This window comes from Plectropomus leopardus, chromosome 4 (genome assembly GCF_026936395.1).
Source record: "Plectropomus leopardus strain MGB_pleo_1.0 chromosome 4, ASM2693639v1, whole genome shotgun sequence".
NCBI lineage: Eukaryota > Metazoa > Chordata > Actinopteri > Perciformes > Serranidae > Plectropomus > Plectropomus leopardus.
In genome coordinates, this window is record NC_142179.1 from 21,624,987 (window position 1) to 21,736,922 (window position 111,936).

At 40.4% G+C, this 111,936-nt stretch overlaps 5 protein-coding genes across 9 annotated transcripts; 3 read left to right on the forward strand and 2 right to left on the reverse strand.

The window, feature by feature from the left end:
- Window positions 1-23,892: 23,892 nt before the first annotated feature.
- On the forward strand, window positions 23,893-35,444 carry rgmb (repulsive guidance molecule BMP co-receptor b). Its single transcript, XM_042488956.2, has 3 exons — window positions 23,893-24,414; window positions 29,827-30,404; window positions 32,253-35,444. The coding sequence occupies exons 1-3, from the start codon at window positions 24,297-24,299 to the stop codon at window positions 33,009-33,011; spliced, it is 1,455 nt and encodes a 484-aa protein (XP_042344890.2). The 5' UTR covers window positions 23,893-24,296; the 3' UTR covers window positions 33,012-35,444.
- Window positions 35,253-37,314, reverse strand: LOC148189772 (uncharacterized). Of its 4 annotated transcripts, XM_088076836.1 has the most exons (5): window positions 37,203-37,314; window positions 36,398-36,709; window positions 36,283-36,321; window positions 36,105-36,210; window positions 35,253-36,001 (listed from the first exon to the last, which is right to left on the reverse strand). In XM_088076836.1, coding segments are annotated over exons 1-5 (513 nt in total). In that variant the 5' UTR covers window positions 37,258-37,314; the 3' UTR covers window positions 35,253-36,000. The 4 variants fall into 4 exon arrangements, with proteins under 4 accessions (XP_087932962.1, XP_087932961.1, XP_087932960.1 ...); XM_088076835.1 differs by having other exon boundaries at window positions 35,253-36,210; XM_088076834.1 differs by having other exon boundaries at window positions 36,105-36,321.
- A 186-nt stretch (window positions 37,315-37,500) lies between these two features.
- Window positions 37,501-47,571, forward strand: erap2 (endoplasmic reticulum aminopeptidase 2). The gene is given in 23 exon segments (XM_042488909.2): window positions 37,501-37,662; window positions 37,993-38,076; window positions 39,638-40,017; window positions 40,106-40,292; window positions 40,386-40,555; window positions 40,674-40,812; window positions 40,896-41,030; window positions 41,128-41,248; window positions 41,359-41,513; window positions 42,627-42,740; window positions 42,847-42,978; window positions 43,181-43,312; window positions 43,849-43,917; window positions 44,045-44,220; window positions 44,909-44,988; window positions 45,086-45,269; window positions 45,403-45,559; window positions 45,652-45,836; window positions 45,998-46,159; window positions 46,358-46,498; window positions 46,860-46,941; window positions 47,296-47,436; window positions 47,439-47,571. Coding segments are annotated over 21 exon segments (2,865 nt in total). The 5' UTR covers window positions 37,501-37,662; window positions 37,993-38,076; window positions 39,638-39,847; the 3' UTR covers window positions 47,472-47,571.
- Window positions 47,572-48,850: 1,279 nt separating this feature from the next.
- lnpep (leucyl/cystinyl aminopeptidase) lies at window positions 48,851-67,753 on the forward strand. 2 transcript variants are annotated; one of them, XM_042487871.2, is made up of 22 exons: window positions 48,852-49,291; window positions 51,698-51,792; window positions 52,597-52,799; window positions 54,000-54,111; window positions 54,244-54,501; window positions 54,721-54,911; window positions 55,623-55,761; window positions 57,133-57,267; window positions 57,349-57,469; window positions 57,569-57,720; window positions 57,808-57,921; window positions 58,005-58,136; window positions 58,884-59,018; window positions 60,641-60,801; window positions 60,967-61,055; window positions 61,147-61,330; window positions 61,477-61,633; window positions 62,736-62,920; window positions 63,152-63,313; window positions 63,989-64,129; window positions 64,247-64,328; window positions 64,984-67,753. In XM_042487871.2, the coding sequence occupies exons 1-22, from the start codon at window positions 49,264-49,266 to the stop codon at window positions 65,113-65,115; spliced, it is 3,108 nt and encodes a 1,035-aa protein (XP_042343805.2). In that variant the 5' UTR covers window positions 48,852-49,263; the 3' UTR covers window positions 65,116-67,753. The 2 variants fall into 2 exon arrangements, with proteins under 2 accessions (XP_042343804.2, XP_042343805.2); XM_042487870.2 differs by having other exon boundaries at window positions 48,851-49,291; window positions 57,349-57,720.
- Window positions 67,754-79,835: 12,082 nt separating this feature from the next.
- slc14a2 (solute carrier family 14 member 2) lies at window positions 79,836-85,146 on the reverse strand. The gene is made up of 10 exons (XM_042488644.2): window positions 85,046-85,146; window positions 84,639-84,704; window positions 84,355-84,538; window positions 83,542-83,731; window positions 83,076-83,204; window positions 81,992-82,184; window positions 81,423-81,570; window positions 80,823-80,957; window positions 80,596-80,645; window positions 79,836-80,502 (listed from the first exon to the last, which is right to left on the reverse strand). The coding sequence occupies exons 1-10, from the start codon at window positions 85,067-85,069 to the stop codon at window positions 80,086-80,088; spliced, it is 1,536 nt and encodes a 511-aa protein (XP_042344578.1). The 5' UTR covers window positions 85,070-85,146; the 3' UTR covers window positions 79,836-80,085.
- Window positions 85,147-111,936: the final 26,790 nt, after the last annotated feature.

The following is a 111,936-nucleotide window of genomic DNA, read 5'->3' on the forward strand; positions in this document are numbered from 1 at the left end:
CACAGCAAAAATCATATTCATGTCACAGACAGGCCATTTTTTACAGCAGACAGACAGCCAGGTCCAGTGTGGAGTTTTTATTATTCACTAGCTTATGAACTCTGTGGGACCCTTCACTTTTTGACTGTCTGCACATGTGTACAAGTGTTTGTGTGTGTGTGTGTGTGTGTGTGTGTGTGTGCGCAGATTGTGTGTATTTGCGGCATGAAGCGGTTTCATTTTTCTGCATCTGTGAGGGTGGAAAAGAGAAGAGAGGCACGCAACATTCCCCTATCTGAAACCCTGAGTCATTTACACATATTCTGGTACTTCTATCTTTGTGAGGACCCTCGTTTGACAAAAACTAACTGCCTAACCCCAACCTTTAACCTTACCTAAACCTTATTATAACTTGAACCCTGAAACCTAGTCTCAACCAAACCACAACCTAGGATAAAAAATGAAGCCACTGCAGGCGTACCAAAAACTGCAGCTTCTTTAAAGGCCATGACAAACCAAGCTGACTTCTGAGAATCAGCAGGGACAACGTTGTGTCTCGGCCAGAAAGTTGCACAGGAACACACCAAACTGACAGCCATCAAGCACATTCTGCACCCGCCTGAGAGGAGATACTCCTCTGTACCAGCAGACAGCAGTCGTCTGTAATCGTCATTCAAAATGGGAAACCAGAAGATCGCAGTGATGCTTATTAGCCACTTAGCACATTCACACCACAATGTTGAAAAAACAAAGCATGTTTACACTGCACCAGTGAACAACAACAGCACAATCAATCAGGAAACGTTCCTGTTAAGAGCCCAGTGGTTAAAGAAAAACAATCAAGTTTGTTTGATCTCACTCCCTCTTAACTTTAGCTGTTAGTTTACTTCCTCCTTTCTGTTGCTCCTCCCGTGCGCTGAGCTGAACGCCCAACCAGAGGGATTTCATGCACCGATGGGCTCCACAGCCATAGCTGCTGATTCAACATGCTGAATCGGCAGGAGAAAAAGCCAAAAAGGGTCGACGGAGGCCAGTGATGCGGGACACACCACGGCAATGAGGGCCGTAGGTGCTTGCTGTCAGCCCAAGGGGGGCAGAACAGCTGATTTTTGGCTTGGTGTGTTGCGGCCTTAAACCACTTGAGGCAGAGTCAGTCCTCATAGACCCCAATTTTAAAATGCACAACTTTACAGTAGAAATAAACATGTTTACCGCTTAGTACAAAAAACGTTTTTGATCTTCATGGCTAATCTCAATAATCAACTGCATGCAGGGTGAATTGTTTTATAACCCACCCATTTATATTTTATGAAGACCCAAAGTTATGCATATTTGAGGGCTTGGTTGCTTGAGTGACAGGCTATCTGCAAGGCAAGGCTTTAGTCTATGAGTCAGATCCATCCCTCGCTCCTCCACAGCTCCAGCCTTTCATCCAAATATGTTCACTTCTGGCTCCAAAAATCCAAGACAGCTATGGACGAAAGGCCGAACTCGAGGCTTCAAAATGGCAGTCCAAAAACCAGCGGGAGACGTCACAGTGGCCACATCCATTACTTTTATGCAGTCTATGGTCTTAACCCTCAAACTTTCAGAATCGGCCAAAATGTCCTTAATTTTTAATTCAGTCCTCACTATGTAGCAAATATAAGTACACACAGGCACACGCGTGTATTGTACATGTGCACGCACACACACACATGGAAATGGCTTGAACAGATGACAGAGAGTCGACTGCTCTAGTTTTATCCCAGAAACAAATATACAGTTACCCGTTTCTCAGGACCTCCTGTGTACATTGCAAGCACACATTTCTCATGCGATTCATATACATACACAAACACACACCTCTTGCATACACACACACACACACACACACACACACACACACACTGTAATTCACACAAAAACAGCAGGGAGGTGCGATCCCTTCCTCATAAACCTTCATTCCAGTGTCTTTAATTCATATTTGTCATGTATAATAACTGGATGTCTTGGCGGAATACTGCTGCGCACTGCAGAATAAAAGAACAATATTTTATTCCATTTCCATAACTCCAGCCTGTGAATTATTATTATGCTAATGTTGTCGGGAGCCACTGCTACTGTGTGCGCTAAGGTGCCAGCCCTTGCTTTTTTATAAACTGAAAGGGGAACACAATGAAACACAATAAGTGGTGGAATAATCAATGGTAAACTGTTTACAGAAGCGGCTCGCGTTGCCATTCCTTCTCATAGTTTGATCAAAGCACTATTTCACATTTAAAACGAAACCAAATATGAAGCGTAGGGCTGTGACATAGTGATGAGGTACAAGAGGAGGAAATGGGGTTTGTCTCTGGGTAATTTCAGCCCTGCCTGTGTCTGTGTGTGTGTTGTTTGAGATGACGGATGCCTCTGACCATAACCTCTGCCCCAGAATGCTACGGACACCTGTCTTCCCACGCAGGATCCTCCAGGACCCTCCCGTTCAATGCGGGCCTGATTTATTAGACCCCGAGGACTGCCTCTCTCCTGCTCTCTAGGTCTGTCTCATACTCTCCCTCTTTCTCTCCCTCTCTGTGACACTCATTCTCACACACACACACACACACACACACACTCTTCTACACAGACAACACTCATCCTGAAGGGCCATAGAGAGAAAAAGAGAGAAATGGCTCCTGTCATTTTTCCTCTTTTAACTGGGGCTCTGCAGCGGTTTCTGTCACAAAGCCCCCGAGGGGAGGACATCAAACAAAGGAAAAACCTTTCACACTTTATTGTCTTTTACCACAGAGAGCTCATATCTCTTTTCTCACTCCCTCACTCTGTCTCCTCTTTTTTTTTATACATCTCTCATATTTCCCCTATTCATCTTCTTTCCCCTTTTCTGCGGCCTCTGTACATCTCTTTCTATATCTATATTTTATAAAGTTTTGACGTTTTGACAGTGCCCTTTGAGTGTGCCAGCTTGTCAAAACTACAAGAGAGGGCATAGAGGGAAAAGAGGGGGAGAAAGAGAGAGACTGTGGAGTGGGAGAGAGACGTTTGGAATTGGAGAGGAGAGAGATGGACGGCTATCTCGAATCTCAACAAAAGTGTGTCACATCAGGTGGATGTTTGAATAGCTGATGTGGCAGGCAGGAAGCCACACCGGCACATAAAAAACACCTCACTTTCATGATAAAAATTGTGCGAATAGTACTTCAAGCATCGCACAACAATAAAACGTCAGACAACTCAAATACACTTGAAAAATCATGTTGATTTTGCTCGTTTTAGTTTGTCATTTCTATTTATTTCCAAAGTTTTCTCACACTCACGTGCTTAGATTTCTGGATTGTAATTTATCATCACCTATAGTACGCACAACGCCACAGGTAACTATGTGACTTACAGTACATGCTCCCATCTGAAATGTATGTGTTTATATGCAGTTTCACCGTAAACTGAAGCTGGTTCACAGGAGCCAGCGCTTCAGAAAAGTTCTCACTGTCCTGCAGAATATTTACCAGACATATCCTGGGCTCTGGCTTTAACTGTGTGCTGTTTTTTAGCTTCCACACATGGGGTTATTTAAAGTATTTCAGCAAAATGAATATTTTATAGGCAGGGATACAGTGGAAAGCAAATTGTGCTGCTAGAATTTTAAGGAAACATTTCTTTTTTTCAAGTCAAGAAAACTTATCCTGCTTTAAAATAGAAGAGATTGCATTACTTTGCTAAGTACTCAACAGCAAAAGTAATAAGCTACATTACACATTTCCCAACTTGTATCTCCTAACTCAGCTCCATCAAAGGAACCTTTCCAAATCCTCCACACCCACAGGCCGCATCCTCTGTATTTAACACCTGGTGAAATAGAAAAAAGACACTATGGTTTAAGAAGCATGGATGTGCAGACGGCCACACCGCCTCTCCTATGGGAGCTAGACATGCAGACTTTATGTTGGTTTTGCATCTTTTTGTTGTTGTTTTTTTGTGTCTCTTGGATGTTATTTTGTGTTGTTTTGTGTTTCTTTTTGCGGTTGTTCTGCCCCATCCTGTATGCATTTACGGTCCTATTGTAGTTGCTTTGCATTTCTTTGTGGCCTTTTTGAGTTTCTTTCTGGCTGGTGCGTGTTGATTTTCGTGGCATTTTGGGCCCCTGAGCCTGTGCTGGGAAGGCCTGTTCAGTTTTCCATCCATGGCATGAGTGCCTGCTGCAGAAGAACAGAAGCTGCGTCCTCACAGTGAAACACAGAGGTTTACACGCCCTTCAACTCAAAAGAATCCAACTGAAAGTAGACTTACATTTTTCTCATGTCATCAAACCAGCTAAAAACAAACAACATGCTGTAATAATATAACTAAGTTGCTGGGAATTGCATTTCTCCTCTTCTGGTAAAGGCTGAGCACTTCCCTACCCTGTGCCAACCTAACCCATATACCTCGCCCCAGTTTGGGCTTCTCACATACATTCAGATCACAGAGGTTTTCTCTAAAAGATAATTAACTTAACTGGCAGAGTTTGGAAACCCAGAAGGTCGTTTAGCGCTTACCGCTGATAATCCTCAAAGACTTCTCTAACCATCTGAATGACAAAATATTCTGTCTGCTGCTTGATAAAAAAAGAAAAGATTTTTAACTTTTATCCCAAGCTGCTTTTCATCCAGGTAGCTGGCGGGTTGCCATCGTTGTCTTGAGGCGCAGCTTAGGAAATAGGTTGAAAATCTTTTCTATCATTCAGCAGATGGTTAGAAGAGTCTTATGGGATTGTGGAAGTACCTTCAGAACAATCGTAAGTGTTTTAAAACGACCTTCTGGGTTTTCAGACATTAACAGTTAATAATCTGTTAGAGAAACTGACGGTTATCTGTAAGACTTGAATGTATACTAATATGTGGGACTGGAGCGACCATGTACTGGTCCATTTTCTCTACTGAAAGCAGAGCAAACAAACTGGCATCAACCCTCCATCAAACTCTTAACCTTGGACAAGCCAACACCCAAAATACTGAAGTAATGGAGCCTTACTAGAATTTGTAGTTGTAATGTAATTTCTACATTGTAAAGAGTAATCCCTTTCTCTACTTGACACCTTATTATGTATTACCCTGGCCTGAGGGACCTCAATGTATCGACCAGAAAGAGACTCAAAACTAACACACAGAGACTCAAAATGACAAAAAGGAGACGTAAAGAGACTACAAAGAGATGCAAAAACCCCCCACAAAATTACTCCAAAGAAATGAAAAATAGCCGCAAAGAGACACAGGGGAGTTACAACAACAATCACAGTGACACAAAATGACCATAAAGAGAGATAAAATGACTACAGAAAGATTTTAAAATTACTACAAAGACACACAAAGCAGCTACAATTAGATGCAAAACAACTACAATAGATGCAAAGCAATTAAAAAGAGACTTAAAATGATGGAACGCAACTACAAAATCACAACAAAAAGCAGCAAACAGACACAACATTACAATTCATTACAAAGAGACACAAAACAACAGATATGTTTAACAACTATGAATAGATGCAAAACAAAAGCAAGATGCTAAACAACTGTAAAGTCTGTGCGTATTAGTGTCTATTTTGCATGACTGTGGCCCATTGCCTCATAATCCGCCCATGCAGAGAGGAAGGGGGTTTATTCTGGATGCAAAACCCTCGAAACTGCAACATCAGATATAATTCACAATTTTGACAGTGACACAATGCTGTTTTTCACGAGGAAGTCATAAGGATAGTATGCGTGGTGCTGAACTGAAATTTGAAACACGGGATTTGGTCAGGATTCCCTGATAGGACTCTTTAGTCTTTCCATTTTATCCTGATTTGAGCTGCAGTGTCATAAACATTTAGACTGAAACAGATTTTAAAGAGAACAAAAGGTTTCGGATGGATAGCTTCTGATTTTTGTTTCAAAGCACAGACAGAATAGTGATAAAAGCATGGACTATCTGGGAGCAACAACTGAAATAGAGCAGCAGCTTATTAAACTTTGCCAAGCTTAGTAAATCTTACATCATGATATTATCATACTGAGACTTTGGCTTCTGGCTTTGGAAAAGAAACTTATTCATGCTTTTATCAATAATGTAGAATAACTGTCCTGTCCTGGGAGGATAAAATACTGTGAAATTATAATTTGAATAGAATCCCCTTGATGTTTCTCCCAGCTATGCATTTGAGTGAGTGTGTGACTGTGTGTCTTTGTGTTTAAGTGTGTAAAAATACCACATGCAAAGTTACAGAAAGACTAACACAGGAGATGTGCAGTTGGATTTGTTCTCACTGTCACTGACAGTCTAGCTGAGCACATAACATATATACACTAACAGATGAAACATAAACTCAAATTACACAGAATATAGCACGCACACACACACACACACACACACACACACACACACACACACACACACACACACAGATTCAGTAGGACCAGGGCAAGGGTTAAAAAAAATGGCTTGGAGCGACCTTCATCTGCAGTAACTGTTTCCCTGTGGACTTCCTGCCCTTTTGCAGCTGGTAGAATTTCTCTGAGAGAAGACGCTCACAGCGTCATTATTTTCATCTTCCATGCAGGAGATGAAGCGCTCCAGGAAGCAAATGGCTTGACACAGCTGGTATCTTCTGGTCTGAGTTGGGGGTAGGCTAATCAATACCACTGAGGGAGATCAATCCTGCTGTGTTTTTTCACACTGTGTGTATGTATGTGTGTGTCATTTCCCAGGTGGTCAAACTGTTGTAGCTGTTATAGAGCTAATGGGAGACCTTCTGATGACGGCTGTTAGGAGCTAAATTCTGCCCAAACAGCGAGTTTGATACATGATCTGATTGGCTGTTTGAGACTGGACACACACAATGTCTGTGTGAGTGTGTATTTGTGTGTTTTTGTCCTTGTGGGTTGTGCATATGTACGTGTGGGGGAATGTGTGTATGCACACATTTGTGTATATCTGTGTGTGCATGTGTAAGAGTTGTACCCAGGTGCATTGCCTGAAGGTTGATAGAGGAGTGTGTGTGTGTGTGTGTGTGTGTGTGTGTGTGTGTGTGTGTGTGTGTGTGTGTGTGTGTGTGTGTGTGTGTGTGTGTGTGTGTGTGTGTGAGAAGGGATGACAGGGCGTGTCAGGAGGATTCTTCTCCCAAAATCCCAGAACACGAAATAAGGTCAAATTCAAAATATCATGTCAGAGGGAAAGACAGGGAGAAAGAGGAGAGCTGGAAGGTATTTTCTGTAAATTATGGTCATACATTGAATTAGAATTGTAAAATTAAAACTGGAAATTTTGGTTAAAATTATCTGAACTGTACTAACTTGAGGTTTTGTGTATGTGATGAACATACATCAAAAATATCGCTCCATAACGACTCTAACATTTTGAGTATATGGGAGTAGCTCTGTCCTCAGGAAGTATATATATTTTGTACTTACTTACTGCAGTTTTTGGCTCAGATGCAGTCTGAATCAAATATTAAACACCATTTCTCTCAATTTGACTATGTGTGGGTCTGACTAAACTTTAAATTTGCACAGAGCTACATATCTAAGCCTAAAGATCCAGTGTGTATTCAGGCTCATATATAGATATCATAGCACAATAAGTATATCTTCCTTCGTTTAATCCTCTTAAAATAAGAATTGTCATGTTTTCATTACCTGAGAATGAGACATGTATATCTACATAGGGAGTGGGTCCTCATTTGTAGAGATCGCCATGTTGCACCACCATGTTATAGTAGCCCAAAACAAAGCAAACACTGGCCCTGGATAGGGCCATTTGCATTTTCTTATTTTCTTGTCAGCCACTGTGTGCGGATACTCCTTAACTTGCCAAACAGCATTGGAAAAATACTAATTTTTAATGTGAAACTGTTTTTTTGTGTGTGTGTTTTTACCGGTTTAAATCCCAGGGTCTGTTTGTTTTGAGAGAAAGAGACCTCTCACATCTATTGCATGTCTATCCATCCTGAAAGAGAGATCCCTCCCCAGTTGCTTTTCTTGAAGTTTCTACCATTTTTCGCTTGTTAAAAGGTTTTATTGGAGCAGTTTTTCCTTATGTAAGTGTCCAGGGACAGAGTGATGTCGTATGCTGTAAAGCCCTCTAAGGCAAATTGTAATTAGTGATATTGGGCTTTATAAATAACATTAAATTTAATTGAACCTCTGTGGATTATTCAGCTTCTAGTAAAAACCTCCTGAACAATGAACACTGAAGGAAATATAATTAGGAGAAGTTTCGCATGGTTGCGATCTGCAATACTCACTGCTAGATACCACTATCACCCCAAATCTTACACACTGGACCTTTAAATGAACATTTTGTAAACCTTTTGCTAATTTGTTTGGATTTTTAATTCCAAAAAAGCCGCTTAAAATTTGGCAGAACTAAAGAGAAAAGTAGAGAGTTTAATTAGACTCTATTCAAATGAGACAAAGTGGGAGAGACAAAGAGACACAGCAGGGAGACACCTGCAAGGCCTTTTACCACCTCTGCTCCGTTATTCCGTTTAGCCCTCTGGTGTTTGGGCGTGTGTGTGTGGGTGTGAGTAGGAGCTCGTAAAAAACACTCGCACACAGTCACACACGTATACACATGTGCAGACACAATGGTGTCTGAATATTTCTCGACACAGAGGCAAGCAGGATAAATCATGTGTGCAAATATTTGATCCACAGCCCGATGTTCCATCTGAATAAGCCATCAGAACTGCACGTGTGTGACGTGTGAACATGAATGTGTCTCTTTTGACTTTGAGTCTTGTTTTTTTTATTTGTGCAGATATTTGAATTGCAGCTCATGTTTTTCCACGAGCTTGTCATAAAACATAGAAGAGACCCTCTTAAAATTTTGAAGCTTTTAAGAAACCTGGGGGAGATGAAAGGAAGGAGCATGTGCTGTTAGTGTTAGCCTGTCACTTTCGCTGGAATAAATGATAATAATAGGTGAGTTGAAATGAGGCATATTAAGCATGTTATATTAAAAATAGATTAAATAAAACTAGATCTGCCATTGACCCCAGCTGTTAAATTCTCATTCGGCCCAGATTTTTGCCTCTTGATAAAACATGCATTACAAATTTGTCTCAATTAATTAGACCTTCTTATTATCACAGTGCGCTACTGCTTCATGCTGATAAATGGTCAGTCATCAATGGTAATTTCTGTGGTCTTTTTTGAACAGAGTTAAATGAGAAAATCAGACGTGAAAATTAGTCCTGATGGATGATGTCTTTTGAACTTTGATCACGGTGCTACTTTCATTAAACCGGGCTGCTTTCATCCCTCGTGACATAAACATGAAACAAGCATTTTCAGTTCAGTGCTTTGGTGGATAAAATTAGATTTTATGACATGAGGTTCCACTCTGTCCCTGCTGGCCAGTTATTTGTATAATTTAATTCAGTTTTTAACTGTATCATGATGCATTTTTCATAATGCAAATATTAATTCAAAACTTTCTGAGAGTTTTATTTTTATCTCAAGAGGGAACATTGACCTAGATTATACAACTACTTTCAATTCCACAGTTGTTTTAGGACATTTCAAGCTCTAACAGCCTGCACCCCACCCTTCACCCGGCCTGGGTGGGCCTGTCTGCAGGGTGCCAAGCAGGGTGTCTGCGGCCAGTGATGTGAATTGACATGGTGTTTAAAAATGGATCCGTCTAAATTATTCAGTCTGTTATTTTAGTGTCAGCATTCAGTGATGATGTCTGGTTGTCACGGAAACATAGTCCCATGATCCCGAGCCCACAGCTGTGTCCCCGGAAAGAGACAGAGATGCAGTGTGTACCAGCCTGATCATTTCCACAGAAAATTAGGTGAAAATAAATATGGTCACACCAAGTCAAAAAGTGTATGAGGAAAAAATGTCTTCCTAGTGAGAGAGGGAGAGGGAGAGAAGGAGACCTTTTTTATGTGTCCACAAGCGGTGAGACGTTACACAGGGGCCACGAAAATGATATAAAATGTTATGTAGTGTATACTGCCAGTAGGGTGTAGATGAAATACAATACTTTCCTGGAACTGATGAATACATACAGGCGGTTCTCTGGCTCTGTCTTTCACTCTCTGTCTGTCTGTCTTTCTCTTTCAAACACACACACACACACACACAGGATGGATCCCAGGCTGTGTCGGTCAGGCTTTATGGATCTCCAGTGAGACATGAACACATGGAACAGTCATCTAGCTTCCAGCTGCTGGTGTGGAGTTTCTCTCCATCTCTCACTGAGGTCCTCTGTGTGATGAGAGGCTGCATCTGGGGGCTGGCACTTCACTCACTGGACACTTGTCTGCAAAGAAAAACCTCTATTCATTGTCAGTAAGCATTTATCTAAATGCCTGGAAGTCTACGTGTGTGTGTGTGTGTGTGTGTGTGTGTGCGCGTGTGCGTGTGTTTGTGTGTGTGTGTGTGTGTGTGTGTACAGTAAACATTTCTTTGTGAGCGATCAGGCTGTCGAGGCAGAGAAACGGCTGCAGGAACAGCTGGGGAATCAGACGGTGATTCTCTCTCCCGCCTAAACACTGGGATTTACACACTGCCCAAAGCCCAGACACACAGCGCTCCTGTGCCAAGAAGAACATGCATATGCATGCAATCATGCTTGCATACACACACACACACACACACACACACAGACACACACACAAAGGACTTCCCCACTTGCACAGATTGCATCATACATTTCAGGTCATTTCATCATCTGGTAGTCATTTTTCATCCTAAAGTGTTTCACCTTAAACAAACAATGATAATACACTCATTGATTTACTCAGAGAGAGAAAGAGAGGGGGAAGACGTTAAGACAGTCTCCTGTGTACGTACTAGTTCCTGTTCAGGCAGCTTACTTTTTGATATAATGTGCTACCTACTGTTTCAGTTCATTACACTCTCACTCAGTTAAAACCCCATTTAACCAGACAGTTTGACAAACTCAGCACTGATTCTTTCTTTCACAAGCAGGAGCACTAGGATGTTTTGTGCATTCACCTCAGTAATTGTTCAACGTATTCTCATAGGTCTAGTGATATCCTCTGAAAAATGCTTGCACAACAGTTTGTAGGATATCATATTAACTGGTGCCCCACAAATAGCGTTACATCCTTAACACACAGTGACATAATTATCATTAAGTAACAGAGGTTTAGGCAGTGAAAGTTATATGGCCAGGTTCAGGAAAACATGGTGAGGACCTATCTTAAAATGACTGAGTTCACCTGGTTCTGAACACGTGTCTTCAGAGGGAAATCCAAATTTTTGTGACTCATTCACCACCCTATCCTGCCTCCTTCTAAGATTGCTTTCTTGCTACTCTGGTCAGTGCGTTGGTTACCTGATCGCATGCTTTCAAAATACATGGGATATGTATGAATTTGGGAGCATTACTTTTTTTAGGAAAATGTATGAACAGTTTGTGAAATCAGCCTAGGAGTGTAACAATACACCAGTCTGTATCGATATATCTCTAGCTGGCACAAGACATAGATATGATGTCAGAAAGACACTGGACTTTTACATTGGACAGATGTTAAATCTTGGTTGAAATGAAAGTCATCATACACCTTCATTTTAAATTTCCATAGCACGTATTACCATTTTCATCCAACCCACACCCACTGCCTTAAGATTCAAACAGTGCTAGCAGCCAGGCAGCACCAGGCAGAATATGGTGAGAAGCCAAGAAAAAGATGTCAAGGATATTTACTGACATCATCTCATGTTGACAGCAGGTCCCTCAATTGACCTGAGACGAAATCATATCGTGTCAGACTTTGTGGTAACAGCAAATATCATATTGTTGTCCAAATAATCGATTTAATATCGTGTTGTGAATTACACCCCTCATAACTGTCCAGTTAAACCAGTGTACATGTTGGGATGCCTGTACAAACTGTCACAGGGCAGATTGGCAGTGTTACAGCACTATAAATCTAGGCTGCTGTGTTTACAGCCCCCCTCATTGAAATTTAAAACTGAATCAAATTGAGTTCACATTTACTCAAGATGAATTTTTAACTCATCACTTGAGAAGCTGTGTGCCACAGAGCACAGGACTTAATGCCAGTCAGGATATGTTAATTCCCGCAGCAGCCATTTGGAGACACGCGGCCTGCTGTCTTCACAGTGTGACTCCAAATCCCACCGTCCCTATCGCGCTTTCATCCCTACCTGTCAGCAGATGAGAGCTCTATACACCTGCGGCAACCTGTGTTGGTGTGTGTATGTTTGTGTGTGTTTGTGAGCTCCCACCGAGGAGCTTGCTGTGCAAGCACATTCACAGCCAGAATTTCTGACAAGCCTAATGAATCTCCAGAGAACCGCTACCTGCCAGCTCTCTCTTGTTCTGTCTTGTCTTCATTGTTCTCCCGCTCTGTTTTCTCCTTCTTGTCCCCCCCTCTCGCTGTTTGTCTGCCTAAATCGAACCAACGCTGCCTCTCTGTGCAGCGGGTTTCGCCTCCATCAACTAACAAGCCTCCTTCATCTGTTCAGAGTACACATCTTACATATACCCATGAACTCCCAAGGAAGGAGATTGTTCAAGAGAGACCTTGCTGTTACTCATGATGTGGATTAGTTTAACTTCTCTCACACAGTGCCGACTGATGCTTTGTTTGTCCAACTTGTGCCGTGTGCACGGAGGAACCTTCCAGAGACGAGGTTTTAATTAGACTTACCCATGCTGTATTAGTCATGGCTCAGCTCAGCTTGTCTATCCAAAATCCATTACCTATGCCTGAGGAGGCCTTGTTAGTTCACAATTGAGTGCTAATTACACAACATTATGATACATAGGCCTCATCTTGCTGTAATCACAGTAATTAGGGAAATAAAGTCGGTCTACATGAGCAGAGAGGCAGAAGAACCTCGACTGTGGAGAACAAAAGATTCAAATTCACTTCTCAGTCTTGCATCCACCTTAAACGTCCTTCAAAACACACACACACACACACACACACACACACACACACACACACACAGACACACAAACACACACGCATACGCATACATATATATCTCACATGTCAGTTAGAAAGTTGTGACTGCATCACTGATCTGTTGCCTCGCATGAACCGAGGGGGAGCGTGCACACACAGAGCATGAGTAATGAAACGCTTCACACTCATTTGGCTTTTGCACTTCAAATGAGATTGGCACGGCGCGGCGTCTAAAACACAACCATTAGATCTATAATGACTCCACAGCCCACTCCCCGTGGACTGACTACACACACACACACACACACACACACACACACACTCCCAGCCCCCCAAATAGTCTATGTATTATGCATTCCACCCATCTGCCACTCTGTGAGCACTCTATCCCAAGGGGAAGAGAGGGGAGGAGAGGGGGAGGAGAAGAGAGGGAAGCACTCACAGCTGGATGTAAGATAGAGAGAAAGGGACAGTGAGCTCTCTCTCTTTTCAATAGGTGTGTTTCAGTCCACCTGTTTTCATGCACATTTTCAATTTTGGCACTAAGCGCTAACTTCTAAAAAGAAAAGTTAAACGTTTTTATGCTTGGTGAGTTGGAGTGAGATCTAGAAAGAAAGCTCTCTCTCTCTCTCTCTCTCTCTCTCTCTCTCTCTCCATCTGTGTAACTGTCAGGTTGCAAACTGCTGGAATGTGAGTGGCTCACCTGTGTTTGGGCTTCCTTCTCACAGACAGGTATGAGCATATGGCTCTGGAGCATGAGTGATTTATAGATGCCCATACCTTTTCTGTGTGTGTGTGTGTGTGTGTGTGTGTTTGTGTGTGTGTGTGTGTGTGTGTGTGTGTGTGCTGAGGGGTCCTGTGTTTACCACAGGGGGATTTGGATGGCACAGCAGGAGGTGGAAGCTGACCATCTGTAGCTGCAAGACTCAAAATATCTGTGTGTGAGTACGTGTTCGAATGTGAATAAAACACAGCACATAAACAAAGTAAAATGTGTGTGTGTGTGTGTGTGTGTATGTTTCTGTGTGTGTGCATGTAAGACAGAGAAAAAAGAGAAAGGCAGATGTGTTTAATGTGATCAAAGTAATGCATAGAAAGCAGCGTCAAACTAGATGTTTAATTATCACCAGCGCTGTCTTCATGATCAGATGTACAGGCTCGAAAATGTCCCAGATTTTGGAAGTTATGCGCTCATGTATACACAAAAAGACACCTCTTATCCCAGAAGAAGCGTTGGAAGAATCACAAGGCTTTTGCTTATTTGACTGGATGTTTGCTGGCAAACTGACTGACAAAACAAGTTTCTCTGCCGAGCGAGCTGGAGGCGAGAAGGGAGCTGTTTTAATAGCGCGTCTTTGTCTCACAGCTGCCAAACATTCACCCTGACCCGAATCAAACTGCAACCCCATGATCCTCATCTGCCCTATTACATCCTTCAGCTGTTTCCTTCTTACTGCTCCGTGTATGTGTGTGTGTGTGTGTTTGCCCGGAGAAAACAGAGGCTTCGTTGTCACTGCACTGTCTGATGCAGCTGTGTGCGCTTCAGATGTTTTTACAAAGGATGAAATGATAGATGAGGGAAATGAAGATGGAGAGGAAAGAGGGTAAAGACAAAGCCGGTGAAGAGATGGTAGAAAAATAATGTATGAATTTGTCAAATGGGACGTGGTTGTTTATTTCAGTTTTATTCACTCTCGATTTGTTGCAGTCTTTGTGGCAAATTATTCACTTTTCAATCAAGATTCCCTTTCTTGCTAAAATAGGAATCTTCCCCTGTGGGCCAGTGACATTTATATCCTTTTCTCAAGTAAAAGTAGTAACACTACAATGCACAAATACTTCTTTACAAACAAAAGTCTTACTTAAGTCTTAGCCAAGTTCACCCAATTAACTGGCAACTGAGTGTATATTTTGAGTTCTGTTGGGTAAAAGTAAGAGTTTAAAGCACATATTTCAATAGGAGGGATAGTATAAAGTAGCATAAAAATGAAACCCAAAATTATACTCAAGTACAGCACTTGAGTAAATGCATAGAAATACTTATATAAAGATACAATAAACCAAAAGTAGCAATAACAGAAGGAAGTGGAGGAGCACAATTTTCAAAACCTTCAACGCAAAGTGCCAAAAAGTGCAGTTCCTCTGATTTCTTTTTGAGGCTGGCTCCAAAAACGAGTCAATCCCTATAGACCTCATAGACATCCATATTAAAATGCCCCACTTTACAGCAGAAATAAACATTTTAACAGCCAGGTACGAATAATGTTTTTTCCTAAATTACTAATTCAAACATTCATGACAAATGTATGGGGGGTGATTTTATATATATATATATATATATATATATATATATATATATATATGTATATATATATAACTCATTCGTTTACATTTTGTTAAGACTCAAAGTTATGCACAATTTAAGGTGTGGCTGCTTTAAATGACAGGCTGTCTGAGCATGTTGAAATGTTGGAATTATAAGTTGATTTTGTAGTGGATTCATTGAAACTTCATGTTTCTACAATTTGGCTTAAAGCACCCTTTTTTGGTGGCTCAATCACAGCTGGAAATGTAGGTTGTCTTGGTGAAAAATGCTTTTCGTGGCACTATCCCCAGTGGAAAACAACCAACTTTAGTTTGGTTAATTGAAAAAAAAGCTAACTAAAAACACAGTGATGACTCACTAAAAAACAAAAGCTTCTGTTGTTTGCTGGTCTCCGACAGTGGTCTGCAGCTCGGCAGGCATCTTGCTGAGGTTTCACGCCATCCACCATCCTCTCCGCCTCCAGATGGCAAAGTCAGATTATATTATGTCACTTTAGAAACGGTGATATGATACTTATATCATGCCAGTATTTTCTTCTGGCAGCTGGACTTGTTACCATAGTCTATGAGTCAGATGAAAACCTGGCTCCTCCGAAGCTCCACCCTCTCATCCAAATATGGTCAATTCTGGTTCCAAAAATCCAAAATGGGATAGGTCAGTATTCCAGGCTTTCAGATGGGAGTCCACAAACCAGTGGGTGACGTCATGGTAGCAATTTCCTTTTTTTTTCTAAAGTCTATGAATTAAAGAGAGGAGAGGAAAGAAAGAAAACACTAACTTAAGTATTTGTTCTATTTTCTCTCATCTGCTTCCATATTTAAATTTAGTGTCACGATAGTATTTCGGTTTTACGTCAGTAGTCAATCAGTGTGCATCAGTGGGATGGTGTAGGGAAAACAGACGGGCTGAGAGTGTAAGGAGAGAAGGATCAATGTGATAATCTCTCTCTCTGGAATCCTCTCTCGCTGATCTCTGATGACGGCACATTTCTCTTCAGCGTTTCAGAAAGATAAACTAACTCTGAGATGAGCGCTCTCTCACGTTCCCACTCTGTCGCTTTTTGCACCTGAGCACAGCCTCAGTCTCCCTCCCCTCTTGGTAACAGTGGAGTGAATGTGCAGACAGAGGAGCTCTGATAAGGCCAACTCAAGTGAAACACAACATGAGTTTGACCGTGGAGTGAAACAGCTATCAAACAGGCTATTATGGGATTGGGTTTCCACTCGCATTACAAGAGGCTTTGATACCTGGATTTTATCTTTTATGTTATCGTCTCACATCAGGAATATAAACACACACACCTGCAGTCCCCGCTTACCTTTACCAGCCATGGGTGAGTCAGGAATGGGGTGTGTGGGTTTTTGTGTGTGTGTTGTTGTGGTGGCTGGCACTGAGTGAGGGAAGAACTGGATATATTATGTGTGCAGTGGTGGAATGTAACTGAGTACTCAAGAAGAATTTAGAGGTACTTGTATTTTGTTTTCCACTTTCCATGCTACTTGATAGTTCTAATACACTACAACTTCAGAGGACACATACTTTTGCTCTCCTTTTGAAAGTTGCTCTTGCAGTTATTGAAAGGGTTTTTGTATGAAATAGGATACCTGTTTTAATAATGATGCATTTGTTCCTTGCAAATGTATCTTTCTTATCAAGTAATTTGAGTCTGTAATTGGCTATTTTCTCAGAAGTGCAGTAAGAATTTTCCAGCCCATTTTCAATACAAATCAATTTGCTTCAGGTATTTTCATGCCTCACTTGTTTCAAGATACAGTCAGTTCTTTTGAAAGTTAATTTGAAACAACCAACTGCACTAACAGGCTTTGTGATTGTTGTTTTACATTTTTTATATCTTAATTATGGACAATTTTTTTTTTTTACATAATGCTACTTGCGCTTTAACACATCAATTATAATAATTTAAAAAACAATCCTAATTCTAAAGTACTTCTTTTTAGGAGGAATACATCACCCACAAAATGACCATTTGTAAGACAATAAGTAGGCTAATGCTATGTTACCTTGAATTCATCTCCACAGAAAATAGCCAACATATTGATGTATCGACTGATTGGGGACCATGTGTAACAACAGCAAAACTGCATCAAACAAATGTTTCAAAACTCTCGCATAACTCGTGAAATATAATCCAATTTTCATTTATCCAGCTGTATGCTTTAAACTTTCCTAACATGCATTTTTACTGAAAAACCTTAGTATTGAAGCTTTAAAGAGAGCATAGATCAGTTTCACTTTCAGTTCAGTTTTAAATGGTAAGGGTTTAGCAAAAATGCCTGAGTTTGAGTAGTACTGAGCATATGACTGGATAGATGAGACTTGGATTATACTGTTTGAATTCTCTTCATGAATTCACGGTAACAAGGACTATCCCTTTAAGTATGTTTCTTATGCAGGACTTTTACATGTAACAGAGTATTTTAATTATTTTTGTACTGCCATTTTTATTTGAAAACACATTTTTCCTTTTCTGCCCCTTTGTGTGTGTGTGTGTGTGTGTGTGTGTGTGAGTGTGAGAGAGAGAGAGACGGATAACTAGACAGTCATTGCAACATCTTACCTCTCTGACAGACATGTTTGCCACAATGCAAAGCTCACAGCACTTACACACTCTGGCACACACACACACTCACATGCATACACAGGTGTGCATGGAGCTGCAAGAGCCATTTGTTGAATGACGGACTGTTTGGAGTCGGGGTGAGGGGGAGGTGGAGAGAGGTAGAAGTGGAGAAGGGAGGCAGAGGTGTGGAGGTGAAGACAAGCTGGACGTTCAGAGACAGACTGTCTTTGTGCCTGAGGCGCAATGTGTGGATGCGTGTATGACTGGCAGAGCAGCTCTGTTGAGGTGTGTGTGTGTGTGTGTGTGTGCGTGTGTGTGTGTGTGTGTGTGTGTGTGTGTGTGTGTGTGTGTGTTAGGGGAGATGGGGGGTGAGTTTGCTTCAGCGTCCTCTGCTCCCAGGTCTCAGCTGTGGTGTAATTGATTAAACGAATTAGTATGAAATGTAGAATTAAACTCCATGAATAGGGTCATACATTATCTAGGTTTGTGTGTGTCTATGTAGGCGGATGTGTGATTGGAATGAAATATGAAATTAGTCATGATGAATAGCACCATATGCACGCGTGTAATTGAATTAACCGACCTGTGTTCTGTGTGTTACCATAAATGAAATGTTCACCTTGTGTGCTTCATCCTGCAGAAGGGGGTGGCAGTTCAGTCAGATAGGCAGTTTTAACTGTCAAAATCCTTGTTTTGATTGTTGTTTGATTCTTGTCCCAATAATTGATGTATCAGATACACAACTGGATGGTAAATCAAAGGAGAAATTAGCATAAAATGTATTCAAGAGGTACTGAGTCACCATGATGACCAAAATCTCCGTGTCTCACATCACCTCTGCTATTATCTTTAGACATTTTAAGAAGATGGTGATGATAGTGATGGAAATACTGTTTAACTGACTGGTCTGAAACCTCCTTCTGTAAAACTCTTACTTTATTACTATTAAAAGTACTGCTTTCAAAGTGTTTCTTAAGTAAAGTATCATCAGCAAAAATCCTTAATCATCAAAAGTAAACCCGCTAGTTGTACAAAATATTTTTTTTCATTGATGTATTATATTTATGGAGTCTTGCTGGTATTTAACATGTAGTCGGTTTCAGGTTGAGATAGGTTTACCTTTGGTACTATTGGGAAGTTAAATGTACTGTATTTTACAAACTGCTCATTAATCTGATTGCAGTTAGTAACTAAAGCTGTCTAATAAAACTAGTGATGCCATATTTGCCTCTAAAATGTTGTGTAGAAGTATAAAGTAGCATCAAAGGGAAATACTCGAGGAAAGTCCAAGTACCTTACACCCCCAAATCAGAAATACATATTTGTCCTCTTACCTGTAGTGCTGTTTATCAGTCCTGACTGTTTTGGTAAGTGGAGTGCTGGAGATATTAGCCGTTGAGATGTCTGTCTTCTTTACAATACAATGTAACTAGATGGCACTCGGCTTTTGGAGCTCAAAGTGACTAAAAATACATTTAAAAGGGTCAACAGAAATGTCTTTTTCCAGAAATCATGACCCAGTTACTCAGTAATCTAAAGACCTTTTTATGAGCAGTTTCATGCAGGAACTATGATCTTTCTGCTAAACTACACTGCTAACCGTATCATTGCACAAAACGAAGCATGCATTCATGGTCTAGCGGCTTGTGCTGGTGACAGAGAGATGTAAGCATTTATGGTGCCCTTCTTTACAGATTTGTAATGTTAGCTAGTAGTTGCACACTTCTCTCTGCATGGTGATCTGGTTGGCAGGTGTAGTTAAGTAGAAAGAAAAAAAAAGTTTCTACATGAAACTGATCAAAACCAGTTCTGTGGTATATCTTGAATAAACCGAATCATGATGATGAAATGTATCTTATTGGTGCTTTGAGCATCACAAGCTGAGGGCCATCTAGTTCCATTATATTAGAGAGTAGGCAGAGATCTCTACCGCCAATACCTGCAACACTTAAAAATATTGATAAATAGCTCTAAAGGTAAGAGAGAAAATATGTGTTTTTAAATTTGGGGTGAACTGTCCCTTTAAAACTTCCCTTGAAACGTTCCTTGTATTTGTCACCTGTCTGTTTAACCCCTCCAGGCAGACTTTTAAGGCACACACTATTTACACCCTGTACAAATACATAAATATACACTACAGTGCAACATCTGACCAGATTTCCTGACTCATGGACACTGACTTCCTCTCTGGTGAGATCAGAGACTTCTGGCACAAACAGGAAGCTAATATAATCTAATATCAGAGCCTGTTTGAGTTGCACACATCATCTCCTTTGGCCATACTTACTGTCAAATCCTCACAAGCTTTAGAGTGACAGTGTGTGTGTGTGTGTGTGTGTGTGTGTGTGTGTTTACTTTACTGACACAATCACTGGAGAACAAGTGGCCATGACCAAACTTATGGCCGGCAGTGATGTGAGTGAAAGTACTGGGGTTGAGTCATGTTAGGGTGAAACTATCCGGCTATGACACATAGCACATAAAATATCAGCCACAGAGAAGCTCTGTTTGCTGCATGGCGGTGATGGAGACACACTCACATACATACAGTATATTCACACATATGCACAGACTGTGCACATGCAAAAAAAATAATCCAGGGTAGCACACTGTAACAGAATGCAGCACAGGATTAAAGCCCTGTGCACACGCACATGCAAACCTTCAACACACTTACTCTATTGACAGAATACTGACTGAGCATTAAAAGAGCAAACACACTGCAGATATGCACACTAAAAAAATATCTAGAGTTGTAGATACTTCGGCACTTTCTTTAAAGTCAGTTCCATAAAAGAAAGTTTGGATCAGGTTCAATTTCTTTGCAATAAAAAGTTTAAATGCATTTCAACCGCCTCCACAAAGTGGGTGTGAAGTTATTCATTTATGAATTATAGCTGTAGGTGGAGGGAACAATAGCTAGAGCAAAGGTACAGGCTGTTTTACATTATTGGCTGTGTATGCAGTGTCTTGTCATTATTGCCTGCAGGTGTTTACATTGTTTTCTCACCTTGTACCCTCTGCAGTTTTGTTCTTTTAACTGTACAGATATACAACTGTTACAGTTTGAACCGTGTGTGTGTGAGTGTGTGTGTGTGTGTGTGTGTGTGTGTGTGTGTGTGTGTGTGTGTGTGTGTGTGTGTTATGTTTGGACTGCTTTTTGTCACAGAGGTGCTCCCTTTCTATTGTGTTCTCTTCTGTTCTGTGTTGTGTGCTTTTGTGTCGATAAAGTCAGCAACGATACAAACTTATCTTGAGAAATCCACAGAGGGAAAGTTTGGGCACAACTCCTTTCAACTCATCATAATTATTTGGAATTAAGTTAAAAGTGTGATGTTTATAAGTCCTAGAGGGTTTCATCAGAAGACATAAAACAAAAATCAAACATGGAGTTAACCGTGCGATTGTGAATATACCCACCAATTAATAACATTTTTCTCTCACAAAGTAATTGCAGCTCGTTTGGACAGTGGATCAAAGAAATCAAAGGCTCAGTGGGGCAGATTAAAATCACAGCAGTGAGAAAAACTCGTCCAGCATTAAAAGTTGAGTGGGAAAAGAGAGAAGTAAGTCATCAGAAACTCTTTAGATTATAGTTTATTTTAGTTTTAATTTGTTTTTATGGTGAGAACACTTCCGGTTCAAAATGTGCATGTATGGCATCCGAAATATATACAAAAGGTTTTTAATTTACACTTAAATAAGAGTTCTTATGGGTTTGCCGTAAACACTGTAAAAATGTTTTATATTTACATATATTTATATTGCTGTACTGCATTAATGAAAAGAAAAACTTTAAAACTTCATCACCACACAGAAATCATATACTGTATATGCAGATGATCTCTGGGCAAAAAAAACAGCTTTATTTATAGATCACGTTTCATTACAAAGAAACACAATGTGATTTGCATAAATAAAAAATGATCATAGAAAACATCAAAGATATGTCACACAATGACATAACAATGAAAATAACGTACTTGAATACATACCTATTATACCTAAACACACACTCACACTACTGTTCATAGGTCTGAGAAAACAGGGAGGTTTAGAGCTTAGCTTCAAATATAGATACAGCTCTGAAAGCACCTTTATCAGCTCCCAATCTTATTCTGAGTACAACTAAAAAGCCACAATCTGAATACCTGAGATGTCTGAAGGGAATATACTTAGTGAGCAGGTCAGAAATATTCTGGGGAGCTGAACCATTTAGTTCCACCAGTATACCAGTGGGGGAAGTGATGGAGTAATGTGATGATTCTTTTTTTGAAGTTCTGTATGAGTTGAAGTCTTCCTATTGAATGTTTTGATAATGCAGTGAAAAGAGCATTGCAGTAATCTAATCTGTTTTTAAAATGAATACATGAACTAGTTTCTCAGAATCAATTTGTGATATGAATATTATTATTTCTATACATTTCTTGGGTGATTTTCAAAATCAAGGTTCAGGATGACACACTGGTCATATGACTGTATTGCATCTTGGATTATGCAAATATTCTTTCTTTTTTTTCCTCTGTAACAAAAAGTTCACAACAAACAGTTTCGTGACTGTGATGTTAATCTGTCTGGGAATGTATGACTTAATACAGTTAAAGCTCGTAAAATTAATTTACATATTCACAGCTGGCTCACACTGCACCCTTTAGCTACAGCAGCTACTTTCTCAGGCAACTAGCAACAATTTCCCTTTGTTGTTCACTGTAAGATCTGAAAAGTTTACGTTACTCAAAACAATTTTGTAAACAGATTGCCTTGAAGGGGAAAGTAAATATAACTATTAATCTTAAGTTATATTTAACTAATTGTTAAGTTTACAAAAAATTTAGCTGTATTTACTTAATTGTGTGAATTTACTGCAACTTAAAAATGACAAGTGGAATATCCCTTTTCTTTCAAAGTGGGCTACTTGAGTAAACTAAGTTAGTCAGACTTAACTTGATTCTGCCAATGAAGTTAGGAGATCTGCGAGTTCTGTTTTGTTAACATGTTTAAGAAACAAATATACAAATATGACTGACTAGTTTGCAGCTGGCAGAATACAGTTATAAGGCACAGTAAACTTTGTTTACGGAAGATGCTAAAACTTAAAAAAAAAAAGTTATGTCCACTTGATTTTGTGAAGTTGTTGCAACTTAAAAATGACATATTTAATTAACTCAATCTTTCTAAGTTAACTTAACTATTAGATATAAAGTATATATAAACTACAAACAGTGGTTCCCAACTGGTCCAGCCACAGGGTCCAGAGATTGTCTTTAGTCATTAATTCAAGGTCCACACTTCAGAAAAATTACCACATATTTAATTTGATTTCACAAAATGTATACACGTGGGCTTAGAAATGAAAATGAAATATTGCAGGAATAAAATGCAGTCACTCAAAACTTAGAAAATATATTCCTGCAACCAAAACAGTGCATATTATTGCTTCAAGATTAGTGACATAAAAATGCTGTAAAGGCAAAATTTGTTAATATACCAAATAATATTAATAACAACAGTGCAACAAAATTGTAGCTGAACAGAAGGAAATGGCCCTTAAAAATAAAAACCCTGTGTAAATTGTGTGAAATTCAAATACAATGCTCTTTTTATTTATTTATTTTTTTTTAAAAAAACTTGGCATGTTCGGGAGTAAAGTAAAGTAAAATCCACTTGTCAGATTTGACAGCGCAGGTAAATTTATTAGTAGTAGTAGTAGTAGCAGTAGAAGTAGTAGTAGTATTAAGTAGGAAAGAAAACGTGACAAAAACACACAAAGAAATATGGTGATGTCTTGGAGGCTCTGGTTTCTCTTGATCAGCTTTCACTCTGCCAAATAAAATACCTCGGCAGCACTGCATCGGAAACCCATTATTCTCTTCGGTATACACAGTGATTTAATGGCATCTTACCAACGTTTTACAACTTTTATCTCCGACCTCTTCATTATTTTGTAGACAGAGAGAGAAAGAGCGAGGGAGAGAGAGAGAGGGAGAGAGTTGTGGGAGGCGGGTTTTCCGCCAGCAGGGTTTGGTTGATTCTCTATTGATTTGTCGGAGGAGCAGAGGAGGAGGAGGAGAAAGTGAAAGGGGAGGAGTGGAGGAGAAACCCCGGCCTGCCTGGTGGGGAAGGGAGAGATGTGATTGTGCGTGTTTTGGGGACGAGAGAGGAGAGCACAGAGTGATCACAATCAAGGCGAAAGTCCGACCGCGGAGGGAGCGCACTTAAAATCACGTGGGGGGTGTGGATTTGTAGCGGGGGGAGTAAAAGTGTCGACGAAGTGACTTCTCCTCGCACTTTGTTTTGCCTTTCGACCCCTCCGCCCTGCATTCCGCGGAGCAGCTGTGTTTTAATGCCCCTGCGCACCCGAGGAGGAGAGGAAGGAGACAAGAGTGAGGAAGAAGAGGAAGAAGAAGAAGAAGAAGTGAGAAGGCCTGGACACCACCCCTCCTCGCCCTCTGGAGGTCTGTCCACTCTCCCCTCCTGGCCCTGCATGGACGGGGATGGGGAGAGCCGGATGCTGTTGCCGCGGGGCTGAGCGCCTCGCCTCCCCGTCTCTGGTGCGCCGCTTCCGGCCACTGCTGCTGCTGATCATCGCTCTCTGCTGCGGAGCTCACATAGGTAACTGATTGCACTTCAGCAACTCATGTGCCCCGGTCAAGATCGCAACTAATCTGTAATTTCACGCACTTTGTTGTCCAATTTCGCACTTATTGCTGCGCGGTGCACAAACTGCAACCACAGTTAACTCTTAATTCCCAGTCTGTTGCATTTAGTCGCGATCAGATACTTTATTAGTAATTATTAGGGGTTTGTAATCATTGCGTGGCCGATCCTTGTGTTGGGCCCAGTGCTGCCTGACAATGGCTCTCTCTCCAGCGGCAGTGCAGCAGTCTGAGCACGGATCGAGTTTCTCCTCCTCTCTCCTGGGCCGTCATTCTCCTGTCTGCCCCTTAATGGCTCATGGAGGAGGGGAAGAGAGGGTGACTATCTCTCCTCATGTCCATGTTTAACAGATTACAGCTTTAGTCAGAGCAATACTGAAGCAAACAATCTATCTGAGTGTAAATCGGATCATAAAAAGTTAGGATCAGGGCTTTGCTTTGTTGTAAATCTGACTACATCTATTGTGGAACATAGTGTATATGCAAATTAACAAAATGCATCATAAGAGATAGTATCAAAGTGATCAAAGTTAAACAATGTAAAGGAAAAAGCAACAAGCAATTTGTTTTTGAATGCCGATGTGTCTGAATTTGTGGTTGTTTGTCTTCTTTTAACCACCAAAAGCAGAGACTCACACCTCGCAATCTGAGCCACATGCTGGACAGAGAAAGAAAACAAAAGAAGAGTGTGTTTAATGAAAGCCAAAGGTTAATAAGGTGTTTGTTAGACTAAAACATAATGACTCCTTCTCTGTGGAGGTCATGATCTAACCACTTATTTACCACATTGCTCAATGGTTTTAAATTCATCAACACAGATGCAAAAAGCAATCCCCTTTCCAGAAACCAGCTTCTTTCGGGGGGCAGAGGCTGTGTGTGTGTGTGTGTGTGTGTGTGTGTGTGTGTGTGTGTGTGCAGGGGGTCGGCTGTTGTGGCGGCTGTCTGTTGAGCAGTCACACCTCCAGTAATTAGTTTAACACGGCTCAGGCAGCGGGACAAAACCGCCTCTGCACGCAGCCTGGTGGGAACAGAGAGACCCACTCCACATTAAAGACCCACTTGGCACCTTCTGCTACACGTGCGTCACCTGGAAAGAATGCGTATTATTTAGCGTGTTGTTGTTTTATTTGTTATAACTTGTACATTTCAAGGCATTCAGACATATTATCGCATATCGCTCTGGCTTTCAGCTCCTTGTGTCGGTTCAGATGTCGAGGCAGGAATGTCAGAGTTGATGTTTACACTCCTGAGTGTCTATGCGAGAGAGTGCATGAGCTCCTGTAAAGCTTTGTATCTCTAAGCTTGGAGGAGCTGTTTGTGTGATTTGAGCTCAGTGTGTGTGTGTGTGTGTGTGTGTGTGTGTGTGTGTGTGTGTGTGTGAAAGAGAGAGAGTGCACACAACAAGGTGATCAATAAGCACTTCACAAGCCATTCCCTCAGTTGAGAGATGATCCCAGTAGATCCCTTTCTGATCTCCAGAGATCAGAGAATTTGGAGGCTGTCGGATGGGGAGACAAAGAATCGCTAAACTGAGCCGGAGAGATTCAGCTGGAGGATCTTTTGACCTCTGTCTGATGGTGGAGAGGGTGCCTCAGGATGCGGGGGAGAGAAGCCGGCCAGGGACCGAGAGAGCTGAAGGCTGAAAACAGAATATAATATCAGAAGAGTGCTGATGGAGGGAAATTATTTGAGCTGGAAAAAAAAATAACAGCAGATGAGGCTTGAGAGAAAAGATGAGATGAGACCTGAGTGAAAAGGAGAGGTTAATATTGTGGTAGGGCATGGAAGGAGTGCTGTGGGCATTGCTGGCTGTTTTATTGTGTCTATATTAGATGCTCACCCCAGGGGATGACACAAACCAGGCTCTAGATGTGTTGAACGGCATCAGCTCCTCACAAGAGGAGTTCTTTATTCTCTTCTTAACAACATTTCCAAGTCAATTCAGTATTCATCACATCGACTCGACTTACCACAAATTGCTTATTTATATGCATAGATTGGATTTTCTTTTGAAAGTACAGCTGCTCGTGCTTAGAAAGGACGTTTAGGAGGACGGCCTCAGAAAAGGAAGATCACTGGAAGCCTTAAAGCACAAAAATTTAAGAACTTGAGCTTTAATATTGTAATTCATCACATAGAAGTCTTTTTTTGCAGCTGGTGTGAAACTTCAGCAGATGCCTGTCATCAGAGAGGTTTTAACATTCATTTAAGTCAGCGGTTTGAACCCGAGTCCTTCAGTTACAGGGTCGACTCTTGTCTACTACGTCACCCTGCTGGGAAAATGTCAGTGAATGAGTGCTTTTGTGTGTTTTTTTAGAACAGCTCATGATTCTGATACCCCTCCGAAAGAGAATAAACCCACTTTGATTAGATTGGGTATTTAGGTACTGCGGGGCAGATAGGAGGGAAAGAAGGAGGCTGTTGGAGCGCCAGTCAAAGACACAATGTGTCCTCAGTACTCAGACCGTCTGTACAGTGGTGGCTGGCATGGACTGCAGCCTGTGTGTGTGTGTGTGTGTGTGTGTGTGTGTGTGTGTTGGTTTGTGTGTCTGTAGGTTGGTGTCAGTATTTAACAGGCAGGAGAGAGATTCTGGAGCGTGGTGCGAGTGGGGGCCGTACCTGCACCTTGATTTCTAAAACTCAGAGCACTACTGCCCCCAAATGGTGGCGCCCGACTCCGTCATGCCCCAAAATCAAATAAATGTGCAAAGAAGGGCTGGAATGTGCTGTTTGTGTGTGTGTGTGTTTGTGTGTTGGTGGTTGTGAAGTGGTGGTGTGACATTAAGGGAATCTGTTGATTTCAGTGCACACCACGCGCTCTCTGCTTTTTGCTTGGCCATTAGTAGATCATACCACCATCTAAACATCACTGACTGCGTGCGTTTAACGGAAGCACAAGCAGCATTCTTTCTAAGATAGCTATTTGTGTGTGTGTGTGTGTGTGTGTGCAGCTGCCGATACACTGCAGAGCCTCTCTCTGGTCTAATCTAATAGGAGCACGCTGTGACTGATGCATTAGGTCTGGTCTCTAATCTCTCTCTCTCACTCTACCTCCCTCTCTCTCTGATGATCTATGATATAAAAGGCTGGTTTGACCCTTGTTAAATTCAGAAATATAGCAACAGATAAAACATCAGGGACAATTTCGGGCCAAGAAATTTGTTGCTAACGGGTTTACAGGGACAGAGTAATCAGTGTTTTGGATGCATTTCCTTACTTCAGCCTGCTCATAGCTGTAAACAAACATTAAAGTGACAAAAAAGACTTGAAATTATATCTAATAAACAGAGGTGGGAACATGTCATCGTTTTGCAATTCCCAAGTAAATCTCAAGTCTTTTCACTCAACTCCCAAGTTTCAAGTCTTTGAGTGACTTTGACTTTCAAGTCCTTAACAAGTCATAATGTGCTCTTGGCCAATTGTAATGCCATTTTAACATCCCAGTGTGTAGGATTTAGGGGAATATATTGGCAGAAATTGAATAGAATATAATCAGTATGTTTTCTTTCATGTTTAATCACCTAAAAATAAGTACTGTCCTGTTTTCATTACCTTAGAATGAGCCATATATATCTACATATTGAGCGGGTCCTTGTTTATGGAGATTGCCATGTTCACCGCCATGTTTCTACAGTAGCCCAGAACAGACAAAAAAACGCCTGAACAATGAACACTGACTGGAGATGTTTCAGCTGGTTTCAGTTCTACAATCTTCTTAGCTAGATGCCACTAAATTCCCTTAAGTCTTACATGCAACAACAGAGTAATAATGTATTAAATCATGATTGCTTTTTTAAAATTTGTATTTTTTTTATTTCATTTATTCATTTATTTTATTTAAAGTCTTGGAAAACATATTGAGGGTGAACCTTTCAATGGTGCCAAAGTTCAACATTCAATTTAAAACAAATTATCGATACAGAAAATTGCAAAGGCTTGTACTAAAAGTAAACAAACCTAAAACAATGACGGTCACAGTCAGTGAAATCACTATTAAATCTTGGAATTCATTCAGTGTTATCAACGAGGACAGCTCAAAATTTTGTTGAAGCGTATTCCAAGTATATGCGGCTTGGTAGAAAAAGGCTGATCTTCCTTGCTATGTACCAATGTTTGGCACCTGCAGGGTGAGCCGTGACTGAGAACAGGTACAGTGACTACCAAAAGTCCATGTTAGCATGGTTGATAGATTTGGAAATAAGGAAAATTAAATGCAGGTCCCTCCTCTTTTTGAAAAAGAAGACAATGGTGTGTCCCATAGCTGTCACCAGTGATAAATCTTTAGGCTGAGTGTTGATCTGCATTTAAAGGTCGGAGAGTGAAACTGGACGCCTGCCCGTAAATAACATCACCATTGTTCAATAAAAAGAGGAAAACAACCTCAACAAGTCTTTTTTTGATGAATAATGGAAAGCAGGATTTTTTTAAATAAGAAAGACTAATTTTGCCCTCAACTTTGACTGCAGCATGTAAACATGGAATTTGAAAGTAGGTTTTTTGTCAATTAAAATGCCAGGATAATTATAATGGCACTCAGCTACAAAATGTTATTTCTTCATAGTTCTCTCCTGCAACTTAACTGAATGCTGTCAGATTGGTTGAATTTAAGTGTATCTGGGGAATTAACTTTCGACTTGCAGGAAATTAATAATAGTTGAATCAGGAAATTAAGGGGAATGGCTTGATTAGTGGCACACTTTTTAAATAACATACCTCTTGAACTTTGGGCTTGGGGAAAGGTATTAAGTCAAAGTGAAGTTGCAACTCTTTGGTGTTAAAGTCCAAGTCAAGTTGCAAGTCTTTTTTGTTTTTGTCAAGTCTAAAGTCTGAAGTAGAGTCTGACTCAAGTCCAAGTCATGTGACTCGAGTCCACACCTCTGCTAATGAAGATACATTTTTGATTGTGTATTTTCTTTACTCAGGGTACACAAGCTCACAAATACAATACCCTTCAATCTTTGCTGACACAGTCTCAACAAATATATTAAAATGCTTGTATACATAGCACACCTTGTATTATCTTGCACTCTCTGTCTGTAACACAGTACGTGTTATGTACTCCCTGTCTATATAAGTACTATTATCTCACTCCTTGTGGGAAAAAGTTCTTTATCTTTTCTGTCTGACTGCTCTTTGGTTTATTGCTCCTCAGGTTTATGACACTCACGCAGCGGCGCTACTGATTCATCAACACTTTAACCAGATTCTTTTTCCAGTTTTATTGGGTTGGATTATAACAGACCGGTAGCATCGTGCTTTCAACTTCAAAGTAACCGTATTTTTGTGTGCACATCCTGTTTCTAGTTAAATGCATGTGATGATCTTAAATTGGTCACTTTTCTAACAGTATTTCCACATCTCTCTCCAGGTCAGTGCCAGGTGGCCGCCCCTCAGTGCCGTATCCAGAAGTGCACCACCGACTTTGTCTCCCTGACCTCCCACTTGACACCGGCCGTGGATGGCTTCCACACCGAGTTTTGCAAGGCTTTACGCGCATACTCGGCCTGCACCCAGAGGACAGCCAAGTCCTGCCGGGGGAACCTGGTCTTCCACTCGGCCGTGCTGGGCATCTCTGACCTCATGAGCCAGAGGAATTGCTCGAGAGACGGGCCCACATCCTCCACACACCCTGAGGTCCAACACGAGCCCTGCAACTACCACAGTCGCACCCAGCACGCCCACGCCCATCCCCACTTGCATGCACACACACATTCCCACGGTCACGGCCACGGTCACGGCCACGGTCATGGCCACGACCACAGCCACTCTCGGCCCGTGTACCTGTTCTGCGGGCTGTTCGGGGACCCGCACCTGAGGACGTTTAAGGACAGCTTCCAGACTTGTAAGGTGGAGGGGGCGTGGCCTCTCATCGATAATGACTATCTGTCTGTACAGGTCACCAATGTTCCCGTGGTGCCTGGCTCCAGTGCCACAGCAACCAATAAGGTGAGAAGTTCTAAGGAGGGAAGCAGAGAGAAGCAGGCTTTTGGGGTCTAATTTGCTGTAATTCAGGCTGGGAGAGTTTCTTAAGTGAGAGCAGCTGGTGTAATCTAGTTTCTGTGTGTGTGTGTGTGTGTGTGTGTTTGTGCGCGCGCATGTGTGTGAGAAGCATTTTCCATAATGACCTCGAGGTTGTTTTTCTGTGCCTCAGAGTAAGAAATGTTATGAATGTAAGGCTAGAAAACACGCTCGCTCTCCCTGCTCTACTTTTCGACTCGCAGGTGTGAGGTTGATCTTGTGACTATCTCTTGTGACTGAAGCTGTGTTGGAAACCGAACTTGGTTAATGGCTGCATGTAGCCTGACCTCTAATAACATGGAATGAGATGTGTGAAAGGACCCACTGTTTACCCATGTGTGTGTTCGCAAGCATTTGTGTGTCTCAGAAGTGCTACTCCTTGCAGCTTAAAGCGCTGTGTGCGTGCGTGCGTGTGTGTGTGTGTGTGTGTGTGTGTGTTAAGGGTCTGTATCCCTTTGTGACAAAAAGACACACATGCAGCACCCAGTGGATGGGGAGCCACACAAGGTGATCTTTGTGGTGTTAAAGGAGCTTTGTTGATAGTTATTATATCCTGATGATCTGCCTCTCTCTTTGTCAATAGCTTTAATTATTAAAACACATACACACCCATGCATACACTTAGTCATGCACACGCCGACAGAAACACACACACACACATTAAGCAAATAGTGGTGTTGTTACACTGTGGAGCTGAAGGTTTGACCTTGTGTCAGAGGTGGGGCAAGTTATTAGTCACGATTATTAGGGACACACACTCTCTCTCTCACACACACACATGCATACACACACATTAACAGGCCTCCAGGCTTAATGGCCTGCCAAGCCTCATTCCTCACGGCTGTCATGTGAACAAAGCAGCCATTCACCGGAACTATGATGCTAATGCTAACCGTAATGCTCACACCACACCCTGCATCCACTCACCACTGAGCCCTGTGTGTTTTTAAGTGTGTGTGTGTGTGTGTGTGTGTTTGTGCGCGCATGTGTCAGCATGTTTGCATAGCTGTGTCAAATTACGACTTGTTAAAAAGTCATTTAGTCATTTCTCAAATGTAGCGTGATGAGAGTCAGTAACCTGTGTAACGGTGAAATGTTAATATTTGCAAGAGTGTGTGAGAGACCTTTTACCTGATCTCTCTGGTGGAAACGATTGATTATCAATTTATCTAGCAATGTTTTTCTCCATTAATTTATGGGGTTATAAGCAAATCTCAATGCCACTGAGTATCAGGATATTCTGTGTTGTGATAAGGTTGATTATCAAAAACAGCAAAACGATTTTTAATTAGTAGCTTACATACAAAAATAAATGACTGGTTTATTTTGTGTTGGCTGCTAGATCCTAGTTTTGTAATCTGTCTTCAACCATTTGACTCGTTCAACAAAATATATCATCACCATAAACACCAAGAACACAGGCATTGTCTTGCAGGAAATAAGGAAATAAACATAATACTTCAGCGTTTTGCTAAAGGTTTTTGTAAAAGACTGTGCACGTAAGGAGCAGAAACCACACAGGTGAACTGTGAACACTTACATAGGCAAAAGTTCCACATTAAGTTTATCTTAATTAACTAATCTATTAATCAACGGTTGCAGCTCTGCAACTTAATGATTTAATATTTCAACTCTGCTCCTCTCCTTGATGGTAGTTGTGTTTGTTCTGTATCTAACGAACGGACATTGTAATTATCAACTGATTGTATCAGTAATTTTCATTCTTTGAACTTAATATCTCTAACTTACCTGATGCTCCTCTCACCCTCTCTACAGATCACCATCATCTTTAAGCCCTACGAGGGCTGTACCGACCAGAGGGTCTACCAGGCTGTCACAGACAACCTCCCTGCTGCCTTCGATGATGGAACTGTGAGCAGCGGAGACCCCATCCACATTTCTGCTGGTGCAGAAGGTGCAACTGGCAAGGTGCGCGCTCTGTGGATCTCTGAGCGCAGCCCCGGGCGCCACGTGGAGCTGCACGCTGGCTACATTGGCGTAACTGTAATCGTTCGCCAGCTGGGCCGCTACCTGACCCTAGCAGTGCGGATCCCAGAAGAGCTTGCTCAGGCCTACGATGCCACCCAGGACCTGCAGCTCTGTCTGAACGGCTGCCCCGGAGGAGAACGCATCGACCAGGCGGGGCACCTTCCCCTGCCCCTCTCCCCTCCTGCACTCGGCCTGCAGCTTCAGCAGCTGCGTCGGCCCAGCTACTCCTCACAGACACAAGCATCCCCCTACGGTGCCACACAGGTTTTCAGTGTGGAGGGGGCCAAGGACCGCTGCAGGGAGCAGCTGGAGGTGCAGGACATTTACTTCCACTCCTGTGTGTTTGATCTCCTGACCACCGGGGATGCGAACTTCACAGTGGCAGCATACAGCGCCCAGAAAGACATGGAGAGTCTCCACCCACACAGGGATAGATGGAGGATCTACCCCCGTGGCTCTGCCACCTCCACCTTACACTCTGATTCTCAAGCTGTCAGACGGCTGGCTCTGCTCCTGCTGAGTGCTCTGACCATGGCGTTGATGTAAGAGCGGGAGTTGGAGGCTTGTGTATGTGCGTGCACTAGAGAGAGAGTTTCGGGAGTTTTTTGCTGAGCACTGATACTGAGCACTGATTTCTCGCTCATGTAGAGAGGAAACAGCAGGCTGGACAGTTACTGGGAACAAGTGTTTTTGGCACAGGAGAGACTGGCAACACTAACTGCATCTGACCTGGCAGAATCAGCCCTCTGGGGACAAACACAGGAGATGTGATGACGGCTTTCACAATCTGTCTTCATCTTTGGATAAGACACTTGACAATGACAAAAACATACCTGGGAGGGTGAGCAGAGTGTGTGGATATACACTCCAAACTGTAAATAGCTTGTCTTCAGTGCACAGTGTAATGGCGTAGAGTTTGTTTGTGTCATTTGATGTGATTTTTCTTTAATACCTCAGACAGAGGACGTTTGTTTTAACAGAAGCACTTTATTAATTTTTTTTTTTTTTTAACAAATCCACATCAGTGTTTCTTCCTCTCATTTAAGGTCCTCCGACAACATCTGCAATGACTCAAGCTTTGGAGACCTTCTCTAATTCGATTTTTGATCCTTTCAATGTAAAAGTCTGTTGAATACAAGGAGCTGCCATTTTTTGTTAAAAAGCATCATTCTTCCAGGAGCTGATTTGACTCAGCGTCTCATTTTGAGTCAGTTAATGTGAGTTGTTCTCTTTTGAATGTATTATTAATATTGTCACAGCAAATGCCATCAGTACTATTTTGTTGCTGTACGAATTTGTTGTTTTTCCTCAGTCCTGATTTCAAATATGCGCGAGTGTGTGTAAAAGTGTGTGTGTGTGCGTGTCAGTGTTTGTTTTGTTTTACCAGTTGGTGACATGCTTGGAATTGTTTTATTCCCTCTGAATGTGTTCAGAACAAACGCAAAGTGAATTTTTACCTCATGTTACTTGTGCAAACGCGGCCGCTGGCCGGTTGCGCTAATTAACTGGGAAAGGCAGCTCACATTAATGTTAGTGCTGACTTGAGTCGCAGTTAAGCACAACCCATAGCCAGAATAAAGTAACAAATGCATATTTTCAGAACTTATCATGTAGTGCATGGCTTCGCCCACTTGTTTTTTTGCCCAGAGTTGGCAACAAGTCTTTCCTCCAATTATGATTCATGGCAACATCTGGAGAATCTCAGTGCTGATAGGCTTTCACCATGGGTGTATTACCATTCGGGCCTACCGGGCCCTTGCGCAGGGGCCCAAGGGCTCAGAGGGGCCATAGGCCAAAGCTTCTGTGTGAAATTACTGTTATTAACTTTACATTTCTTAACAAAGGACGTAGTTATTCATGTTAATGACAGAAAAACTTAAGAAATGGACAAACATTTACTTTGAATATATCGCAAGTAAGAACCCATCACGTTACATTTCAAGCGAGTGTTAATCCCATCAGTCTATCTATCGCACTTAAACTCTTTGGGGGAAACAACAGCATGTTGTACCTGCCAGAGGGTTAATTTGCCTGTGGCTTTCACGATACAGTCATGCAAATTTTTTGCTCAAGTTTAAACATTTCACTTCGCATGGACACATATTTGCCCCTATTCACGTATTTGCATTGACTTTGTATGGATTGACACCGTGCAAAAAATTTGCTTTGCATTTGGTTGAACACTTCTTGAGAATCATGTCACAGGTATTCCCACCTGTTTGCCAAGACGCTGTGACGATACCGGCTCACGTATGTTTTCTCTCTGTATTCTTTGTTGTGTTAATTTGAGCCAAAGACAGATAATGTATGGTTTTTATGTACAAAGGAGATCATAACTCACCACCAAGCCAGCACCCCTCTCCTCCTCCTCCTCCTCCTCCTCCTCCTCACACTCTTTTCTGTTTTTTTTTTTTTTAAAGTTGCTACTGTAGACTGTTTTACTAACTGCCAGAACTGACGAGCTGTTCGTTACTGGGATACGTGTAAGATACTGAGTGTAAACAAAACACAGCAAATCACTGAGAACCTTACCGCACTGTCTGCTGTGCTTCAGCAGTGTGTTGTGGGAAATGTATGCCATTTGATAGACACGTCAACCCTCGACACTATGAGCCTTTTTAAAATGTAACATTCTGTATAATTATGCCCAGTTTGTTTTGTCATATCAGCTTAATCTCAGTTTTTGGCAATGTGATCTCTTACATCATGTGTGAGTGTCAGTTTGGTGACGAGTGACTGGTCAATGTTGAAATACTTAACTTATTTATGAACGTAGTGTCCTGTAGAGGAAGTTAAGCTCCATATTCTTGCTGTTGGAAAATAATTTAAAAAATGTCAGATGTGATTGTACTGCCACTTAGTGGTGCTCTGTTGCTATGTCAGTGTGTTACTCAAGACGCTCAAAAAAAAAAAAAAATGGAGGAAAAAAACTGTGTGCAAGTGTTTTATTTAAAAAACAATAAAGTCAAAACAATCCAAGCTCACTTCCTGTTTATTTATGTAAAAAAAAAAAAAAAAAGAGAACAAAAATATACAGTTTATTTGTAAACTTGAGTCAAGTTTTTCCAACATTTATTTTAGCAATACAAGCAATTCAGGATTAAAGATTAGAGTAAGGATACACACAGATCTCCCAAACACACACACACACACACACACATACACACACACACGTATAACAGTATGTGTACTAACCCATCTGTCTGAGGTTAGGTTTCGATCAGATACCAGGTTTGACCTCACAACGCAATCTTTTTTCAACTGCCACTGTCGGCAACACCTGGGATGTCAGCGAGAAAAGGCGCGACAGAAGATGAGAAGCACTTGAGACCTGCTGCTTTTATGATCCTGCAGTGGATAATTTCCCATTTAATGCACGAGATTCCAATCCAAAGATCGATGTTAAGCCCTTATCAAAAGCCAACCTCAAGGGAAGACGTGAAACTGCAGAAATCCTCACTGTGCAGACTTCACTCAAGAAAGAGTTCCCTCTCTGGGTTTTCTTTTTCAAGGTGACGTGGTACATCAGAAGCCCTCTATTTTAGATCAAAAAACATTTCCACACTGTGAGACAACATTATAAAGGTGAGTGAAAACCTGGTTATTTTCTTACTGATGCACACAGACTCATCTTCTTACCACTTGATAACAGCGTAAATTGTCATCAAACTGTTGAAGATGATGATCTTTATGAGAATCAGCCTCATAACCACAACAACCACGGTGTTTGTCCACACAGCAACATCTGGGGAACAAACCACACACATTAACATGAGGCGCAACATCAGTATGATGTTTAAAAATGTTAAAAACATACCTCCTTTTTCTTCATATTCACAGCAGACGTCTCTACGATCTGAAATGATAAAAATAAATAAATAAAATAACTAAAATGGTACAATGACAGATATCACCATCAGTTCTAGTCCTACCTGATGAGGTAGTGTGGTGTCTCCTGGTGACTTTTGGGTGTCGTCTGTGACTCACAGAGCAGCTGTACAAGGGCCAGTCACGGGTCGCCACTGTGATGATCGCCACAGCGCTGCTGCCTCGATGTTTCCTGTTTACAGCGAAGCTGTATGGTGAGCTGGACATGTGGCCTTCAGATTGAGACTTCCAGCTGACCTTTAGGTGACCTCTCCTGAAGTCACTCACCATACAGACCAACAGGGTCCAGCCCAGCCTCTCCCCTGACAGGTGGACTGGAGGGGCCAGAGATGCCAGCACATCACCCTCTACACCTCCTTAGAGATGATGGAGGATCACATGAAAATGAAATTAGAATGCAGAGAGCACTTGGTCTAGCAGGAGGGTATGTATTGGTTAAAACACAATATTGCAATATTGTGCAGAACATCAATAAAGTAGTGGATATGGTGGGGGTTTTTTTTTAAATAATGGCACGTTTGCTGTTGTATAAGAGGTCAGAATTTCAAACATGAACATTAAGATGACACTTTGTTCCGTATTAGTGAAGTTTATGATGTTTTTAATGAAACTTTTTAACATTATTGCCAGATGCAATTAAAAAAATGTCAATCATCTGTTTTCATGCTGCAAACTTAAAAAAAAAAGAAAAAGGAAATAAAAGAAATATGGTTGTCATGCTTCAAACACAGAATTTTACTGCCTATTGATGCAAAATTTTCACAGGAAATAGAATGAATATATACTGTAAGTATAATAATTAAATATTAATTTTACCATAATCGTGCATTAGAATTGTAAAGCTCTTACCTGTCCATAAATAGATGATAGGGAGGTAAAATAGTCCCCTGGACGGCTCAGTCATGTCTGCTTTATTTAGAGTCAGTGCCTGGTCTGTGTGTTTGTTTGTGCACTTTGTGTATTTGTGAGTGTGTCAAATGGGGGCATGCTGTTTGGCTTTGCCAGGAGCATTGCATTATGGGGGATTGACATGTCACATTGTTGTGACCTTATTATACTAACAATAACTACCCCCCAAAACCCCAACCCCCATCCACCCCCACCCCAACCCAACACCGCACATAAACTCAAACAAACACACAGAGGGAGACAGTACACACAGAAGACAGTGTGAGCTCTAACACACACATCGTGTGGACTTTATCTGCACTCATAAAGAGGACAACAGCTGAGGACAGGACAGTAGAAAGTCAGTGAAGAGTCATTTAAACAACTGGAGACACACCTGCATACGGCTGTTAGACCTGAGGTGAGAAACTGATCATATCAACACACCCAGAACAGGACACAACACCCTGGTAGGGTACACCTGCACACACTCTCTCTCTCTCTCTCTCTCTCTCTCTCACACACACACGAATGATAAAAAAACTACTGTGTGGACTGTTGTGTATCTCACTGTGTGACATACTGCATGTTTGTTGTTGTATTCACAATAACTCTAATCATGGTGCACCATTATCAGACTCTTTATGCTTTAACATGAGCTGGAAAAGACACTACATAACATTATTTTTGCTCTCTCTTTCTCTCTCTCTCCCTCCCTCTCTTTCTTTCTCTCGCTTTCTCTCTCTCTCAGTGGGCGGGAGCTCATACGGAAAAGTGAAACTAAAAGTCAACAGCAGGAACATGAAGGAAGTATGATGCTGCTAAAATGAACGAGGTAAACCTTTTTGACAATTTCTGTTTGGTTTCTGATAAAACGTGACCTCTAAAGCAGGTACAAAATGAGCATTTCTTAATTTAATTTAACTTAGTCTTCCACATGTACCTTTCGGTTGCAACTATCATAATCTACCTTAATCAGCACGGTATACAGCCCAGTGACCGTCTGTGCAGCCTGATTTGAACTGCAGTTCTGCTCCTGCAGCTGTTGTCACCTCACACTTTTAGCTGTGTCCTCATCTTGTTTTGTCCACATGGAAAATAATGTGGAGCGTTTGTCACGTGTTTGGGTCTCCTTTATGCTGAGGTGTTTTGAGCCCAGAACTAAAGCTCAGTTTTGCCTGAATGAACTGACTACTCTACAGAATTCATTTACCACGTGGTTTGCCATATTTAAAACTGTACAATAAGTTTGTGACTGATGAATTATTTGGAAGTATGAATAACAATTAAACGGTGGTAGTAAAGATGTGTCCAGGTTTTATTGTTAAGATAGAAACCTTTGAAACTATGACCACATCCATAAAACTGGCTGAGGGGGGTAGGAAGGTATTAGACATGGTGAATTTGAACTTTTTTTTTATTGGATACTACATACAAAGCTCCTGAAGTCCCTGATGTTGATATTTTATTTAATCTTGTTAAAAGGTAAGATAACTTGTATTTTGTGTGCACAAGTTATTCCATTATCTTGTGCACACAAATTATTATCTTGTGGGAAGACTTTCACCTGCCTGCTGCTCTGTCTGTGCCCAGAGTAGACTTTGTTCTCTCCACTAGGGGTCGACAGGTTATCGGTCTGGCCAATCATTGGAGCTGATATTTGACATTTTGTTTGTTTTATTTTGATGATTGCAGATAAAGTAAATTAGAAAACCACTAAGAAAGTGTCAGCATGGGAGGAACTTTTACTTTATAAAACCTTAAGGAGCAATTTTTATTTATTCTTTTTTATTATTTAAATTTTCACTTGACTTCATAAACAAAAGTTGCTGGGAACTTGCTGTATTTGATGTTTAACATTTCCATTTTGATTAAACATTTGCTGAAGGCATTTAAACTGAGTTTTGGATTGGAGTTTGTTATATTCCAAATGCTAAATAATGACAGAAAGATTTTCAGTTTTATTTTATGTATCAGTTCATAATATCCCTTATTGGTCTCATTAATTGCTAGCAGTCGGTAATGGTATCGGCCCTGAGAAACCAATATCAACCCCTACTTTGCGCTTTGTGCTCAGACAGTGTGGCGTAATGCAGAACTGAATGGTATATATATTCCAATATTTCTCCCAGTGAACAGTCCAGCTCCAAATATAAAATCAATGCGAGGCAGTAAATGTTTTGATTTTGGTGGGCCACTGCAAATGATTGAATGCTTGGGAGGCCCTTATTATCTTGTGGGAACCAATTATTTCTCTTGTGCACACTAAATAAAAAATATCACTTTTTGGACTCTAGGAGCTTCCTAAATACCAGCCCACAGGAAGATCAGTGATATAATTGTTTCATTGAGAGACGTATTTGGTGTGTTCCTAATTTCGCTCTCATGTCTTTCAGGTTCAAGAAAAATGTCCAGAGTGTTTTTTTCTTCAGCCATAGCGTGACATCTGGATAAATCATTCTGACAGGCAGTCAACACTCACATCAGGTGGTCCTTCATCAATCTTCTTGTCTGGGATGTGACCAAGTTCAATACTAGCTGCCAGCCTGCCGCACAGTTGGCTTTTTTCTATTTTTTAACAGTGATTAAAGGACACTTCCTCTGCAATGTTTTTATTAAGGCTATTAGTGCTGTCTCTATTCCACGTGTCTCTGGTTGGGTCTCAGCTGACCCAGAGTTCACAACAAGCATCAAGCCCCCCTCAACCCTCAGGAGAACAGTCTCATTTAGGTTCTGATGATCTGTCCTTCCCGTGGAGCCGTCTTCGCCTTCCAAGGTAGGCCTCACATCCAAGAAATTAACAAGAACATTTCTGGACATCTGCCTTTTAAATCACTGACTAAAAAGGTGTTTCTTTACATCAGGTACATTATTCCTCTTCACTACCACCTCCTCCTGCACCCCAACCTCACAAGTCTCAGTTTCACTGGATCGGTGCAGATCCAGATTGATGTCCAGAACAACACAAACTGGGTTGTGTTACATAGCAAAGGTCTGCAGATCTCCAAGGCAACCATATTGGACCAGGACCTTACACATCTGTCTGATCAGGTAGTTTTAACTGCAGAGCAGTTATTATGAAAACATAATTTGTCATTGTTATCCAAAATAGACTAAATATCTCTCCATCTCCTCCTGATCCAGGTTCTCCCAGTTCTTCATAACCCTTCCCATGAGCAGATTGGCATTTTCTCTCCCAGGGTGCTCAGCAACGGGCAGAAGTACTTTCTGTATATTGAGTTTGGGGCACAACTTGCAGACGGTTTCTATGGTTTCTATAAGAGCGCCTACAGAAGCATCAAAGGAGAGACCAGGTGAGAACTGATAGATTGTTTCACAGCAAGCTTAGTAAATGATCCTAAACATTCAGGGAGCATCAAACTACACTCTACTGTCTATACAATACAAAAAGTATCTCCTGTCTTATTTCAGAAGTTTAGCTTCAACTCACTTTGAGCCCACGAGTGCTCGGATGGCATTCCCTTGTTTTGATGAGCCGACCTTCAAAGCCAACTTCTCTGTGCGGATCAGGAGGAGTGCAGAGTACATTTCACTGTCCAACATGCCTGTCGTGAGTGCTGCATGTACGCTATTTATCACACATGTTGACTTGTGTGTGAAAAATGGCCACAATAAACTGTTTGTCTGTTTCAGGTCAAGACGGTTGAATTAAATGACGGCCTGCTTGAGGACCAGTTTGATGCAAGTGTAAAGATGAGCACGTACCTTGTTGCTTTTGTTGTGTGTGACTTCAAATTTGTCACTGCAAAAACATCATCTGGGGTACAGGTGTGTTCTCCCTGGTAATATTTGAATGTAATCATTTCTCGCTAACAGTATTTCTTTCTCAAGGACATTTTTTTCATGCACTCTTGTGTGTCTGTAGGTGTCCATCTATGCCGCCCCCGAGAAGTGGCTGCAGACCCACTATGCCTTAGAGGTTGCTGTCAAAATGCTTGACTTCTATGAGGAGTATTTCAACATTCACTATCCTCTACCCAAACAAGGTAGCCTTTGTTAAGTTTTTCTGTGACTTCTTTTCTCATATTCTCCGTCTTTATTCCGTTTTTTTGCCCTGTCACCCTCTGTCCCCTGACCTGTGTTTTCCCTCTCTCAGATCTGATAGCCATCCCAGACTTCCAGTCTGGTGCGATGGAGAACTGGGGTCTGACCACCTACAGAGAGACCAGCCTTCTCTTTGATCCCCTCACATCCTCCATTTCTGATCAGCTCTGGGTCACTATGGTGATCGGCCATGAGCTCGCCCATCAGGTTAGTGTCTCAGTGACTACGTTTAAATGCATTTTGCCCTTATTTTGAAAAGGCAGTATTTCTTCCTGTTTACGTGTTAATTAAAATGAAATTTTCACTAATATCCCTGTTTACATGCAGGTGTGCATATAAATGTACTCCGATTAACATGATGTTTATCACATCAAAATATGGGAAAGTAAAGTGCTTCTTTGCACCTGTTGATATCAAGTCTTTCATATTTATTAAATGTAAGTTGTGTTTCTCCCTTTAACCAGAAATGTGGGCTTTTCTTTTGGGCATGCATCTCTGCTTCAGCCTTGCAAACTTTTGGCAAGTTGTTTTTTGTACAGTGTCTTTGGGTGCTGCTGAGTGATGTTTCAACAATTTGACAAGATATGAGCTCAGTCGAATGAGCTCTCATATCTTGTCATTTTTTTTTCTCTTTCTTGCTGTCTTCCGACATTGTCCTTTTATACACATTTATATGTGAAAAACCCATATATACTATATAAATATGTATAAATTTGTGTTGGTTAGGATGCAATATCTCATGAGGACAACTGTGTATGTCTGCATTGTGTTTGTGGATGAGAAACTCAAACAGGATTAAGTCGTGAAATTTGACTTCTTGAAGAAACGATGATTATGTAACATACAAATAATGAAATGCATTCAGGACCGTGCTTATTCAATAAAATAAAAAACAATTATGAAAAACTAGGGGTTTTGTACAATGTCTTCATGACATAGCACAGAGCCGACTGTGAAAAGACAAGAGGCCATTTGTCGTACATTGCGGTAAAAACCCCAATTAAGATGCATATTCCTGCATACGTGTCCAAAGAAAGCTCCTCAAACCCAAATACAGTAATATTAACATGTCCCATATGTCTTAATCAAAACATACTTAATTCAAAAAATGCTGTTTACATGACCTGTATCAAATTTGGAAAGTTGTCATAATTGTATTAATGGAATATTAGTGTGCATGTAAACACAGCCATTGTGTCTGCACTCTTATGACATACATAATTAAGTATTTGTTTGGCTTCAGTTGTTAAAATGCTCATATATCATATAATGAAATAGTCAATACAGTGTGCTGAAATTTAAAATGTTTCTTGCCTCCAGTGGTTTGGTAACTTGGTGACGATGGAGTGGTGGAACGACATCTGGCTGAATGAAGGGTTTGCCAGATACATGGAGTTCATTTCAGTGGAGGCCACCTACCCCGACCTCAAAGTGGTGTGTACTTTGTTTCATTTGAGAGTTGGCTTAATTGATTAACAGTCATATATTAATTTTAAACCTTGCGGAGGGTGCTAATCCTTTTCTTTGCACAATCCTGCAGGAGGAATATCTACTGCACACCTGTTTTGCAGCAGTTGGTCATGACTCGTTGAACTCCTCTCGGCCAATATCCAGCCCAGCGGAGAACCCCACCCAGATCAAACAGATGTTTGACACAGTCTCCTATGACAAAGTATGCTTTTAGTCTCATACATGTGTACACTTTTGATTGGCATGGTCATGTTCAAATTTCTACAGTATATTCATATTGTAAAAGAAAAACAACCCTTTTTCACATTTATGACAAACAACATTTAAACTGCTTTGAAACCAACTTACGTAGCGTAACTTGTCATGGCCCACTGATTTAAATAAAGCTTTCTGTTTCCCAACAGGGAGCATGTGTCCTTCACATGCTGCGAACCTTTCTGACAGATGATGTGTTCCAGCGGGGGATAGTACGATACCTCCGCAAATACAGCTACAGAAACGCACACAACCAGGACCTGTGGGACAGCCTAGCCAATGTACAAACACAAATTACATTATTTTTAGTTTAAGTTTTAGCCCATTAGAATTCTGGTATATGTTGCATGTATACTAAACATTTCATAATGGATGCTGTCATGTTTTAGATTTTATTCCTCTGAGACAGTTATTGTTTCACTTTGGTGCATAAATCACTTTGCTGAGACTTCAAAACTCCATAAAGTAGGTAATTAATCAAAATGAGCATCATGTTTGCTTTTACAAGCAGACAATAAAATGATGTTATCTTTGGTCAGTAATGCAATTGAAGTTATTTTAAAATAATACTCCACCGTCCCATGCATCGATAAAAAAACATTGACAGAAATCAAAGCAGACGTGGTGCCCATTGTGATGGATTAAGAATCTCAAGCAAGTTTAGAGTCTCTCAAAGTTATTTGTTCTGTATGATACAGAATACAATTGGAGTTGAATTGAACAGCTGCCTTAGAAGGTAGAAAGATACCAGATTTTAAAACATAATGATATATGATGTCAGGTACATGTGAGTTGCATTGTTTTGGTTTCACTCCAGACATGCTCTGAGGATGACTTTATCTCTGGAAAACACTGTTACAGCAGCGGTCAGGCCTCTAAGAATGCAGTGAGTAAACATGTAAACTTACACGCACTGACCTCTCTTAATGGCTATAATCTAATACATTTTTCATCGTTTGGAGATTGTTTTTGACCTTGTGACGTGGTGTGGTTGCATGTATCGTCTCCTGCAGTACCTGTTTGCAGGGGAACACCTGGACCTGACAGCCATGATGAACACTTGGACTCTGCAGAAAGGTATTCCCGTGGTAACCGTTACTAGGAAGGGCCCCCGTCTGCTGCTTAGACAGGACAGGTTCCTGAGGACAGTGCTGCCTTCTGACCCTCTCTGGCCCACACTGCAGCAGGGGTAAGCATGCACACATGCCCTTGTACAATGTTTTAAACTACAGTTGGTATTTAGTGTACTCTTCTATTAACACTGTATGTTGCTCTTACTGCTCGTACTATGTGTTTTTGCTCTTGAAGTTTCACACCCATTATTACCTTTTTTCATCCCTCCATCCATCCTTTTCATTCTTGTGAACACCTTGACGAAATTTCCTCAATTTTGCACATAAGTCGACTTTGATTAAGTGATGAATTAGTTATTACAAAATATAACACAAATAATATATGGGATTTAATTATGAGGTGCTGACATTTTTTATCCAAAAGGTCAAAGTTTGCCTTCACTATGACATCATAATGTTCTGCAAAAACACTTTTCTGGCTATTATTCAACATCACATCGCAGGAACAGAAGGGAAGACATTTGATCAGATGCTGAATTGGTGACACTAATCTTTGTTGTCCTCCTTGAAACTCTGCTGATTATATAGATCTTTTGTGCTGCTGGATTGAAGATGTGTGTGAAGCATCCACGTTTTAGCTTCTTTGCCGCACCATCCATATTTAAAACATTGTCTGCTGTCACAGTTAAAATATGAGTCTGGACAGACGCGGATGCAAACTGTAACTGCAACTTGACTGGCTCTTGGAGGCATACAACCGCAAGGCTTTAGTTCTAGTTTTCAAATTCTACTCTCTTTTCCTAGTTTCCTTTGGCACATCCCTCTGACATACAAGACAGATGCTTCCAGCACCATCCACAGACACCTGATGACAACACAAACAGGTAGCATGGCTGAGAGAATACGCTAAGTATAATGAATTGCATATATTCACTTATTATAATCTTTTCTATCCTTTTTTTGCTATTTATGTCTCATCAGACAGCATTCATGTAGGAGAGGAAGTCAGCTGGGTGAAAGTAAACACTGACATGACGGGCTATTATGTGGTTCATTATGAGGATGGTGGTTGGGACAAGATGGCAAAACTACTGAGGGAAAACCACACTGCTCTGAGCTACAAAGATAGGACTCACTTGATACACAACGCCTTTCAGTTGGTCACGTAAGCATATTTTATGTGTTTGTGTGAGACAGCAAGACAGACAGTGACTTTTTCTGTTGTTACACAAAACGACAGAGATTATCCCACCTGAAATAACACCTAACCTTTTAAATATTCTTGTGTATCTCTAAAGGGCAGGTCATCTGCCGCTCAATAAAGCCTTAGACCTGATTGGTTACCTGCGATTGGAAGAACACACTGTGCCTCTCCTGCAAGGACTGGGTTATCTGGAGGCCTTTTACCGGATGATTGAGAAAAGGAATGAGTTTGATATAACCAGAAACCTTGGGGTAAGAAAACAAGAGTGCACATTTAGTATGAGGTTTATGCCAGTGTTGGTATGAAATGCAGTTTATGTGAGATGCTATTTCTTTGTGTGCAGATGTACATCCTGCGATTCTTCCGTGCTGTCATTGACCAGCAGACGTGGAGTGACAGCGGCTCTGTGTCAGAGCGACGGCTGAGGTCAGAGCTCCTGTCACTGGCTTGTCACCTGGATGACCCTCCCTGTCTGGAGCGGGCACGTCAGCGCTTCAAAGACTGGCTTCAGTCCAACGGGACTCTCAAGTATATCCGTCTAAAGTGTATTTAAACACACATCATTATCAGTCAACAATTGCTTATTTGATCCACATAAACAGCAACTTTTCCTTTAGCCAGGCTGGACCGTATAATTTAATATTTCATCATGTCTCTATTGTACACACCCCTACTTGTGTTTACTCTAGCTTGCCAACTGACGTAGCAGAGACGGTGTTTTCAGTTGGAGCTCAGGATGACCACGGCTGGGCTTCACTCTTGCATGCATACAACATCTCCCTGTCTGCAGCACAAAAACAGAAAATCCTGTTTGCCTTGACCTGCAGCAAAGACACAAACAAACTACTCAGGTATCTTCTCACGCTTTCATTTAACATGTAGCTAATGCTGCCACCGTGTGGCAGACATTGGGTACTGCATCACAATGTACAGCCAACATCTGTTTTATGTCTGTGGATGTGTTAAACAACTTTTTAGAGAAGGCTGTTCAAGTGATGGCAGATAATGTAGCGTTATAGAATTGGTTATATTGTATGTTTACATTGCAGACTGCTGGAGTTGGGTCTTGACGGGAAGGTGATTCGATCCCAGGACCTGTCTTCTCTCATCCTGATGGTGGCCAGGAACCCGCGGGGACATCACCTTGCTTGGAACTTTGTCAAAAAGAACTGGGACACACTGGTTCAAAAGTAAGTGCAACATAATGAAGACATTGTGGATGACAATATATATCAATTAAGTCAAACTGTGATGCTATGAAATGCAGTTTTCCTTTTGATACCTTTTTAAAACGTAAGAATAATATATTATCGAGTATATCCTCTGTAGAAGTGCTTTGTACTCATCCAGCTGGTGTTGTGAGATGGCTGCCTTTTTGTTTCCATGCCATTTCATAACAAGTGGAACAGGTTTTTAATTTAATAATAACCTGATTGTACCACAAGCAACACATTGGGTAGTTTGTGCTACAGCTATAACTAACAGTGTGCATGTGTAGGAAGAGATTTTAATCTGTGGCTTTTCTTTCTACTGTCTTTTTTTGCACTGCAGGTTCCAGTTGGGCTCCTTTTGCATTAGAAACATCATCATTGGCACCACGAGCCAGTTTTCATCTCCAGAGGAACTCACTGAAGTAAACGTGCTCTTATATCTTGAACTAATCTATATATTACATTTCAACATGCTTTTGGTCTTTTGGTAATATCAATAAGATTAGTGATAGTGATTCTAATTAGTGATGGCAGTGTCTGAGAAACCTAAACTGTTTTGCACCTGCATTTGTCCTCAATCACAAATTCTTATTGTCTTTAGTTGCAAAGTGGTGTGGTGCTTTCCTATACAGACATATCTATGAAACCCTAAGAAGTAACAATTGTGTGCTAACCTTATTTCAAACACTTAAACTGGAAGAAGAATTTTTGTTTTGTTTTGTCTGATTGTCACCTGTATGCTTTTGTGTTTTTGTACCTGTTTGTTTGATCTGCAGGTGCAGTTGTTCTTTGAGTCTATCAAAGAGCAGGCATCTCAGCTGAGAGCTACTCAGGTTGCCCTGGACAACCTGCAGAAAAATGTCCGCTGGATTCAGAGGAACCTAGAGACTCTGAGAAACTGGCTGAACGAACAAATGAAGTGAAAGCCAGCAGAGAGAGAGGTGGTGGTTGACCGACGCCAAGTAGGGGACATTTCAAAGTTGTTGTTTTTTTTTAAATCTGTTTTATTTGCTTATTATAATGTGTTCAACGTCAATAAAGAGTTGACAGTTTTTGTATGTAAAAGTGTGTTTTGTAAAATGTCAGGAGACTTACTTGTTGGAACAAAAGATGTAATTGGTAGAACTGCCAGCTAAGAAGACGTAGAGTGTGTGTAATGAGCTCTGTGTGTGTGTGTGTGTGTGCATGTGTGTGTGTGTGTGTGTGTGTGTGTGTGTGTGTGTGTGTGTGTGTGTGTGTGTGTGAGAAAGAGATTGAGAGAGAGATTAAATGCTGTGTAACTGGATTCTTTACAAAATAGACAATAAAGGTGTTCATTGTACCTCCTGGCACCTTTCCGTGTGTTGTAAGTGAAACACATCCTTGTGATTAGATCAACCATTGTGTGTGTATTTGGTCTTCATCATGTTAACTATTCAGGTTAGGACTAAGAATAGGCTTGGGCTGAGGTTAGACAGGTAAGATTAGAGTTGGCCTCCAGGGAATGAATATAAAACAATGAAATGTCCTCACAAGCAAAAATGAGTGCGTATGTATTTAGTTTTTGTCATTTAAACTATTGATTTTAGGTTTCAAACTTGGTTTTAGTGTTAAAGTACGAACTGTAAATTCGATAAGCTCAGAGTAAGGGTTGAGGTTAAACATATGTTGGTTGGAGTTATGTTTAACCCTCTAAAATATGGATCCATTTCAGTTTACTTGTGCTGCATTCATATTTTTCATAAGCATTTAAATATGTGAAACCTAAGCAAAGAGGTTTGATTTCTTACAAAAAAAACAGGAGAGAAAAGGGCAACTTGGCAAGAGATGCCAGCTAATTGCAAGAAATTATGAAAAGGAAACAAGAAAATTATTTGAAAATGAGTTTAACTATTTGAAACTCTGCTTAAGATCACTTTTCTTGTGCTGCTTTCAGATACCAGTATTGTTATCTTAAACCGTGAGCAAATTGGTGCGATTTTCTCTAAAAACATGGGGAAAAGGCTATGACCAACTCTGTAACAAATGCATCACAAATTTAGTAGATTTAGACTAATGTTTTAAATTGCTAATTGCCTTCTTTCCATGGTTTTGCATCAAATTAAGCCAATTTGTTCAGGTTTCAAAGGATTAACTTGCACGTCAAATTGTAAAGACATACAGTGTACTCACAAGTATAGTCAAAAATATTATCCGTGTGTGTGTGTGTGTGTGTGTGTGTGTATGTGTGTGTGTGTGTGTGTGCGCGTGTGTGTTGGTCTGCGCGTCATACATCCTGGCCCTGCCCCCTGACTGTGACATCCAATAGGATGTCAGCATTGTAGGTTGATGGGAGGTTGTCAACAACTGGTCGGGTAGGAAGCAAAGTGTCATTTGTCCGTTGGTTTAGTTTGGCGAGCATGCAGAGAGTAAGACTTGATTTCATAAGAATTTACACGATTTTAGCGTAAAGTTCGAGTTTTCAAACAACCCCACAGCATTCACATTTTAGTGTACCAGACAGCTATGGGCGATAAAGTTGTGGAAATCAGCTAACGTTAGCTAACTGAATGTCTTTCCGTCAGTTGGAATTGTCAGAAGTTGGCTAGTCCCAAGCTAGCTACTACGTAGCTAACGTTACAACCGTGAGGAGAGGCTGCAGTTTGTTGTGAGCGTCTGATAGCCTGCGGTGGGTCGTCGCCAGCTAGAAAAACACCACGTCTGTCGAGCTGCTGTGAACGCGTTTCCTTGTTTTGGACGCGAGGAGCTGTTTGAGATATCCCACCATGGATCCGTTTGACAGTAACAGCACAGGTAAGGAAAGGAGATGGTGTTTACAGTAACAGCAAGCTAACAGCAGCAGGCCAGCTAGTAACTATTAGCTGAAAGCTCACTAGGAGTGACATTCACCCGAGGACACATGTTTAGAGGGGTGGGTTTGACTTTAGACAAGCCAAAGCTTTATATTTTCTGAGTGACTGGTTTCTTTGTAACAGTTGAGGGATTCTCAGAAGCTAAGTGTTGACAGTCCTGCAGTGGCATGATAACATTTTACTGCTCATGACTGTGCGCAGGAGGTGCTGACTGGGAACCTTGCTGTTTATCGTGTATGGTTTTATTTCATCTGCTCAAAGCTAATAACAGCTTTTCAACAGATTAAACAAGGCTGTCTTGACGTAAGCATAGTATGCCACTTGTCTTTCTAAACACAGCAGCAGTGTTTGCCCACTTTGCCTGTTGGTTTGATAATAGCTCTGTTTTGTCTTAGTGTGAAAAGCTGATAAGTCATGCACAGCTCAGCCCGGGCAACCAGCTACTTTATAACCTCTACTATAGTCCCAGGGTGTCCATGGCTTTATTAAAACAAACAAAAAGACCAGTGCACACACTACATTTACCTCAGGAGATGTTTTTTTATTAGAGGTTGGTATCAGCTTGGAAGAATCAATCACCAAATCACAGCAGTTGCACTTCTGTTTTTTCTCCTTTCACAGGAAAGGCCCAAAGTCACATTTCACTATCATCTTCTGATCAGATAATAATGAAGCAGAAACCTCCTTCCTTTATGTTTTTAGGCAAATAATAACAGTATTGAGACTTAGTACTTCACATCAATGTGGTGTATCTGCTGCCAGTTCTTACCTGGGCTGAATTAGTGGACACACCTGCCACTTCAGGAACATAACTATATTTCTATGACTCTAAGGTTGTGTTGATAGATGTTTTGATTAAACAGGAAGAGTGCAATCTGCAGACGGACATGCTCTGCTGCTTTATTTGCATAGACTGAAACAGCCTGATGAAAGTGCAGGATTTGTTGGTTGCTCACATTTGTCCAGCCTGTTTTCTAATTGTAGTCTGGATGTTAACATCACATCAACTGCTTCTCTCATCTGAGTGTTTTTGCTGATTTGAAATAACTTTCACCGTAGACGATGTGAGGGTTTTAGGGCAGAGGGATTTCGTGTGCAGTAAAGCCCTCTGAGGCAAGCTGTGTTTTGTGATAATGGGCTTTATAAATAAAATTGAACTGAATTGAACAGAACAACAACTATTAAGTGCAGATAGGACAGTCATCAGTATTAATAGAGTTTAATGTGTTTTGTCTGGGTCTTATATTTATCATATCCTCCTCTGCACATTAGACATTACCTACTACTTAGCTCCTAACCTATAAATAGGCATTCATACCACAGCAGTGTCCACACAGGGACATAGTGGCAGCCCGTACAGTGTTGTTATCAGAAGCACTGTAAAGGACAGACAAGGAGCTAAATTTACTTCATGCATTTCAGGACTCTTGTCTTCCTTTTGTGAAGCTGAGGCGCTCACCTTTGTTTGTTGCCATTGTTTCTGTATGAATACTGCGTATTCAGTAAGTGTTTGCTTTCTGTGCTTTCCAGTCTAGTCCATCACCAACTGAGACTGAAAATGTATTGTCTTAAGCTTGTAAAAGCATGAATGGAACGTGAGGCAAAATGGGAAACTTGCATTGCTTAGTGTTTTACTACTTTCGTTATTATTAAATTAGGAAGTTGAACATGCCTCTAATTGTTTCAAGAATTACTGAGAATTATTGAGGCGAGAATCTGCCTGCCACAAAATCACGTGGATTTTTGTAAGACAAGGCATAGCTCTTGTCACGGTGCTGAAGATGCAAGTTACTTTGTGCGAAAGCAATTTTTGGTAAACTGCAGTAGTATGTGACATGGCCAGATGATGAATATTTATTTAGGGCACACAATCAGTTGACTTATTAATTTTTCCAGTTGAATGAATGTAATGTGAAAGAAATGCAGCGATTTCTGTTTGAGCAAATTTTGTTGTACCAGTGCTTTAGAGTATCTATCTCAGCAGACTGATGAACCCTTTCTGTATAGATCATAGTACCAGGAAGGAAATGCTGTTGTAGGTTTACCAACAGGAAACTGAAGAAACTCAGACAGAGCTTTGTCATTCAAGGTTTCATGTTGCCTGCATATGAGATTACACCAATGACAAGCCTTTGTGTTAAAAAATGGCTTGTTGCCACAACTCTCCCGGGGAAAACTCTGAAACTCCAAATATCACAGTACATTTATTAAACATACAGGGTTGTTTGTGTGTGTGTTCATTTCAGTATATAAGCATGTAGGTTCTGTTTCCCCTCTCTGTGTTACCTCTCTCATTTCCTCTTTTTTTGAATCCTCTATCTGATTTCTCTTCCTCCCTGTGTTGCAGAGAGAGCTAACCTGCCCAGGAACATGATTGAGAACAGCATGTTTGAAGAGGAGCCTGATGTTGTGGATTTGGCCAAAGACTCAGCTGCATTTCCAGTATGTCGTCTTATGCTGTGCATGTTATGCGCGCCTTCATCTTGAGGACTGGCCTTGCTCAATACTTAGCATAAATCAGCATGCATATTTGCACCACTCTGAACAAGTGCTTTCATCTGTAATCTTATATCTTGGACCGATTGGGGGCAATATAAATAAGATCAGTTAATTCAATGGCAGTTGACACTTGTGGGTAGCCAGTGATGCTCATTTGCACACTTTCAGTTCAGTACATCTTTGCTCAGGTCATGTTTTTTTAGATCTGTTTGCAGCACCTACTGATATCTATGGTCAGAATTGTAAGAATACAAAGGAACTTTATGTTAGCATGACTACAATGCTGTATCCTTTTCTTCAGAGCTAAAGAGACCCATTTACTGTATCATAAAGCCTCAAGAGCAAAGTCTTATAGAACCTTAAGTCCATCCCCCAGCCCCCATTACTTCTCTCCTCCCTCACTGTCTGACCCCCAACAACCTTCTGCTAAATTGAATCTCCCTTTGCATCTCTTATTGCTCAGATGTTTATTTCTGTATTGACTGTGATCCTTATTTTAAAAAAAAGACCCTACCACTCATTATGATTTACCTGTCGTCTGTGCCCTTTGTTGACAGACCCTTTCTGTCATTTTTTCCCCCATTATTCCTGTCTCTGCCCTCGCTCTCCTCACAGCCTCCACATACAACATCTTACCCTGTGCTAATTAATTTACCTGGGAAGGCAATCTAGTTACTAACATTATGTGGGATACACAGCACTGCTCAGCTGCAGAATAACAGAGTGTACTGTACTTGCTCTCTGCAGACGTTTCCTGCTCTTGACCCAGATGAGGTGGTGTATGAGCCTCGTAGCTCACGGCTGCTTGTGCGAGGCCTTGGAGAGAATGACATGGACGAGGATGAGGAGGACTGTGAATCTTCAGCCCGTCTGCTTGGCATGTCCTTCATGAACCGTAGCTCTGCTCACAGATCCAACTCTTCCCCTTACACCAGACAGGCTCCACCCAGGTAATGCACTGAAAAGGTCATCATTTGGGATGCTGTGCGGTATTATGGCATAAAAAATCGAGGTATGCCAAGTTGCTGCATATTTGTCTCAAAACTGCGTGGCATGTAATTGCTTGTTAAATGCAAAGCGCCCAGTGATATACTAGAAGTGGGCAATATATCAATAATACTTGATGCATCGCAACTTTTTCCGTGTGTTATGTTTAAAATGACTATATTACGAACATTGCGTATAATTTGTCACGTAATTTTTAAAAGAAAAAAAAGATTTGAACATGATATATCACATGCAAACCCTAACCCTTCCAGACCCCCCGACCACTCTCTGCTGGGCAAGTGTGACAAGCGAGGCATGTGTTTTTGTATCTGCAGGGCTCCAGACAGGGACCATTTAGTTGTAATTTGTGACCACAGAGCCCCAGTATCACTAGAAAATCTTGTAATTGTATAAAGTGGAGAGCTGCAAGTTTGTTTCTGGCTCACAGTGAATAAATCCTCACATTTAACTGCGCTGCTGAAACAGTTAAGCTTTCCACTGTCTGCTAACATATTATTGTTGCTTCAAGTTTACAGCAAAAACATGAGCCCAGTGCTTCAGAATAAAAGAACCAGTGGTTCTGCTTTGATTTATTTTCATATAACAATACTTAATGTAATGCCTTTTGAGATGTTAAAGCCCCCACTGAGCCAGTATCTATAAGATGGACATGATAAACTCATACCATCAAGCACAGCAGCATGGGTAATCTCTGTGGGTTTAATAAAAATCACCTTTAAGCATGACCTCATGTTTGACAAAGAGTAACATAGAATCATAAAACAAGTGGTGGTGGTTTAGGTTGCACTTAGATTTTTCAGATAAATTCTTCCTGTCCTGTGGGAAACATTGTGATTACAGCTGCAGAGTAGAGAAGCAAATCTATGTTAAGTAAGATGCCAAAGTTTAATTTAAAGGTATAAATATGAGAAGATCAAAACATCTGTAATAATGTTACCATTCAGGAAACCTTCTAGTGTTAGTTTCAGAGCAACAAATGTAAGCATGAAATGCCATCACAGTATTAGACAAAAATAATTGTTTAATATAATAGTACTGCCCTGCCTTGTTGTACTGTAATTGAGTTCCCAGAATGAATATCATAAGGTGTTTTCAAATATCACACAGTCAGAGTAAGTAATGTTAAACTCTTCTGGTTTCAGGTCATGTTCACGGCCCTCAGCTCGCACCATGGTTGTGTGCGTGTTATTTCTGGTGATAGTGGTCTCTATGACCATGGTACTGTACTTCTTACCTGGATGCACCTTTACCAGGGTAAGAGACTTTTGTTTAGGTAGCTTTTGTGACCATGTGTATATATCAAAACATGATTGGTGGTCATAACTATGTCAGATTATTTCCCTTTTTACTTTTCCTGGCTGACCCCAACGCTCCATCCCTCTGCAGACGGGTTGTCCCAAGACCAACACGACCTCTCCCCTGGAGCCAGTCTACCCTCTCTCCACAAATGGCAAACCATTTCCATGGGCACAGCTGCGGCTGCCTCGCAGTATACACCCTCTAAGCTATGACCTCACCCTGAACCCTGACCTCGACAAGATGACCTTCACCGGCCGCACTATCATCAGCATGTTTGCACGTCACAACACCAAGATCATCGTGCTGCACAGTGCTAATCTCAACATCACCAAAGCTACCTTCAAGGTTGGATTGAAAAGGGTTTGTGTGTGGATGACTGTGTGTAATAATGACCGTGTAATATATCATTAAGTTCTCATTCTGTGATGTCCAAAGACTGCCAGACTAAATGTTCATAACTTTAAACAAAGATTTCATTTGTGCTTTCACATAATAATTGATTCGAACTTTTTGCTTTTCTTATGTTGTCTGCTGGCTCTTAACTAAATTCTTCCTCTCCTCCAGCTGGGTGATGGGAAGGACAGCGATGTAACTGTACTGGAGTACAAACCCAGACAGCAGATAGCTGTGCAGTTCCCTGAGGAGCTGAAGGCAGGCCAGTATTGTGTTTTGACCCTGGATTACTCTGCCAACCTCTCACATACCTATGATGGTTTCTACAACAGCTCATACACGGATAAAGACGGAGTCAAAAGGTACACTTGACTGAATGGTTGTGCTGTAAGTACTTCACCAGAACTAAAAGATGTGCTGCAGAATAAGGACTTAATAAAAAACCTGTACTGACAGGATCGAATGTCTGTCACAGCTAAGCCTGTGACCTTTGGCACAACTCATGATCAGACAAACTAAGCAATGCTTTAAAAATGTCAATTACAAACTGAAATTGGAGGCTGTCTTATTGATTTTACACAGAGTTCCAACAGTAAAGGAAAACCTATAAAAATTATGGAATTTCCCAATCATATTTTTCTAGGCCTGGAAAGGGTCGTAGAATTAGTAAAAATCATTAAAATGCTGGAAAAGTTACAGAATTTTGTTGTGTGTAATAAAACTGTTACAGAAATCTTCTGTGAATAACTTTCTAAATAATGTAACGTGCTGGCAGATTTATTTTCTGTCAATAACGTAGCTCTAATGTGCTTTGAGGCATGACATTTGGTTTATCATCACGTACATTTCCCCCCTGCATTCTGTCTTTCCCCTCATGTATGCCAGCTAGTTGAAATTATGTTTTAATAGTGTTTGGTTCTGATATGTTTCAAAAATGCAGAACAAGTGGGGCAAGAAAAACTTTTTTTTTTATTATGGGTCCCTGAAAAGTCTTGGAAATGTTTTAAAATTTTGTTCATGAAAATGTGTGGAAATTGTTATTTCAGCATGATCATACTCATCTCCCTCACCAGGGTCTTAGCTGCAACCCAGTTTGAGCCACTGTCAGCAAGGAAGGCCTTTCCTTGCTTTGATGAGCCGGCTTTCAAAGCCACCTTCTTGATTAAAATCAACAGAAAACCAGACTACATGACTCTTTCCAACATGCCTCAGGTACTGTAACATGAATTTAATCCTGGTTAATGTTTTTAAAGTATGGCAAGACGTGTTAAAACACTCCACATAATGTGCTAAATGACTTTAGAATCTTTCTGAAAATACCAAAACTTTACATCAACATCAAATAATTTTTGACTAATATTAATTTAGTTTATTAGTTTCTGTTCTCAGCATTACGGGGTTAGCTTAATTGTTATATATATGTTAATTTGCAGACATAGTGTGATGCCTGTGGTTACTAGTAGGGTGTAACAATATGTTGATCTGGATCGATATATCTATTCAATGATAAAGGATCCAGTACCATCAATATAAAGTGAAAACATCAATGTGAATCACCATCTTTAAAATACAACTTTATTTTTGAAGTTCCCATGACACATCTGTGTCACCTTTTCTGTCCAAGCACCCCCCTAAACATTCAAACAGTGCTAGTGGCCTAGTGCCAGGTAAATCGTGGCAAGCAGCCGAGACAAAATGATGAGGATTATCATTGATATTGTCTCATATCGATTGTGGGCTACTGAATTGAATCAAATCAAAATCGTATAATTGGAGACTTTGTGTTATCAGCAAATATTGTATTCCAAAGAATCTGTAAAATATTGTATCTTTACAACGTGAGTTTTATTAGCATTAGAATGGCACTATAATGAATGACATAGAATCTGGGATGTTCACCATAGCACCTTCAAAAATATTGATGAATCAATACATATTGATTCTGAATGTTTGAAACGGTTTCAGGTCTCATTTTCTGTAGTATTGATCCATCGGTATCTGCTGCGCTTTCTCTCAACTCTCTTATTGTTAATGTTACCGCAGTCATTCTGCTGTTTTCTGCTACTGACCAAGAAAAGAAAAGTCGCATATGTCCTGTTATAGCCATGTTATATTCATCTTTTACTAAAAGAATTTTTTTTTCTCTGTGATGTTGATATTTTTCAAGGTTTTGTGCCAAAGTTCTATTAAATTCCAGTATCGAGACAACACTAGTTCACCAGCAAAATGTTGGGTTTATGACCTAAAATAGATTGTCTTTGTCAGTTTGCACAGCCTTCACTCTTTTCTCCCCAGCACATTGTCAACTGCAGCTAACACTAATAAATGCATGTAAATGCACTAATAATGGCAAGCGTGTAACAAAGATGGATAAAATTAAAAGTACAATGCAATGTAATTTCACTCACTCTGTATTTTATGTCACTTGTCTTGAGGAAGTCTTGTGTCATTCTTGTTCCCACTGGGACTCGTAAGCTCTTAGCGAGGGCACAATTAAACTTAATAGACCCTCATTTTTTGGGGTGCTTGCAGAGCTGTATATATTAGTTGGTACTAATCTTGTCTTGACACTTTGTGTTTCAGGCTAAAAGCACACCACTTTCCAATGGCCTCGTGCAGGATGAGTTTGAAAAGACCAGTGTCAACATGAGCACGTATCTGGTGGCTTTCATTGTCGCTAATTTCACCCCAATCAGCAGAAATGTCTCAGAAACTCTGGTAGGTCTAAAGTTTTTTTTTGTTTGGTATTCGTAGAGGTTGTGTTTTTGCTGATAAACGGTCTGTATCTGTGTGTTTTAGGTGTCTGTGTACTCTGTGCCAGAGAAGAGGGAGCACACTGACTATGCGTTGGACACAGCCTCCAAACTGCTGGAGTTCTACAATCACTTCTTTGATATTAACTACCCCCTCAACAAACTAGGTGAGTATACACAGGCACTTGCACATTATTTCCCTCTCCAACTGATCTCTTTTCTCCCCTCTTTACGCACCTTAATATACACCCTTTCTCTTTTCTCAGACTTGGTGGCCATCCCAGACTTCCTGGCAGGAGCCATGGAGAACTGGGGACTCATCACTTTCAGGGAAACCAGCCTGCTGGTGGGCAAACAGTCCTCACCTCTGGAAAAACAAGCCGTTGCCTCTGTCGTAGCACATGAGCTCGCTCATCAGGTAGTTTGCCTGTGTGTTTGAAAAAGCAGCAGATTAAGTGAATATGCTACAGTGATGACCTAATCTGTCTCTGATCTTGTGTTGCAGTGGTTTGGGAACTTGGTAACAATGAGCTGGTGGAATGACCTGTGGCTCAACGAAGGCTTTGCCACTTACATGCAGTACATGTCCCTGCAGACAGTGTTGCCCAAGCTGGACATTGTAAGTTCACACATCTGCCTCACATATCTCGAAGCAGATGAAGCTGTGTGCCTCAAGTCTGTAAATCCTGTGTTTGTTTTCAGGGTAATTTGTTCCTGGCAGTACGCTTCAGAGCACTGGACAAAGATGCACTAAACTCCTCCCACGCTGTGTCGACTGAGGTCAATAAGCCGGAACAGGTGGAAGAGATGTTTGACTCTGTCTCCTATGAGAAGGTACAATTTTTTAAATGATATATACCTAGATAAATACATGCAATGGTAATTAATTCAGGGAACTTTCATCTCTGAGAGAAATTCCTCTACTGGGCCTCACACTTAAGCTGCGTGTCCTTAAAAAGCTTTTACTATAGTACCTAAGGAACCAAAATTAACACCAAGCAGGTACCTAAACCCTAGATATGTATAGCCTTTTCACCGCAGATAGTGCTCTTACATGCGGGCGGCATTGTTGTGAGGTCATTGTAGTGCAGGCAAGAGCGGGTGTTTAGTGCTGCCTGTGCAAACTGAATGAAGTTCTGACACATTTTTTTCCTCCAGGTGATGATTAGAATATATGCAGTTCACATAATTTGGTCACAATTTTTAAACACTTGAAGATCCACTCATTATTAAAGGGAATAAAAACAGATGCAGTGGTCAAAGTTCCTATGTTGAAATTGAAGATGTGTTGATGAAGTCACGTCGTCTTCTCATGCATTAAGTAACATTACAAGTAAACATCCCACCGTGAAATTTGCCTGCAGTCAGCCCAGTAAATTGAATTATTTTCTCAGCCTACAGCTATTGCAAGAGGCTACAAAACATCTTTTCATTTTACGGTTCTAGTTTACTAATTTATGAAAAACTTGTCATGGTTAGGACAGCAGTTCGACCTGCTGGTTGAAACACGCCATAAGTTATAACTGTTGATGGTGCTCTTTTATCTTAACACAATGCTGTGCATGTGCGTCTGTCTTCCAGGGTGCTTCAATTCTCTTGATGCTGAACGCCTCCCTACCAGAGGAACAACAGTTCAGAAAGGGTATCATTCAGTACCTAAAACAGTTCAGTGGATCAAACACGGACACTGATGACCTCTGGAACAGCCTTACACAGGTGTGTGCCTCTTTTGGGTACTATTGACAGCACAGTAGAGAGATAAGATACTAATCACTTTGGCTACATTCAATGTGTACCTTCCCTGTGTAAATTGTCAGCCAGCCATGTGGCTAAAATATACTCTCCCTGACATTAAATGCATTTCATTACTTTTATCGCATCACAGAGAGACAGCATGCAATGTAATCCTGTTCACAACAGCAGACTAAAGACTTTATATTGTGTGAAGGTGCCTTCTTGTTATTTCTGTATGCCAGTAAACACTATGAAAATGCCTAAAAGCTGCGGTGGGATGCACCACCAACAGGAGAACTCAGATCTAAGTTTTTATAAGCTGCCGAATCGGAAAACTGAGCCTTTAAGAAAACAAAAGTGGATACAGGTTGTTAGGCATCAGCAGGACTAAAGGGGTAAACTGTTGAATCCTGACACTCACCATGACTACATGTGCAGCAGGCATTTGCTAGTTTGGCCAAGAAAAACTGTAGAGGTTAAAGTTAACTAAGCTCTGCATGGCCTTGTTTTGATCTTTGTTAAGTTAAATGATGATAATACAGGGTGATTCAATCAAGATTTGACAGCAAAGTGTTTCACTCTTGGCCACTCAGTGGGATCATTTCTCCAAGATAACCAAGATAAGGAGAAGAAGAACTCTGTTATCACTGATGAACAAACATACAACAAAATTGCAAACTCCCTGTGGTGCACAATATACATAAATAAATGAATAATTTGAAAATAGATAGGTACAATAATAATAAATAATGCAGTATGAAGGGGGGCAGTGTGGTAGGGTGACGTGGCTCTCAATCAGTGATACATGATTGTGTGTGATTGATTCACACAACAGCACTACAGTAAAAAGTGCTTCTTAGTGTGGTTGTGTGTTTTTATTGTTCTGTAACACCTCCCAGAGGGTGTAGGTGCAAACAGTAGATGTCCAGGGTGAGAACTGTCTCTCAGGATGTTTTATGTTCTTTTTATACAGCGAGTGTTGTGGATGTTTACCAAGTTTAAGGGGAAAGGACAATGAGATAAGCCAACAGTCTTGAGTTTATCAACATACCTTTCCCTCTCTGGGAGACATAGGATGCCAAAAATCCTTTGACACGCTGAAATCTAATATTTTAGCTAGCTTCAGCCATTTTATTTGCATTTCATCCATAAGTTGCATATCGTAGTGCCAGTTGTTTTCCTCTCTGGTGGGTGTGGCATTCAGAGTGTGATACATTGCGCTCTGTCTTTACGATAGGTGATCATAGAGAACCGTGTCAGGAGCTCCATAAAACGCAGTAAATGACTTGTAATAATAGTTTATCATGTTATAATTTATTGATCCTATAAGAGAGTTGATCTTTTTGCTCACTCCCCTTTGTAGGGAAGCACAGAGTCTGTAGGTACAGACAGTAGATAGTTTTTATCATAAAGGCTTAAAAACCAAATAATCCATTGATATTTCTTCTGTTATATCCACTTTGGGTTTGGTCTACAGGAATTCAAATCTTCAGAATAAACCTGCAAAGTTTCAGACCACTGCTGAAATTACCTTCATATACTTCATTTCAGAAAAAAAAATTGACATGAAACTGGACTGAACAGATTTTTCTAAATGTCCTCAGGTCGAAGTCTCTTCGCAGCACCTGAATGTGTCAGAGATGATGAGCTCATGGACATCACAGAAAGGCTTCCCATTGGTCACTGTAAGCCGCAAGGGAGATCAGGTGACCCTCACGCAGGAGCACTTCTTGCTCACGACTGACAATGCCACGCATACTTCCAGGTGGGTGACATTCTCAATCTCACACACGCGCACATACACACACACACACACACACACACACACACACACACACACACACACACACACACACACACACACACACACACACAAACAGAAATAATAGAAATAAATCATAACCCCACCTATAATTTGTACTCTCTTTAGCTTGTGGAATATTCCAGTGATGTACGTAAATGACACCTGTAGTTTGGCCCCTGAGTGCAGACAAATGTTCACTTTGAAGAGCAAGTCAGGTAAAATACAAAATTTTACTGAAAACATCAAGTCAAGAGTCTCAAATCTCGAGTACAGTGTCAGATGGTGACTTTTTGTGTCTGTTTTCAGGGACTCTTAAGCTTCCAGAAAGTGTGAAGTGGCTGAAGTTGAACTACAGAAACACGGGTTTCTACATTGTCCACTACGGAGACGAGGGCTGGGCTGCTCTTACAGATGCTTTGTCCAGCAATGTCAATGTTCTCTCACATGAGGACCGTGCCTCGCTCATACACAACATCTTTGCTCTCTCCAGGTACAGCCAACAACATAAATAGTTGCATTCAGTAACAGTAGAACCTGAAGTAGAGGAGTAGTTCTCAAGCCCTGTGTTTGATTTTTTAACAGCTTTCATTCTCTGCCTTTCTTTTCTCTCCTTAACTATCTGAACATTTTTAAAAGACTGGGACGTGTGTCCTTTCAACAAGTCCTCAACCTGTTGAAGTACATGTCCAATGAAACTGAGACTTCTCCTGTGACAGAGGCCTTGTTACAGCTCAATGTTATCTACCAACTGCTCGACAAAAGACAAGAGCACCTTCTTGTGGCCCGCATGAAGGTACGCGCACATGCGCACACACACACACACACACACACACACACACACACACACACACACACACACACACACACACACACACACATTAACACACTTATTACAGTTAAGACATTTAATGACAGCACATTTTGTGAATAAAGATATACACACAATATCTTAATTCTTGAAAATCCTCAAAAGTTTGTAAGAAAACAAGTGTTTAAAATCAGTGTGTGGAGTATAAAGTATTTAATCTGTATTGTTGAAATTTGTCAGTATGCTTTTGATGAGGAGTTATATTTAGGTGTTTAACTGTAACATAAAGGCAGTGACGTTAAAGTAATAAATATTAAGCCTGGATAATAATAACATCATGTTTTACACCAAAATATACCACTTTTTAGTTCTTGAACTTCACTCAAAAATCCTTAAATTTTAAGCTCCCAAAGTACACAAACCTGCTTAAATGAATAGCCCAGCAGCACAACATGCGTACTAATATTTTTCAGCCCTCAATAAATCCTCTTGAAATTACACATATTCTTCAGTGTAACTGTCTCATTAATGAGAAACTTTAAACATTTTCATGTAAGGACTGGCTTTATTTAAGAAGTTAAGATATTGGTGAGTTTTAGTTGCTGGTAGGGCACGACGATACGGAGAAAATTGAATCTTTCAGTATCAGTATTATGATGATATTGTAGGGCTGACTTCAAAAAATATTTACACAATTAGATTTCTGATAAATAGTCATCAATAATGTGGATATAATGACTAAGTGTGTAAAGGTAAATAACATCACATCTAGAACAGTTTGACAGGTTCAGAAAATTACACTTAATTATAAATCAGTCTTTAAAACCAGGGAAGACAACACTTAGGATTTCACATCATTTAAAATCTAAGACAATATCTAGTTTAATATCAAAATATCTTATAATATCAAAATAATGCCCAGTAATGCCCATAAAGCCCTAGTTGTTAGTTTTTGTTGTGTCAGGACATTTAGGATTCAAGCTGAAATCACAAGTCTGTCAAAAAATCATAAAATTTGGGAACTGTTTAACTGAGTGTAGTGTTTCTGTGCACTAATGTATCCATGTTTTTTCCTCAAATATGACAGGTTTATATTCGGAGTCAGTTTGGCTCTCTGATTGAAAATCAAACATGGAAAGAGGAGGAGAGTGTGTCTAAACAGGAGCTGCGCTCCGCCCTGCTGGAGACGGCCTGTAGTCTGAATGAGAACAACTGCACTCAGCGAGCCAAAGCTCTGTTCAAACAGTATGTCGAGTCCAATGGGACCTTTCGGTACGTATGGCTCACAATTTATTTTTGTGTTTCTTTTCTGGGTCACATTAACAGCTACAGCAGGGTGAGAGGAGCAGCGCAAACATCTTTATAGAGGCAGAAATCATGTTTCGTAGGGACGTGGAATGTGACTTGATAGAATTGATCTGACATTAGAGTCGTAGGCAGTAAACTGAATTTTTGTGTACTTTTTTCCTAAAATAGCTTTATATTTTTATACATTTTCTTTAGGATCCCAGGCGATCTGCAGCAAGTTGTATTCACTGTGGCTGCTCAATCAGATGAGGATTGGGAGACTTTGTTCACCATGTATCAACATGCCACCTATGATGCTGAGAAGCGAAAAATGCTACAGGGCCTAGCATCCACGCAGGACGCACGCAGTATAGCCTGGTAAGTGTTTGTGTTTGTGTTTGAGGTTGTGTGTATGTGTCTGTGTGTGTGTGCGTGTGTGTGTGTGTGTGTGCGTGTGCGTGTGTGTGTGTGTTTGCACCAGAATTTAGCCTTTATGGTAAAAATTTCTCCCTACTTCAATATTTCATATTTGTTTAAATTTCACATGCTGTATCGTATGATACATAAAATGTGTTACTACTGTTAAGTATTAAGTTCGAATAGTTTCACTCATCTTGGTTGTTTTAACTCTACATTGGTATTTGAGTCTTTCATGTTATTGTGTTTGTCCTGAAACCAAAAAAAGATTAAAAAAAAAAACCATACACAGTATATATACCTGTACTGGGCCCTTTACAACTATTATATTTTTTCCATATTGTTTTAAGGACTGTGCTTGTTTTTTATGTTTATTTTCATTGATAACATGGATGTTTTTAGTGTTTACTGTTGATATTTACTTTTTGTATCTTGCACCTGAGATCCTTGAGAAACGCTGTCTCATTCTGCTGTGCACACAAACGTATAGTGAAATGACAATAAAGCTGAATCGAATCAAATTAAATTGGGATGGCTTGATAAGCAATTTATTCTCATGCTGTATGGAAGTGAATATAGTGTCTGTGTTGTTTATGCACTGAGCAACATTTGAACTCTTTATTACGCTCCTTTTAGGATTCTAAAGGCAGGTCTGAAGGGGGATCTCATTCAGACGCAGGAATTGCCGTTGGTCATCAGCACTGTGTGTAAAGGCTTTGCCGGTTACTTGTTTGCCTGGGATTTCATACAAGAGAACTGGGACTGCCTCATAGAGAAGTAAGTGGTTCCTGTCAGCTTCATAAAAGTTATTGCTGAGTTTAAATTTTAGAATTATTACACATGAAAATGAAAAAACGAAGCAACATCAGTGTTTTGTGTTTTTTTCGGCTGTAGGTTTCCTGTTGGCTCCTTTGCCATCCAGACAATCATCAAGTCCGTCACCTCTCAGTTCTCCACACAGGCACACCTCAATCAGGTGGGTTTTAATGAAAAGGGATTATGTTTGCGGGTTGTGTGTCTGTCCTTCCATCCCATTCTTGTGAACGCAATATCTCAAGAATGCCTTGAGTCCAAATGGACATCTGAGCCAAATTTTAGGAAATGCTCTCAAGTATGAAATTATTTCAGCAGCCAAAGGTCACTGTGACCCCACGAACCATGTTTTTGGCTGTGATTCAAGAATTCATACACAAATTATACAGAATTTCAAATGTCTAAACAGGGTAAAATGATGAAGTGATGATATTTTATATCCAAAAGGTCAAAGCTCAGCTTCACAGTGATATACTGTTCTGCAGAAACAATGTTAAAACACCTTGGGTGTCCTGACTGTATAGATCTTTTGTGCTGTCGGGTTGAAGATGTGCGGAAAGCATCCACCTTTTAGAATTTGTAGCTTCTTTGCAGCAACATCCACATTCGAAACATCGTCTACTGTCATGGCTACCATGAGTGTGGATAGACATAGATGTGACGTGCAACTTGACATATTGGCAGACGCTTTCAAAAAGGCAATGATAGTTCTACTTTTTTTTCAATAGAATACATTTATGCGTCAGCATATTTGGGGGTCGTGAGATTGTTTGTGGAGAGATATTTACTGTGTGTGTGTGTGTGTGTGTGTTGTGCAGGTTCAGGGCTTCTTCTCCAGTCTGAAGGAGCGTGGCTCTCAGATGAGAAGCGTGCAGGAAGCCTTGGAAACTATTAGGCTTAACCGGCGCTGGATGAACGAGAACCTGCCCATGCTCCAGAAATGGCTTTAATACAGACGCTCCATTCAGTCTCCGCCCCACTGACAGGCAACAGGGGCGTGTCGTCAAGACAACAGCAGCGTTTGCACTATTATAGGACGTTGTCTCTTAACTCCCTTTATCCAGGCCAGAGTACTCATCAAAGCCAGCAGTTGTGCTCTACCTGGGTGGACAAGGTGTTAGATCCTCTGGATTGGTCCTGTGAGTTGTATTTGCAAGCTCAGGGTGGCTCTGATGTGTGTCTGACAGGAAGTAGTCGGATGCAAACACACACTCCTCACACTTTATGCTGTCGACCAAACCTCTCTTCTGCAGCTCTCATCTAAACCTCATGCCTGAGCAGACAATCATTCTTCATCCACACTCCTTTCACTCGGCCTGATCTCGGGCACTTGACTGTATGAGCTGTCTAACGGCCACTCCAAAAAGAGCAAGAATGATGAATGTCAACGTTACTGTGTATGTACGTACCGTCAGTCTGTCCTGGACTTTCTCTCCAAACGTCGGATATATGTTGATGCAGCTGTCAGGGATTTAAAATTGCTGGTACTTCAGAAGGAACTATTCTTAGAATTAAACTAACTGTGTGTCATGAAACTCTAATTACTCATGCAACCTGAAGCATTTATTATATTAGTCATGATTTGGCTAGAAGATGGGTTGGTTGATTGATGGATTGCTTAAAATACCAAACTTTTGTTGGCATCAATTGAATGTACTGAGAAACCTTCCCACTGTGTACAGTAGATGGCGTACTGCACAGCAGCGCAGGTTTAAATCAACCAATGTGTCTTAGGTTAGAGCAGGCAGTGCACAGTGGAGCCAAATATTTCTTTCTTTCTCCACCAGTCATAAGCCCAGTTTAGCTCCGATCACCAAGATTGATTTTAGGTTTTTTGCCTGCAGTGCAGTCACTGTAAACACTCTTTAACTCAGTGTGCTTGTAAACTTGTAATTATATTGTAAATATGCTACAGCAATTCCCCCCTGCGAGTTTGGATGTACTGTTTCACACATCTTGACTTTTAACATTTTAGGATTTGCTTTGTGTTGTGTATATAGAGTGTAAAGATGAAATGTATACATAGAATTGATCAAGAGTCTTGGTCAAATACTTTTACTGTATTTCTTGATCGAGACCCCTCCAGGGAGGTTCATTTGCAGATGAATGTTTGTGTTTTAAGGGCTAATGTGCATATTGAAGATACAAAGTGTAAGAAGAACATTTATATTGGGCACGACTAATCTGTCCAGTGCACTGTTTGTCAGCCAAATCAAAATACAGAAGGTTTTAAAGTTACTCCAATGTCAATTGGTCATGTTGCTCCTGAGAGTTAGGAGTAACCAAGCTATTTATTGAGTGTGTCTGAAAATGTTTCCCATCTTTTGTTACAAGATTTTATTTAAATACAATTGTATACTCAGCCTAAGCTTTATTTAATGTGGTACTCCTTACTTATCCACTCCATCACTGTTGTGACATTCAGGATAATTGAGTAAATACAGTAGATTTTGTCATTTTTATTGCCTCAAAACATCCTCATGAGATATGCATTGCTGTTCTTGGTCATCATTCCTCTGAAGCCACTTTGTCTCATATATATGTAAAAACTTTCAACATTTATCTCCTCTCTGCCACGTGTGGGGACCTGTAAAAGTGTCATTTGTTTCTTGTTTTGCTAATGACTCCTGCTGGTTTGTCGCAGTAGCTGCCAGGAGAAGTGAGATATAAGAGACAGAGGAAAGCCCAGTAAGTGTTAGGTCCTCTTTTACCCCTTTTTCACCAATGTGGAGCGTGCTCCGCTCTGGTTCCCACACCTAATTTCAGAGCATTTCCACAACATAGAAATTTGTTCAGAACCTGAAAAGTTGGTTCCAAGCTGGAACCAAAACAAAAAAGGAGAAATCACTGGGAAAAAAAGTGCAGTGGTCATATTAATAGCAGGTCCATGCTGATCTTTGGATTAAAAAAAAATATCTTCAGTAACAGAACAAAAGCTCACAGCTAACAGATGCAAGTTGTCATCTTGCTACTTGTGTTTACATTGTGCCAAACCCTCTGTTGATGACGCACTCTTGATTACAGTGATTCTGATCAAAACCGTTTAAAAAAAACCAAGAGACACCAATTATATTGAAGGCGTGGTTTCTTGGGAGAAAAGATCAAGTTGTAATGAGTTTGTTAGACTTTGAAGAAGTAGCTTACAGTGTATTGGATTTTTAAAAACGTCATTTCAGTTTAGATCCGCCTAGAGTTTGTCAACAGTATTGCCACATGTTTCATCCAGTCAGATAACACGTCAAGAATATTGCATTTCATAATATCCCCTAATCCCTAATTGTGGCTCATACCATTTTATTATGAAAAACTGACACTTTTTACAGCTGCCAGGAATCAGATGAATTCTAACTTTCATGTGAAGTCAGTTGCAATAAGCTTTAAGAGACAAGAATGGCTGATGTCATTCAGGCACCAGGTTCGGTAGAAGTTGCTGAATCAGTGATGGGGCGAGAGGATTGTACCACATGTGCAGTAAACCCAATCAGATGGTCTTTGTTTTTGCACTGGGATGAAATGCTGCAGATGCTTTTGAAACTGTGTTGCTCTACATGTGAATAATATATAAATAAAAGTTGTTTTCTGAAGATATTGGATTTTATTTTGTATTTTTATTGACATACAAAGACATTAGATAAAATTTTGTTTTGAACATGCATGATAAAAATATAGATAGAAATAATATGTAAGTAGCAAAGCAAACATTCAGTAAACAGTATTTAATGTCTGAAAAAGAGTAGAAAGAGGCAATACTAATTAAAAACTCCCCTACACACACACACACACACACAAAAAAATATATATTTTTTATCAATAATAATAATTAATACTATTAATATTAAACATAAATAGTCACTTTCTTCTGTAGTGTTCACCATACACACCTTGATCAAATTAATTAAAAAAAATTTAAAAACACAATAGTAAAACAAAGAGAAAGCATATTTGTATTTATGACACAATACTAAAGATGATGCAAACAATGTGCAGCAGATGCTACGTGCTGTTGTCCTTGGAGCCATGAAGTCCTTTAGATGAAGCTGCACAAGTAAGCTGAAAAACTCAGGGCCATTGTCTTCACAACAGATCATCTTGCAGCAAACCAAAAACAGCAAGCACTAAAAATAACAAAAATCAGAGGAATCTGTTCCTCCTCATCCTGTTCTACCAAGCAGCATCACATTTAAGAAATTATTTTTGCTTTGCTGCTTTTGTAAATATCAAGCTGCAAAACCTCTAAATCACAACCCCTGGCAGGACACTCACACAGTTAAATACACTTTACATGTCGCCTCTCTTCTGTACCACCAGAGGTCTTTCCAGTTCTTCTGGAAACAGTACACTGGCTCCCATTCATGTTTTCCTTTGTTTGGATATATTGTATTACATAAAATGCGGATGTATATTTCTTTGTGTATGTCGTGGGAATGATCTCTGAAAACAACTTGAAGCCATAATTTAAACCATTACTTTATGTCAAGTCTGTAAAAGACAATAAATCATTCAGTGTAGTTATAAAAGGGAATTTTCATGTTCAACAAAGGCAAGTATTTGTGAATTTGTATCCAGCTCAGTGAAGCAAACTGTTCCTTCTATGTGTGTGTATTTTGTGTGTTTTAAAAAATCTGTTTTGCGCCTTGAAGACTTGTTTTGGCAGAAGGCCACACAGCTGGAAAACATCATAGAGCTGTTTTTTTTACCCTCATACTTTCTTTCTTTGCCAATTAACTGGAGTGCACAAGGTATAAAGACAATTTAGGGCTTTGTATTAAATAAAAGAAGTCAAACTATGATTAATGGAGGAGCTGTGTGCTGTATGAGACCTGATAGACACCTGGAGGGCCCAATATTTTGTCTTTGTTTGTAACAAAAAAGATGCCATGCACTGCATAGTTTCACTCACTTTACCCTTATTGGGGCCATAACCTGGACTATTTGTTGTTAGTTTTTTTCATTGCTTCCAACATTGTTTTTATTTGATAGGATTCAGGGCGCACTGTAGCTGAGGTGCATTGTTGAGGCAGCAGGAGTAAGATCCATGATAAGACCAGGCAGCAATCTCCAAGGCTAAAAAATGAAGCTGATGTGGAAGTGCCAAAAACTTCAGTTCCTCTAATTGCCACTTGAAGCTGGCTCCAAAACAAAGTAACTCCACATAGACACCCATGTAAAATGCCAAAATTTACAGCATTAATAAACATGTTTAAAGTCTGGTACAAAAAAAAACAGTTTTGATATCCTTAGGTATCTTTCAACATTTCTGACAACTGTAGGGGGGTGAATCTGTATATAACTCACCCGTTTCCATTTTAGTTATGCATTTTTAAGGGCAGTGCGGCTTGAGTGACAGGCTGTCAGTTCTGGCTCCAAAAAACCAAGCTGGCGACTGCCAAATTGCCTAAATCTAGGCTTTAAAAATGACAAAACAAACCAGTTTATTTATGTCCCTATTTCTATGCATATTTATTTATTTTCAAAATAAACCTGCATATTTAGAATTGTATATCAAAATTTCTTTCTTTATCATTAGAATTATTTATTTATTGAATCATTTTTCTATTAATTTTTATTATTGTACATATACGTTTTGAGTCTCACCAGAAAGAAATACCCTTCTTTTTGGAATAGTATTAGTACTCTGAACCCCAGCAGTGCAGTACATGTGTAGATGCACTTAGTTACTTTCAATCACTATCTTATGCTCAGCATTTTTACATCTTTGCATCGCTGAAGTGGGGCAGCAGATTTAAATCTGTTTTTGTTCAAGAATGCAACCACCAGTAAACAAAATGCAAATCTGGACAATCTCACAGTGGGTGATCAACAAACTTTTTGTGTGTAAACTATAGTCAGCAAAATATTTGGGGTTTGGGAACTTGGTGAAAGTGTACAATAATACTTTAGGACAGAAGATTATAGAGCAAAAATGGTTGAAAAGTAGATAAGATCACTGTATCATCACAGGGCATCAGTCTGATGTGATAAAGGCCTGGACACGTACACACATACCGATCGCCAAGGAGATGCAAAAGCCATATAGGCCAGTGTGCCAGGAGTCACACACCTACTCCAGTAATCAATTTTTCAATCCACCGATCACTGCTGGCCTCATTCAGTCATATTCTTTGTTAAAAGCACAACAACCATTTAAACTATGCAGCTCTGTAAAATGAAAATGTCAGCGTGACACTATCAGCAGAGCGAGTCAGCTTCAGCTCTGTGGGCATCAGATTGATCTATGTGATCACTGCTGCTGTTGTTGTTGTGAATGAGGAAATGTGAGCAGCAGGTGAGCTGTACGACTGGCTAGAATTTGCTGTAGGCAGTTTGCCCTAGAATATATATTTTTGCAGATTACATTGTACATATTTTTTAAATATTGTATTATTTTACTTGTTTAGATTTTATTTATTTATGATGCCTCCTCCACTCCCTCCTCAAACACCTGCTCCCTTAGCCACAATGCCAGGGTCGTCTTCCTAAACTTTAGTTCTGCCTTTATAGCATTCAACAGTAGTGGAATGTAACTAAGTACATTTACTCAAGTATAAATGTATATAAATTTGAAGTACCTGTACCTTACTTGAGTAATTTATTTTCATTCTACTTTATTTTTTTACTTCACTGCATCTCAGAGGAATATTGTACTTTTAACTTCACTGCATTTATCTGGCACTGCATTTATCTTAAATTACTTTACAGATTTAGATTTTTGAAAAAAAAAAATACGTTTCTAAAATATGATGTTTTATTATAAATTAAACTACCCAACAGTGTATTCAAGTGCAGCTACAGTCATAAGTTAATTATTCTGTTGATTCACAGAGAATTAATTGCCAACTAATTCTGATAAATATTTAAGTCTGTTACTTTTTTCTTTTAATAATTTGGAGGGTTTTTTGTGGTTGTTTTCTTTATTTTTGTGACTTTTCTTTTTTAGATTTTTTTTTATTTATCGTTGTTTTTATTAATAACTTTTATAGTTTTGTGGTGTTTTTTTTCTTATTTATTTTTTTGTTTTGTGGTGTGTTTTTTTCCACCTTGGTTTTATTAATTTGTATGTCAACTCGCGTCTTGTAGATAAAGTTTTCGTGGAAAAAAAAGGAAAATGGCAGTCGCACCGGAACACGGGCCTTAGTATTTCACATTACAAACGCACAATGGTGCGATCAAATTAAGAGTACGTCCTTACGTTTTATGGTTAGCATTACTTTCCTCAACATAGCTAAAATAGGTTGCATTTAGCTTAATCAATAAGTAATTTAATGCTCCACGCGCCAAACATGCGTGCGATCTGAATCAAACACCTGAAGCTGCATGATACAGGTGCAGACTGAGTCCAGCTAACACCACAAAGTGCTCACGTGGATCCAGCAGCAGGAACTTTTATTTTCCGTGAGCTCTGTGAGGACTTTCTGCAATTATTGACAATAATCCCTGACATCTGCATTCAGCTCATGGGATAGAGACGCGAGTGGACTGGTTATAGTGGGACAGAGCACTGGTTACATTTCCATTTTTGCTTTGAGAGTAAACAAGCAGAGGAGTGGACGTAAAGAGAGATGAGAGGAGTTCACGGTGAAGGAGGCTCACAGAGCGACTTTCAGACAGGTGAGTACAACAACACCTGCTTTACTGTCCTGCAGCTGGTGTTTTTGTTGCCGCTGTGCAGACATGTTCAGACAGCTGTGGGGATGATTTTATTCTGCTGTTGATGCTGTAAAAAGAGTCTGCTTACTTATTTGTTTGTTTGTTAGTTTTGTTACTAATGTCTGAGATTTGTCTCTGGTCTGGTTAACTCTTGTGTGGCTGAACTTATTGATTGTGTGTACAGGCTGCAGAGGGCTGTCTCTGAAAGATTCAGTTACTGTTGGTTTGGACATAAGGGCCTGGCTTGCTTTTGTGGTTCTGCTTGTGTGTGTAGGCTCCACTCATTGTAGTCTGCTTATCTGGGGCGGGTCAAGGGGGCAGCAGGCAGAGCAAAGTACTCCAGACATCCCTCCGCCCAGCAGCTCTTTCCAGCTCCTCCTAAGGGACCCTGAAGCAATCCCAGTCAATATGATACAATTTGCTATTTACTATTACAGTTAATCTGATGATAAAGATGTCCACAGACAGTGTTACAAGTTGTTTGTGCAAACTCGCTCATAAATTCAACATGTGGTCAGTTAATTTGAAGGTAGCTTTATTTAGAGCATTTTTGCCTTGTTATGCTCTGCCCATTTGGAGCGTCGAAAAAGCAACATGCAGAGACTTAATGTGGCCTATAATGATGACATAGACTACTTCCTAAACTTTCACAGTGGTGAAGTGTCAGCCAAATGTTTGTTGTCAGTGTGCTTACCTGCTCTACCTTCATCTGAAATCATACATATTGATATATGTGCAGGCTCGCTGTTTCAGAAAATTGTATTATTCAGAGGTTGTAATTATTTACTTTCCCAGTAAAGTCGAACATACAAGATAAATCCTTGCCCCTAAGATATCTCATAGATGGGTCCCAGATACAGTGAAACTATATTTGTCTATATTTTATTGTGTATTTAATGTTCACACTCAGTCACTTCCTTAAGCCAATGTCCAGTTCTTGGTCTCTTGGTGCTTTTCCATGTTAACACTATAGATCTTTTGGCTTGTAGAGGGCAGGCAATTTTGTCTTTTTTGTATGAACTTGAATAATGTAGTTTTGTGTGTATTTCCTGCTTTTTTGTTTATTCGTATTTATTGAATCTGTTGTACTTGTCTGCTTTTATGTTATATGCTATGGACTTTTTTTATATTATATTATAAGGGCGCTCTCAGTCAAACCCCACCTCCTGCTCCTTCTGCATCGTAGTGTTATGAACCCATCCTCCTGTGCTGTGTCACCCGCTACTTCTGTATACTTATATATATATATATATATATATATATATATATATATATATATATATATATATATACTGTATATATATAGCATGAGGTCACTGTGATAGACTGGTGTTTGTGTATATGCTGTGTGTTACTTGTTGTGCACACTGAAATTTGTCTATAGAAGACAATAAGTAATTAATCTGAATCTTTTTTGTTGTATGCACCAAAACGCCAAATTCCTTGTCTGTGAAAACTTGGCAACAAACCGGATTCTGATTCTTCCGCTCCACTCGGGGTTAGGGTTCGCAACAACACGTCGCTCCGCACCTCGACTCTTCAGTCTCTGTCTTAACTTTATCTTTTTCTGCCTTTATTCCACCTTAGCTGTCAAATGGTGGCTATAAACCAGCGATGTGAATAGAAATGTGTCTGTTATCGTCTCTAGATTTGTGGAGAACTATCCTGTAAATGTTTGTAACTGCTGCATTTTGTGTTTTAAGACAGCAGAGTTAGACGATGTTGGGATATTTTTGATGAGAAGGAGGTGCTGGCTTGACCCTTGTGCTTGACACCATTGTGATATGATCTGTCTAAAATACAATTTTGGGTGTTATAGTCAAGAACTCTCCTCACTAATGATGTTGAGTTACTTTAGTTTTCAAGCTTTCTGATGAGATTGAAATGATTGATTGGGTTATTTTATTGGTGTATTTTATTGCTCTGCCATTTAAGGCCATTTCAAAGTTTCTGCTTGTGTCATTGCACTTTATGTAACAGCATGTCATTATGAGATAAAATCACATTTCTAATCTAAGTTGGCAATGTTTGAATCTTCCTGACCGTCCAGTTGTCACCACTTTTACAAAAGCAGCCTCTCCACAGACCATATGATATGGCTGGCTCAGTCTCAGATTTTGTAATAACCCACATGCTACTTAGATGTGAGGATAGGAACATGGCTCGCATTACATAACATCACCTCTGAGCAGACACTGCACAGTTGCTGTGCTGCACCACTAGAGATCACTGTAACTACAGAACATCTGCTGGTGGAGCTGGACTTGTATGACTGATGTTACAGTTGAACTGTGTTTTTAAAGAGAAGCTGAGTAGATGAAATTGGTTGTAGTCCTCGCAAGGTTGGTCCATTTGTACGTCTCAGTATACACGTGTTTGAGTTGCACTGTGGTTACGCTGATGGTGATTATTTTCCCTTGAAATGCATAATTTCATTTCTAGTGTTGCAAAAACAATGAAAGCATGTTGCCAAGTACTGTAAATGATTTCAAGACATCGCAATTTTAAAATAAACAATTAGGTTCATGTTTAAAGAAAACACATTAAAATGAGATAATATAATTGCAAACGTTTTATTTTTTGACCTTTTAATATTTGTTACTTTCTCACTTTATATATTTACTAATAATTATTGATGTGAAAAATTTTATTGCTGTTATCCCATATGTGATCTTTTTTGGTGTCATCATAAAATCTCAATTAAAACACACAAAATACATTTGGTTGAATATTAGGTTTTAGTGGTAAATACATGACATCCTCATAAAGGCAAAAACCACTTTCATGTGCAGTTTTAATCTTTTTCAATTTTTCGCTCAACTTTAAAAACCTTATGCGTTAGTGGGCCATATGTCTATCTAACACTGCCATACCTTTAGATTTCACTGTTCAAGACATGTCCTGTAAATATGAATAAATGCTGATAAATGCTAACTGAAGTATCAACGGAAATATGATGGAAGTATTCGATAAATCAGAACTATACTGGAGGACATACTGCACGTGTGATAAAACAGGGAACTTTCTTGTGAAGCTGGACAAAGCAAATTCATCGAACCGTCCTGCGATTTGATCACTTCAGCTGTTATACAGCAACCTGCGTCTTCACACAAACGCTGGCCAGGGGCGTAAAGTTGAACTGTAGTCCCCTCAAGCTTTGCCGCATTTGCGTCACCCCTGCTCTTTGACCACACCCATCTTCGAGCGTGACCTACTTTTTTATCTCAGCTAAACACGTGCAAAGTTTCGCGACTGCACGTGACATGGTTGCGTTGTTATCAGGTTAACAAAAATGTGGCAAAATACTTTAAACGGCCTCCATGGTCGTTTAAGACTCACAAAATCAAACCAATGGCAACTGCTGCGATGTTGTCATGGCCACAGCTGGTAATTGATTTGTTGAAAAGGTGCCACATCCTGATAAAGGTACGACGGCTGGCAGTCGTATGACTGTCTTGGCACCAAAAATGCACCCGGCAGCAGAGATGCTATCTCCATCCAGTTTTAAAACAATTTTGGTTTAACACGCCTTGCAACCACAAATTAATCATTGTATTATTCTCCCATTATCTGTGAATCTAATTTGCATATCATCTCCATACAAAAAAACTCAAAACAATAATGATAATTTTATTTTAAAATTAACTCCTGCTCAATAAATCTCACATTGAGCTACTGTTGATCTGAAGGCACATGAGACAAAACCTGAACCAGAAAGGCATAAAGTCAAAAACAGGCTATTAGAAATCACTATGTAATCATGATGTAACATCATACACATACAACGAAAACTGTCCATTGACACTGTTGGATTGCTGATTCGCCTCATGGTGGTTGTGTTTTTTCGGGCTGGCTGCCCCTTAAAAGTCATAGATTCAAATCATCAGCAGGAGACTTTCAGTTGACTGAGATTACTTTTTTTTTTTCGCGTCAGCCTGCTGTGCAGTGTACTTCTAGGGACGTTTAGGTCCCCAGGTTTTGAATTTAAAGCTCACAGAAACTCAGTGTGATATGCACTCTGGCTTTTGTTTGACACAGTGTTGGCAAAAAATGTCATTGCACATTTCTGACCCATCGTTAGCGCCGTTTGTGTATTTACCACTGCTGGTCATCTGGGTACCCTAAGAGCGATGGCTTTGTTGTGCCACCACCCCCACCCCCCTTCTCCCTTGTTTATTTTTTGTTTGTTTTTTCCAAAATTGGGAGCGCAACCTTTCCATTATCAATGTTACAAATGAGGAAACCGTAATAACCATAACATTGCACTATAGATCTAACATCACACATATGTGTGTGTGAAACCTTCTTCAATAACATAAACTGAAGAATATTTTCATTATCAGTGTTTCCATTTTTGTTGAAATAATTAGAAATATACAACATATAACAGATAAAAAATGTCAAAACTTTACAAAGTCTGCAAAGACAGTATTCCACTCAGACTGTGTAGATGAACTAAACAGCAGCAGGTGCCGGAGGCTCTGGTACACACCTCTGCATTTCCGGCAGTAAGGTCGTTAATTGGGATATTATACGACAGCTTCTGAGCGAGTTTGCATTGATGCTGAAGACAGCAAGACCATTCAGAAGTTTCTGTTGTTGAATGCAGGTTTTAATGAGATACCATTTTTAGTTTTTTATTTTTTTTATTTTTCAAGTTTGCTCAGCATAGGCAACTGATCATATTAGATAACTGTAATAATAACCTGAACCTCAGTGCGCTCGCGCTGCAGCCGCACTGTGTGCAGTGAAAGAGCGGTGAGTGCAGGTCAGATCACATTGTGCCTTGCCTTGGAGAGTTAATGACACATAGCTGATCTTGGGCTGTTTTGGTTCCCCCTCCAGCACTGGTGTCCTAAATAGGTACATCAGGTACGTGATGCACATGCCTTTTTATGCAGCTCCTCTCAGTCAGAGATTGACGACTTTGCAGTTTAGTCGTTCTGTTCTCTGCAGATATTTCTGGAAGCTTCTGGCTAGTGGTGCTGTACCTGTTTATCTGATTTTCTCTTTAACTTATCTTCATACCTCACATGCTTGGATTGACGAAGAGGGCCCTGCTAGATTTTAGAAAGGTTAAGGCGACATATTTTCACAGTAGAGATCCTCATGTCTCCAAACTGCATGAGTTAACTGAAGCTACCAGCCTGTCCTGCTTGCACCTGTGACAAGTGCAGAATTGTTTTTGTGCTCTAGTTGTCCACCAATGCAAATGAACCAAAAGCTGTAAAAAGATAAAAATGTTTATCAGTGTTATTGTAAATGATTTCAGTGAAAGGATCCTGTAAGCGAAAATGCTCGCTGATGGTGGCCTGGAAGAAAGAGAACAGAGAGCAATTTAACGTCCCTGATCTCCAAACTATTCAGGTGTCGAACGTTTTCTGACTCTTCAGTCTCACCTGCTTATTGTTCCCTGAGTGACATACAGACCTTTTAAAGGTCCTTCACCACTGAACTTTATACAATTATCATTATTGCCTTACATTAAAATATAAAGGAATAAGTATTTTTATCAAATACATCCAACTTCATCTATACACAATATCACAGCCAATCAGCGTCACCTCAGGAGCTGTGCACCCTTTGGAGTGCATTAAGAGAGAGACAAGGCAGAGCAGTAATTCATATTATTAAACTTCTCATAAGAAGCTGACAGATTTATTATCAGTTTTTAGCATTCGTAGCAAAAATAGTTACCCCATTCATTTCCCTTTTTCTCTGTTTCTTTTTCCATTTTACTTTCTTTTTTTGTGTGCCAATTTTCAGGTACTTTCCTTGTACTTTTCACTAATTTCTTGATCATTTTTGTATTATTTCTGCCTAAGTTGCTCATTACCTTCATTCCATCTTTTTGAAAGAATTCAAGCCAATTTGCTCAGGTTCATAAAAGGGTTAAGCCTTACTTCCCTGATCCTGTCCCTATCCAAGACTGTTACCCATGAATCTTTGTGCAGTAATGTGAGCTAGCCAACACTAAATCACTCACACTTCAGCTATGAAAAACATTAAAGGCCCCTGGACTAATGTATTAACAGCCAGTGGTGCCTGTGCCGTCTGTCAGTTACAACTTGAATCTGCGAAACACCATGTGTGACCTGAGGATCACTGGTGCGCATGCATCACTGTCGATAAAATCATTCAAGTAAACTACGCAACTATCCATACCAGCAACTTCCTGCTCGCATCATTAGGCACCGGTATGCTGCAGGCACATTGTGTAAAATAAGTAAATGTATAGATCTCACGTGTTCTCAGTAAAGCGTAGCAATTTGTTTTTCTTAAGGTCACATTTGCTGACCTGATTTTACCGAACCAAATGAATGTTATTAACTTTCTGAAGGTCAGTGTAAGGTGTAGAAGCGTTGTTTGGTAAGAGACAAAGTGAAGAACAGCTCCAACTGGAAGGTTGAGTTGTCCGACATGCAAGGAACATACATCTATATTTTTATATGTTTTACAGTTTTCTATAGTTTTATCACAAACACTAGCTCCAGCATAAAAAGCATTCTCCCTCTCTCATACAGGCTCTACTGGTTCCCGTTTCCATCGTTCCCATCACAATGGCTCCTATATGTTCTTGCCAACATTAAAAGTCCAAGTTCAGTGCCTCCTAATGAATGGTCCAGCTCCCATATTACTAAATCAATACGTGGTGGCAGATGTTATAATCTTAGCAGGCCGCCAAAAATAAATGAATGTGTGGGAAACCCTGAACTTTCCTAATCCTAACCAATGTAACCGTACATACTGTGTCGATGCCACTGTGGTTCTCTCGCTCTTTTATGAATTGTTGTATGAGGATACATTAAGATAGAGATGGGAGGTCTCCGCAGGTGCAAGCTACCTTGATTTATCTGAAGATACTGCTCCCGTTCAATAAATAGTGTGGCCCATAACCCTCTCTCAGCAAGAAAGCAAATAAGCACATTTCCCAGATTATCAGACTGTTCCTTTAAACCAAGTTGAATGATGCCAAAGAGAAATTATGCCGCTAGGATTAAGATTTTGACTCTTGGTACATGCTAAAACCTGGCTGTGCAGACTCCCCTCTCTCCATCATACAGCTTGATAGGAACCACTTGAGAATAAAAGCGTTCTGTGCCAGTTTACAAAGTAAAGGCTCAGTGGCACAATGCACTGCACAGCCGTACCCGGAGCTGAGGATACGTCCCCAGCCTGGCCGCCATTCTCCAAATGTTGTTGACAGTGTAAACAGCACATGACTTCAAACACCATCTCACAGTTCTATTTCTTTTATGGTGTTTTCTTATTTAATTATACCATGATATACTAGTTGTGACCATCTTTAGCATTTTTAGCCCTGAAAACTTCGCACTTTGAGGGGCTATTGTCACTAAAGCAAGGATACTCAACTTTCCCATGCATGCTACTAGGATTTTGGGACGTTTCTGAAATTTTAGGACATTTCTTGGATATCAGGACATTTCGCAGATTTTAGGACATGGCAAGGATTTTAGGAAGTTTTAGGATTTTATGGAATTTTCAGGATTTTATGGCATTTTCAGGATTTTAGGACATTTAAAGGATTTTAGGATGTTTCTAGGATTTTTGTAAGTTTTAGGATTCTGTGGTGTTTTCAGGATCCTAGGACATTTCTAGGATTTTAGAGCACAATGAACAGATGTTCCAGATGTCAATCTCATTTATACATTATTATATCTTGGCCAAAACTAAATTTAAATCCACGTTAGTCTTTTTGATCTGTGTGTTTGATCTGCACTTAAAAAAGACAGTTCTTTGCATTTCTTCCTGTGATTGAGCGTGTGTGTTTTACAGCCAACAAACAATAATATCTCAAGGACTTATGGTGATTTGTAATGTTTATTCCTCTGTCCTTCTCATGTTAGAGAAATGACTGTATCTTATATCTAAATGATAAATAACAAATGTTTCTCAGACAAGTGGAATATCGTATCATACCAACAAAGATGAATTGCCATTATTTCATATTCTGTTAATTGAGTACTTTTAGATAACACCGTACAAACAAACATGGACTAGATTTGTAATTAGAAAATATTTTATTTGAAAAATATAAACATTTTATATATAAACAAAGTTTTATAGAGAAAATAAATGCTATATGTCATCAAATTTATCCAGTGAAACATCATCTGGAATCAAAAAAATATGCCAGCACATGTTTTTTCACCAAAAATACAAATTTAAAATACATATATTTACAGATACATTTATTTACATTTTCACACGTCACATATCCTCTCTTTCTCTTTTTCTGCAGAAATGCAGTGTTAAGCATTTTCACCGAGAGTGACTTCGGTTAGTTGGTTGTGTCTGACTTCTTCCTCAGCCCCCGGCTGTTCTACTCCAGGTATCTGGTCAACATGTGTCTCGCTGTTTTCATCCTCTGATTCCTCAGGTGCTGCTCTCCCTTCTTCCATCCTTTCGAGCTCTAGCCTCAGTTGCTCTTTCTCATTCAGTATCACCTCTTCTTCGATGGCTTTCTGCTTCTCCTCACTCTCTTTCTTCTCTTTCTCAGCCTTCTCCTTTTTCTCCTGCTTCTTCAGCTTCCAGTAGAAGCACAGGTTTTTCTCGGGGTAGGTGACTTTGGCCAGCGGCAGCTTGAAGATCCTGTTGGTCCCCGTGGTTATGAGGAGGAAAGTGAGGGCGGACAGACAGAAAGGCCAAGTGCAGGCTGGCAGACCAAACTGTAGATGAAAAACACATCATGTTGCTGTTAATATCTTCTGTTTATTATGAGCTGATTTGTGTTTAAGGAGTGAGTAAAAATGTCTACTTACTGTGGACATGACGTTGGCAATGGCTGAGCCGAGGTATGCACAGAAAAAAGCTGCAGAGGAGAAGATGAGAGATACCGTGAGACTCTCTACGTGCATGCTGTGAGGAGTGTGATCATAGATTACAAATATCTGCCAATGATGCACGTGGTTACATGTCATGTCACCATCCTGTCTGGATTAGATTCCTTCTTGTAGATAGTATTTTTATCTTCTGAGTGTCTACTCACCACATGTGATGGCCAGCAGGTGCACCTGCCAGGTGAGAGCGTAAAACATTCCTCCGATGGCGATGCAGGCTAACACGCAGTTGTATCCCCAGAGGCCAAAGTAAATGTCTCCAAAAGGTGCTGCCAGAGCCAAGCCTGCAAAACGTTAAATCACAGCCATCAAGGAAGTGCCAACCCAGAGGAATATCTTAGTCTGTTCTTTATCTCATCATAAATAAGTAATCTTCTTATTTGGAAATGCTAAATTCTGATCTGTTCCTTCTGAAGCCCTGCTAATGAGAAATAAGGAGCAAAAGAATATATCAGCACAGGTTCTTTTGCTGTGCTCATGGACTTCTCTAAAATAAGAAAGGTCTGAGAGCAGATAAAATACAGAAAGTCGATTTTTGAATTTGATCACTGAGACAGATTCCTGAAATTGTTCAGGCTAATTTACAGGCCAGCCAATTTTTCTTTTGGATCTTACTGTTATCTCAAGAGTGGATTGTTTCAGACAAATAAAGGTCAGTGCAGTGAGAGAGAAATAAGTACATTTTAAGATCTTAAATAAGGATTGGGCTGAGACAAGAGGTCTCAAAAATGTGCTTCAGGTCCTCTCACCTGAAACCATGCCCACGGCAGATCCCAGCACAGCATGAGCGCAGGTGATAGGTGAGGAGATGAAGAGTGAGATGATAAAGATTCCTCCTGTCCAAGGGTTGTCACAGCCGTAGACTTGGCCTATCCCCACAGGCACCGACATGAACAGCTAAAGAGGCAGAGGCAGACACAGAGAGGTCACTTAGCTAGAGATCCACAACATGATTTACAACGCATTGGTGTTTGCATTCATATTGTTTTTTTATGAGTTCCTGTTTGGGTGTGTAGAGACTGTGATTGATGGTCATTTCCATCACTCTCCTATCAGCTTTGAACTGCAGAACTTATACATATGCACTTATGTAATATCGAATTTACACAGCACAATGCTCCTACAGAAAGAGTCAGTCAGATACCATGCAGGGAACATCTTAACAATGAGCTGATGAATCGGTGACATCTAAATAACATAACTTTAAAATGTACAAAGGCTAAAGCATTTGACCTCAAAGTGCTGCGTTGACACTGAGTGTACCAGCCTGCAAAGAGGTGTGTTATGTAACGTACATAAATCTTTGCCTCTCACTGACCTTGGCGACGTCGATTTCAGCCCAGGTGATGTTGGGCAGCTCAGAGCGAGGCTGTATGAGGACTTGAGGGAAGTGGTGGTTAAAGTGTCCGGTGGCGACCATGTGGAGACACACCAGAATGTTGAAGGGCAGGGTGAACACCGGCAGATCCCAGCGACTGTTAATAGATGCCAAGGCACTGGACACAACTGGGCTGAAACACAGGGATACAATATCATCATTGTTAGATTTTTGTCCACAATTAATTCGCACAATAATTGAAGTATATTTATTTCAATGTCTGCTTATATCTAACTCATCTTCATAGTTGCTTCTGCACATTTTGAGCACAACAGTGATACTCTCTCTATGTTCTCTCCCTTTTAAATTAATACTTAACTCATAAAATGATCATTTGTTCATCAGTAACTCACATCGTGTTACCTGCAAGGACAGTGTGAGCGCTTAAACTTCTCAGTGATTTCCAATAGCAAAGCTTGAATGCACACACTTGCTCAGGTATGCTACTTTTATGCATTAGTATTTTGAATAGTAACGTTTTAACAAGAAAGCATGTCTTTAGATAGTATTAAGGATATGACTGGATAAGTGAGACTCCGATTACACTGCATGAGTTGTGTGATAGTCTGTAAACGGATGTTTTGATGTAATTTTGCCGCTATTAAACTAGGCTCCCTTTTTCTGCAGTTCATTAAGAATTTTTCCCATTTTTGGATTCTGCATTCAACACGGATGCATGCAGGAAAAACAAATTCAGTGTAACACAGGATGAATATTTGATATACGGTCATTTAGAGGGTCAGGAATTCCTTTAACCTACATAAGTAAATCATTGCTTTGCTTTAGCGCTGACTGGATCAGCAATGATTAACTGAGCTAATGAATCCTGGATCCAGAGGCAAAAACAAAATTACTGAGCTGTGACCTCATGACATGTACATGGTCATACTGCAGTAAACTGATCATTTTTGACATGTTACATGTCATGTTTTGGTTAATTTATGTACTTTCTTACATCTACCCCTCATTTCTTATGATCTGAATCCACTGGATCATTTTACCATTAGTCAGACTAGTTTCTTACCACATCATGGACATGAAGATGTTGGGCAGCAGGAGGTACCAGTACCAGTCTCCTGCGTTGGAGAACACAGCCATCAGCAGACCTACCAGGATGCCATTGTAACCATACAGCCCTGCAGCTATTGCCCCCCTGGATGGAAAATGAATCAAAGAATTAATGTTTGCTTAGATAACACAATGCAAAATCATCCTACATTATCATTTCACCCTCTACTAGCAAAAGGAAATTATCATCCAGTTATGTTTATATTTTCGCATCATGTTCGATGTCAGTACACATTATGCCCGTCTATTATTGCTGTGATTGATGGTGAGTCCACAGATATTTTGGGATTTAGTAAAAGTGTGAGTGGAGGTACAGTGGACTGTAAATGAGTGTTAAGTCATATCCAACTTTCTTTATACACAGTAGGAGTGAGCTGAGCTAATTAGGTGAATTATTAACTGCAGTATAAGTTGGTTCAAACCTGCTCTGTTGCAGAATGAGGGCAGAAATGGTTGCAAAGAGTGTGCCCACAAAGCCGTTGAGAGCCCACCAGTAGTTCTGCAGGATGAGGCCAGCGAAAATAATGAGTCCGCTCAGAGGGTTGTTGACAAACATCACCTGAGCAGCTCCGCGCAAAACCCAGTCCAGCAACTGCAGCAAGAAAAACTGTTCTGCAAAATTCCAGAGAGAGAGCAGACAGAGAGCGTTGGCAGAATTTCTATTTCTGTTTCCGACAATGAATTTTCTCAGGCTCTGAGATTAGTAATGACAGCAGGTACACCTGTGTCATACATGATTGCCAAAGGTCATGTAATGCTTTCTGTTATGTGAACAACAGGTTCTTCTACCAAAACCAATTAATTGCACTTCACAGGGAACATGAGACACATTGTTGGCCTCATGAATCTCGATAACCTGAAAAGCAGCCGTTCCTGTCATATGCGTGTAGTGACACATGTGTTTTTATGACAAATACCACACATTACATACTTATTTGTCAGTTGCCAATTATTTAAATCCACTCTTCTGTCACGCCCCACCTATGCCAGTCACTTAAGTGAGAGTGGATTAACTGATGTACTGATTGTCAGTAATTTGGCAGCGATATTATGCAACCAACCCGAGTAGTGGAGGGATTGAATAAATGTCACCCAAGGGTACAGTGGTTATAAGCATCACGTTATTATAATATCCTGCAATTTTCTAGGAATGTCATCATTAGTAAACTACTGCTGCTCTGCCTCGGTGTGGGCCAGGAGAGTTGTTTTTCTTTAAGCAATTAGTTTTGACTCACTTTCCATCCATTTTCCAAACACCTCCATGTCTCCAGCAAAGTAGGAGACTCCCTTGAGGAAGCGAGCCCTGGCCCTCTTCAGTTTTGAGGGCCCGGGCTGCACAGGGTCCTTCTCCTTCTTGTCCTCATGGGAGCTGTCGTGCTCAGACGGCAGCTCAGCGTGCGCCATCAGGGGCTGGAGCTCCTGCAGCCACAGTTACAGTAAGAAATGAATCAGAGAAATTCACTCCAAGGACTTTTTGAAGCTTGTCCACATGCACGCAACATCTAACTGCATGACTTACGGTGAAGGAAGCGGCAGGAGAGGAGGCGGCAGCTGAAGTGGAGCAACTGATATTCCTCTGAATATCCTGAGGAAATTAGGAAAGGCGTCACTCTGCAGCACATTAAGACTTTGACCCAGTGATGCAGATACATTAGTGTAAATTATTTATAAAGTAAAGAAATGTTAACTTTTGCTTTACTCACAGAACATTATACTTTACCCATGGTGCTAACTATGGTCAGGGATTTAATTTGATTTATAATAAATCATCCATTAAAATCAGGAAACGATATACTGAATAATACCTTGTACCTATAATCTTCTTTAAATATTAGTTCATTTGATCAAACAGGCGAACATACAGTCACATTTTACTGTCCAGCTGGAATTCAGAGACTTTGACCAGTGGTCAACAAGTGCTCCTACCTTTGTGTGGTGTGATCCAGGCATATGTCCCAGAATAGACACCGGTTACATGAGTTGCCAGCTTCTCTGGAGCTGTACTACAGAGACTTCCACCAAAGACTTTTATAGTGACAACCACAGAGAAAACCCCGCCTCCTCCCCTCAATCTCTGCAGGAATCATTGCCACTGTGCAGTGACAGTCTCTGACACACCCATGTCTCTTGACACAAACACAGTTGATGTCCTCTCTCCCACATTGACAGGCAGAAATTATGTGGAAATGTGGTCAGGTGAGGTGATGTTTTTCTCTCTGCAGTTTCAGTGCATCTGTCACCTGCACTTGACCCCTCTCCAACATGGCCAACAGGTCACATGCTGACCCAAAAGATATCAGTGTTACTGCCAGAGTCTGCGGTGAACGTCTCATGCCAGACCTCACTGACATCTGTGGTTGAGGACGAACTGAGAGGGGAGCAACACAGATATTACAGCTTAAAGTTGTCAGGTCACAGAGAGTATTACAGCAAATGTGTGTGTGTGGGTGTGTGTGTGTGTGTGTGTGTGGGTGTGGGTGTGGGTGTGGGTGTGTGTGTTTGGGGGGGGTGTAATAATGACATTTTACCTGTTCTGAATAGTCAAATTTGCAGCAAAGTTTTGCCGACTGGACACAATTGGAAATTGGGACACTGGGAAATTGTCCTCAACTCTACAACTACAGTACAGTGAATAATTTTAGTATCCGTGACCTGGTGTTATGCATGCTGGCTCAGTGGAGCTGACATTATTGTTATTGCACCTGTGCTTTTCCAAAAAGTCAAAATGTCTACTGTGAAAGAGGCAAGATTCCTGTTATTTATAAAGAAAAATGTCTGTTGAAACTTCCTCCTTTATAAACAAACATAACATAAAATCTCATGCACTAATCTTGAAAGAAGTTTATTAGAAACCAGAAATACAAGTAATTAATATTAGAAAAAAAATGTTTTCTGATTGTTCAAGTTTTAGATTGATATCATAAATATTGACACAATCAAGACAGTCATGCTTGAAATATAGAGGGCGCTTTATAAAAAAAAAACATATATTCACCAAGGTTACTGTCTTTGCAGTAACATTCAGACAATAGGATTTGTGTTGGACACACGGCTTGCACCTGCGCTTTTTCACAAAAGCAAATAAACTGTATGGTGAAATGTAGTATATGTCAAGAATGACGTCTGCACATGTTTTAAGACCACATTGATTTTGGTAGAGGCCATATGTAGCTCTTTGACACCCTGAGCTCTGTTGTTGTCCTGCCATGAGGGATTTAGTGTGTCTTCACTATTTCATCAGTTATAGAGAAGCACTAAGAAGCAAATGTTTCTCCAAAGCCAGAGAGAAATCACTCTACACTGAAGGATGTCAGGTCAGATTCTTCACTCAGGATAGTAACACAAACAAACATACATCATACTGTCATCTGCAACTTCTGGCTTTACACGAATACAGTGATTTACAGGCTTATTTCTGTGGAGGTGTATTAGTACCAGGCAAAAGTTCAGAATGTTAAAAATGAAGCTGAAATGTCGAGAATAAAGTCAACTCTTTTGGTTCATTCATAATTGTGTCTTCTGACACAACATGTCTTCTCTGTATTGCCTGCAGGTGTAACCATCCATGCACTTGCTTTTGTTTTTTCAAGTTTGCTTGGTTTCTACTTTTTTCATCACAATATCCTCAAAGTTGTAATACATACTACCTCTCTGTGGTCAGGTGCTGATTTCCTTCTTACTAAAACTGATTTTGAAGTACAATTTTGCAAATTCATCTACACAAGGCATTTTGTAGAGGCAGCCGTATGTTATTGATGTATGTTATTTATTATTTCAAAAGATGGACTTCATTTTAAATGTTAAAGTCTTATCTTTTTTCTTATAATGCATTTTTTTGCACAAATTATATTTATGCCTTATATTTCAGATCCTCTACGTAAGTAAAAGTACCTATTCAATTCAGTTCAGTACCAAGTGTACATAAAGTAGCAAAAGTAAAAATACTCCCTGTGACTTATGGTATTTTTCAGTCATATTATTAGATTAACAATAATGATCAATGTGTGTGTAAGCAGCATTTTACTGTCGAAGCTGTTTTTTGGGGGGGTCAGAACCCCTCTGAAATCAAGAATAATATATAATTTTATCTCTTTGGGCCTCCAACAGTTATTGAAATCAAACCGTCTTAGGAGTCTAGAAAGAAAATGTTTCTTTGGTGGAACTGCTAACAACTCAAAGACGTCTGTAAATATGGTTTATTCTGTTGCACTAAACTGTCATCGTCACATGATATCAAAGTCACATTATCATAAACAGCAGACACACGCATGCAGATGGATAATGCGAGCGCAGAGGGGTATGTTTGTTCCTTTGGCATTTATTTGGTCGTTAAACACAATTACAGTAGAGTTACAGAGCTGATGAGTGGCATTGATTGCTGCTGCAGACATCTCGTCATCACTGAAGAAGGAAAAGGAGTAGCCTGAGATTTCCAACCATTTCTTCAAACTCATTAAATGAGGAATGAAGAACAAACAAAATCCTGAATCCTGAAATATGTGAAATGTTGTGAAGTATACATGGCAGCCATAACAGTGCCTTTAATTTTGGATAAATGTTGCTCCATTTTAATGCTTTTTAAACAGTGAGCTCTTAAAATTTTCTCAAAGGATGTGATAAAAAGCTGTTAATGGTGTTTATGGCAACATTTGAGTAGCAGTATCATGTCATCATGTTCACCAGGAGAGACTTAACCTGTCAGTCCAGTGAATGAATGGACCAGCTCTTCAACCTTTAATGTTTTATTGATCTGCCTGTTTTCCTGAAAACAGTTGGCAGAAGTTCAAAGGTGACACACCAGTCACACGGCAGTTTCAGCTCAGCTGGTTCGTACGTGTTTTAGGACAACGCCTTAGACTTTTATCGAAGGTCATGAGACCTAAAAACATTAAAAACGTGTTAACATGCAGAGTTAGGTTGTGTTAACTTCGACTATAAGTTATGGCTCGTCTTCAGTGCTTGTAGTTAACTTTGTCATGATGATTCACTGATTATGTTGTAATGATAATACTGTGGTTGTGTAAGAATTTGACAAATGATACCGCCCTATGTCAAGGTGGTTTTGGTGAAGGTTAGAAACACTAGAGGGAGATGAATGGATGAATGATGTATGGAAGGATATAAGGTACTGTTTTTGCTTTTCCATATAATGGTAACAATAAAAAAGGGCACTTTTTCTGTATTTACTGAAGAGGTTAATGCAGTCCCTGTAAGTTACACTGTTATTTATTTGTGGAAAGCAGTGTCACCTGCTGCATGCTAGAATAGGCTCATATGCTGATTCCTCTCAGATGGGGCTTAAATGAGAGAGGCAGGTATAGTAACAAAGTATTGCACATACAATTATTAATTTATTCATTGTATAATGTAAACCAAAATGAGCATTTTGTGATGTGGATTAGGCGCAAACTGCGATTCTGTAGCGTTTATAGCATCGTAGTATGATCAGCATTCTGGTGTAAGGTAGCCCTGAAGTATCCTCCCCTGTGTTCAGCCCACAGACTGTATATAAAGATGGATGATGCGTCCCCACTTATCTCCACTATGCAAAAGTGGAGCCAAAAATATCAGGGAGACGTTCGCGGCCATTTTGGGCTTCTGACATCATCTGGAGCAAGAGCCTGCATAGTAGTGATCTCTACACCTGTTCAACCAATCACGAGCAGTGCCCGTGATTGCGAGCACACCAACTGGCTCACACAGCTGTCAGTCATGCATTCAAATCCCCCTTTTAAAGCATGAAATAACTAATTAAAACCAAACTTAGCAGAAAAACAAACACTTGAACAAACATCCGGGTGATGGGAACTTACTGAAATTTTTCGGAAAAATGTATTTGACGTTTACTTTGAGTTGTTAATTTGGCCCAGGTCCTATCTGCTAATATGGAGGGGGCGGGATTTATGACCTACATTGCGGGGGCTCAAAGTAGCAGTTGCTTGTTTCCTTTAACCGAAAAGGCCTCTACTGGAAAGGAGTCGGAAGAGGACTGAGTGTTCAATTGTTATGTCATGTTGTTATGGGTTTTTTACATTACAATCAGGGCCCGCTGTATATATATGTATATTCTCCTGGTAAAATGTATGTGGGATGCCAACCTGTCCTGTAGGGGTCACTGTTGTGTCATGTGTGTCAATCCAGGTAGGAGCCATCATTCAGTGACAGGTGTTGTTAAACGGAGGAGCACACTGCAATGCCGGGATGTGCCGGGCCGACGGGCTAGATTTGGTCCACGAGCTGTAAATTGAATATCACTGCTTCACTGCTATGACTGCTGATTTGAATGAGTGCAGGAAACCCATGTATGCACCAGGAGGGCTTTTAGTGTTAAGAGTCAATACAGGGACAACATGGAACTAACAGGAACATGTGGTCTGAACTATCACAGGCTACAAAAGGAAACTCAGCAGTGCTGAGGTAATGTCTGCATCTCTCCCAGATGAACTGAACCCCCTCTGTGCACACTGGGAGAACAACTCCTTAGCTGGGAAAGAACGAAAGGCCCCGTACCCCTGCTCACTACCCACTAATAACAGATGTGTGCAGATCCTTTCAAAGGATTCATCCCCACGCAAGGCAGCTAGACCTGATGGAAATTTGAGGCAAGCTCTTAAAGTATGTGTAGATCAACTGGCAGATGTCTACAAAGATATTTTCAATAAGACCATGTACTGACCACAGCATAGTAGCACTCACATCCATTGCGTTATAAAGTGTTACTATTATATTATTATATAATTAATATATGTTTATTTTACAGCGTTACTTCTTCTGCACCATGTTATGTCTGTTATTCCCATTTTTTACTTGCACAATTTTCTTTTTACACATATTTAATAAGCATTTTTGGAGGTGTAAGACTTTCATTGCCTATTTCCATTGCTTCTCTGTAACTCCACATGACAACAAGGAACTTGAAACATGAAACTTAACAGGTTGGATCGTGTTTATTAATTTATGACATGTCAACCTTGTGTGACATAGTATGGTTCAAATAGCTCTACATGAGTGTTATGTAACTGTAACTGGACTAACATAACCTGAGTTATGTAATTGTGCATAGATATTTTGGAAAACGCCAGGAATTGTTGTGTTAAACAGCCACTTGAGCATCAGCGGCCTGAGGAAGAGTAGTTTGACAGTGACATCTAGTGGAAAGATAAGAAATTACATATCAACCGTTTCTTTCTCACAATAGGAATCACCTTTATCGGCAAAGTGTACACATACAGAGTGGAAGAGTGTTGCATGGCAACCAGAGGGTCGTACGTTCAAGTCCCCATCCAGATCAATTATGGTGTGTGTACTAGTAACTTAAGAGGTCCTCCTGAGCACTGTCGAGGTGCCCTTGAGCAAGGCACAGAACCCCCAACTGCTCAGGGTGCCTGTCCATGAGCAGCCCCCTCACTCTGACATCTCTTTATTTAATGCATGTATAGGTCCTGTTTTTTGCATGTGTGTATCTTCAAGCCTTCTTCATCTTCCTCTTCTTCGCTCTCCCTAACGGCCGTGGCCCCCTAGCAGGACCATGTGCCATGCCACAACATAAAAGCTGCTCTGAAGTGACTCTTGATGCCAGATCCCATTCTGATAAGTACTTTTGGGAAGTATCCCGAGGTTGACTCCTCGAGCTCTTTGTCACATCACTTTGGTAATTTCTGAGCAGTTTTTATGGTGTGTCATGGCACAGTGTGTTAGGGTGGGGGGTGCATGTCAAGTGGCAAGTGTCCCGTAGAAAGCCAAACAAAAGTTTTCCAGTAGAACATTGCACTGTAATAAGATGGTCAAAGTCATTCACCTCACCTGTCAGTGGTTTTAATGTCGTGGCTGATCAGTTTAAATGCTGATGGATGAGTATGGACTGACTAAATGATTATGTACAGCGTGTGCAAGTCATGTTTATATTCTATAAATATGACTTGCAGGATTTATATTGACAGTGACAGATGATTTGTACAGTAAATAATCTGTAATAGTCTATAATGGTAGCAGTAGTGTTTCAAGGTTACTGACAGGCTGATGTAACTGTTCATCAGAGTGAAGGCCTGTGGATAGAAACTTTTTTTGTATCTGGTTGTTTTGGCGCACAGCACCTCCCGGAGGGGAGAAGTTAGAAGAGTTCGGCACCAGTCTCCCCTCTCCTCCACGATCACTTGACCTGTCGACCTCACAGGATCAAACCAACATATTCCTCTGAATCCATTCGTCTTTAAGCAGCTTCTTCACTGCAGACTGAGAGGGTTTTCTTGTAGATATTACACAAACTCTTGCAAAATCAAACTAATCAGACCAAGCTGCACGCAGGATCAGACACTTCTGCCCTTACATCTACAGAAACAGATCTGACGAGATTAGAAAAGGCAGCAATTCAGTGTTTTCATGCAGCTTGCCCTCATGCACACACAAAAAGTATGAGGCTACAAAGTGTGCCCCTATGTATGTGTTTGTTTCTGTCTGAGTGTGTGTGTGTGTGTGTGTGTGTGTGTGTGTGTGTGTGTGTGTGTGTGTTGGGTGGTGGGTGGTGGGTGGTGAAGGGGGCTCTCCAGCCTCTGCCAGAGTCTATGGAACCTGATACTTGATGACTCCCCATCACAAGAATGTGAGTTTCCTTCTCTCGGAGCATCTGGCCCGACGCCCGGCCACATCTCCATCTGTGTGTTTGTGTGTGTGTGAGAGAGAGAGTGTGTTACTTGTTACTATTTGCCCCTTTTTCAGAATGAGCGGCCTCTTTCAGCACAGTGAGGCATTCTTTGTGTGATGGTTGTCTGATTTGTTTTCTTTGTCCTCTGCTAACGTGCTGTCACTGTCATTTGCAACTTCCTGTCTGGAGAAAAAGGTCACATTTCCAGACTCTGAGACACAGGGGTCTCAATACAGCGGACAGAAAGTTTTCTACAAGTTTCTAGGACAATTTTGGATTATATGTAAAAAAAATCTCCGTGCTCAAGTTTTTTCATTGTCTCCCTAAACAGAGGGATAACAGATCACACTCACACCTATGAATATAATGTTTCTGCTGCCCTCCAGTGGCTTTAACGTCCCACCTTGCCTCAGTGATGTAGAAGTGTACATCAGGGTGTCTCTGTGCAGTGTGACATCACTGCTGGGTGTGGTCACAACAGATTAGAAACTGTCAACCAGAGAGAAGAAAGTGGAGCACTGCTTTTCAATCTGGTTAGTTACTCGTAGGTTTCGTTTCGACAATTGAGGACCAGTGTGTAAGAGGGATATATTGGCAGAAATGATAATAATAGTAATGGTAATAATAATATAATCAGTATGTCTTGTTTAGTTTTTAATCACCTGAAAATAAGACCAGTTTTGTTCAGCTAACCTTAGAATGAGCCCTTTATATCTACACAGGGAGCAGGTCCCTGGTTTATGGAGACTGTCATGTTGCACTGCCGTGTTTACAGTAGCCCAGAGCAGTCAAACCAAACTCTGGCCCCAGATACAGCCATTCTTGTTTTCACCGCAGCCACCACACTAAGCAGTCCAACTGTTTGTAACGTCAAAGTGCTTTTTTAAATATTTCTAGTGGTTGGAATCACCTGATCTGTTTGTTTTTGACCTTTGTGGATAATTTGGTTTCAGGTGAAAACCTCTTGACGTCTGGATCTAAAGTTATCGGAGAAAAAAAGGAGACTTCACACAAGTATGTGTTGGACCAGCCGCTAGCAGCAACATGCCAAAGTGTGTAGGAAATACATGGATTTCTAAGATGAAGCTGCTATATCCGGTCTTTATAGCTGTTTTAATCGCCTGATTTTTGTTTTGGAGAGAAAGAGACCTCTGGGGATACTTTCGCTCCTGATAAAAACCTCCTGAAAATAATAATAATAATAATAACAATGATAATAATAATAATAATGAAAAGTGAAGGACTTCTAGCTAGGATTTCTTTTAGATGGTTGCAATCTGCAACTCACTACAGAAGCCACTATACCCCCTTAAATTTGTACTCGTTTCCCCTTTAAAGGGGACAAATATAAAACAGAGGGTTCGTGAGTCCTCCACCAGAATTGTGGAAATTTCAGTTTTACTGTTTAATTTAACCTGGAAAAGGCCTCAGACCAGAATAGTTTCTGTTACAGAAGTGTCCTCGAAAAGATAGCAGGTTTCTTTTCAATATTAGGGGGGGCACTTATGAAACAGGTAGTTTAAGGGCTCTCAACCAAAATATTTCCTTCATTTTAGAGATTTTTTCTGCACCAATTAGTGCCTTTTCTGCATCCATTAATGGTATAAATGAACTCTGCCCCCCCATCACTTTATGCATTCTCAACATTTTTGCACTTTGTCAAAGTCAACATAAATGGCCAAAAATGGTCAAATATTTGAGCTCATTTTCCTCCTCAGGAGCTTAACATGTAATCTGTCATTTAGCCGATTTATTAAAACACACAGACAGTGGGGAGAGGATAGACGTCCACTGCACTTTATTACATCTAACTCTTGTGGTCTTTGCAATTTCAAACATTTTTCAATTAAATAAGCAGTTTTTTATAGTGTAAAACATCCCTTTCATTGAGTTACATTTTTAATCAGCACAAACATGCAAGGGACAGTGATAGCATGTCAAAGTGTAAACCCCTAATCACCTGAACAACAGAGATTGTTGTCTTCACGTATTATAACATGATATGATGCCGTCCAGATGTAATCACACCACCAGTTAGTGACTCACTCAAAATCTATAGAGCTGCTTTATATGTATTTGGCATTTAAATTACAGGAAAAAGATGAAATATTAAGTCATCAAACTGCTAAGGGAATAATGCACTTTCGGTTAACTCACACAGTGTTACAGTGTGTTAAAAATCTAAATAAATGTCACACAGTATCCTGTTCTCATCTTAAACCATCTGACACATTTGCGTTCTCATTCTCCTCAAACAGCCTCAAAAAATATTTGGTGGACATACTACAATACTTGCTGTAAAAAGAGAAAATTTGTGACCGAAATGCCATTAAAAAAAAAGGTGAAAACAGCGAAAACCAGGCACAGCTCACCTGTTGGAGCAAATTTTCTCATTCTGCACATTTTAGGCAGTATTTGCCGATGCATTAACAGAATCTTGATTCATATTTGATCAGCAGTGCTGAGTTTGACAGTTTGACCGCAGTTTTTGAGCAGTGATGACATGATTGACAGCTGCTCTAGAGACTCCTGAGCTGTGGTTGGTTGTTTTTCAGCAGCTGCAGTGGATTCTAGCAAATGCCTTAAACCACTTGGAGGAGGGACATGATTTTGTTTTCATACTATCTGTAAAATACATTTTTCTCCTGCTATATATTTTGCGAAAGTGACGGACAGGTAGAGAATATTGAGGGAAAACTCCTGTTTGGCAGTGCCACTTCAAAAACATCGTTAAGTGTCTAACTCAGTCACTGTGAATGAGGTGCTGGATTCTGTTTCCCTTCTTTAACATGCAATAAACTTCACTTCCCAGAAACCCAAACACAATACAGCGTGTGTGTGTGTGTGTGTGTGTGTGTGTGTGTGTGTGTGTGTGTGTGTGTGTGTGTGTGTGTGTGTGTGTGACAGCAGGAGAGGCGAGTGAGAGCAGGTATGAGTGAAGACAAAGGCTCACTTGTTCACAGCGGTGCTTTATCCTCATTACACTCCTCATTTGTTTACACTGTTAACTCTCTCACTTCCTCCATCCTTCACTGTCTCTCTCTCTCTCTCTCTCTCTCTCTCTCTCTCTGGTGACACATTCATTCAGTACGCGATCCGTAATCAGTGTTTACACTCTCGCCGCCCTTCACTCACGACATGAGTTGCAGCTCAAACATGTTACTGTAAATTGGTCCGTACGCTGTGTTGGCAGGACACGCAGGCTTACAAACATCTCACATCTGAATCAATAAGCCACGGTGCTAAGCCAGATGAGGAGAAGTCAACAGACATATTTAAGAGGATGATGAGGAGGGCGAAGACTTTTGGCCGAAAGAAGGGATTGTAGATGAACGGTGTAAAGTGGAGGGAGCGTGTTGGTGTGAGGGAGATGTGAGTGAGGGCAAAATGAAGGGGTTAACTGTGAAGCTGACTCTTGGTTCACAAAGAGACAGGCCTGCAGAATTAAAATCAGACAGACAGAGAAAATTTGAGGATAAGAGAGAGATGAAGAGAATAAAGAGAGGGAGAAAGGAGGAAAGAGGGGGAGTGAAGGAGAGCAAAAGACGGAAAGTAATTGGTTCTATGATGGCTTCCAGCTGCATGGCACCCGGCCAGACCAACTCTTCATAACACGCACTCGCACTCGCACACACAAACACACACACACACACACACAAACACACACACACACTCACTCACTTTAAGTCAGTAATGCACCATAAACATAAGATCTTGGTAGTTCCCGACAATAACTGTGACATGCTCGGTTGCTCAACGTGAAAAATCCATTTAGTGATTGGAATAATGACCTGTTACTCCCAGTGATTTCTTCCTGTTGTTTCTGGTGGCAGATGTATAACACACATATAAACATATGTTTGCCCATACTACCATACTAGGATTTAAGAAAAAATGTATTTTATTTGGGATGTACCTCTACAGCAGAAGCCTTTGAGGTGTCACAGCAGCTACCATGTGGGTGCAGAAGAACGGTGATCAGACTAGCTGTTAGGAATTACAGACAGGGGGACAAAACGTTCTAAATTGGGACCCTCATTCACGTCCGCACCAGCATCACCAACACTGATTAACCCTTAATTCTAAGGGCTACATCACACCAATATTCAATATCCTGTTGTTGAGCGTCTGTCACTCCAGTTTTGGCAGTTTGTCCCACATTATTGGCACTACTCGGCCCTTGTTAGCTTTTTTCGGCTGATTCAGCATGTCGAATTGGTGTTGGAGACAGCAGAGCCCGTCACTGATTGAAATAACTCTGACTGGCAGTTCAGCTCAGTGAACAAGAGGAAATTAAGAAAGGAAAGTGAACAAACAGCTAAAGTAAATAGGAAGTGAGATAAAAAAAAAAACTTGTTATATATAATAGAATGATTTTTTTAGCCATTAAGCTCTGAAGCAGAAATGGTCTGTGATGGTTTATGTCATTGTTCACATTACTTGCTCTCTCAACATCGGGTTATTTTATTGATCTCCATCCTGTTGATCCTCTAGTTTCCCTTTTTGAATGACAAATACAGACTGCTGCTGCCTGCTGGTATAGAGAGTTATTTTCTCCCACGCAGGTGCAGAATATACACACCAGTTGGCTGTTGGTTGTAGTCTTCGGGGCGTGTTCAGGTGCAACATCTTGGCTGAGACACAGGGGATGTGAGGCGACGCAACAGTTTGCTTTCATTGCCAATAGTTCTTTTGTTAGTTTAGTATATCTGGGCCTCAGTACCAACACAGGCTATTTCAAATGGTTTCACTTCAATGAAATGGCTACTATAGGGATTAACTAAGGAATTCTAAGACTGTTTAGAGACCTTAAAATGCAGAAATACTTAAATATACAGTTTTTTAAAGTGATAATGGCACTTTTTCCTGCTGAAATTTAGCCTAATTTTGGTTATTTAGCCCCTTCCAGACAAGATAGCATGACCTGGTTGGTATTAAGCCACAACCTCTGGGGCTGAAAAATGAAGCCAATGCAGAAGTACCAGAAATGGCACTTCCTTGAATGGCTACTTGAGGCTGGCAGGAGTTAATCCCCATAGACCCCCATGTTAAAATGCCCAATTTAACATCAGAAATGAATATGTTTACAGCCTGGTACAAAAAGGTGTTTTGGTCTCTATAGCAAATTTCAACATTTATGTCAACTGTACAGGGGGTGAATTTTTTTTATAAAAATCACCCTTTTCGATTTTACTAAGGATTAAAGTTATGGGGCAGGAGTGCTTTAAGTGACAGTACGAGAAGTTGCTACAATCTGTGAGTCAGATCCACCATTTGTTCCTTCAAAAATCCACTTTCTCATCCAAATATGGTCACTTCTGGATCGAAAAAAACCAAGATGGCAATGGCTGTAATGCCAAACTCAGAGCTTTAAAAATGACAGCCCACAAACTAATGGAGGACTTCACAGCAGCTTTGTCCACTGTTTTATAAAGTCTGTGATTTGTACCAACAGATGCGTCAGGTTGTCTAGTTTTTTTTTATATCACACTGACATATTGCATTACAAAGCAAATCTCTTATCTATTCAAAAACACTTTGCAGTTACAACAGGATCTCATTTTAGCATAAAGAGAGACAGAAAACAGCAAGCTATATGTGTTGGTAAACAACTTAGAGCTTGTTGGATCCTTTTCTAAAGATTCTCCTGCGAAAAGCGGAGCTGCGGAAACTCGGCTGGGGACGTCGAGACTTGGTGACAGAATCAACTGATTTAAGCTCATATGAGCAGATGTGTACGGGTTTGGTGGTGATGTATGTTTGTGTGTATGTAAATGTTGGAGGCATAATGTGGCATCTGTTTAGAGATAGTAAATTAGCAAGTTTCCCTGCGAGGAAAGCGACATTGTCACTCAAAACAAATTGCTCATGCATGCACGCGCGTGCGTGCACGCACATACATACACTTGTGCACTCATACAGAGTATACAGCACAACATAACCACAAACACACAAGCTATCATGAACATTAAATAGTGGAAACATTGTAAATAACTCAAGGACAAATCAGGGCTGTGCAGCAGAAGCGAGAATGACAGATTAACACCCATGTTAGCTATTTTTACGACTCACATTGTCAACAAATGAACAATCAAAATGAATTATGGTAATGGAAATCGAAATACTAATTTGTAATATTTTAAAATAGCAGCAAATGGGCCTCATTTTGTCAAAAAACACAAACAACCACAAGCAACTTATGACAGTGTTAAATTAACAATCAGGCATGCAGTTACATGTTCTGCCAAATGAAAGAAACCAATACTAAATCACTGCATATTGCATGAATGCAAACATCATGAACAGTTTCCATTATGCCTCACAGGAATAGATTTTGGCATTTTCAGCTAAAGAAGTTTTTTTCTTTTTTTATGTTTGTGAGCATTTCCAAAATGCAAATTTGCTGTCACAGATGCTCCTACAAAATGACTTCTAAAACTTGACAAACATACACGAACAGAAGTCATTAATTATCGCCGTCTTTCTGTCTTTTCTTTCTTTTTCTTTTTTTTTTTTACGATGTAGCAGAGCTTGGCTGAAATATTTATCAAGTCTGAGATGGGGAAGTAAATTTGTCGGCCAGTTGAACAGCTCATTTTCAGCTCTAATGTCTATCTCTGCAGAAAATCTCTCTAATTGATATGCATCTAACACTGTGCTTTACACTGTAGGTTAGTCATGGGCTGTTCAGTAATACTGTAACTCCTAAAACAAGGCTTCAGATGGCTAATCCATGTCTTGAGTCAGTAAAGCCGTCTGCTGTTTGACATTCTCACAGCTCCTTGCGCTCTCTCCCTCCAACCCTAGTTGCCTAGAGGCTTTATCCACTAAGTCAAAACATTGGCAGCTCCAATATTTTAATTCCTTTTTCAAAACTGCTTTTCCCCTTTATGGCTCATGCTCATCTGTTTTTTATGTGGCCGTGACTGAGAGAATAATGTTATTAGACTCCAAGTAAAGACAAGAGCGCTGTTTGGATCAGATAGAGCTTGATGAGAGCTGGAAAGAGCAAGTAAACGCATCTTTGTGATGCGCCAAATTTTCTCCCTCTCTCGCCTCTCTCTCTCTCTCAGTGACGGACGTCCACCGCTCTGCTCTCAAACAGATGGTAGAGGCATTAGGACGGGGATCTTCAGAAACCAAAGAAGTAAAATTATTATCTCTGACATTTCAATACAGCCTTTAGTCCGAGCTTCCACGAGGGCTTCCAAATCCATTCAAGCTAATCTAGAATCCTCTTCACACAGCTTATCCTCCTCAAGGCTCTTCCTCTTTAAGCCCCTTGGATCACTGCTCGTCAAAATCATTTCAAACAATTTACAGTGTGTAGAGCGCACCCACAACATAAAGACACCATCGTGTAATGACATTTAAGCCCTCAGATACTGACTGGAAGTGACTGTATCCATTTCTCTCGGTGTTTATGCTCTCAGCGGGAGACGGGCCAAATCCCAGGCTATGGCACGGTAAATTAGCATTGCATGAGTTGACTGTGGTCTTCACTTTCGCAGCAATATGAGCAGCTATCAGAATCACACAAGAGAGTCTTATTATGCATATTAGTAAATGACTAATCTTTAATGAGACCCACATTTAACCTTCTAATGGCTCTTTATTAGACTAACAAGCTATGCCCCAGCGTGTGTGTGTGTGTGTGTGTGTGTGTGTGTGTGTGGAAAGGAGAGAAAATGTGTGTGTGCAGACTGTATGTGAGTGCAGCAGTGAAACACTAATTAAGCTGTCGGATGGTGCGGCAGATTAGGCAGGCCCCCTGCAGAGTTTTCGGCCCCGGTAGGCAAACAGGCTTCATCCCTCAGCCAGCCAACCCAAATACATCTCAGCCCAGCACTACCCAGAGCTCAGCAATAACATCAGCGCTCACTGCACCCAAATATCTTTAGCCCAGTGAGGACAGATCAGATGGCCTGCCAGAGCCAACAGCCCAGACTGCTGGTTGACTCAGAAAATGGCTGGACAGAGATTTTAGACTCAGCCTTCTCATAGCAGTGCATGCACACATGCGTATGCATTGAGCACATATGCACGAATGTTTAAACACAGAAACTTGTGTCAGAGATAAAGTTTGCAGAAAAAGAGAGGAGGGGATCGAATTTTTCTGCAGAGAGCAAAGCGTTTGTTTTATGGTTTTCAAAAACCACAAGATTATAAAGTTCTTGTGTGGTGTGTGTGTGTGTGTGTGTGTGTGTGTGTGTGTGTGTGTGTGTGTGTGTGTGTGTGTGTGTGTGTGTGTGTGTGTTTTAAGATGTTGTTACTGCACCACAAAGGGAAGGAAACTCTAGCCTCGGCTTTGCACAAATAACAGTTGAATCTACCGTAAGAGGCATGATGGGGCAAATGTTAAAATAACTTGTTTATATGATTTCCCTCTCTCGCTGTCTCTCTGGCTTTTTCTTGCACATAATCACTTGCACGTACCCACCCGCCCACACACACACACACACACACATACACATACACACTTTAATCAATTTCACTCTACCAGTATTCACATCATCACTGTGTGTGTGTGTGTGTGTGTGTGTGTGTGTGTTTGTGTGTATACAGCAATAATTGCAGTGCATCTGCTGTCAGTTTACATAAATTAATGAGGTATGTTTTGTTCTTTTCCTTCTCTTGTAGTCCCACTCACTGAAATGTGCAATGTTTCTCTGAAGGTTTTGCGAGTCTTTGCATCCAGGGGCATCCTAGTGGAGGGAAAAACTGGATTTGATTACCGAGGGCTCCAATGTAAAGTGTAGAGTGAAGAGTTAGGCTTGTTTGGAACATTTTTTTTCTAAATAATTTGTGCCATAAATAAATTATAATTGGCTAACTGCAGGCAAAAATACCAGTGTTGACAAGTGCCTACATTGGTATTTTTGCTTATTGTGATTTCTTAGAGTATCTGTACAACATTAGCTAAAGGAAATTATGTCAATAATCCATAATATTCAATAAAATTGTTTAAATTGTGTCATTAAAAATAATACAAATATCTGATGTTTTTCATCAAATTTCACAAAACAAAAAGACAAAACATATTGATCCAAGAGATGTTTCAGTGTAAAAACATAAAACATATATATTCTTTAATATCCCAGAAGTTATTTGAACAATGTACATTATTTGGTTTTTCAGATATGCTTATTTTTATGAGGAGAGTGTAAAGGCGTTGTGATGGATTCATCATTCGTTCCTCTGGCACCACTGCACGTTTAGCACAATGACGTCATTTCGAGCATACATGGAAGCCACTGAAGACTGAAGCCTTAGCTTTCTACAGCAAATAGAATGAATTTCCTAGCTATTATGTTTGTTTTTTTATTTTAGATGAATATACAGGACTATGCAAGCAGCGTTCCCCCGCGGCCGTATTCCCACAGAAATACCGGCATTATTATGACACCTTTGCAGCTGCATGCAAGGTAAGGTAAGGTTGTGACGTAATGACTGGGAGGACAGAAGCTTAAGCTTTCTGCTGCAAAAAGGTGAATGCTAAGAACCACTATTATGGTTCTTATATTAGATCTATTTCAACAAAACTATGCATCTATCTGTTGGAGGTTCATTTTATTTAAGGTGGATGGTCTCTAAGGCCTCTCTTACCCCTTAAAGGCACAAAATGGTTTAGTATCTCCCTTTACTATAGGATTGATCTCTCAACTGACAGGAGTTGACTGGGTGACTTCTTATGCTGCCCATGACTTCCCCTAAGAATGGGAAATTAGTGTTCCAAAAAAGAAAAGAAAGAAAAAAATGACATGGGGCGGGGGTGAAGAGACATGGATCAAGCGAGGAAGGGCGGAGCCCACGGAAATGTCTCATGCATAGGGACCAGAATTTGGTGCTACGCCCTGTATGCATCTATAGTGGCTGCACATCCTAACATGGGTTTGAATAAATGAAAAATGTTGCTGCACATTTCTCACCGTATGAATAATACATATTTTGTGTGTCTCTGTTGGATTTGTGGGTTTTTCATCCAGGGTGGCCAAAGATTCGGATCTGGCCTTTTTTTTACATTTACAACAGCATCGGCTATAGCATCCTGTCCAAAACGAACACAACACCGTTACTCCACCTCACAGTGTGCGAAACGACGAACAAACCACAAACACGGGAAATGATCGTTTTCACCTTTCGAGCATTCACATTTACAAGTTGCGACTATTCCAGTTAAGCCCATCCCCGGCCGTGTGCATGTACCTGCGTGCCTGCGCATGGCCTGTGTGTGACTGCAGCTCGTCCTGGAGGATGCGAGGCTGCTCTCCCAGGCTCTTAAAATGGCCGCCTGGAGGCACGGAGGAATAGGGCTCCTTTTATTAATGCTACACCTTTGATTAATCTGAGCAAATCTGTTCCCCATCCAATGGCTGACAGCTCTGGGGCCGTGGCAGGGACCCCAACACACACACACACACACACACACACACACACACACTCACTCTCTCTCACACACACACACACACACTGTCAGTGAGTGTTGACACAGTCCAGATGTTGGCAGCTCTGTTCCAAATGAAAGCAGGGCAGCCGGCCAACAACCTGAACCACTCTCCCCATCAAATGATATGTTTACAATAATACTGTTCTGAGACTCGAGAGACACACGCACATGTGCACATGCATGCTCACACATTCGTACAGAGCACACACACATAACACGCAACATGCGAGCGCGTTCTCAAAGCAGGGGGAAATGAACTAATGGAAAGCTAGCGAACCACATGGGTGCAAAAGGGAACCAGCTTGTGGTGGGGCAGAAAAAGAGAGAGCTGGAGAGAGAGAGAGAGAGAGTTTGGTGCAGAGGAAAAAGCAGAAAATAAGAGATGGGGTGTGACAAATAGACTGATCAAAAGAGAGGAACGAGTCATTATCATTGCCTTGTTTGGATCTGTATTCCCCCTGCTATGTCAGTCAGACGGAGAGAGGCAGGGGATGGAAAAATAATAGCGTAGTTATGTAATGTGCCTCGGAGGGTTGGAACTGAAACAGACAGAGAAAAAACCCACCACTGGTTCCACACAGAGGTGCGGCAGAGGTCAGACTGTACCTACTGTTCTCTATAGCCGCCACACTTAAGCATTTTATACCTCTGGACCTCAAAAACGTACCTGACCCATTTTTACAGCACCATACACTGAACTCCACCACCACTATCAGACACTGATTATTTTTCTTTCCTTATCAGGTCATAATTAATTATTGGTGTGAGCCTAAGGGCTGTAAATACTCATTATTTCTCAAACATTATTTATCACAAAGATTAAAAGCATGATCATAAATTTATGCAATGGGAGTTTTTTTCTCCACACATTGATCATTTGGCAAATCTTTTTCTCTCAGAGCTGCCTGGGGGGTCCTGAGCTCCAGGTAGACTGCTGTTTCTCTTTTTTCTCTCTCTCACGCACACTTCTGTTGACACACTAAAGTATCTGCACAGGTGTTTTTATCTAATGACTGCCTGAGAACATTTTCTATATGTTGGCATATAACCAAACATTGTTGACATGCCTCTAATGAGCAGCCACTCAGTTTCAGTCTGCTGACTCTAATCAGTCGTTTGTTCTCAGCGTGTTACTCTTGACTGTCACACGGTGTCAAACCTTCACGTGTACCTGACAGCTCAAAGCTTCACTCTTCTTCATTAGGTGGACACACACATGCCAAATGCACACACGCGGGCGCATGCATGTAGGTGCATATGTTCAGAAATTAGATTTGTTTCGATAACATTACATCCCCGAACATACAGGCACTGCAATAAACATCCTATTATCTCTGTTGCTGCTCTGTTCCGGACTATTTCCTGGAGCTACGGCAATCAGATAATATTTCCTTGTTGTCGGTCCGATGAAGACAAGCCACTGCAGGCATAAAAAGAAGGGGAAGAAAAAGCTACGTAAAATGGTTTGATAAAGATTTTAATCCATTCATCTGTTCCAACAAGACCAGACAACAAGAGAAGTGGTACCGACTGTGCTGACTGTTTGCCTCAGCTTGTTTGGAGGAGGTTTATATCCAGAGTAGAATGAAACTGCACATTATAGAGGTATGAGGTGATGTGGATGCACTCAGACTATCAGACTTTAAAGTATCTGTCCACATATGCTTGAAGCCCTTCGAAATATCATGTTGTACTGCATTATGATGGTATGAAAACAGTGAATAATGATTGAAAAAAAATTACTGGCAAATGGTTTAATGGCACACATACCTGCCCTCACTGAGAGAAGAGAGACACTATGAATATGCAGATTTAAGAAAGCAGCTGAGTATATTTGCTGTTGGGGAACTCCTTTCATCCTGCAAGACGCACACATAATCTTGCAGATTAGTCAAAGTGTGTGTGTGCGTGTGTGTGTGTGTGTGTGTGTGTATTTGTGTCAGAAAAGGAGGGAGAGAGAGACTTGTCGATAGACTGTATAAATAATTTGTATTGTCATCAAAAGTTGATTTGCAAAGCAACATTAGGAAATTTGTATGAAAGCCCTGATGGTAAGAGAGAAAATTTGATAATCCATTTCCATAGTCTGATCTAAAGTGTTTTCTTTCCTGGGTTTATGACCTAAAACTGGTGTCATTTTTTATTTTATATTATTTTGAATTAGTGAAAAAGACGTTTTCATTGTTGTAATACACATTTTGACCACAAGAGGCTGAAGTACATCACTGCCCCATGTTCTGACTAAAAGCATTTATGTTTTATTTCAGGTGTTTTTTTAATTGCTCCATCCACTCAGATTAGCTCCAGTTAAAGTACATTTCTAAAAAAGAAAGATGTGATAGAAATGTTACTCAACTTCCTAAAGTGCACTATATGTATCTTGTTTTAAGAGTGCATGGAGAAATTAAAACTCAGGGGCACTAATAATAATAATAATAACAACAACATCAAACATTATATATATAGTGCTTTTCTTACCAAGGTCACAAAGTGTTTTTTATTTAGAAAAACAGCAGATTAAAACAAAAATAAAATAAAATGCAAACAATACATTCATTCATTTTGTTCATTGGCCATAACCGCTTGTCCTATTAAGGGTTGCAGGGGGACTGGAGCCTATCCCAGCTGTCATTGGGCGAGAGGCGATGTAAACCCTGAACAGGTCGCCAGACTATCGCATGGCTGACACATAAAGACAGACAACCGCTCACAATCACAGTCACATCTCAGGCCAATTCAGAGTTAGCAGTTAAGCTGACCTGCATGTCTTTGGACTGTGGGAGGAAGCTGGAGAACCCAGAGAAAACCCACGCTGACATGGAGAGAACATCCCAACAACACAGTCACTGTAAAATATATAAACGATGGGGAATGTAGGAAAGTTTAAAAAAGTAGCCTAAAATGACCAAGGAGTGATGATAAAACCTATAATGAATATTTATAGATGCTTTCATATAAAAGACATTTTAAGACAGTATTTAACACATGCTAATGTAGCCTCTCTGATCTCAATAGGCAGACTGTTGCACAGTTTTGGGGCTCTAACAGCAAACGCCTGGTCTCCTTTTGTTAAAAGCCAAAATCCATGCACGACTGGTATAGTATAAGCCAACTAGGTAGTTGCCTGGGGCTGCAGCTTGGCAAAGGTGACAAATAGTGGGCCAGCTATCATTAGTAAAATCATGTTGTAAACAATAGCAGTAACCGCAGTTTCCCAGCACGCTATGTTATGCTTTTTGTTTATCACGCTCTACCACAGATTTGCGAAATACTGGCATGATGGGTCATGCATACTTTGATATTGTTGGCACTGAACACTTGCTTTGCATGTAGGATTGCTATATGTGTGTGTGGCATATTGGTCTTTGTGCATTAATGCTGGTGTGTTACATTGCAAATACAGGGGTGGCATAATTGTTTTTTGCCTATAGCAGCAAAAGTGCATGCACTGACCCTGTATCCATGAACAACCAGCAGAGTGGCGTCTCTGAACACCCAGGCAGAAGAAAGCATGAAAGCGTCACTCGAATGTTTGAATGAACTTCTTCATCCTTAAATATAAAAAGATTATACGATGACAAGATCTCTAGTTGGTGTTTTAAAAAGGTAACCTTAGCATGTGCACCTTATGCATTCAAATGGGGTTGTTTATTGTGTTCATAAGAAGAAACCATATGAACTTGTGGTACTCTAGTGGAAACATTCTGAGAGCTCTTAGTTCACGACTTTGTGCACACAACTTTCCACATTGTATACGTAAGCCCATGATATCCATTAAAATCCAGAATTAGGGACGAGGGGAAACCAGAACACGACTAATACCTCTTTCTACCAAAATAAACACATGCATGCAGGTTTTTTAAACACAAGGACACCCGCTAAGAATAGGCTATAGACACAGCTCTGCAGCAGATGAGCATGCCTGTGTGTGGGTTATTTTGGTGTGTCCATTCAGCGTCATGGACAGGCAGGAGAACAGGTGAACAGTTGACAGCAGCATGAACAGATTTGGCTTGTGAAATATTTACGGTGGTTACTTTATATATCTCTTACTTATTTAATTTCTCCATCAAACTCGGTGAGGCCTAATTTGGGTCAATGTTTTAGTGCTGTTTCGGAGGAGAGGGATAGTAATTAGTGGTGGTACGTCATTGCATCTTTCCGGTCAAGGAGCAGAAATTAGCGCATTCACCCTGATGTTGTGTTCCCATTGCTGCTGATTGGAGCTGGAGGTGATAAATACCCATGACTACTACAAAGTCAATTGATCTGGATGTGAATGTCGATTGTACATTTTCCCACTGCATTAAAAAGCCAGATGTTAGCGGGTATTAGCAGGTTTTTGTGCAGTGGGAATGAGGCTTGAAACACCAGCGAGCGTTTTGAGTTGTTTTTGCACTCTAGTGTGGACAGAGATATTTCTTAAAAGGCAAGTTGCATATACAGAATTATTTTTGACAACAGAGGGGAAAATATAAATTTTCAACCATATCTTGTAGACAGAGCCTAAATGTTGGCACTGTCGTGGGTATTTTGTACAGTGGTCTCACAGAGCTGCTAGCATGGCTAGCACGTCTTGATGCTAAATCAGGTCAGCTATAGATGAAATTAGCCACAAAGAGAAGTAAATATGCTTTATAAAAACCCTGGAGATATGCAAAAACAACAGATTTTTTGGGGGGTAATATATCATTGAAGCAATATAGTATTTGAGCAAATTAGTGTTGGAAGAGTGTACTTCACCACAGAGCTTGCAATGCCTGGCACTGCTCAGACATATGGGATGAATTATCTGCACAACACTGAGGAAGAGAGAGAGAGAGAGAGACAGAGACAAGAATATTTCCACAAAATGTTTAACCCAATAATTGAACGCTGCCTTTTATTTCGCTGTCTTCGGCCTTTTGAAGCTGCACTGTTCCATGCTATCACTGAGCTGATGGAAGTGTAATGAAGTGTGGAGGAACAGTGCCAACTTCAGCAGAAACGCCTGTGGTTCTGCCTTCCAGCCCAATACTAACAACGCAGCAGACAAACGGTGCAGATGAAAACTAACCAAGGAGTTGAAATCATTTTTAACACCGAGACACGCTCCCTGTGCGTCACATAATCTCATCCACTAAGGGGTGTGTGTGTTCGCTATGGGGGTCCATTAATAAAATATGACTGTATCATATAATAGACTCGTCTGCCAAATTACAGGAGACAGAGAGACAGCTTATTAGGAGGATTGAGGGGGAGGTGTGTGTGTGTGTGTGTGTGTGTGTGTGTGTGTGTGTGAGTGTGAGCGAGAGAGGGAGAAAGAGAGAGGGAGAAAGAGAGAGTGTGCAAGTTGGAGCCTGAATAGAGAGATTAAGTGGCCTACTCTCATCAAAAAGGCACATTACCTAAGTGTTGGCATCATTAATAAGACTAAGGCAGAGCCAATCTGCTAACAAAGGCTCTAACTGTGACCGAGGAGACATGAGAGAGGTGGACAATTTCTCTCTTCTGCTGTGCAAAGGAAATCTCCCTTTATTTACCCTCTTCTCTTTCTCATCCCACCAGCACCAAAATGCAAGCCTATATATGTACGCATTTACGTATATGCAAATAGGTGCATTGTCACACATGCGTATGCACATCCGCACACACAAAACAGGGCACCGCTCTAACTCCAAATCAAACTGCCATGAGTCACACTGTCACCGTGGCAACAGTGGCCGGCTCCATGCAGAACACATTCTGTCATATCGCTGGTGTTTTTTTTTTGTTTTTTTTTTCCAATGCGCCACACACACACACAACTTTCAGCGTCTGTAATTCCTGCACTGATCTCACTGAAGTGGATCAATGAATAAAGCACCGGAGTGTGCAGGTCTGATTGCTTGAGGTCATAGTGCAGTTTACTATCATTCAAATCCACAAAAAAACAGTTTCCTTTTTAAAGCTAAATCAGAAAACTGTGTTTGTGTACCTGTCATATTTTCTGCTCTGACTACAGTGATGCTCTCTGTCCTGTGGATGTGACATCAGGGGTTTGAGCCGCACTGATATATTTCACCACCAGATGGTGTCTCCCATCACTGCCATGGCTGTGCAGAGGAGACACAGAGAGGAGGGAGAGAGGAGGGGAGCTAAGATGTTGCCAGCTCTATCCATCTTCATAAACACACGCAATAGTCGTCCTCTGAAAAGCCCAACAGAGATAAATTGAGAGGATGCTTGGTTACACGGCAGGCGTCCTGGTTAGTTGTCGTGGACTACCTGTTGAATATTTATGGCTCAGACTGTTGTTGGTGGTCTGTGTGGTTTTTGACGCGTCTCAAACGGTCACTACTGTTTATTAGCACTCACTCTTGTATCCTGACTCATATTTTTAGTGTTAAGAGGTGAAGAAAATAGTCATACAGTACTGTCTGACTGTGCTGAAGTTAGAAAAGTTGTGATGCACTAATGAAATGTACCTTTTTTTAACCTAAAAACCATGATCAATGATTTGACCTTTAAACTCAGAAATGCTTTAAAACAACTGTTACTGCAATCTGCCATTTTATTACCTTGAAGATCATGTGTGCAGCATTAAGGAAGATATATTAACAGAAATAGATTATAATTATGGCTTTCAAACACTGATTTAAAAAAAAAGATTAATTGCTAAATTTCAATAGTTAATCCCGATTAATCACATTTTTTACTGCATGTTTACTATTCCATTATTTTGCATTTTCAAAACAGTTTTGAAGTTCATATTAACAAGGTAAAGCAAAACTTACCGGATCGTCTTGATTGGGAAACAAATAATAGCATTTGGTTATTGATGTTTACTGATCTGCAATCAGTTGCCACGGTCAGCAGCACTGTAGTTAACTTCTTTGATTTAGTTTCATCCACAGGTCTGTGGTGATTCACACACTCCAAAGAAAGAGCTTTGCTGTTTTGGTGATACGGTTGCCCACTGACGTCAGTCTGATTAGCTGCATCTGTGTGCTCAGCTTATAGGTGGGAGCAATTTCAAGACCGTTTAGGGACCCCAAGATACAGAAATATTCAAATACAATAAATAAAACAAAAATAACACATTAAGCAGCCATCGTACTGAGCAGCCCCCCCCTTTTTTTTTTTACGTAAAGCTCGGCGTTGTTACCAGTTTAAATCTCCGTCTGTCTCTTGAATAATGAACACTGAATTCTAACCATGAGAATTTTCAGCTTGTTGCAATCTGCAGTCCTCACCGTGAAATGCTACACACTACTCCTTTAATTAGATACATAGGGAATGCAAAGGCATGCAATTTGTGTTTCTTTCATCTACAGATGACTGTTTTAAAAGTAATAACAGAGAACATTTTGTGCACCCATTAAGTAGTAATTTGTTCCTATTCACTTAAGATTACTTATTGCATTATTATTATCATCTACATCGCTGATCATGCTATGGTTATTGTCACATTATCAGTTATTCTGTCGTTCTCAAATTCACTATTCACTGCAATACACTTACTGTTGTTTTCTTTGGCCTGATGCAGTCCCAAATCACAGAGAACTCAAGGAAAAGCGCAGTAAATACATTTACTGTAGTTCGTCTTGTGTTTTGGTTGGATTTTGTAGTAATCTCAACTTTTACACCCTGTTTTCTGTAAATTGATTCAGGAAATTTTGCCTGAATCAATTTACTTTTTATTGTTTATTTTTTAACTAAAAGTGCCTTTGTAGGGTAGAATAGTCACCCGAACAAGCAGTGTCACTTTTGAGAGTCTTACTTTTGTAGTATTTTTTGTGTTTTGTCCTGAGAGGCTGCGAGAACTATAAAGAACATAATTAATAAAAGGTGACATTGGGATCACATTCTGGGCCCATACGAATAGGCTCCTGGTCTTACTCTGAAAAACATCAACAACAGAAAATAAAAACTTGCCAAAATACAAATATATGATAAAATACAAATATGAATATGTAGGTAAATCTATTGCCAAAGAGATGGAGGTGAATTGTCAAAAGTTAACACAAACTGTGATAGTTCACAGCCAGTTCAGACAGTTGTTGGTAAGACAACAGTTAAAGTTGCTATGTCAGCAAAACTGGGCCGAGACCACCAACAAAGCCGGCTCTGATTTATTCCCACTAACTTGTCCTTTTGTCTTCCAAAGTATGCTTCCAGGACATATGCTTCGGTAAAATGCTGATTTATGCAGGTTTGATGAAGTGGGTAGAATTTGGGAGGAAGAATCAACAGTTTGAGAGTATAATCACCAAAGGCCCACCCACTCCATCGACGATACACTTCAAAGCTCCTTCAAAGCTCCCACCAAACGAAGCTCATATTCTCATACTCGTGGCTGGCAGCTATGTGACAGATGCAGCTGGCTGTTGTTGGGCTGTGTTTGAATGTCTGTGCCGATTATTACATGTACCTTTTATGGTTTGTCCAGAAATGACGCCTTTTTTGGCTCTTATCGGGGGCTGTGTGACAAATTTGGGTCACTTTTTCCTCTTTATAAACAGCTGAGCAGCTCAGACAGACAACAACAAGTAATGCAAAGCAAAACTTTACTATACTAGTTAAAGCCTCTAGAGATAACTTTTTTATTCAGTTCATTTAATTCTGAATTCAATGTTGATTGCTCAGTGTAATGTCTATTGAAATTGGTTTGCTGTTAGTCTAGCTTTTACTAACTCTGCCTGCCTCCCGGTACAATCTCCTGGGAAGCATGAAGGATTGATTTAAAGCAAGTGTTTGTTTTTATCAAGCCATTGACGGCTTCTCCAGCCATAATTGTTCCACCAAAAACATTTTTTTTTTAAAGCCAAACTTTCTGTGCATTTCAGTACCCATACTATCAAACTATATATAGTATGCCAAAAATACCAGGATGTTCAACTTCATCCAGTTGGATTTTACAATATGCAAGCAGCACGCTTTTCTGGCTATTCTTACCCACAACCCTCTGCATAGTGGCAGATACTGTATGTCACATCTTGACATCTGGTTGAAAGCTCATTGACAGCTGACAGAAGCCACAATGACGGATGAGAACCCATTCAAGTGCCTTATGACCGGTCAAATGGCAACAACAGGAATAATCATGGAGATTACCAACATCCGGTCACACTAAGCTTTTGCACATATGATTTTTTTTCACTGTAAATTTGCCATCTTTATATAATTGATCTGTTGCTATACTGTTGTTTTTTGACTCTTCCTTGGAATGTAACTTTGAATGTTTTGAAAGGTGCCTACAGATAAAATTTATCATTATTGTTATTGTTATTATTATTATTATTATTAACTAAAAATGAAAAAAAGAATGGCAGAAATCTATAATAGGCTTATTTAGTGGATATAAAATGTTAGAATTCACAATGCATGCAGTTAGAACTTAAAATTGAAACATTGTTAAGTAACAACAGCAGAGCTCTCCGGGTTAACCTCCGTCTCTGCCGAGTTTGGCGAATGGTGATTTGTTTTACCTCCATGGTAACAGATACATGAAAAACAGGGTCAAAGTTCAGGGCGCAGTGTTATGAAGAAGTAGTACGTCCTGATTGTGTGCATACTGCATGCAACGGTAGGTACATACTTTGTAAAGGCAGCCGTAGTACCTACTAAAAGTTTTTTTAAAAAAGTATGTGATTCGAAACATACCCTTTATTTTTTACTAACCATAACCAAGTGTTTTTTGTCCCCAACTCACGCCTTAACCACAGTGCAAACAGCTGTACTATTACACTGCTTTAACCATAGAGTATT

Excerpts from the sequence above, each read along its gene's own strand:
- rgmb (XM_042488956.2), top strand. The coding sequence starts at position 24,297 with ATGGGGAGAGCCGGATGCTGTTGCCGCGGGGCTGAGCGCCTCGCCTCC. Across the intron at positions 24,415-29,826 it reads CTGCTGCGGAGCTCACATAG|GTCAGTGCCAGGTGGCCGCC; the intron begins GTAACTGATTGC and ends ATCTCTCTCCAG. Across the intron at positions 30,405-32,252 it reads GTGCCACAGCAACCAATAAG|ATCACCATCATCTTTAAGCC; the intron begins GTGAGAAGTTCT and ends CCCTCTCTACAG.
- LOC148189772 (XM_088076833.1), bottom strand. The coding sequence starts at position 37,257 with ATGACTGAGCCGTCCAGGGGACTATTTTACCTCCCTATCATCTATTTA. Across the intron at positions 36,710-37,202 it reads TATCATCTATTTATGGACAG|GAGGTGTAGAGGGTGATGTG; the intron begins GTAAGAGCTTTA and ends ATCATCTCTAAG. Across the intron at positions 36,322-36,397 it reads ACACCACACTACCTCATCAG|ATCGTAGAGACGTCTGCTGT; the intron begins GTAGGACTAGAA and ends TTATCATTTCAG.
- lnpep (XM_042487870.2), top strand. The coding sequence starts at position 49,264 with ATGGATCCGTTTGACAGTAACAGCACAG. Across the intron at positions 57,922-58,004 it reads TGTTGCCCAAGCTGGACATT|GGTAATTTGTTCCTGGCAGT; the intron begins GTAAGTTCACAC and ends GTTTGTTTTCAG. Across the intron at positions 63,314-63,988 it reads GACGCACGCAGTATAGCCTG|GATTCTAAAGGCAGGTCTGA; the intron begins GTAAGTGTTTGT and ends CGCTCCTTTTAG.
- slc14a2 (XM_042488644.2), bottom strand. The coding sequence starts at position 85,069 with ATGCCTGGATCACACCACACAAAG. Across the intron at positions 84,539-84,638 it reads CTCCTGCCGCTTCCTTCACC|GAGCTCCAGCCCCTGATGGC; the intron begins GTAAGTCATGCA and ends CTGTGGCTGCAG. Across the intron at positions 81,571-81,991 it reads CTGAAATCGACGTCGCCAAG|CTGTTCATGTCGGTGCCTGT; the intron begins GTCAGTGAGAGG and ends CTGCCTCTTTAG.